The sequence below is a fragment of the Lepisosteus platostomus genome, chromosome 3 (genome assembly GCF_059453375.1).
Source record: "Lepisosteus platostomus isolate fLepPlt1 chromosome 3, fLepPlt1.hap1, whole genome shotgun sequence".
Taxonomy (NCBI): Eukaryota; Metazoa; Chordata; class Actinopteri; order Semionotiformes; family Lepisosteidae; genus Lepisosteus; species Lepisosteus platostomus.
In genome coordinates this window covers 9,954,343-10,070,030 of record NC_142613.1, presented here as the reverse complement: position 1 = coordinate 10,070,030, position 115,688 = coordinate 9,954,343, and the positions used below count along the sequence as shown (strand labels likewise).

The 115,688-nt window shown below is 41.3% G+C and overlaps 1 protein-coding gene, 1 long non-coding RNA gene and 1 other non-coding gene across 7 annotated transcripts; 1 reads left to right on the top strand and 2 right to left on the bottom strand.

The window, feature by feature from the left end:
* Positions 1-9,405: 9,405 nt before the first annotated feature.
* Positions 9,406-13,676, bottom strand: znf703 (zinc finger protein 703). Its single transcript, XM_088624420.1, has 2 exons — positions 13,049-13,676; positions 9,406-11,626 (listed from the first exon to the last, which is right to left on the bottom strand). Exons 1-2 carry the CDS (start codon positions 13,304-13,306, stop codon positions 10,052-10,054), a joined length of 1,833 nt encoding a protein of 610 aa, XP_088480546.1. The 5' UTR covers positions 13,307-13,676; the 3' UTR covers positions 9,406-10,051.
* A 16,823-nt stretch (positions 13,677-30,499) lies between these two features.
* Positions 30,500-113,991, top strand: LOC148674328 (uncharacterized). Of its 5 annotated transcripts, none has more exons than XR_015935298.1 (5): positions 30,500-31,073; positions 31,170-32,479; positions 42,126-42,214; positions 112,429-112,536; positions 113,279-113,991. It is a non-coding gene; the product is annotated as an uncharacterized LOC148674328 (long non-coding RNA). The 5 variants fall into 5 exon arrangements; XR_015935296.1 differs by having other exon boundaries at positions 31,170-33,928; XR_015935300.1 differs by lacking the exons at positions 112,429-112,536; positions 113,279-113,991 and adding exons at positions 57,720-57,806; positions 58,361-66,916 and having other exon boundaries at positions 31,170-33,928.
* Positions 43,373-43,444, bottom strand: trnag-ucc (transfer RNA glycine (anticodon UCC)). The gene has a single exon. It is a non-coding gene; the product is annotated as a tRNA-Gly (tRNA).
* Positions 113,992-115,688: the final 1,697 nt, after the last annotated feature.

The window sequence follows — 115,688 nt, the reverse complement described above, 5'->3', positions numbered from 1 at the left end:
CCTTTCAGTGCTTTCAGCATGGAAGATACTATATCAAGTGCTTTATTATTTGTGTTACTGCGTTTATTTCTGTGTTCTTCGTTGGTGACGTTTGTCTGTCTGTTTTTGTTGTACTGTTGTGTTGAAAACGAAACACATTTCCCGCAGAGGATAATAAAGCTTGAATTGGATTGAATTTAAAGGTGTCCCACAATGCCTTCTTTTACTGGCTATTGCTCTTTTATATTTCTAGCAGTACAAATAAAAAGCTTGCATACTGAAGAATCAGTGCAGTTACATACCAACATCTAAATTCAGAATGATTTACTTCCAGCAATGCCAGGCATTTTAAAGAGAACTTCTTTGTCGAATCCAAACAATAAAATTTCCAATGCAGCTTTGAAAACCTTGCATCACAGGGACATGGTCAATGCCAGGTGCCTGATGAAGACGGGAGCAAAAAAAAGTCAACAAAACCCACTGATACAAGTACTGAAAGGCAATTCTTGCAGCTCTCCACACTTGACAGTGGCAGTGCTGATGCTTGGAATAGAAGCAAATACCTTATGTCCAAAAATAAAAGTAACTTGCCTTAATTCTCTTTTGTTCATTAATTGAAATGGGCACATTTAAGAGGCGAATTTAAAACGCCGTCCAGGGGATTACAGGGCTGAATCTCTACCCTTGATGCTGTGTGTATCCTGCTTGTCAGGACTTGCAGAGACAGGAAGAATGGTTTGGTTTCAGCACTTCAGCCACTTGTGCTAAAGCCAATTAATCATTATTGCTGCTCAGTCTGCCAGCTAAGGCTTTTCATGGTCTCTTGAAGCACCTAAGAAGTGTTTTCAGCACACATAGGAACTCAGGAAAGAAAGAAAAAAAGAAAGGGAAAATAAAAAGGCATCCTGGCTCAGCTATTGGAGTCATCAATCTGTGCATTATGGGAGGTGTCAGGCAGCTGTGACAGACAAGGACCCCACTGTTCAAGGGGTCCTGACTCCTACAGGCTGTCACATCAAGTGCCTGATCAGATTTGACAGTTTCATTTGTACCTACAGAGGAGATAAAGGGGTGGCTCATTGGGACAAATGGAGAAAGAAACTGAGAGGGAGAGGAAGGAGAGACGAAGCGAGTTTTGAGAGAAACAGTGTAAATAAAGCCCGGAGGCCTCGTGTGATCTCTGAAGCACAGAAACAGATGAAGCGAAGTCCATTGAGAAGCTATACAACACAGCAGGGCAGATTAACACTCAGTGTGGTGGTCTAGATGCTGCACGGTTTTTTTTTCTTTTTGTGAATGGTGAAGTGACAGATATACAGTCTGACCAAGCCCTGACAACAGATTGATTGATTTAATCCACGACTGCACACCACAAGCCTGCATGAACCACTCAATGAAAACGGGAGAGGGGGTGAAGTCTACATTTATACTACAATTAATAATCAAATGGTAGATTCGTTTTTTTTCAGGGTCCTGGATGTCCGCTGATACTTGGAGTATGGTATGTGGAGATGAAAAGTGTTTGCTATCAGCAGATCTTTTGACATCTAAAAAAGAAGCTTGTATTCCATTGAGTATATGATTGCTTTGGTAAATGTTACTTTCCTGCCCTCTGCTTTTAGAAATGCAAAGGAGAAGTAGTGAACACCGAGGCAGCCTGTAAGGTTGAAACAACATCTTGAAAACCAGTCAGAACATAACACACAAAGCATGTTTTCATCCAGTCTTTAGGGTTGTTTTATATGAATGTGGACTCCCAGATTTCAGCCACTTTTGATTTCAGAGACAGAGTGCGGTATGCACCTGATCGGCCAGGTCGAAGGCTAGATCAAACCGAAACTGGACGCCAGGGTAGTAGCTGGTAGCAGTGTGGAGAAATATGGGAAAACCCGCCAGTGAGCGAAGTCCAGCAATGCTCTCCAACCCCAGGACAATCTGAGGAACAGCGCAGTGAAACAACATGCCCCAGCTTTTTTGCATCGCTCTGTGCAGAAGTGCGGAAAAGTAATTCACTGTAGCCTTCCCCTTCCTGCCCAAAGTTTTGCAGTCCCTACTGTAAGAATGGGATTTGCCACCACTCTCCAAGCCCTCCCCTACCTCCCCCCTCCCCAACCCAGCCGTATTCTTTTCTAACCTCAGCGAGGCCTCATACAACTGCTGTAATAAATCAATGGGAAAATCGTGTCTGCCAGTTAGACTAAACAAGAGCATTTGCGAGGATTGCTAGGTCCCATTAATCATCCTGACAGTTCTAAAAACACATTTCCCCTTTAATGACTGTATTTGGATAATCAGCCTGTTCTGTGCTTGCCTGCAGCGGCACTGGTGGGCAGCTGGGCTAGCCGGCTGCTCCAGACCGCGAGAGGAAGGGGGCATGTAGAGGGGGGTGGGGGTGGAGTACAGGAGGGCAGGGGCAATGGCCAGAGAGGTTAAAGAAGAGATGCCCCCCCACCCACCCACCAACTCCCTTCTCCCACATAAAATTCCACCCTCCAAATTTCATGCTAGGGGTGATCAGCTCTTAGAAAGAAAGAGCTTAGCGTTGTGTTAAGACAGTGACAGGGAGAGAGCGGGATTTCTTCAGTGTGGTCACTGTCGCTTGACGTGCCACAAAAACTAGCCCTTTGAAAGGTGAGGGATTTTCTTAACAGTCCAGTTGCGAAGTTTAAGCTCAGTGCTTCAGCAATACAGTACATACACTCAGAGGCTGGCTTTAGATTAATGAAGCTCAATGAACTGTACCCTGTTATTGCAGACTGTCAGGAGCCAAGCCTACTAAGGTGAGAGCTGAAACCTTTCAATGTAACATAACACAAGCCTCCCTTCTTAAGCACACAGGTTCAGTGGCAAGAGCGTTGCCTGTTACCAGGGCCATCCTCACAATGGCATCTAGTTTTCTGCAGGAGTGATGGCTGGATGCTCAGGATAGCTAATATAGAAAATGCAATCCTAGACTTTCAGGAGGGAGAATCTCCTGTGATAAAGGGTCATAAACCTTTAAATACAAAAGTGCATCAACAAAGTGATTAATAAGTAAAGTTACCAGTTAATTGATCCAAGACTCTTATCTTGCTGTTTCTTAAAAGAAGCTGGGGGATCGGCTTCAACAACATGGCTGGGTAGGTTGTTCCACACTCCCACCACCCTTTGTGTAAAGAAGTGCTGTTCTCTCTTTTCAGTGTGCTTCCACGTGGTTTCCACTTGTGGCCCCTGGTTCACTTGTGGTCACTGTTCATTCTGAATAAATCTGCTGGGTTGACTTTGTTGCTGCCTTTGAGGATTTTGAATATTTGTGTCAGCTCCCCAGTTATCTCCAGTTATTCAAAGCAGAAAGCATCACACTGATGTCCACAGGGCCGTGTGAGTCCGCATGTAGAAAGGGCTATAGTGCAGTGCATTGAAGATCATGGGATTGCTCTGTTTGCCCTCCCTCCTCGCTGCCGTGCTCTGGTTTGTTTACCAGTAATAACAGGAGATACTTTTTTTGCAAAAAGGGTTGTGGAGGTCTGGAACAAGCTGTCCAGTCCTGTTCTTTAACCCTAGCTTCTTCCAAGCAGGAGCTGGTCGAGGTGCTAGGATAACTTAGCTGCTAGCCACTGAACAAGAGAGATGAGTTGAATGGTCTCTGTACATTCATATTCTTTCTTATGCTCTCAATCTGTTGCCGTAACAAGCGTTGCTTTGGAAATACTGGTCTGTCAACACCATTTACAGTAGTAACCTGATTTTCTTTAAAGGTCTCAGGTTCCAAAACTTGCCATGCCCATCCTTATTTACCTTCTGCGTTCTGGCAAGATTAGGCTACAGGGTGGTACCACTGTTGTCAGAAGAGGACAATTCACATGCATCTGCAAGCCCTTAGTGCAAACAGCATTGTAAAAGTATTGGATGGAGGACTTACACAGTTCTTTATTGACAGAGCCACAAACCCAAACACAGAGGCCAATTCCTGAGGTTGCTGTTGCAAAGCTAATGAAAGTCCTGATTCTAGCCACATTCTTTCTTTTTAACTCCAAATCCTGCTAGGGACAACTGGTTGCGTTCACTGATTGAATGACGCAGGAGCTCCAGTGCATGAATGTTGTCCGGTAATGCAATCTTCTCTAGAGCCCACTGCACCAAAGACTGTTGTGCTACCCATATTTGGGCTATTCTTAGCACCAAGCCCGTGAGCCTGGGGTTCTCTACTTGTGCAGCACGCCACACTGTCAGTCGTTGGCCTGCAGGAGAGGGTCAGAGCTGGTTCATGCCAAGTCGGATGTCATTACTGTGGGACTCCAGGACGGAGTGAGCTGTCAGCCTGGTTTTCACGAGCCTGCGATAACAAGTGTGGATGTGCATGTATGTGTTCCCTGTCAGACAGCACTCTTCTCCCCTCTAATCAGATTTCACCAGCGCAGCTAGATTGACGGGGATGTGAAGGAGAGGAATGCGGATGCAAAGTTATTTTTTCTTGCTAATGTTTCCCAGTGGATTGTCGTATTGTCTCCTGGCACTACCACTGTCTTCCACTCCTACAGAAGTGGAGGCACTGCAGCTGATCAGGCCTTACAGTAAAACAAGACCTGAATAGAGCTTTGGGCCAGTCTGAGAGGTTTAGGGTAGTGGTCCTGAAGTCTGAGGACTCCTGGGTGTCCTCAGAACTTTTTCTGGGTTCACAGAGAAACCTGGAACCATTTCTTACAGCCTGGTAAATCAGCAGTGGCACTAAATGAACACGTGTGTTCCAAGTAATGAAAACACATATGGGCTAATTTACTGCGTTGCCCTGCCTATACAACTTTAAACATTTGATGCAATTAAAAATTAGTCCCGTCATTATCTTTAATGGAAAGACATTTGCTTTATTTGCCTTATTAAAAGAAAGAAAGCCCGTTCTTGAAAACATTCTAGGCTTCGCGTCCAGTTAGGTGATGGAAACGAGATTATAAAAAAGTCCACAAAAAAAAAAACAAGAGCTAAAGCAATCCATCTGCTCTGACCTGCCTATGGTTGTGCTGTAGTTTGGGGTCAACCCTTGGCAGCTGCCTTTGACGGTTTGGTGAAAAACAAAAAAGAAAGGAATTTGACCAAAACCCTCTCAAAGATTCCAGAGGCAGACAAGGGAACGTGATGTCACCCCTCTTCCAAATCTCACGCAGCCACAACCCTGCCAAAGCACGTTTTCCATGAGTGCTCCATTATGATATATGAAAGCTAAATCTTCTCAGCATTCTCCCCGAGCGCCAGCAAAATCAAACCCAGCTGGGCTTAAAAACATTAGTGGTCTGCCATAATTATAACGGGCTTTGTTTACAGCTGAGGGTGTTTGTCTTCAAATTACATGTCATGAGAAAGGACTGACGAGCTGGCTGGCTGGCTTTTTTCCTTCTTTAATTTGTTCAAAACGTCTTGTTGTTATTATTATAATATTTAGTGTTTTTGTGGAGGGGGTGGTGGGGGGGTAGCATGCATGTGAAAAAAACAAATAAATTGTGCCTTTTTTTTTTACGACCGGAGTGTTAGATGGGATTCAGACATCTGGGTTATTTTATTCTTTGGTCAACAAGGCCACCAGTGACTCAGGGTGTAATCCATCACTCGGGAACCTATGGGAAACATCCACTTTTGAAGGGGGAGATGGTCTTTTCTTTGCTTGCGTGTGTGTGTGTGTGTGTCTCTCTCTCTCTGTCTGTTGTTCTCTGTTCCAAGTCTGTCTCGGCCATTAAAACTGTCACAGTTTGGTGGCATTTAACTGAAGATCATCCTCTCCGTCTGTCATCGTTAATCAGGGTCTCTGTCCACCCAGATTTCACATCTGAAGTTGTCCACATCCTGGGAAGTGTTGCGTGGAGAAACGGTTCCCACAAATTCACAGCAAGCGAATGTTTAACCCCAAAACACCCAGAGACAATATCTTTTACTGCTATTCCAAACTCACACGCTCTTTCTCGGATTGTTATACATCTGTCTCCATCGAACCCTCTCCTTCCCAATAAATCCCTCTTCTGCAAGAGCTGCTCACCAGATGTTGGTGGTCTGGTGCTATGCAATAGAGGTCAGACTCACTGCTACTTGCTTGCTTAATAACGTGATGCATTTTTAGTACGTGAATGTTTGTTTTTTCGAAACAAAGAATAATGATGTTTTCATCATTTTTTTTTCCAAGGTGGAAAAATAGTAGTATTCCCAGTATTCCCATGCAGGGAACCAGTTACAGATACGCTACACGGTCCAGCTATAAAGTAGACGCTACACAAATACCACCAATCTAGGTAAATCGTTTAAATGTATCTTGCTGGTAACTATAATAGGCCACTTTAATAAAACTCTCAACTTCCTCCTTAGTTTAAAATTATATTTTGTTTTTTATCCAAGTAAATAACAAGTAGTTGCAAAGTGCCAGCACACATCTTTCAGAATGTTAATATATTAAACTTAACGGACAATGTATTTATTTTTTCTGATATATCAACACTGATTTTCTTTGGGCAAAGTTTATATGGTACATAAACTTTTGTCAAGTAATAGACCACAACCTTATTAAGAACTAGAACACACAATACCAGTAGATCAGCTCCTTACAGCACTTTTCAAACATCTTAAAAGACTAAATTATTTCAAAGGATAGGCACCGGACTGGAAAATTTCCCATCTAATGGATTTGTGTCTACGACGTTTCTTTACCTTAATTTTAGACTTCCATGTCTTTTACAGAACCATACACAAAAGGTTCATACAGTATGTACTCAGAATATATTTTTTATGATAAGGCAAAATTCAAAATGACTATTAAGGTCATTTGAAATTTGGTCATCAAAACTTCTCTGAGTGTTAACAGAAGCCCATTATAATGTTGTTATAACACATCTTAAAGTTATTATGGACGTCAATTAATAGAAATGAACACTTAAAAAATGTTGGGAGCACTTTTAAATGTTTTTTTTACTTCTGGCCTATAGGTGGCGATACAAGTCAAGCCATGATAATTTAATGCTCCTGCCTCAAACTTTTTATAGGGGTGAAAACTTAAATTAGGCCCTTAAAGCATTTTGTAAGAACAAACCAAAAAAGACCATTCTTTTTCTCTGGTGAAGGAGGATGATAAACATTCTCCTATAAAGCACACAGAAATAAAACTGACATTTCTAACAATCAAATACTTTTCAAATGTATTAACAAAATATCAAGTAATAGGTTTATTCCATGCTGAAAAAAAGAAGAAAGAGAACACAACGTTTAGGCCGTGGAGCCTCTTCCACGGCCGAAACGTTGTGTTCTCTTTCTTTTTTTTCAGCATGGAATAAACCTATTACTTGTTCCTTTGCAGCCTACGCATGCTGACGCAGCTACCCACCTTAACAAAATATCTACTTATGAATTAGTAATTGAATTGGAAGAGTGCAATAATTTAAGTAGGTAATGTACCTTTATTATTCATTTGCATTTGTAGATTCAGAAGTTGAGACTTGCTCAAAAGTAAACATTGATGTACAGTACATGTGGATGAGTAATATTTTATGCTTAGTGTGTCCTGTGTATAATAAATCTACAGCAAAAAAAAACCATAAAAAATAAAATCCAACGTTTTCTTTCCTTTGATATGCTACACCACTTTCACACACACTGGTGGCATTTAACAGAGATTACAAGCTTTGTCAATAATCCCAGTTAGTCGAACAGTCTGCTCTCTCTAGTATGTCCATCTGTGATAAATACCACTGCTGAATCACTGCTGGCCTTAATCTCTTGAAACACAGGTGTTATTAAAGGCTACATAAAAGACATCTGACTCAGGCACATCTGAAAGATCCTATTTCACAGATCGATGCCACAATAAACAAGTTTAAAAACAGGCTTAACCTTGCAGAAGTAAAATACACAAATGATTGTGAAATACTGTGGCATATTTCAAAGAGGAGCAATTCCTCAAGACCAAACAGCGCCGAATAAACAAATTATACTCTACATCTTCTGTCAGGGTTTTAATCTCCCTTCAAAGCAATTGTGTTAAGTGACTTTGGCCTGCATTTATCTTTCTATGTAATATTACCATCTATACAATTAGTAACCGAGTCATCCAACCTGGAACCCATTCTTTGAATACGGCCCAGGAGTGTGTTTGACCATGGTAAACAGAGCAGTACTTTTTACTCAAACTGCAATTAGCAAGACTAAAGGTTTATATCCTGCTGGAGCGCTCCTGTTTACAGTGGCATTACGAAGGCGGTGTGGCCCTGTCCTTCTGTGATCTGTATTCCGCCATTGCAGCAACAAAGGCCTCCTGTAAAGCGAAGCTGGTCTGGAAGCATCCCAGTGTAGCTCCTCTAATAAATCACACATCCGCACGGAGGAGTGTGGGAGGCTCCCTAGAGTGGTTGTTAAAAGGCCGGTCTCACTACAGCAGCCCGGATTGCTAACGCATCAATGTGCTGAAGTGGCTTTTAGCGGAAAGATCTAGCATCAGCAATTAAAATGCATTTCCTCTGCCGGACAAGGAGAGCGAGAAGAGTGGAGTTCTTGCACTCGAAGGGAAGGAAAGTCGTCGGAGTGGGTGCTTCGGAAAGCCCTGAGTCTACACTGCAGTGCCTCTTGGATTTACTCAGAGGGAAGACAAAGGCTCACGACAAAGCGGACAGTTGCGTTACCATGTGGAAGGCATGCCTTTGTGTTAGAACATCAAAACCCAAGATGATCCATTTCCCAGTTTTCCTTGCTAGGAGACTCAATCTGCTCCCTTATTCTCTGCCGGGTAGCTCACGCCCATGCCCGGGATCGTTTCCAGGGTCTGCGTGCGCATGCCGTGCCGCCCGGACGGCCAGCGAGCTGGAGAGGGCACACCTCAGTTCGGACCCGGAGATGAAGGTCCCAACCGAGCGCATGAGCTGAACAAGGGCCCGGCTCCTTTCCTGGAAAACCTGCCAGCAAGCTCAAAAGCGACGCGGGGGCTTTGAACTCTGTTTTTCACTTCACTCAGGAAGTTTAGATTCAGTAACAGATTCAAAACGTTCCATCTTAGTTTTTCTCCTTCTCTTGGTAAAAAAGGTGCCTGGACAGTTCCAGGGACACCCTTGGCTCCCAACACATCAGCTGCGTGAAGGAATCGGACCACGCTGTGTTCTCAGTCATTTTGTGTTTTAGCTGTATGTATATATATATACTCACAGTACGTTACTGTGTTATTGGGTAAAGAGTCTACATTATCAAGGCAGAATCGCACAAACAAAAACTCTTAAAAGTCCTCAAAAGCTGAAAAACACTTTGGCTTGAGTGCTTTCCTACCTGCAAGTACAAATCAACAGAAATCCCATGAGAAAGAGAAAAGGGCTTTTATTCTTTGGTGATGTGCTATTTTTTTATCACAAAGATCAATAGGATAAGACTTCGAACCGAAAAAAAAAAAATCGAATCGCTTAACAAAATGTAAAAAAAGACAGCTTACTTAAATATAATCAAGTTTTCATTTATTAAAGAAAATAAGACCTCCCCCCCCCCTCCTTTTTTGGGGATAGCCCTGCCATCACTACTGTTGGTTTCGTCCCCTCCCTCTCACTGTGACAATCCCTCCCCCCACCCCTGCCCCGAGCCCATCACTCAAATACATTACAAAAAATATTACATCTCTTCTTCAGCTGTACAAATCAAAAATAAATGGAATCTTAAACAACACAATCGTGGATATGCAGTTATGATGCCGAGACAGAACATGCATGACACTCCCCCTGGCACGCAGAGCAGGAAACTGAAGCACTGAAATTATATGGACAGAAAAAGGGAGAGAGAGAAAATCTGATCTTTAGAAAAAGAAGAAAAAAACGGGTATTACTTTATAGGAGACTCAGTTCACCTTTGCAATGTTGCATACCACAGAACTCTATAAAAGATGGATAATAATAATAATAATATTAATAATAATAACAATAATTAGAACAATGCATCTGGATAAATTTCCCAACTTAGAAGCCAAGCGCTCAGTAAATAAATACACTTCAGTCCCAGGAAGGAAGAGTCAAACAGAAGGGTGGGAGAGGAAAGGAAAGGAAGATCGCTCTGCCTCTGTCCGCGGGGTCCCCCCCCGTCCCCCCCAGCCACACTACTGGTAGCCCAGGGCGGAGGCCGAGCCCAGCCGCTGGCTGTACAGGGCGTAGGGGGAGTAGTAGGGGCTGGCTGTGGCCTGCAGCGTGTGCATGGGGAGGGAGCCGGGCGTGGGCAGGTGGGCCTTGCTGTAGGGGTGGTAGCGGCCCAGTCCGAGGCTGTGGGGGCTTCTCAGGGAGAAGGAGCCCGGGAGCGCGTTGGGGCTGCCCGGCCCGCCGGGGGGGAGGTGGAGGTGGCAGGAGGCCGCCGCCGCGCTGCCCAGTCCGGAGGAGGGGTACCCCGCCAGGAGCTTGTCCGCGCCGGGGAGGGCCGTGTGCGTGCGCAGGTGGGCCAGGAGCTCCTCGGACGTGGCGAAACGCTTGTCGCAGGGCCCGCTGGCGGACACCCAGTTGCATATGTGCGGGTGGGGGTCGTTCTGAAGCATGAAGCCGTAGGTGTACAGGGGGTGCCCCGACAGAGTGGGGGTGGCGCTAGACGACAGGGCGGTGTGATGGATGGAGTGGAGCGGGTGGGTGGGGTACACCAGCGGGTACCCCGATTTCAGCGTGGAAGAAGGGTCATGTACGCAGGACGAGCAGTTGCTGCCCCCCAAGTGGGGGGCATTGGGGTACGTCAAGCAGTATGGGTCCCTGCATAATCCCTGCATGAAAGAAGGTGGGGAAGCACCGGTCAGGGGGCTGGAGCTGGGGTGCTTCCCTGGAACCCCCAGTTGCCCCCCCACCAGGCTGGATTTGGTGTGATCCAAACCCGGGACGTACTGGGAAGGGTAGCCCGCATAAGCTCCCACGATGGATCCATGGTAACCCATGCTGGAAGGCGGCAGAGGGAAAACGGAATGGCCCGGTTTGAAGGGGGACACGGGGGCGATGTGGCCGGAGCCCAGGCCCTGCTGCGAGGGCTGGGAGTCGGTTTTGCCGTCGTGGTGCGGGCTGTTCTCCGAGCTGGCGCTGCTCGAATTGGCGCTGGCGCGGGCGTGGCTGGAGTTGGCGAGCAGAGCGGTCTCCGGGCTCGGCTTCGCCAGGTCCGAGTCCTTTTTCGGGCCGCCGCCGCCGCTACCGGTGCTGTTATCCTGGCTTAGCAGGTCGCCGCCCAGAGGCTTGTTTTCGACGTGCGGGTTCTGTATGTGGTGCGGCGGCTGCTGTTGCTGCTGCTGCTGTTGCTGGGGGGGCGTTTGAGTCTGTGACTGCGTTTGCTGCGACTGTTGGTGCTGAGGTGGCGACGAGACCCTGGAGTTTGGCGAAATGGCGTGCGGAGGAAAAGCCGGGCAAGCAGCACCGGGGACCCTAAAGCCTGCCTTATCCGCATTCCCGTTTGCACCGGAGCCGGCCGCGTCCTTCCGACATTCCCCTCCGGATTTGGAATAAGGTTTGAAGCTCGACTTGTCTTCCAGAGACTGGTGGTGGTCCCCGACCCCGAGTTTCAGACCCGAACTGGAAGATCTGCCGCTCGGCTCCTTGTCGCCGATGCCGTTGGCCGTCACCGAGCTAAGTTTAGAGGAAGGCGGCGGGTCAGGTTTTCCGATCTGGGAGCACGTCTGAGCCAGCAAGGCCAGGGGACTTTTCTTGGCGTCCAGCTATGGAGGTTCAAAAGCAGAGAGAAGTGTAATTAATTCCCCAATAAAGTTGTTTAGTTTTGCAAACCCCTCCGTCCTTTAATATTACCACACTATATATTCTACTATATTTCGACAATTAAAAAAAAAAAGATATCGCTTTTAAGTAGCGAAGCCAAAAGGAGTTTCGGTAACAAAGTTAAAAAAAAAATTGCGACTATGCGTGTGCAACGACATAGAGTTACACCATTCACACCAGACAACATTCAGAAGCCGTTTTTCTGTAAAATAGTAATAATGCACATGCATGTTTCAGTCTCGGAAGGAAACACTAAGTGGCTATTATAGAGTTAGTATAAAATTACAATTTCAAAATAGCTTGGTAGTAACAGGATTTAATATTTCCACCAGATTATTATTGTTGTTTATTGGGAGAAAACGAAAACTATTGTCTGCATTCATAACGTCAGATACCACCACATACTTGTAAAACATTTCTAACACTGGGTAATCCATTTTAAAATACTCTGCACTGTTTAAGTAAATATTGTTCATAGCATTTCTGATTTTAAATATAAGATCTGGATTGCAATTGTCTTAACTTTATAAACCAACGCTCACAATTAATTGGAACAAACAGTACAAATATTCAGTTTCATTTAATACGGATGTATTATACCTGGAAGTAATATTCTCAGCTTGTGGAATAAAATACTCGCATATTTGGTCAGTATATTGCTCAAGTATCATCCGTACTGCGAATCGGGTCATTTGAGGAAAAGCAGTCTCAAACGGTCTTATTTTAAGACGCATAGGCGACTAAAAGTTGAAAGGGGAAAAATACCAACACTCCTGTTCACGTCTTGGGATATTCGTGAACAAGTAGCAGTTTTGTGGAAAGATATCTTTCGAGCTAGAGGAGGAAAATGTACATTAAACCCCACGTCTCGCAATAGTACCAACTTCAGGCAACGAAACAAGAGCAACTGACAGGAGGCTGATCGGCTCGTATTGAAAAATCTGCGGCATGTAATTACAGATAAAGACAGGAAATTCATGTAGCAGAAGTGGGAATCGCCTATAGGAGTCTCTTTTAGGGACATATTTCACAACAGACAACGGCAAGGAAGTGGCTGAAGAGAACTTAAAAAAAATATATAACGTGTTATTAAAGACCAAACAACTTCGATCCCGCTGTCCTCCTGCGAGCTAGATGGAGCGGACTGAACTGGAAACATGAAGACGCCCGCTTAGGAAAACACAGCTTTAAAGGAATGCCGCTATGGTTATACACAGAGCGCGAATTGGGTGGGATAAAGGCGTTTTTCTCCCTCTGTAACTCTTTCTTACTACAGTAGGAAAGACCCAGCCACAGATGGAAAAGGCAGATACGTCGATGGCTCTTGAACATACTGTAAAAAGTAGCTGTAACTTGTACATTACCTCTATGCTTACAGGAGCAGAGGTTAGTGGTTGGAGGTACTCCGCGTGCAGTAAGTGACTCGTATGCGCGGTCAACATCTTCAAAATCCGGATCGGGAGCCGCTTAGCCTGGCGTATAGGATCCGAAGGAGGCAAGAAGGAAACCGGGCAGCTTTTTCGACCACGGTGTTTCGAGTAGCAATCGCCCCTGCTATCGCTGCTCTCTGGTGTCTGGCCGCTCACTCGTTGCTTATTAGATCCACAAGGAGAATCGTTCATTTGGAGATTGGCGACAAAAGTGGAAAGCGGGGATGCGGTCTGATATACAGATGGTGTATATCTCCCTCCCCACGCGTCCTTCTCTGTAATCCAAGCAGAAATTGTGTTCCGTCCCGGGAAAGGCAGCGGTGTGTCTTTCGCACTACAGTGGGAAAGGAAATCTCCCCAGATCACTCATTATAAGCCCTTTTTTGGAGAATACCGCTCGCCACCACCGCCGGGCCCAAGTGTGAACACTCCCCCCCCTTCCAAAAAAAAATAAAAAATAAAAAAATCCACAGCACGGCAGGCACACATACACAACTCCCTTCCCTGTTTCGCTCTGTTTCTTAACAAACATTCCCCACTCCCATCAACACTTGAAGTATCTCCGATCAGAAGGCAAACTTCAAAGTAACCGAGCCGCCGTCCAATCGCAGGTCCCCGCATCGATAATGAGAGGGTTGGCTCTGGTACGCGGTGGGGGGGTGGAGCGATTTTTTTAAAGACGGCACCGACGCCAGGGATGAGTAGTTTAAGATTTCGTGAACTGCCCTGACCGATTTTTTTTTTGTCGTCGCTTCCTGGCTGTGTTATATATTATCCTAAACCCTCAATTCGTAGGCCTGTCATGTAGGCGACGTATTCCACACACAGGACTCAGCATCACATGTGTCTGTTGTTGTGTTTGCTAAATGCATGCGAGTCTGGCCTCTGTGTCGTATTCGATTTGTTTTGAGCCAGGTTTCTTAACCTTTTTAACTGAACAAATAGTGTGTTATAATACCCATATTACAAGACCCCCTATTTTGCCCGGAGTGTTTTCACGCAATTTCAAAAGCGCGTGGAAAAAATTGGTATAGGAGAAGTAAGATCTGGTATCCCTGTGAATAAAACTTTATTAGACGTTAGTGGCTTAACGTGACCGCATTCATCTTTATTCTGTTAGCTTTAAATCGAATTAAATGAGAAATTGTATTAAACTTTAAGCAGGTGGATACAGGACCTCTGGACCCAGCCTAAATTGACTCCTAGAATTGCTACCCGCTCCTATATTCAAGGGCATTACGGAACATGTCCTTTTTTTATTGACGAGTTACCGCTTTTAACAAAAACAGAACAAAATGTACAAACGAGAGCCCATTCTGCCCACCTTGCACATCTTGGTTGCTAATAGCTAACTGATCTCGAATTTCGTCCAGGCGTCTCTTGAAAAAACGGACATGTTATCCGTTTCAACATTATGACTGGGCATCTTGTTCCAGACACCCACAACCCTTTGTGCAAAATTGCCCCTTGCTCCGTTTTAAAAACACATCCAAGTAACCTCCACGTGCATCCTCTGGTTTGTGTTTCACAGCCGATTCCTTTGAGCTGTTTTGAAATCTTGTATCAGGTCTTCGCTGTTCAAACCTACACATTGTCTTTCAGCCTGTCAGTTGTAGGACATTCTTCTAGCCAGAAAGCCACTGGTGGTTCTCCCTTGTACTGATTCCAGGGAACGTCTGTAGTCCTTTAAATAAATATGGTAATCTTTTTCGACATGTACCACACATCCGTGCGGCGATATTTCAATAAGGAACGCTTAGGCCCAGTTCTAGGTGTTTAAAAGCCAATTCTTCAGGAGCACTTGGTTAAATACTATTGTAGTCTTCAAAATCCTCTGGCATGATAGGAGTTAGAACTCGGAACAGAGCTCGCACTTCATCAATAGTGCGCTTTTTTTTAGAATGCTCAAGGCTACAGGCTAAACATTTAATCAGAGCAATGCTCACGGCACTTGTCATTCAACTTAGTTCCTTTGTGCCACTTAAAAAATCCAGGAAATGATATCTAATAACACAAAAGCCACCCTGTATTCCCGCCTGTCTATAAATCCGGAATGTTAATAGTTTTATTGCATTACTGGTGAGTGATTCACCAATGAGGTAATTTTGCAAAACTAATTATACGATGAATTGGTTAAATTACTTTAAAATTAGGCCTGACATCCAGTATTATAAGTCTCCCGAAATAGAAGGGCGGCATGAAGCTTTGAGGCTCAGGACATCGCTTTTCACTCTAATTGTGTGCGAAATTTGTCAGGCTTAATCCTTCGTAACCTATAGGCGAATGAATGCATATGTTTAAATCAAGACTCTCCCGAATTGACGCGCCATCCCCAGCAGGCACTGAGATTATTAAACAGGATTTTAATTGTTAGGCCGGACTACAGAGCAGGGTTGTGGCCATTCAACATCTGAAATGTTCGTGTCCGTAAACGTCTACATAATTTACCGGTCAAACATTAATATGATTAATTTTAAAACGAAAATGTTGGTGTGGGTGAAGAGGTTGATAGGACAATGACTAGTCATTCATAACATATTTCTTTCGTTTCAGCTCTTTTATTTTTCATTTTACACAGGATAGTAACGGTATACCTACCCATCATCTGTATCGATCTGTCTGTCAGCCAGAGAGATGACGTTTAAGAACAAGAACTCCGATGTAAGCGGAACACCTGTTGAACTGAAGCTCACGACAGGCAATAGACAACAGATAAACATAGATTTCAGCTATTCAACTCGGACTAATGGCGTGTAAGAATATTTAAAATACGAGAGGCTGGTCGGTCTATTTAGTTCATTTGGCAGTTAGTAGTTTTTTTATCCCAGGATCTAAACAACTTGCCCGGGTAGCAAGCCTTTGGGTAAAGAAGTGTATCCTGTTCTCGGTTTTAAATTCCCTTCCACATATAGATTCGTGTGAATATATATCCATATATATGCATGAATACGACATATCGGGTTTACCTATAATAAACTCAGGACGCTCCTGAAATCTGTTTATTCGAAGATGTAATACGATTTTTAAAAATCAAATAGGTATTTTGAATGAACTTGTTTTTAACTAGAAAACCCCACGTAAAGTAAAATGTTAGAGCTGTTGTCGCCCGTGAAATATTTTAACGAACGCGTATGGCATTCGTCTATGAACGTATTCGTTCCAAGGTCCTTGTGACATCTTGGATTCTCCTGATAATTGAAGAAGCGAAGTTCTTTTGTTGTCCTTTTTTATTTTCTAATTAAAGTGACGTAACGACAGGGTCATTTACAGGTCAAGAGCAACACGACAGCACAAGAGCAAATTCGTGTTTGTCGAAAGACTCCGCGGGCGCTCCTAACTTGCAGTCTCATCAATCTAGTTTCAGTGCATGTCTTCAAAGCCCAGCGAGTTCCTGTTTGGCATTTCTGCTTGCAGGAGCCTCAGGGTTTATCTCTCGTGATCTCAGTCCAGCTTGCCGCGAACACACCGTACCCACACAGCCTGATACAGCAGTGCCAGAAGGTACTAGCGCCACAAAGGGGCTATAATGCAATTTTTAAAAGAGATGCTTTAAGAAAATTCGGGAGTAATTCTGAGCTGTCCGCATTTTCCCTAATTTCAAAGGTAGCCTGTTGTATGATGCCGCTGACATTTTTATGCTGTCCAAACAACATTTTCAATCTAGCGTAATTCCAAAGTGCTGTCATTGCTCTGTAGGCAATTATTCACAAAGCATTAAGCCTAATTTAAATGTCAGTGTGTCGTTAGTGTCTCTTTTCAATTTTTCAAAACACATTTTGTTTTTTTTTAAATATTTAGCAAGGTCTCCTATAAAATGTTGCGCAGATATCACAAGCTAACAGCAAGCGTAGAGGACCCCTACATCCCAGTTATTGTAATCTTTGCAATTACTGCATTTATTTAGCATAGTTCTGAATGCCATGACTGTCTTAAATCACTGAAGTGGCGACATTTGGTTATGTTGTTTGCCTTAGGGAGACATTGATCTAGGGTAATGAGATCCCCACTTGGTCAGCTTTTAAGATCACATGGCCTCAGCTTTCATTTTTACGCTGACGATACTCAAATATACATCCATACCAAACCCGACACTGATGTGGCTGTCTCTATTCTATCTAATTGCATCTCTGACATAAAAATTTGGATGACTCAAAACTTCCTTCATCTTAACTGTGACAAGACTGAAGTCATGCTTATTGGTACCCCCCATCAACTTCGTAAAGCCAGTCCTGTAACCCTGTCTGTAGATGGCTCTGTACTTGAGCTCCAATCAAAATTGAAAAACCTTGGGGTTATATTCGATTCTGGCTTAACATTCGACCCACATGTACAGCATACTGTCAAAACATCTTTTTTTCACCTTAGAAATATCGCAAGACTACGCCCTATGCTATCATTAACTGTGGCTGAAAAGCTGATCAACATATTTGTATTCTCTCGAATTGACTACTGCAATGCTCTGCTCCCTGGGGTATCTAAATCTACTCTGAACAAGCTGCAGTATGTCCAAAATTCAGCAGCCAGAATCCTGACCAGATCTAGTGCAAGTGTTCACATTACTCCTATCCTGGAGTCCTTGCACTGGCTTCCGGTCAAATTCCGCGTAGACTTTAAAATCCTCATGCTCACCTACAAGGCTTTACATGGCTTGGCACCTCAATACCTGTCTGAACTTTTATCGCCCTACTCCCCACCTCGCAACCTCCGCTCTTCAAATTCTGCCCTCCTTACTGTCCCCCAAGCCCGTCTACATTGTATGGGCGACAGGGCCTTCTCCTGCTATGCCCCCAAGCTCTGGAACTCCTTGCCCAAGGATATTAGAGAGTCACCTTCTCTAAACTCCTTCAAATCCAGACTCAAAACCCTCCTTTTCAGAAAAGCCTTTACTTAACTGGTTCCATTCTTCACCCCTCTGCTCTTCTTAATACCATCTTCCACGGTCTCCTCTATTGTTATTGTATTGTACTGTATTGTTGTAATTATAATTGTGTCCTGTCTTGTGAAATTTTCTTATTTATTGTTGTAGTCTTCTTATTTATTGTTATTGTCATCCTGTAAAGCGCTTTGAGAAGCCACCTTTAAAGGCGCTATATAAAATAAAGTTTATTATTATTATTATTATTAATGTAATTTACTTTATTGTAGAGAAGAGAGGGCTGGGATTTTTTATTTCTCCAGTGTGCGAGAGAGATGTCTTGCGCTGCTGTCTTTGTGGTTTTGTGGATGGGGACTGAGTTGGTGGGATGCTTAACTGACAGTGCAGAAATATCCCTCATTTAACCCCACTTTCCCATCCAGTGATCAATCACTGCTTTTGATGGGGCCTGACAGCCAGGCTGTGTAGAGACTAAAAATAAAATGGGAGGGGTATTTTTAAATGTCTACTGTTGAAGCCAGCTGCAAGACTGATTCAAAATGAACATGGCAACGTATATAAAAATAAAACTAAAATATTCCCCAAAAAGATAAAAGGGAGGAGTGATAAAGGCAGCAATGACTGAGGAGAAATTATTTCAGGAAACAGGAGCAGAAGGAGTCTTTTTCAAAAAGCAGTTCAGACTGCATCCAATTAAGACTGAAGTGGCTGTTGACGGAGGCTGCTAATTTCTTCATCTGAAACAAGAGCGACACGATACTCCTCATCCCTAACTTCCCTTCGCAGTAAGCAAAACATCATCAGGTCAGCTTCTTTTCCTTTCCTCTCTCCTACTCTTGCAAATGAGAGAGGAACCAGAAAGTAGCAGATGAAAGCAGGGCTTCTCCTCTGGAGTCTCACATCGGCAACACAGTCAGGCCGGAGTAAGAGTGCGAGCTCAGCTCGAGTTTGCACATTGCTGTGGTATAAACACAACCCATTAGTGGCTTTGCTGTAGTGAGTAAAAGGGGGAAATTACAGAATTACGCTGTTGTGCTGTCTAAAAAGGAAGCCAGGAATTGTACATAGTCCGGGACATCAAAGGATTTGTTACTTATTGCACAGGAATGATTGCATGATGTCATGCATTTCTCATAAACCAGTGCATCAATCACTATACAGCCAAACACTTTTATAAGTATGGTATGTCTCTTCGCAGTGAGCAGCCCACTCAGAGTGCTGAATCCCTCTACAGTGAAGCACGGCATTTCAAAAAGGGCAGGTGAGATGTTCAAAGAGAGCACATGAGCTTTTAAGTTTTTTTCGGGGAGGTTTATCACTTCAACAGACGAGTAAAGATGACTTCACTAGCCTGCAATGTCAAACACATCACTATGGCTTAAATGGCAAAAGTCTCACATAGAAAACGTGAGTAAAACCCATGCAGGAGACTTAAAGTTATTTTTCTCAGGACCTGCACATTAATAGTTGCTAAAATATTTGGGTTTTCCATTGTCCTCTCATGAAAACCAAAAGTGTGCAAAATACAGCTAAGAACAAAGATTTATACATCTGTTTAAAGTCCAGAACATACATGAAATATATGAAGCATAGGTGTTTAAAGCTGTACCATAAATATATACATTGTTATGCAAGTTGTAGACATTTTGCATTGTCCCACTGTTTTCACTTAGTTTTTCTTTTTCTGAATAACATGACTTTATGACAGTGTAAATGTATGGATTAACTACTAAAACACTTCATTTTGACTGTCATAGAGCTTACCTTGAGGGGTTTGTGAAGATGCAGATTAGTGTACATTAAAGATTGCTAAAGAACACGATTCCAACCAAAAGTAAACTGTATTAATGACAGTCAAACTTACTCTAGTAGTTGAAAACGACAGCGGACGCTTTAAGCGAATAGTTGATGCTAATATTGCAAACTCAGAACACTATGGACAAAAAGCTTGTGAACGAGAGCGCTGAAAATGGTTTCAAGATGTCCTTCTAAAGTTCGCCTTTCCAGGCAAAATCTCACCTTACAAAGACTTTTGTCTGAAACGTATTGAAAAAAATATATATTTGTCATCATTTTAACATCGTGCACGACGCAAAAACGCTGTGTGTATTTTTTTTCCAGACATGTCTCGTATGACCTTAGCCATTAGCAGTAGCCGGGCAGAGCAGTTAAAAAAAAGCAGCTACAATGAGCTTTTTATTTAATAACAAAACAGAGGAGCTGGAGAGCTAACACCAGGCTAATCAACAGTTGTCACGAGTCTGCTCCTTGACTGTGATGACTAATACCATTTGTCTCCTGTCAGTTGAGGGAAGAGGATGCAGTCACTTCTCCTCGAGTCAACAGGCTTACTGTTTGGCTTGTCATTATTAGTGTTCACGATCACTTATCACCTACGCGAAAGCACTAACGCCTAAGTAAACGAATACAAACCAGCAACAGGGGAATGTAAACTTAGCACATACCTCAGCTAAACTCTATTTCATGTATATTTATTTAAAAACAGTATCATGAGAAACGAGTCAAAAACACCCAGATACACGCCACTTCTTAACTCTGGTTAGTCCTCTCTGTATGAATTATTTCAGTATGTTCTGTTATGTAGTGTGTAGACAAAGCATTTTTCTTCCTTTTCCAGGAAGCTGAAATATATTAAATTCATGCTTAGGTTTTAAATAATGCTTTGTTTTGAAAGGAAGAAAGGAACGTCGGTCCACTTTCTATGTATTTATTTTGTATGTTTAGGCATATGCTTAATAGTACGCTCTCAAACCAACCTATTGTATTGCAGATTAATTCGAGGAACATAAAGTGTGTTATGTTGCTACAGTAAACCCTATATCAGTTTCCTACGTAATGAACATCCTGGCGTATTTAGATAAGATCACTTTATTAGCCATATACAATTTCGTGCATTAGGAATCCGTCTTTATTGGTGTTGGTTAATAAAACCACACAGAGGGAGGCATTTAGCTTTCATTCTGTGGATTTGAGAATAGAATTACGCCTTACTTAATAGGAATTTCTTGTTTTTTTTTTTCCGGTTACTTCATTTTCCGTTTACGTTATCAGTTATTAAATAATATTTGACCTTTTTGCCTGTTACCCGGTTATACTGTTATTACTGATAATTTGCGTTGGTTGCGGTTGTGCTGTAATCGCCTGATCCTAAAATGCTCACGTTCCGCAAACTGTTCTCTCAAAACCGAGGAAACCGAGCCGCTGTGCGTCTTGCGGTCAGGGAAAACGCAGGTGGTTATACCGTTCGGTCCTTGGCGTCTCTGTCATCTGAAAGGCCGCGGCTCTTTGCACAAGTCCCCGTGCTTGTGAGTGAAACTTGTCCGTCGCGGGATGAAAGGAGGACTCGGGGTCGAGCAGGAAGGCCAACCCGATTCTAACCTGCGAGTTTTGTCGGCGCTAAATTCTGCCCTAGCCGCATGACTAAAAGGTTTCGTGCCAATAAACACACATTATACTCCTTCCTCTACTAATGAAACCTTAACCCTCATGTTGCGTAAACACAACCCTTTTGTCCAAGTTAAACATAATATTCTTAAATTATCGGAGACTTTTTGTTGTATTCTCATGTAATGTTAACTGGGGTGAAATCCTATTGTGCTTTTGGTGTGGTCGGCACACAGGACGTTTCAGGAAAAAACTACACTCTTTCAAGCATTCAGAAAAAATGGACAGGTCGAAAACCTGTCCACTTCATGAATCACTCGCTAGTCCAAGAGTGCTTTAAAATACGTGGAAAGTACAGTATGTTCCAGTACAAAATTCCTAAATTACCACGTTTTATTTTCCTTCTTAAATCGTCTAAGACAATTAAAAAAAAATACTTGCCTGTTTAGTGTGTGTCTACTAAAAGTAATGACATAAATTGAGTGTTTTTAAATGCAACAATACGGGAGGAATTTACAATTAAAATTGACCGTCCTGGTCATTTTAAATTGAACTACAGAGTGACAGAGCTGCCTGCATTTATTTGGTCTCGCGAAAATATGTTTGGGCGCCCAGCTCTAAAACTTTTAAACCACCGTTTAACTTGAGAATCGAGACCATTTGCAAATACGGCTACGTCAGCCAAACGCGTGGTTTTATTTAAAGCGACTATTTCTTTTTGTTGTTGTTGTAAAAGATACCTCTTGGAGCGACTGCGGGCTCCTACATTAACTTGAGAACTTAAAAGGCGCTCGGGGGCGAGGGGGTCGAAAGACAATGTGGGATCATTTCGCATCTTTTCAAGTCAGGCCTTGATGTCCAGGTTAACAGCTGTTTTGCTTTGTAGTTGACGGATGGCCGCTTCCTGTTGTTGGTGTAGCGAGGAGGGTTTCCTGGTGTGAAGCGAAACAGGATAAATCACAGGAGAGGCGGAGTCGCTTCACAGCATTATCAAAGTGCTTCGTTAGAAAAACAAAGACTGTCCCCTCCCTCAGGACCGACACTGGAGGCCGCAGAGCCTAAGATCACATTGAGAAACGATATCTGACTGACATCAGACCGTTACACATAATTTATAGGCCTGTCTGGATCCAGGCTCCGTTTGCGTTTTTCTCTTCTGTACACTCAATCACAAACATTGTTTGGTTTGCCAATTATGTACTTAATTATATATTAACCCAGCTCTTTCAAGAGGGATTCGGCTCCTTTCTCAACAATGGTAGTGTCTGAATCATTCCCCAAGCCAGGTTTGGAAATCGGTAGGATAATAAAACACAAGTTTGCAGCTTGCCACGGTGATGTGTGCCCACAAAGCAGAACCAAAGTTGTGGTACAGCTTTCAGGCAAAAGCCGTTTGAGACGGCTACCACAGGACGGCCGGAATTTTGTTTATGGTGGTTGAGGTGGGGAGAGTTGTGTTTGTGGAGGGCAGTTCCCAAATCACGATTATGGGAGTTATCACCTTCCCAGTGTGTGAAAGCTACTGTTTGCTCGAAGAGAGAGGTTTCAGACCCACAGTGGTGATCTGGTAGCTATTCACCTGTTCGCCCTGGAGCTATGCAAACATCGGGTGACGTGTAACATCAGGTGACTCGGCAGTTAGGTGTCACGGACACCACTCTCAAAAAAAAAAGACGCTGAACTACCACTTTGTTTTATCTAGTGCTTTAATTCTGAAGAATTGAACACGTGCAATGTCAATGATATTGCTGAGGAAGTTACATTTATAACTCAAGAAAACAGTCTCCATCGATAATCATATGAAGTGCGTTCTATTCTGCAGGCCATCGTATGAAAAAGCACAATTATATGAAAAAGTATTGTTAGGAAAAAGCTGGAAGAGCTAAAGGCATGAAAGGATTTGCTCTTATCTCACGGATCAATGTTTTTGTTAATATGATTCACTTTAAACAGTATAGGAATGCAGTGGTAATTGTCCATATTTTCATGTAAGCAATCTCGATGCCTCTCTAGGGACAAGGCTGTTGCTGTCTTGCATGACAGTCAGATTGAAAAGTGATAGTCCTCTGAGTGAAGATGAACACGTCTGCATGAAAACCTAGACCAGACACCATCATCTACACCTGATAGCTTTCTGAAGCATTTTACAAAAAAACAACAACAACTAGATGGCATATGAAAGATATGGGATCTAAGGGGGGAGAATAACCATTATTAGTAGTAAAATATCAGTATGCAAATGTGACTAAAAGAAGTCTTAAAACAAAATTGTATTTAATTAATTTTTAAACAACGTCACAAAGAGTTTCTTTTAATCATGTGCACATTATAGAAAGTCTTTTTGTCTGTTTTTTTTTGAAAATGTGAAAATGGGTCAAGTATACGATTGGCATATGATAGAAATAAAAACTCAAAATATATGTAAATGGTTTGCCACCAGTATACTGCCGTAAAAAAACTAAAGTATTGCTTTTATTTTTATTGCACACAAATATACATATACATCAAAATAATTATATGAAATGTAGATTTGTTTGAAAGCATTACGCATACGTGAGCTCTCAATTTTGCTCAGAAGATAAAAGGTTACCCACTGTAATTCAGAGAGTTTGTTCCAAATGAATTGCCTGTTCATGTTTTACATGCTATCAAGCCTGTTGAATTAATGGATCCTGATATGTACGTCAGTATACAGAGTGCCATAGAGAGTTTAGGTACCTATCAGTCACTTGCTATTAAAGTGCACTTTTTGGTAGGAATGGAAATAATGGATCAGCTCCAGACCTTTCCTTCTTGGGGCTTCTGTGCCAGATGTGTCATGAATCCCTCACAAATAATGAAAACAGGCTGGCTAATCGAGGAAGAGAGGTCCTGCTGAGAAGTATTTGGTATTTGCATACAGCATGTTTGACATATTTCTTTCTCCAAAGTATGCTTAATTGCAATTCCACAGCCAAATGACATCAGGAGCTTTAAACAAAATTCCACATAGTATTTTGATCTATTTAATGATTTAAGTTGCAAAAAATAATTATGATCAATTGCCCAAATATTTAGCACAGTCAGAATAAATATTCATAGTAATAATAACACTGAGATCCATCATTTATACTGTTTTGTAATATGTCTAAGTACATTGCTGTCAAAATAAACCTCGAACAGATAAGTTAACAACCGCACATTGTTCCACTCCAGAGTATGCTTGCCTGGGATGTTTTCAAGATGGTCTGACAATGGAAATACTCCACATTGTACAATATCTCTTCTGTATTTTCAATGTGGGTTTAAACAGTACAGTTAGAAAGACAAACTCCAGTGAACCAGGGATATTCCAGCTATCAGTGCACAAATGTCTAGAAGCTAAACTAGCTCCTTCCTAGTTTTGCATTTGTTGCCTGTCTGGTTATTTGGTTGCACATTTTCTTCACTGGTGCCTATTTATTCTGTCATTAGGAATGTTACCACAACTATGCCAGCAAAGAAAAACATTACTTGAGGATAGTTTAAAGTTAACTGTGCTGGTGACTGGCAAAATAAATTCCATTCTTCATCCATATCCACCCAGAGAAATCTTGAAGAGATTATATCAAAGAGCACACATACATACTTGGATTTACAATAAGTAAGTTTTAAGGAATCAAATATCAAGGAAATGCTAATTATGCGATCCATTCCTTTAAGAAACATTTGAAATGTACTTTTTCTCATTGTCATTGCAAATTCTTATTTTTAAAATGGGTTATTTCTTGGAGAGGCACAGTGGTACAGTGGTTAACATTGATGTCTTGCAGCACTGGGGCCCTGGGTTCAATTCCGTAACTGGTGAGCTGTTTGCATGGAGTTTGTATGTTCTCCCCATGTTCATGTGGTGTTCCTCTGGGTGCTCTGGTTTCCCCCAGTGGTCCAAAGACATACTGGTAGGTTAATTGACCTTGGGAAAATTAACCCTGATGTGAGTGTATGTGCGCGTCTGCATCTGTGTATGCCCTGTGATGGACTGGTGTCCCATCCAGGGTGTATCCTGCCTTTCGGCCATTGGTTGCCTGGATAGACTCCGGCTCCCCAGCGACCCGGTATTGGATAGAGCAGTCAGAAAAAGGAAGTATGGACAATTTACCTCTTGATGTAGAATGGTCATCCATAGCTTAATGAAATGTCACTAAAATGGAAAGGAACATTGAAATGTGCAGTCACCGTACTTAGAAGTTAAGGTCCCTGCTTGAGTCTAGCAGATCATCAGGCCAGTGCTGACCCGGATTCTGCAGCACTACATGGACAGAGAGTGTGTGACTCCTGCTGGAAAAGGAAGCTAGTAAGCACTGCCAAGGTTTCTCTCAGCTGAATGGACTGCAGCAGGTGGGGGGACAGCGTACATGGCTTCAAGATACAGCCACAATATCTCCACACCTCTGAGGACTCAAAAAAGGTCTGAAACGCTCCTTACCTGCCATTACATGCCATTACATCCACTTAAAGACATGTCTGACTTCAGGAACACCAGCCTGGAAAAATCCTCCACAGCAAGACATCAATGCAGGCTCCACCTGGATCAAGAATAGGAATCACTGCACGTAATGTGCACTTAACTGGCGTCCTTTCCCCCTGGCCTTTACCAATCATGGCCTTCTATAATCCCCATGTCTGAAATGGCTTCATCACTCTGTTCTCCTCCCCACTGATAGCTGGTGTGTGTTGAGCGTACTGGCACACTATGGCTGCTGTCACATTTCCCAGGTGGGGGCTGCACATTGGGGTGGTGGGGGGGAGTCCCCATTACCTGTAAAGCACTTCGAGTGGAGTTTCCAGAAAAGCGCTATAAGATCACTTTTTTAAGATCACTTCATTGGCCATATACAATCTCCTGTATTAGGAATTTGTCTTTTCGCATACCCCAACTTGCTCTCCATGAGACACACAGCCCCACAGACAGAGAGAGAAGCTGTGGGTTAGAGAGCAGGGTCAGCCATTTTATATAAGTGCAAGGAGTTTATTAGCAGGCTGTCTTTGATCTTGTGGGATGGAGCAAACTATGCAGTATATCCCAGAGGACTGTCCAATCCATAGACACAGTGGAGACAAGAAGCTATCACTTGGCTCAGGGACTTTATATCTGCTAAATAAAAAACTCTAATATTTGTGCACCATAGAGAGAAACACCTACTCCTTTCCCAGCTGTCAGGGATATATTTCAGTCCTTCTCTTTATTTGTGTCCCACTTAGAAAAACTCCCTCTCTCCCCTGACGTGTGTAACAGGGGATCTCTCAGTAACAGGAAGAGCATGGCTTTAAGCATTTCTTGATTTTCGATGGAGCAAGAATAACGAAAGGGATCAAGCTATATTTACGCTATACCTGCAAGGTTTTATGTTACACCCTTCCAAGTTAAGTAGATCAGTGAAGCTTTGCGAGTGATGGATTGAATCCTTAAATTAAAAAAGAAAGAAAAAGATAAAGGGCGAAAAAAGCAAACATTGTAAATCATTTCCATTTAATTTACTATGACTGATTTATGAACTGCGTGGTATGAAAATACAGCCTGGAGGTCAGGACGCTGCTAGTACCTTGTGTGTTCTCCAGAAATAATAATAAAAAATAACAAGGCGTTTTTTATGGGGTGTAACTGACATGTGTGAGTCACCAACCCTTGCAAACCATAAAAGTGATTTTCCTTCTATCTTTAGAGTTAAAACCCATCAGTTGGGTAGGACCAGTGCTTTTGTAGATTGACGTGCACTCTAGTACAAAACAATGTGGTAGGAGTTATACTTTATACAGCATAACAGTATGCATGCATCCATGCATTATGTGTCCATCATATGTCGTTATGTTATGTGCACTTGTCTTCCCTAAGAAAACAGCTTTCTTAGCTGAAAAGCATACACTGTCCTGGGCTAGAGAGCTTAACCCTAAATCCAGACTTCCAGTAAAAGAAAAAGGCTGCCAATACTGAGCTTTACGAAAAAGGACTCATGTCTTATGCATGCTTTACCAGGGCTCTAGGGGAAACACCTCCTGTAGGTGAAAGGAGAGGTGAACCAATTCTCCTTAGTACAGCAGATAATGTATTCTGTCGGTAAGAAAAAAAGCATTCCATGCCTGTCTATCAGTAAATCAATGACTCTATCTAACGTACTGGACCGAAGGGGTCACTTTTCCTCACTGGAGGTCGTTAGCTCCATTTTGGAAGTAAAATATTTACATACTTGTTCTTCTGTATAATCTCTCCCTCTCTACTGCCAATCACCCAGTGCTGTACGCTCCACTTGCTTATCTGTGATAAGATTGTCTGTCTCGCCTTCCATCTGTCTGTATTTACTTCCCTACATCTCTCCTGTCTGCCTGTCTGCCTGCCTGCCTGTCAGCCTCTCTACCTGATGGCCCAGCATGATGGCCTGTTGTCTGTGTGTCCATCTGTTTATCTGCAGAGCCCTGCTGTTCGGGTGGATCCCTTGTAATACATACTTCACGTGTTTCAGGCTTGGGTGACTTGCACTCAATGCCGAGCATTACCGGCTCTGTGTGTACACACACAGATGCACACGTACACATGTGTTTGTAGGCAATAAAAGCAGCTATTGTGCTCCACACGGAAGATCTACCAGCAGCAGGCAGGGGATTGCCCTGAGTGTGGTAGGTTGCCAAAGAAAAATGAAGTGCAGCCCTGCCTGAAATTGTTGTACATTGTTGTGTGAAATTTCAGCCAACATCAAAGGGTTGGTTTTTTTTGTATGACTCCTCCCTACGGGAGCCTGTGACACAGCAAACCGGCTCATTCAGGAGACTCATGACATGTCTCAGTTTTAAAAATTGTGAAGTGAAGTCTGCACGCCCATTTCATCCCTCTTCAAGCACATACACACCAGCACGCACACACAATTGCACCCATGTGCTTCTTTTTAACAATTAAAGTTAATATTAATTGGAAGCCGGAGCTGCATGAACTTGCCTGGGATCTGCAGGTTTAGAAAATTTTAAAAAACCAAACAGAAGCACTCCTTTCATTAAGTTCAAAGGAGAGAAGAAACTTGATGTCATGCAAATAAGAGCACGTAATTAAGTCAGCAATGCTACATTTGTTTTAATAAGAATTCGGGCTGTAATACAGTATTATGGTTCGCCTAATCCTTTGGAAACCAATAAAATAAGTTACACAATTTAATTTTCAAAACTTTCCTTGGAGGAGGTGCAAAAAGTCTATTTGAATGGTTAAAAAGCTGCTTCTTCTGAGAAAGATGTGCTTTTTTTCACTTCTTATTCTGTCTCAAGATGATTGAGCCAAAGATCCCTCATTTCCTTTGTTGTATGATCATTACTGTAGTTGGGCATTCTTCTCAGAATTCTTCTCTGTCAGCACAGGTTGGTCTGGTCATGGTTTCATCTTACACTTATATAGCACTTTTCTGGACACTCCACTCAAAGTGCTTTACAGGTAATGGGGACTCTCCTCCACCACCACCAATGTGCAGCATCCACCTGGATGATGCGACAGCAGCCATAGTGCGCCAGAACACTCACCACACATCAGTTATCAGTGGGGGGGAGAACAGAGTAATGAAGCCAATTCATAGATGAGGATTATTAGGAGGCCATGATTGGTAAGGGCCAATGGGACATTTGGCCAGGACGTCGGGGTTCCACCCCTTTTATAAAGACACCTGTTGGGCAGGTGCTCTCAGAGACCTTTCTAACCAGCCAGGCCTGTCACAATACTGGAGTTAATTTGACACATATTCTTACAGATAATAATCTGTCCTGTTGCCAGAGTGCAGCATGGGTTCCCTTCAGTCCTGCTCTCAATTCCTTCACTGTACTACAAAACTGGAGTCAAAGCCAATAAAAAACCTAACCACTGACACCAAAGGACTTGGGGTCTCTGGGGGTCTTTCAGAGCAGGGCTGGAGATTGTGGTTTGAAAGATCCAGAAATGAGGAACAGGTCCACAATAACTACAAACCATGAAGCAGAGACTGCACATGGAACAGCATCCAATGGATGGCTTGAGCCTAAACAGTTGTAAGTACCAACAGCCCTGTGGTGTTACATACAAATCCAGCAAGCTGTTGGACGTTGTCCTGTCTCCTTAAAACATGGACAAGACACCGTGCGTGAAGCATTCCAGAGGCGGATTCCTCCTCAGCAGCACATAAACACAATTCCAACTCTCTGCTCCTGGAGGTTTCTCTGCTTCATGGGAAAGCGGCATCGCTGGAAAACTCTCCCACACACAAAATAAAAGGGTAAACCGAAGATTCAGAAGCTGGCACGGATCTTAAAATATTTTAATTGCAAATATAATTACTGGGTAGCTGCAGCCGGCTGCAATTTATGATGTGGTCACAGGGAAAAAAAGTACAATGTATTTTGGCAGATGATTGTTCCTACTTTGGCCTTGTGATACTGTGCTTTGTGCTTATATACATGTTTATACATATAGATGTTATGTTACATATTAGTCCATTCTCATGATTGTTTGTAAGTTTATTTCCATAAGATATACTGAAACTGACTGCTGCAAATTTTACATTTCATTCTTTCTACCATATTAAAGTTAACAAAACAGTAGTCATGTTTTTGATTTTGAGACAAAAAAAAAATAACCACAAAACTACCCCTGGTGAAGCAGATGTTTCTTCATCCCATGCAAAAATCCCAGGAAAGGTGGGAATTCTGACCAGTGAAGTAGATCTTTAAAAAGTAAGTCGTTATAAACGCAAGGCGGAAAAAACATACGCAAACCACTGAGTACAGTACTGTATTTCGGCAACACACAACCGTAATCTTATAGAAACACTTTTCTGATAACTGACCACATGTAACTCATGAACATCAGCGGCGTTTCATACACATTAAGTCAATCACTTCCTGAGGAATTCTTGATACGCTGCGTTTTATCTTTATTTTACACGCAGGTCAAAACTTTTTTACAGGACAGCGATGTCAGCCTACCCAGTTACTAGCGTCAAAGATTTGTTTTATTCAGAATCAAAGACGATTCAAACCTGAAGAAATCGAGCGTGAGTAGCACATATGAGATATCGACATGACCTTCTGCTGACCGGCTTTATGTACAATTTCTACTGACTGACTTTGCAAAAGCAAAAGCATTTTCTTTTATTAAACGCACAAAATAATTTTAGAGACGAAACAAAATCCTCTTCACTGCCCCTACAGGCGCGCTGGCAGTCCAGATTCCTGTCCGCACATATTTGAGAAAAAAAAATACTAAAAGCTGCCTGTGCTTTGCATCTAGAAACCGTTGCTGGTATACGAGTTTAAAAGAAATACTAAATAGAAGCACAATGACGCTTCTGACCTCCCAGGCTCCCTGTTTAAGCTCAACACATCAGAACACATTTCTTATCATCTTGGGGAGGAAAAAAAACAGCGACCCACATATACTAAATCTCTAAAGAGTTGTCGTCCCCGTCAGTCGCTCTTTCGGAAATCCACGGAAAAAATCAGCCTGCCCCTCGCCAAAGCTCGGGAAGAAAAAAACAGCGACAGCCCTGCTTTCTCAAGTAAAGAGGAAGGAAATACAGAAGAGAAGGGAAAAAAAGGAGTTAGACACAGCGGATCTGTCAGTCATCGCCGACTTGGGAGTAAAAGGGGCCCCTTGTCAGTCGCTATGCCTTTGATGTGACGAGGGATGGCGGTGCTCAATTAAAAGCCTATCAGTCTGTAAGTAAATCAACGCCTATCAAGCTTGTCACATCAAACAAACGATTATTATACCGAACCGCCCACCCCATTAATCTCACGGTTCGTGTTTGACAGCTTAGGGTCAGGGCAGCGCGGCGGAAATCCCGGACTGGATCGCGGCTCTGCGCGGAGAGGGGACTGCGGAGCCGAACAGGCGGGGAGCGTGCCGCCGCGCGGGCTCTGCCGCGAGAGAGTCCCGTGCAAGTTGTCTGATACTCGAGCCGCGCCGGCTTGTTCTCGCGTTTGGCGCAGGTGTTCCCTCGGTATGGTTGAAATGCAGATCCCCGTTTAAGGGCGGCGTATTCAACAGAAATGGTTGGTTTTGAATCCACCCCCCAAATCAGCCGGTATACTGCAAGGAAGTACAAAAACATATCACGGAAGATTGTATAAGACGCTTCTCAAAGAGCTGCTCTTTGTGCAGTTACAGCTCATATAGAAAATGTAACGTGCTTAAAACGAAAGGCAACCTGATAGCTGCCAAGGTCGTAATTTATATACACGTTGGATTTATTAAGAATGCTTGGAAAAATCAATAAACCTTTCCAGAGCAGAATTAAGCTTCATTAACAACATTTTTGGGGGATTATATTTATTAGGATTATACCATATAAAAGATGATTAATGTTCTCTCTCTATATAGATTTTTTGCTTTTGCTTTCTTTTTTTTATTGTCGTTTGGCAGTTTCGTTCCAAAGCAAAACTCTTTAAATACACAAAAGTGATATAAATAACATGGTGGCTGACTGCAGTCTGAGGAGGGCTGTCGGCTGTACTAAAGAATAACGACCTACCTTGTTTCTTGTTAATGTTGGCGTGGAATTCACTCCAGATAAAAGATGAAAGCCTATAACGATAATATAATCTTTTCTCCTTCCTTGGCCCTGTATGAACTATCCCTTGATATGCTGTGTATATATTATTTTATGTGTGCATTTCATTTTTTAGGGCTAAGAAAGGCCCCGTTTCATGAGCTGAAAGGGCGCCTTAGGTTTCTTTTCCTTGGGTTGGGACCCGACTGTGTCGGTGTCCCGGCAATAAATCAGGGACTGCTTAATTAGGCTGAAAACAGGAAACATTTCCTTTTCAATGGAGCGTGAATTATGTATATGAGTTTGTGTATTAATAAATCCGCAGAGGGGACCACCCCCCACGCACTTTCCACTTGGGGTTTCTACACTGAATCTTGGACGCTGAAACCCACTCTCTCGGTCACGTGGCCAACGGGGTGCGCGCACCGGCGCTTTAAGGCTTGCGAGGTGCGCGAGCTTGGCGAGCGCTTTGGGAGCTCGTGGTCGTGGTCGTGGTCGTGCCACGTCATCGGAACGGGGCGAGGAGGGGGAGGTTGCGTCGCTACGTACCTGGCCGTCTATTCAATGTGATAGGTAAGTCTGTACACGTCGTCACTCTATTTTGATTCTCACATGAGGTCGGCTTACAAAGTAGCCAAAGATTGCTCTTAAGGACAGAGTGTAGGTAGTTAAATAACAAAACTGCGTTTTATTTATTTGTAAATTTAGGAATAATAAACACTTTCCTCGTCTAAGTGAGTTGTTGCTTAATAACGTAATACGTTGTTTAAAACGTCCGGTAACGACTTTAAATAATGTTGATATTGAAAACAAGACTGACTCACTGCTTTAAGACATAAAACAAGGCCTGAAAGCCCTTTCTCTGCATTGTAGACTTTGATATAAAACATGCTGGCAAATCGTTTGAAGACACAGTCGTTGCATGGACAGCTACGTATAAAATCGTTTGTATTTTCATTTTCATATAAGTAAAATCCTTACAAAATATTGGTCAATCTTTACCATATGGAGTTATATATGCGTCATAAAACCACGTGCTCTTAGACAAACATGGCCAGAAATGTGACAATGTAAGACCATATTTGGTGTCTCATTTTTCAAATATCCTAACTTAATAAATCCACAAATGTAAATTGCAGATCAGTTTCTGATATTTTATTATAAATGTGCTACACTGTTGATGGTAACTCGTCTGAAGCTCTCTTTCAGAGTTGTGTGATTGCTACTGATATCCTAATAAGCAGATAATCAGGTTAAAGGGGTTGGCATTTTTAGAGAAGAGCACTCATCTGCAACGACCATAAACAATGAATAAGACATGAGCATCAGTGTGACAGGGCCCGGTTTGTTCTCTGAGAAGGTATAGGATTTCCACCAGCAAAGAAAGGAATTCATAAACCAGTGTAATTAAAAAGAAAACCTGCTGCAGAAGCCCTTGATTGCTCTTGCCCTAGAAAGTGAAACAGCTCGCTGCTTCACCTAGACCTTTGTGCCACAGTAAATTTCTGCAAGCATTGGATAGTGTCACACGAAAATATTCCCCAGCAGCCCCCAGCCACTGCTTCGTCAGGTCAATTAATCCTCTTACTGCCTACAACAGAACAAGACAAAGAACAGCGCGGTGAAAGATGATGTCTAGCAAAAATCATTAACAACATCCCCTAACAATCTATATGGTTTTATTGATCGGACTATAGATCATGTTTGCTTCCAAGCCCCTTTCAGGCCTGTTCTTTTCTCTCTCTTTTTTTTCTATCCTCATCTTTCGGCTGCACAATTTTTCTCCCCGCTTTCCCTTCTTTCCTGTGCCTCGCGCCATCCTCGCCACCGAATCGATCCCTGCGAGTGCATTGAGACTGTAGCAGCGCATTTAAAACCTTATAAAAGGTTATTTAGTTGCTAACAGTGCAAGCTGTTTCTGCAGTGCCTGCCAAAAGGTTACCGTGCTGGGGGCATCATAAATTACGGACGACAGGAGGAGAGAGAGAGTGAGGGAGAGGGAGAGAGAGAGAGGGGGAAGAAGTAAGTGCAGTTTTCTTTATTGTCTGGGTTGATGAATGAGCTACTGAACAAGGCAGAAAATACATCATATCACCTTTAATGGGTACACATTTCTGTAGTCATAACTCACTGTTTTAAAATAGAAAAAATGTGAAATACGGTGTCGTATATTCCTCCACTGACACATTTATGAGTCCTCCCTACCATATAAATACAGTGATTGCTATTTCAAAGTACCATGTCAGGTCTAAGCTGAGTGCAAACAGCTGCTGTGGTGTCGAGGGATGAAGAGAGAGAGAGAAAGAAAGAAAAAATTATAGCCCTGGTGAAGTTGGACGTCTTTTCAAAAACTCTCACTTGCAGCCGTAAATTTGCAGTGTTTGTGCTAACTGTTATTAAAACCAAATCTATAGCCTGGCGACGGTCATCCATTCCAGGGAAACAGCTGGAGAGGCATTCTTGCCTGACAGGCAGTCCCTGTTGTAAAAGAGAGAGAGGAGAAAGCAGGAAAGAAAGACACTCGGAGCTGTTGAGGTTTCCATTTTTTTTTACCGGGTTTAAATTCTAATTTGAAAGGGGGTCGTTCATGACTTTTTGGCTATGCCAGTGAGGACTGTTGGGTGTCTTCTCTTGAGTCTGTCTTCCTGTTTATAATCAGTCTGACACTGTCACAGAATCTATGCAGCAGGTTGAGTATATCATACAGCAGCTCTGCGGGTCTTATTAGTCCACTGAAGAATTAAAGTCCTTTCTGTCTTCAGTGTGGATATCAAAACCACAGGGACAAAAGTACAAAGTTAATATTTGTTATTCATTCCAGATGACCGTCTTTATGAGCTCACTGAGCCTATGATTTCAAAGCTCCTAGCATATGTAATAAAATGACAAGGTTTCTTATTCTATGTGTTCAGTAAGTGCCACAAATTGCAGTGCGGGCTCACTAGTTGGCTATAAGGGTATTTTTTTCTTAGTGGAAAAAGTTGTCCAAAGTCTTCTGATGTGTTTTTATTTTTGTAAATAATCATTTTTAATACATATGATTGTACAAAGAGATAAGTTGTTCTCCCCATGTTCGTCTGGGTTTCCTCCTGCTGCTCCAGTTTCCTCCCACAGTCCAAAGACGTGCTGGTTAGTTAATTGGCTTCTGGGAAGATTGGCCCTGGCGTGAGTGTGAGTGTACCCTGTGATGGACTGGCGTCTTGTCCAGGGTGTGTCCTGCCTTCTGCCCTTGACTTGCTGGGATAGGCTTCTCCTCCGCGATCCTGTATTGGAGAGGTAGAAAAAGAATGGATGGATGATTGTACAAAAAAATCACGGCTTACTGTAAATCTGAGATTTGTCACTACCTTTTTTCAGTTGAGGAAAATCACTTCTTTATTTCTAAATTTAGTGAGTAGTAAAATGTACAAATTAGGAACTAAGGTCCTGTAAATAGAGAAATAGTCTTTAATTCTGTCAAAACGAAACAGGGTTAGGGGAAAATTAATAAAAATGTGAAATGTAAAACTATTCATGAGAACATAGTTTCTTATAATTATTTGCCCCTTGACTGGGAATGTTTTTCATTACATTATTCTTTCTGGTTTTAATATGCAAGCAGTTTTGTTGTTTGGGAAATGTTTCACTGGATAATAAATAGGGTGTCATGTTCCCATACTAAAACTGTTTGTTGATCTGGCTGTAGGTGTCTCAGACAGTGTGGGGGAATGCTTTCCCTCTGTAGTCAGATACTGATGGGCACAGTGGGAGTGTCAGGAACACCTCAGTACAGGTGTCTCTGTCAGAGGCCTGTCATTACCAACCGCGCCCAAGACGGGAGATTCCTCTTTGAAGTACTGGAGGTCATCACTCGATGCAGGCGATCGCCCAGATTCACAAAGACACGCACACACACCCCACTACACAAAGAGACACTTTTACAGATACGATTACCCACATTCACTACCACACCCACACACAAACGGCTTCATATTCACATGTGCTTGCACCAGCATTTCCAAGCACAGATACACATGCGTGCTGTCAAAGTCCACACACACACGGCCAAAGGTTATGTGTAGGAACACAACTCGTATCTTGCACTGTGCCGTGCCAATCCTTAAACTTGCACCACACAATCAAAGATAGATACCACAACAAATGTATACTAAGACAATTTGTTTTTCTGTATCTTTTTAAAATCAGGATCGTATCCATGGGATTAATTTGACCTTGTTTTTTATTATTCACATAAAGAAACTTATAGAGGTACAATTGCTTTATTTCCTTCAGGCCTCTTCAATTCCTCTTTCTTCATAACCTCAATGGCTGTCCTGTATAACTCCTCATCAAATGGATATGGGGCTTCTTGTGTGAGTCTTTTCTTCCAAAGCTGCTCTCTCTCCTCTGTATTTGAAGCAGTCTATTAAAATCTATCCTGGATGGTTGCCACCAACACATCATTTATTTAAGCGCAGGCCAGGAGAATTATTGTCGTGTAAATCTTAAAGCCTTTTAGAAGATCAAAGTTTGCCAGACATAAATCACAATGCCTCCAAATTCAAAAGTCACACTGAAACATGCACTCCCATATGTGGAGTTCTGAGTCTGTTCAGTACATTCACAGGCGGTCTCCATTTTTCTGCCCCAAGCCCTGCCTCATTCTGGTTGTGCTTACACCTCTCCTCTGCATCCTGCTCTCAAACCGGAAAAACTGAGACTGCACATTCTTTCCCCCTCTGCTGACATAACTGTCTTTGAACAGTAATCTTTTCGCTGTTGTATACTACATTACCCCTAATATCATTAACTGCTGTCCATTCCAGTGCTTTACGAGGCTTTGGTTTATAAGCAGTGAAACTTAAAATCAACATAGTTCACCAAACGTGACCTGGTCCACAGCTCTAAACATGCCAAATGTTCATAATTGGACAGCAGTTATGCAAGGGAGGTATATGTTTGTTGGTTGTGTTTCTTACCAAATAAAGACTTGAAAGGTTAATGTTTTCCTGAATTCAGCCCTGTATTTTTCCATTGAAGTTGCCACCTCTGATGCCTTTGCATGGTATTTTATTTGATAAGAACTTGGAATACCAAGAACTTTGATTTTGCACTCATTTGATGTTTATCAAACAGAAGGTTTCATTTAATTTGACTGAACTCTGAGAAATAACATATACTTAATACAAAACAGAGGTGTAACTACAAGCTGGGCCTCTATAAATAAAGCCGTTAATATAATGTTTGATCTAGTGTTATCCTCTTTGGCTTGAGTTGTAGTGAAGTACAAAGAAATTTCCCTGGCAGCATGTTTACATGCCTTTTCTGAGCAAGATCTTTAGAAAGGATTTTTATAGGGCTGTACGTTTACAGAGAGGATTTAAAAATGTAACAATTAAATATTGGAACCAATAACATTTGTTGGGTTTCTAATGCTTCTTAGTATAAATGTACTGAACACTACTGTATATATTCATGTATGTTTTTAGAAAAATAAAGTATGCAAAATGTGGATATTGATTAAATGTTTTTGTTAACATTGTGAGTAATTGATCATTTGTGACAGACCGTGATACACTTGAGTAACTGCATAATGACCAGATCAGTAGTGAGAGAGTTGATTGGGCACGTGCAATGAGGTGATTTAACCTGTTGAATGTCAAGAAAGAGAAACACAGACAGTAACCGATACACTCAACTTGTCAAGAGAATAACACTTTTGTGTCATTGGTACTGTATGTTGGAGACAGGATTAAATAAATGCAGTGTCATTTTCTACTGTTCACAGCCAGCAGTTTCTAATTTGGCAAGATGTTATAGCCTAAGACATTATGTCAACGATAGGTCATGATCTCGAAGACCACAAATCACAGCACTTTTGCTAAATTTAGTGAGATTTTCCAAGTATGATGGTCTGGGCAGGACTGACTACTTGTTACATTCTGGCATATGTACCATTCCCCCTTAATTCAGATGGTAAAAATTTTTTTCTTCCCTACGCGAGCTGCTATGTAGGGGGGCTGCTGGTCATCCAGGTGGAGATTGAAATTAATCATACTGGTAGATGAAGTATAAAACACTTTGGGATGAAAAGCACTATAGAAAGGCAATTCATTAATTTATTATGGAGCTGTAGACTGAAGCAAGACGCATACTGCACTCAAAGAACCACATTTTCCACATCATTCTCTGACTGGGTCTCAGGATCTGGGTTGTGTTTCTGGGGACAGGATATCGCACAGCCAGTGTGATCTTCACACTCAAGGATAATAATAATAATAATAATTGCTTACACTTATATAGCGCTTTTCTGGACACTCCACTCAAAGCGCTTTACAGGTAATGGGGACTCCCCTCCACCACCACCAATGTGCAGCATCCACCTGGATGATGCGACGGCAGCCATAGTGCGCCAGAACGCTCACCACACATCAGCTATCAGTGGGGAGGAGAGCAGAGTAATGTAGCCAATTCATAGAAGGGGATTATTAGGAGGCCATGATTGGTAAGGGCCAATTGGAAATTTGGCCAGGACACCGGGGTTACACCCCTACTCTTTTCGAGAAGCGCCCTGGGATTTTTAATGACCACAGAGAGTCAGGACCTCGGTTTTACGTCTCATCCGAAAGACGGCGCCTGTTTACAGTATAGTGTCCCCATCACTATACTGGGGCATTAGGACCCACATGGACTGCAGGGTGAGCGCCCCCTGCTGGCCCCACTAACACCAATGGAGAGCTGCATGAGCACCTCTTCTGTTCCCTCTGTGTTCTCCATAACACTCCACTTGTAGTGATTGATTGCAGCCTGGCTGCAAGGTGCTATATTGATCAATTCCTGGGACCTCACTAGCTGCCTTTTCTGTGGATTGACTGTGATGTGACACCATTCCAGACTCTGAATGTCCTCGTGCTGCTCATGTGAAAGCAGATTTCTTGTAGGATCAGAATGTGACCTTTAGACTGAGGATACCCTGCTAGCCAGACGTTGGGCCTATTGAACATTTATGGATTGAATTTGGACAACATGTTGTAACTAGGGCTCAGAGACCAGTGAATAGGTATGTGTGTCTAAGACCTCAGACAGAAATTTGATGAAAAATAACATATATAACTTTGTGAACTTCTTACAGTTACAAGTGATAGTTTCTATGATTCCCGGTATATTGCTTGTACATAAAGAAAGCAATAAAATAAAAATAAAAAAGATCAAGCATAATAAAGTTGGAAGTGCACAGAACAAAATAACTGTGTGTGTTAAGTTATGAAACTTTTCTTGCCCAGCATATATATATATAAATGCAGTAAATCATTATGAAATCAATTGCACTTACATGAACAAGCTGGCTGCTGAATATACAGAATAAAGAGGGTCAGAGAGGTCGGAAAAAGGGATAGAGATAACATGATAGAGTGAAAGAGGAGACAAAATAGGTAGAAGAAAACTACTGTACTGTATGACGCTGAAAATGCTCTTGTGAACATCAAAGTGAAGAGAGTAAAAAGAAACAAACTGGTCCCAGTGAGCAGGAAGTCAGATTTTTCTGAGCTCGTGTTGGATCTGTGATCCAGTGTGCTTGTCAGGTGTTGCAAAGCTGGCATGCTGGGAGATGGGTGGGTGGGCGGGGCAAATTGTGCTCATCTGCCCTTTCACACGCTCCCCTTCCAGGAGTGGCAGCTGTTACCCAAGATGTAAAGAAACCAAGCTGATTGAGTATCAGAAATCAAAAACACATGTTATGTTATAAAATGTTTTCAGAAATTTTAGGATTGGTGCAATGACAATGGGTCAACTTGATCACTGTGTACCAGAATGCTTATGGGTCATCTGGACCAGAGGGGAGGACCTCCTGTTCTCTTTGGGATGAGAGGGCTACAAGTTTCCCTGCTTTGGACTGGTTCTGGTATGGCACTGAATTCAGACAATCTAGTGTGGACTGAACTATTGTGGAGATGTTAAGGGTTCAGACACCATATCTAAATCATGGTTTGGACTGCACTAGAGATAATATAGTTTATCTTATCTTGCCTGGAATTCTTTCAGTCTTTCTGAATCAAATCAGGACTTCAGACCCTTAATGCAGCCTACAAACCTATGGCTAGACTAAACTAAGGTCAGATCTGGGAAGTCTTCTGTTTGTTTCTTTTTCAGGGAGAGCCTTTGTGTGACGATCCCAATCTTCAAAGTGTTTTACAGTCATATTACAGCCATAGAGCATGGTAAATGTATATCTGAAAAACAAAGGTTTAGTAGAGTTATCTGTTTTTTTTTCAGAACGATCTGATTAAAGCTTATGAAAAGTTTGAAAGAAAAGAGCTCGTTCTTTTGTTCACTAGACAACTTACTTCCAAAGCACAAGGTTCTAAAGAACCTTTTTTTAGAAGAAGCCAAAAATTTCCAAGCAAATATCAATGAAAAAAAGTTGAGAAACCACCCATTCTCAGTTTTGCTGTTATATGGGAACACAAAGCATCAGCTTTATCTTCATGCCTTTTAAAACAAGAGTTTCTGCGTTTTGCATTTGCAGTCCTTTGAAATCTTTGAAATTTTTATGATTTTATGATTATTACAGGAGCCTTTTCTGCTCTTTTCAAGAACAGTGACTGCCAATCTGTAATGTAAAAAAATAAGAAGTGCTTTTTCTCTGTGTTGTAAACGTCTTCTGACTTCCTATCTTTAGTGAAAATTGAGGCTATCACACACTTTTTGTTTTTGAGTTCAGCTGACGTTCTGACTTAACTAGGAAAACAAGAATGAAAGTGAAGCAGGGTCAACGCTTGGCTTTATAAAACTGTAGGAAGTGGGGAAATGTTCTGGAGTACCAAATAGAACACACAAAGATGCACCAAGTGCACAAGAAACATGAATATAACACAAACCTCTTACCTGCAAGTCACAATCTTTCATTGTGGTCCAGCTCCCACTAAAAGACCCACAATGTCATCTCTTTGTCTATCATAGATAAACTCACTAGTTCGGAGGGACTAAATAAAGCAGGCATTTAAGAAATGTGCTTCCAGAAAAAAGAGCCCAAAATAATCAACTAGAAACGATTGTTTTGCTACACAGACACAAACCCATGTTTTACCACATGCAATGGTTATTTTCATGCAGGGTTCTTGGCCTTCTTTGCGTGTCTGTGAGCCATTCAACTCATTCATTTTGAGATTGTTGAAACATGTTAATCGCGTTTACTGCACCTATGAAATTTTAAATTAACGATTGATCCGCTATACAGTGGATTATATGGTGTTTTCGGTTAATGAGCTGCTGGGCTTTTAGACGTCATCTGGTCATGTTACTGCATTTCTTAAAAGGTTAAATTAAGCAAAAATGCAATTACGGCATGAAAAGAAATCCATTAACCTGGTTTATCTTGCCCGAGAGCCTTAGAACTTTCTTTGTTACTGACTTCCTCACCCTTCCTCAACCCCCTCCTCCACCATCACAGGCCTGTTCTGAGTGCTGGCAGATTTCGTTGGTGTAAATGGGTGAGGTGTGCTGTCAGAAGAAGCATAATGGCCAGAACTGTTTCGAGGCCTGAAGCGGGGATCGGTGCGATAGCAGTGTTTGCCGTGTACTCATGATACATTACAGACCCTGCCTTGTCAGAAAGGGCTGTCACTGCTCTGTCTGGTGATTGACAAGAGTGGAGGACAAATTCCAGATCAGTTCTAATCCTCTTCACAATCACCTCTGCCCTGACATTTTACTGCCCTGTTGCAACATGTATGCCTGTTTAATTTCACAAAAGCAGCCCCCTGCTTTAAGACATACCTGTTCAGGCCAAAAGTGCCTGGGATGATTCACTTAGGTTTCGGATGGATTGGAAAGTCGCGTATGCTGTAATTAGATGTAAGTATAGTTTCTGAAAGCAAAGTGTCTAAATGAGTTCATAAAGCTGCTCGAAAGAAAACCCTAAGACTAGAGTAGGAGCCTATGCAAATTCCGAACAGCCCATAAAAATACATTTTGTGAATCACAGAGGCTAATATGGTTATTTCCAATTAACCAGGTCATTATTTATATATTTTAATGAAGACATAATTAAAGAGACGTGTGTGAAAATCTTCTTTTTTTCTTTACTCAGTGCTTTTATTTGCATTGATGTAGTTTACCTATAAGAAGCTATAATAATTCTCCCTTTCATTGTGATGCTCTTGCTGTATAATTATCCACAATGCCTTCCCAGGATATTTTTCCTTTTAAACATGTTTCTGTTGTGCCTTTTCTCCTTTAGGCTTGGCCTAGTATCTTTGAACCCTCTGATCCCCTAATTGCCTTGACGTGTCATTCATTCTTTGTGTGCTGAAGAACCTGTGTCAGTTGGTAAGTACTGAAAATTACTCTAGGATTATGAAGCTAAATAAAAAGGGTAGAGCACTTATTAAGGTTTGTGATCCTTAAGGCTACAGGTGATTTGGGGATTTATCTAACGATGCTTCCTGGAACACACATTTATGGGTTTGGGATCAGAATAAAGGAAATCTTTTTCAATGTGGTAGCACATTCACTAGCTCTGGCGAAGAGCTGTCAGACAAAATAGGCCATACTCTAAACTCTGTTGCTTGCCTGCAAGAAACAGGCTTTTTTTAAATCCTTTTTTAAACTAGATAAGTCAATTGAGAACAAATTTTCATGTACAACGATTGCGTGGAGAGTTCCCATTTATACAGCAGGGCTTTAACTGGAGCAATTTGAGTGAAGAAAAGTATCTTGCCAAAGGGTAGCAAAGGCTCAAACCCACAACCCTCTGGGCTCAAGTACAGTCCCCTAACCACATTGCACTGCAACCTGTGAAGGCAGACGTGTTTTAATGGTAAACTTGAAAAATGTGCACTTTCTTACCCTCCTATACTCCCGTAAAACCATCTTTCTGATGAGTACTATTCAGTTTCCTTTATGTATTTCCTAATAGGATGAAGACTTTGCCTCACAAACATCCATGTTTTTTATCCAGAAGGCTTCTGGTTGTCATATTTCTTGACAACCAAGAAAACAGAAGGACAAAAATGTGAAAACCTGTCTATTTTGAATTTAATTGGTGTGGAAAATATTTTTTGCAAGTGGAATTATTACAGCTATGGTTCAGTGTTTTCCTCCTGTAAAGCTGCAGAAAGTACCATTTTCTGCCATGACTGTCTGATGCTCCTCTCTGTGGTTTATTGTTAATGCCTAAAATTAACACAGAAAGGAAAGCAATAAAATATGTTATTTCCAAGTGCTTAAAAAAAACTCAAAGCTTAGTGCTTTGTGAATGCATTTTTAATAATAATAATAATAATAATAATAATAATAATAATAATAATAATAATAATAATTGCTTACACTTATATAGCGCTTTTCTGGACACTCCACTCAAAGCGCTTTACAGGTAATGGGGACTCCCCTCCACCACCACCAATGTGCAGCCCCACCTGGATGATGCGACAGCAGCCATAGTGCGCCAGAACGCTCCCCACACATCACCTAAAAAACGTTCACCAATGCATTGGCTAGGAATCGAACCCGGGTCAACTGCTTGGAAGGCAGCTATGCTCACCACTATACCACCAACGCACACAATTTAAATATCATCCTCATGAAGGTAGGGAGGTGAACTCTTTTTAGTCCAACTACTTTAATGGTAATGAATTGTGAATATTGATGTTTATTTCTTTGGAGTCATTTTGCAAAGTGATCCTGAACAAATGTTTTGGAACTTGTTGTTGGGTCGCATCAAGGTAAGCTTGGCCAAAGGGTTTTAAATCATTCATTTGGTGTTTATTTTTTCCTTGATAGTAAAACAGTAAATCAGTGTATGTATTCCATACAGAATATTTCAATTCAATAGTGACTTCTGTTGTTAACATCATAGTTATTGTTGTTGACAAAATGACAAAGGCTTAATATTACCAGCTAGTTAAGAGACCTATAAAATGTGTCTTATTATATTGATGTTCTAAACAAAATAAACTACCATGAGGTTCTTCTGGAGGTGTGGGGGATGTGAAAATGTTCCTCCCCTTGCCTAAACGAAACTGTATTGTCCATACTGGGAATGTGGATTAACAGACACCTCTTGAGCAGCCTTTCCCTTCATATTAAGAAAAAAAAAACTATTTTAACCAAGTCTCTTTGCTTCGTGTTTGGCAAGACAACACTAATTCTCTGTCAATACCTAATGCCAGGTTTCCTTCAGTAAGTCCTGTTTTTTTTTTCTAAAAAAAAAAGTTCTGGCTTTGTTGTGCCATAAACACCGTTTAACGAAGTGAAAATCAAATTAAGTTTTAAATGATGCTGCCACACAGAGATACAGAGGCACATTATTTTGACATGCTCTTACCTCGGGGGGGATCTTGGCTTTTTGATGTGTGATCCACAGAGGCTTGCGTTGGCTGGCAGATTTTATCAGCAAATAAGGCTGGCTAATGTGGAGGAGACAAAATAAAAGGGTTACAGTGATAGAATGTGAAGGATTAGCTTCTCTACTTGGGTTCTGTGATGTCGTATCAAAAAGGATTTGGTGGAAATGATTTGACAGAACAGGAGATGATGGAAGGAGGATTTTTTGTATTATTATTTAATTTCGTGTGTTTTTTTTCTTATCGTGTTTTGTTTTACACAGATTCTAACTTGCCGGGGATATTAAGATGTGATTGCGAATGGCAGTCAGTATAATATGTTATGTGTTGTGATGAAGGACAGGAGAGAGGGGGAGGGAGTAGTTAACTGGCTTTCTGTGTTTGAGTACTCAAAACTCTGGCTACAGCCATTGTATTGCACTTCCTTGTACAACACTAGCACTTAATCTTACTATCTTGGACTGTAACTCCTTCCCCACAAATACTGTGATGCATTCTGTAACTAGTATAGCTGAAGTGGTAACAATTACTTTAGCAGAATTAAATGTGCTCACGTGTGACAAAATAGGAAAGGTGACACCACACAGACTGTCAAAATGTGTGAAATCTGCAGACGTCTTTTTCATAACCCCATGTGTACTTAGTGCTTCTGAGATTAATTCATAGTTGCCCCCATATAAATGCGTATACACTGTGTACATGTATGTGGGTGCGTACTGTTTGCGTGGGTGTGTGGCATTTTTTTGATCGAATGTGTGATTTTAAATAAGAAGCAAGGACTTGGTCCTCCTCCCTTCTCCCCACCAGCTGCTTCAGAAAGGCAACACCCTCTGAGGTAGAAAACACAGACGTCCTCAAGGTAAACACCATGCCAGAGACTAGGAAGTGTTTTCCTTTCATCAGTACTTTTGTGTGATCCCTGGCTTTGTTGCGGCACAGTGATAAATAGCCCTAGTTTAGTTTAATTAAAATGTTTATCACATTCAGGAGTAGCCTACCAGTGGCCTTCGTAATTTAGTTTTAATTATTGGGAATGTCTTGCCTTTCAGCTTGGTCAACAAATAACCTTATAGTTTACTCTGCATTGACAACACCAGGGTGGGAGATATATGTAGTAGTAGATAGCAAGGAACTGGTAAGGTTTTTCAAAGGTCTTTAATGGTCATTCTTTTTTCTATTTTAGGTTGTATTTCTTCTGCTTTGCCAGGCCTACCACGACGGTGAAACTTTTTTTTAATACTGTCATTTGAGAAGCAACTGTAACATATAAATCCATCTTGCCCTTTATAGAATTGTCTCTGTCTTTAGAATAGTCTCTGTTTTTCTGATTCTTTTTTTTTTTTTGCTGGTGTCCTCTGATTTCAATGTAATACCAGAACGGCTTTTTTTCCCCTTTTTTATTTGTCGGACGTTGCAGAAATGCAAAATGCTGACCTCTGCCTAACTACTTTGGGTAGCTGTTCTGTAGAGGTCACCTGGGCATTGCTCCCTTAATATATTAATCAGAGTATGACATACAGCTTATATTGTCTTTTAATGCTTCAGAGAAGAATTATAACTACTTAGAGTATATTATAATTTTACCAATACATTTTTGTGCTGCAATTAAACCCCTTGAAAGCACAGAGCACCACAGTACATGTATTAACTTCCTTTTCAAGGAGTTAACATAGTGCTGAATAACTTTGCAGTTTTTTTCTTAGGACTCACCAAAGTATTTATAGTAAATAACTGTATATTGACCACGTGTACAGATCAATTCAGAAGCCACAGAAAAAAGGAAATCAGGAAAAGAATTGAACCATAAAAACCGCTTTAAAAAATGCCATAAAAAGTACAGCATGGTAATGTGTATTACTTAGTGACTTCCAAATCGGTTGTGGGATTAATATTTTCTGGAGCCACTGTATGTCTACATGTACATGAACCCTGACAATCAGTGACAATGTATATACTGTGCACCCAGATAGACACACACAAGGCTGTCTTTCAGATGCCTTTCAGGAGCAACCCACAATGTTTAAACTGTCTCCTAGACCTTTCTCTGGATGGGTTATTAAGTTGTCAGCATAGGCTGTAAAAATTTAGCTAAAAAAAGGGTAATATCATTCCAGCTGAAAAACATCTCAGTTAACCTGTCATTAAAGCCTTTATAAATTTAGCATGGGTTCCAAGCTCTGAATCTGAGCCACACATGGCAGGGATGAGAAGAAAAAATACAGGACAGGCTGTTTTAAGTCTGTTGTAATTCTCAGAATGAATATGCAAGTCCTGTCTGGTTTACTTGCTGACATTTCCTCTTAAAGACACAGCTACACGGAATATGTGCGTCAAACCCAAATAACTGTCTTTAACTTTTAGTTTTCAGAACGTTGGTTACCACTACAAAAAAAGAATAATTAATTTAATAATTTAAACTTTTTGCTGCAAAATTCAATTTTTTTAAAATAAATAGATTTATTGTCTAGAGACAAAAATCAATAAAAGCTATTTCAGGAATAAAGAGAAGTGGACAGCAGTGCACCGACAGGATGCATCTAGATCTTAAAAGTAAAATGTAAATGTGTTAACATCTGACTTATTTTTTGCTGGTGAACCAATTCACAGTTGGCTCAGCTGGAACTACTGTATATGCAGACTAATAATTTAAATCTGGCATGGGTAATTCATGTTTATGCAAATACATATGTATTTTTAAATATTCATTTGTACTGAACTTTTCACTGAAAATAGAAAATAACAGACACGTTTTGGAAATCTAAATGTTTTTTTCACTTCAAAGCAATCGGTCACAAGCAAAAACATCTGTGAATACATCATATAAATGAAATACAAAAGTGTAGAGGAAGTTGATAAAAATGTGGAGTGGTCTTGTACTGAGGGAATAGGACATGACTAGTTGCAAATCAGCAGAAAACAGCAGATATTTTACTCAATTACCCAATTATGTAGCAGGAAGTCTTGGTATCCTAAGAATATAAGAAAGATCCCAAACGAGTTGAAGCCATTCAGACCATCTGCCCTGTTAGGCAGTTAGTAGGTAGTTGACCCAAGGACCTCATCCAGCTGTTTCTTGAAAGGAGCTAGACCAACAGTTTAAACAACATGGCTGGGTCGCTTGTTCCATACTCCCACAACCCCCTGGGTAGAGAAGTGCCTTCTGTTCTCATGCACATCCACATAGTTTCCCCTTGTGTGCTCTAGTTTGTTTTACTTTTCCTTCTGAAGTAATATGATATAAGATTTTGTATCTGATCTCCTCGTAGTGTTCTCTGTTTAAAACCAGACATTTATATTTGGATACAGTGTGTACTTACGTAGTCTTCTCTGTGTGGAAGGAACTCAGGAACTTCGCAGAGGATGGTTGTTTAGGTGTACATTAACCATGCTTCCAGCTGTATCTTGATAAGCCATGTTGGCACCACATCTTAATGCAATGAGTGTTTGCATAGCCGGTGGGGCAGTTCAGCATCGTAAATCATCTCTGCATTGATGAGATCATTAGTTAATCCTGTTAGCTTGCATTAACGAAAACTAAACATTTCAAATAATTTGTTGTCATTATATTTGCCCGAAGGATGACTCTGGTCATCAAGTGGTGTTTGCTGATACTAGAACTGAAGTTTATAAAGGAGTTTAAATCTGAGGCCGCACATCTTAATCAAAAAGTTCAGTCAAAATCTTTGCTTTGAGCAGTTGAGTTTGTGAGCAGATTGAGACTTCACTCAGGGCCTAAACAGTAGTTTGAGGGGATCTGAGCCTGGGCATAGTCAGGGCAGTGCCATCACAACTCTCCCGCCAGGCAGAAAGTGCCAAGGAGCTGCTGCAAGGACAGTGAGACAGTGGAGGCAGGGGTGCAAAACAGTGAATGGGAGGAAGGGAGGGTGTTCATTATTTTTCTCAACAATTATAGTTTGTTAGGTGTTGTGTAGGGTTAGGCCTTGTTGTCAGACTCTGATAATTAAAAGTCATGTGAGTGTCCTCTGCTCTCTTCAGTACCCTTAACTTTACACTGTTGTCTGGCCAAACATCGAAGTCTCTCAATGTAGAGCTCATTACTGGAGGCCAGAGCACTCTGTTAGGGGATGGCATCGCAGCTCATTAAGAAAGACCTGCCTCCCCATGTACTGTACACACGCCCAATCGCTGACTCACACTCTGCCTCCCTCAATTCAATTCAATTCAAGGTGCTTTATTAGCATGACCGATGGGTACAATCAGTGTTGCCAAAGCAAATAAAAATAATAAAATTAACATAGAACAAAACAAAAAATAGAAGTAAAATAAAATCTACAGACATGTTACAGACATTTACAACAAAGACATATTATATAATATTGACATACTGTAGGCAGCTGGAGCATTATTGGGAGACGGACTCACTGTTCCTCAGGCTGTGACAGGAGATCACATACTGGGCTGCCAGATCAACTGAGTTCCCTCCTCCCTCTCCCAGTAGGATTGGGACCTGTTGTGGTTTTGGCAGGTGTGGGAACTCTGGGATTAGATTTCTGAATTTCGGGAAGAATGTTTCTCTAATCCCAGAGTATCTGTCACAGTGCAGTAGGAAGTGCACCTCTGTCTCTATTTCTCCCTGCTGGCAGTGGGAGCACAGCCTGTCCTCTCTGGGCAGCCAGGTCTGTCTGTGTCGCCCAGTTTCTATGGCCAGGTTGTGGTCACTGAGCCTGTACTTCGTCAGGGTCTGTTTCTGTTTGTTATTTTTTATTTTGGTCAAATATTCAGCTAGTGTGTATTGTCTGTTTAAGGTTCTGTAGCATTCCAGTTTATGTTGTGTTTGTGTGTGTGTGTCCCAGTGTGTGAGATATTGCTGTTTGATCTGTGCTGTGATGTGGTTGAGTCTGGGTTGTGGTGCTCTAGCAGTGCTGTCCTGAGGCTGGTTAGTGTTGGTGTGGCTCAGGTCGGTGAGCCTCAGGACCAGCTGGCTCAGGGGGCTCTGTTTTGGGCTCAGCTCTTGGCTCAGCAGGGCTTTGTGGTGGTAGGAATTTTGGTCGCTGTTTTTTAGGTGTAGCCAATACTTTAATATTCTTTTCTGTATGTTTATCAATAGTGGGTACTGGCCTAATTCGGCCCTGCACCCGTTGTTAGGAGTTTTTCTCTGCACACGGAGGATGATTCTACAGATCTCCATGTGCAGAGTTTCTGTGGGGTGTTTGTCCCATTGGGTGTAATCCTGGTCTGTGAGGGGACCCCAAACTTCACTGCCGTATAGGGCAATGGGTTGGATTACACTTTCAAATATTTGGAGCCAGATTCTTGTTGGTGGGTTGATGTTGAAGAGCCTCCTTCTTATTGCGTAGAAAGCCCTGAGTGCCTTCTCCCTCAGTGCCTTCACTGCCAGGTCAAAACTCCCGGAAGAGCTGATGGTGAGACCGAGATATGTGTAGCTGGATGTGTGCTCCAATGTGTTGTTGTTCAGTGTGAATTTGTACCTGTTTCCCTGAGGTCTGGCTTTCTTCTGGAAAACCATAACTCTGGTCTTGTCCAGATTGACTGTCAGTGCCCAGGTCTGACAGTACTGCTCCAGCAGTGCCAGGTTCTGCTGCAGCCCCTGTTCTGTGGGCGACAGCAGGACCAGGTCATCTGCGTAGAGCAGGAACTTGATTTCTGTGTCGTGTAGTGTAAGACCAGGAGCTGCAGACTGCTCCAACATTCCTGCTAATTCATTGATATAGATATTGAACAGTGTTGGGCTCAGGCTGCAGCCCTGTCTCACCCCGCGGCCTTGGGTGAAGAATTTAGTCCTTTTGTTTCCAATTTTCACTGCACATTTGCTCTCTGAATACATTGATTTAATGATGTCGTACACTTTGCCCCCTATGCCACTTTGGAGTAGTTTATAAAACAATCTCTCATGCCAAATCGAGTCAAATGCTTTTTTGAAATCGACAAAGCAGGCAAAAATTTTTCCTTTGTGTTTTTGGTGGACGTGTTTGTCTATCAGTGTGTGTAGGGTGTAAATGTGATCAGATGTGCGGTGATCTGGCAAGAAGCCAATCTGACTTTTACTCAGGACATTGTGTTCGGTAAGGAAGGCCAGTATTCGTGTATTTAGGATACTGCAGAATACCTTCCCCAGGTTACTGTTCACACAGATGCCCCGGTAGTTGTTGGGATCGAGTTTATCTCCACTCTTATAGATGGGCGTGATCAGTCCTTGGTTCCAGGCCTCGGGGAAACATCCGGCTGTCATGATGAGATTGAGGAGTTTGAGCAGGGCTTGTTGCAACTTTGGGCTGCTGTGTCTCAGCATCTCATTTATGACTCCATCATGGCCACAGGCTTTGCGTGGTCTGAGGGCCTGGAGGTTGTCCAGTAGCTCCTGCTCAGTGATTGGGGAGTCTAAGGGGTTTTGGTTGTCTTTGATAGCCAATTCCAAAATTTTGAGTTTTTCATAAATGGTGTTTTGGTCTGATTGATTTGTATTTCTCTCACTGCTTGCCCCCTGTGGCAGGTGATAGTGCGTCAGGTCTGGTGCAGACAAGAGACAGGTGAAGCAGTGGAGACAACTGGAGAGGTGCGGGGGGGTCGTGTCAATGTCAGTGCACGGGGGGTTGTTGGAAGTGGGGTGGGGGTGACGTCTTGGCAGTGAGCCTACAAGAGAGATTACTGAGCCTTTTGTTTCTCCTGCCTGTTGGCAGCCCTCTTCTACAAAGGGGAAGAGAGCTCTCTTTCAGTCGGCCGAGGTGCGACTGCTTTGTCCCAATCCCTTGCCCGAGGCTGCGTTCCCATCCTTTCTCTTTCCCACCTAATTGAAATGATACCTTTTTTTTTCTTTTGGGGGGGGAGTTAATACATGAAACATGCCGTGTTTTTGTTATGCCTCCAGGTGAGATCTTCAGATTGTTCTGAATGTGACACCAGACAATCCTTGGGGTAGATGGAGGTAACTAGGAGTACAGTGAAGTGTGTGTGTGTGTGTGTGTGTGTGTGTGTGTGTGTGTGTGTGTGTGTGCGCATGTTTGTGTCTTTCAACTCACACGTACTGCTTCTGTTGTGAGAACCGTGCAGCCATAAGCTTTTTTAGAGATGTAAAAAGGAGCAAGTCTCCATACAGTTAGTAATTCTTGTATTGTTTTTTATTTGAAAGATCATTGGTGATAGTATATATACAGTAGCACCAGGAGCTCTGCTCACTCCTTGCTGTAATTTGTGCTTCCCCCTGCTCTAGGAGAGCATTGTAGGCTGCTAGTATTATTCAAATCCATTATGTATGTGTGTAACCACAGCATCTATAGTTACAATAGAGAGAATCTATTGTTTTAGGAGGCATAAGGAAAGCCTTTATAAAGATACATGAGGGTAGAGTCTGTAGCAGAAAATCACCTGTTGTTTAAAGAAGGTTTAAAGTGTGCAGATGAGTATGGCCCTGTGCTCTATGCATGTACAAATCTGTATAAAGAAGGGTATACTGGTATGTAAGGATATTCAGTTAGTTTGTACCATACATCTGTTTTCAGAGTCTTTCCCTCTTATTAAAAATGTTTACAGTAAGGCATCACTTAAAACAGGAAAGAGCCTGTTTGCCAAATGGACTTCCCTGCCTTTTCCTTTGCTTTTTAAATCCACACATTGTTTTCGCTACCAGTCCGAGATAAGAGGGAAACCCTCTTCTGGCACCTGAAATCTGAGAAACTCATTGAAGTTTAAGAACACTTAGGAATGATTAGGATTGCTGTATTGCTGTTATAGTTCATGCTATGCACAATGATAAGAAGAGAGATTAATATTGTCCAGTTGTTGATCATGAGAAATGCAGTCACTGTTCATGTGTCCTGTTTACGTGTGGGAAGTAGTGAGAGGTAAATGCACATGTTGCATGTCAACAATAAAATGCTGCAATATGAGATTAATCTTCATTATTACAGTTTATAATAGGTGTGAAATAGTAAGAATTGGTCATTAACATCCTGACTGCATTCTATCACATACGGTATTTGAAATATTTTACAATTTCATTTTAACAGCTCCCCCCCCGACCAGCAATCACTGAGAACATATACATTTTTGCTGTACTAGCATGAATTTATGATTCAGATATATACAAACTGTACTCATATTATCCACGCACTCATGTCTAGGAGTGCGTACTATTTGTGATTGTGTTTGCTCAATGTACTTTTATACAGTGGTGAATATGTCTGTATGTGCGTACAGTGCATAGGACCTTCTGACTGGGCGAGAGTGATTTTTGAGAGATGAAGCTGCGATATCCTTTAAATTATTACCTTTTCACCCATATGCCTTCTGGCAGTGATCTGCCACAGACAACGCAGCTCACAAAAGAAGAGAGAAAAGAATAATAATAAGAAGAAAAAAAATAGAAGATAAAATATAAAATATAGGGGGAACCTGACAACACCTTTGAAAGGAGGCATTGTGCACAGAGGAAGTGAGTCTCAGAGATGCGCCTTTGATCACAGCGGGACAATTCGAGAAATGGCCCCATAAACCGTGAGCTAAATTATCTGTAAGGTCCCATAAGGAGCAGGAAAGTTTATAAAACAAAAAATACTTCTTCTACGACATCGATGCTCAAAATGTATGCTAATACAGTATATACGTGATGTGAGGGTTACTTTTTGCAGGTAATTAATGTAAAAACTGTATACAAGCATACACATTTGCCGTTTGTACAGTGTAAAATGCATTTTATTAGTGTAAAGCCTGTCTTTGTTGTAGTTTTCTAAAGAATCTCTACATATGATATATTATCGATGGAAAATGCAATTACTTGTTAGCCACACGTCACAAAAGAGCAGTGTTAACTGCCCCTTTCTGGTAATAAAGAGCCTTCTCTCTTTCTTTTGGCTCATTCGGCTTAGAAAGGGGTAGAACGGGGATTTTTTTGCGAAAAAACATAGGCAAAAAGGTCTGAGAGTAGTAGAAAGAAGATAAATTGCATAAAATAAATTCAACTCATTGTGCTGAGCAGGACAGAAAAGTGTTTTACGTAAGAACCGAGCCCACTGAGTTGTGAAAATGGTTTAACCGAAGCAGGATAGTCCCTGAATCACATTTGCATTTGCGAATTGATTCCGAGCGGTGACTCTAATTGACAGACGGGGAGGCAGGGAAAGCCCTTTACTTAAGGAAGAAGTAGGAGATGAAAGAGAAGGGCCAGAAGAGCTAAAAATGTTTTTGAGAAGAAAAAAAATACAGATGAAAAGACAGGAATGAAGAAGAGAATTGACCATTCGAATTCAAAGAGCCTCCCCCCCCCCCCCCCCCCGTTTACCCCCACGCACCCCCCTCCCACCTTTAGCAGTGTCTTACAAGTAAGGTGACCAGCTCTAGTGCTCTGCAATGTGCCGGCCGCACTTTTGATAAATAAAGAGAGAACACAATGGAACTGAATAGGAACTTCACGCTGGTAAGATCTTAGGGAATGTTTACGGAGGTGCTTGTCAGCTGTCATTATTGAGATGTTCCTGTGTGTGGAGCAGGAGGAAGCCGCCTTTGATGTCTTTCTTCCCTTTGATAGTTCTCTAGTGCTTCTCACCAACAGGAGTCTGAGCAGCCAACACCCACAGACACACTCACAAAGGCACCGAGCCACACACTCGCTGGCTGACACACAAACTTGAGTCGGCACAGACAAAATGGCACGTGCGCACACACACACAGTCATTAACGTAGACTCACAGAAGGGCAAGCTCCTTGAATAATTTTTAATCCCTTTCCTTTACATAGCACTTCTCATCCCAAAGAATCCCACAGCACAAAGAGGCGCCCCATTTCATTCACCTCCCAAGTGCAGCACCCACCTGGGTGACACTTAGCAGCTAATAAGCACCAGCAGCCCCACTACATCGCAGTTCGGGTGCAGACGTGAGAAATGAGTTGACCAGTTAAAATTAATGGGCGCCAATTTAGGAAGGTGTGTTTTCACAAGCCCATAATACAATTAAGGGCAGACATTAGGTTTAACACCTTTACTCTTTCAAAAAGTGGTATAGGATCTTTAATGACCAAGTAAATGTAGTCTGCATCTCACCTGTGTACTACGGCACAGTTTCTCTGGACACCATTGTGGGGCACTGATTTGGAAATTCAGGTCCAGAGGGAAGGGCGCTAACTACTGGTCCACCAACACCAGTTGCAGCACTCTAGTCTTCCTGAGGGGTCTCTTATCCAAGGACTGACCAAGCCTCACCTTGCTAAGCTTAATGATAAAGTGGTAATGGTAATGTTGCTGCTAGACAGCTTTTCTCACGTACACACCTACATACTCCATGCACTCACCCACATGGACATATACACACAAGGCTCTTATCCTTTACATACATATATAAACATCTCTCTTTATATGTGTGAGTGTGTTATAGATTCAGAGGCTCAGAACTTACACACCAACCAATTGTGTGCGTGATGATTGGTCCCCAGTGCATGCTCATACCAGCATTCACAGGCATTCATGACTCAAAACAAGTTAATGGTTAGGAAGAAAACCCCAAAACATCAACATATACATTCATTTAGAATTATATACCTCACATCTGCATATAGCATGTACTCACTAGGGGTTTTGATGGACTAACACAAGCAGAATCAAAACCTTGCACACTTTCACACAAACACAAAGAAGTGCCCGCAGGGCTTTTCAGTAGTTTACGTGAAGTGTCAAGGCCTACTCGGGAAAAGCTTTTTTTAACTTTCTCTGTTAGTTGACATGTAGTTGGCATATTAAATTCTTTGTTGCCATCACAGATCACAATGTGATTGCAGATGATTTATTTGGCGAGATGACTGTGAGGATTTTTGCGTTCAGAACTGATTGGCTGTGTAAGCAGTAATTCCTGACAGACAGAGCATTAATTACTCAGGGATGTAGGTCTCAGCTGTTTGCCAAGAAGAATCCCAAATACTTGGCAATTATTAATAAGGTTGAGTGTGAGATTTCCTAGTGTTCTCCTACAGAATGAATTCACTTCCTGCTGGGGTTACGTGCTTATTTTTTGGTTGCTGGTTTTAGCTGCATCTTGCTCACTTTGCCTTCCCTTTAAGGAGATAACACGTTAAAAGAAATTCACAGAATGTTTTAAAAATATTTTAGTGAAATGTTTTTTTTACAGAAACTGAGACACTAGATTTAATGCTGAGGTTTATACTATCATCTGGTATTTAAAAAAGGTTGTGTGGTAAAGGATTTTTGCACAACTACATGCGGCATTTAGCAATTCATAAAATTCTTTATTATTACCATCAGTACAGGAAGTGTGACAGTTCTCAAAATAAATCAGTGTAACTCTAAACTGCTGTATTATTTTAACAGCTTGAAAACTTGAAACATAAGAGACATCTGTATCATCTGTTGTCTTCTCAAGTTATCGATCACATGCTGAAGTGACGTCTTTAGTCTGTAAAAAACATCAAATTCTTGAATAAAAGTTTCTGATCTGAATGGAAATTTAGTATATGGAAATTGGTTCTTTCTTTGGAATTGATATTTGCCTGACTTAAAAGCTGCTGGATTATTGCTTTATCTTTTAAACCCCAAACTACCATAGTTGTGAAAATAAGGGTGCAAATTGACCACATGTAAATTATTTTAAGCCGTGGATTTTAATTTAGTTTTTTTAAATTGAATTAAAGAAAATACAATTATTGGACATAGCTAAAAGGATGTGGAGTTTCTGTGTGGGAAAATAGTGACAGTATTTCACATTAATGTGGATATCTGCAGAAAACATTTAAATTTCCACTTTTGTAAGTGGAAAACCTGTGTTAAGGTCTCAGTCTGTGGCAGTATGTGGGTTGAATACTTGGTCCTGTCGGACAGTTTAATGCATTTCTTGGTAATCTTGTGATTTTTCATTAGTGATTTTTCTGGTGGTCATTTTACATAAAAGTGAGTGTGCATGTTAATGTAGTGTATACACAGATATTAAACAGACGTAATTTTCAATTAAAGAGGAGGTATGTATGTGCGTGCATTGGCAGGGGTCAAATGGGTCCTGTCATCAGTTTTAGTGGTTTAGTATGACATTAATGTGAGCTGCCTTCGCCAATAATTCACTACAAGCAGAAGGAAACTCCACAGCAGCACATGTGCAGATATTTATGAGTCCATAACTTCAATCCATCAAGAAATTAAATCTCAACTAATAAAAACTGCTGTGTCTGTTCATAAATGATTTAATGTACTATATATCGGCTGAAGACTACACAACATTAAAACAGATACAAGATGAAAGATGTTTATGAAAGTTTTAAATTCTCTTATTTACTAATAACATTGCTTGCATGACAGGCCTAAAGAGAGATAATGAAATGAAAATCAAGAAACATTTAAAAAAATGTTTTGTGATTAGAGCAGGCATTACAAAACTCATTTATTTTCACAAGGAGCTGCTGTATACGTCTTATACATCCAGTCCAGATGTTTGTTTAATCCTATTCTAAATTTTGATTGACACTTCCAGGTTTTGAAGTTGTTTTCTTTTTTGGGGGGGTAAAATGTTGGAAACTGCTGAAGGCTGTCCTTGATAATGGGTGCATGGTGAAAGTAACAAAGTGACAAAGCTCACCTTGTTTTTGACATTTTAGTGCAACCTTCAAAACCTCCTAGTACTGTTGCACGAAATGTGATTTTCTATTTAAACTGTCTGTTCTCAACAAAAGTGGGGTGGTATTGAATGTTAACTCTTTTGTTCTTTAGAGCCTTGATTTTCATCCTTCATCACTCTTCATTCCACAAAATCAGTACGTGACATTATGGAGGCTTAAGATGACAGAAAAATAAATGTTTCATTTGGTCTGTTCATGTTTTACTGAATATGCTGCAGACACCTCTGTGCTGCATAGTAAAGTCTGCTGTGAGATGTTTTGTAGCTGCCCAGATTAGGGAAAATAACTGCATGCCAGATCAGAACATGCAGTGCTTTTATTTTTTTTTAAATGCAAAATTATCCTTTAATGATATTGTTTTTCTGTTTGTGGAGGCATGTAACCTTTGTGGTGAGACAAGAAGTACAACACTGGATCTGTCTTCACATGGAAAGTAGCAGTTGTTTTGTTTTCCCCTCTTTTTCTCCTGCTCCTTTTCCTCTCTTGGAGCTAAATGTGTTGTTGATCAAATGTGGTCCTGTGCAGATTAAATGAATATTATCTTTGATCAAAAAGCGGCATTTTAGAATGCTGAAAACCTCCGGAATCTCTCTGTTTTAAAATCCGTACCAAACTGTAGCTGCCCATTCTTTCTCTGCTCTCATGTGGCTGAGTGCCCCTGCAACACTGTCCTGTTCATGTGTAACTGGCCTTTGCTTTTCTGACTGGAGAAAACTCTGTGTTCTCTGTGTGACTTGGGTTCAGGCGTCTGGCCGGAAATCCCAATGAATCATGTTTCTGTTTGGCCCTTACCGCCATGCTTTCTCTTTCTTTTCTATTATCTTTCCTTCCTTACTTTGTTTGCTGAATTTGGTATTTTTTGTTATTACCGTTTCATCCGATGTTTGTTTGTATCTGAGCAGGGCTGGCGCTGTAGTGAGAGATCGGCTTCTCCCTTGAAGACATTTGCTGGGTGCAACAAAATTATCTTCCTAGATGACAGCATCAGGGTATGACAACGACAATGACTTTACACAGCAGAAGAAAGTCTGTTAAAACACAGCAAAGACAGACTTAGCTGGAAAGCAAAAAAAATGTTTCATGTAATGTGGCCTGGTTCAAAAAATCATTGCTTTGCTTCACTGCATAGTCATCTTATTGATGTCGTTGTGCAATGGGGAAATACCATAGATCACAGTTAAACAACTGGCTGAGTGCTTAAACAGAGTTTTTAAAAAGCATAAAAACTACAGAATCAGTCTATGAATTTCCTGCTGTAAATCCTTAACTTGGGCTATGAGAGAGTTTTCCCAGTTCCTCTCTTTATTTTCAGAGCCTGAAAATATTGCCTTGGTTGCAGAGCTGGAGGAGGTCAAATGTGTCCCAAATGATTCAGCCCTCCACCCCCTTGCTCCTCATTCTTCAGCTTATGTTAACTTTAAATCAGTATTACGACTCGCTAAATCAAAGGGAGCACTTATTTACAGCCCCTCACATTTTATTCGTTTGAAACAAAGGGTGGAAAATAAACTTTTAATGGTGCCTTTTCCCCATGCTTTCCCAGTGTGTGTGTGTGATGGGTTTTGCTGTGGGAGCTGTCTTGCTGTGCCAAGCACATCAAGAGCAAAAACCCCAAGGAGATGGGAAAGGAATGAGCCCTGGCCGGCACAGTTCGGGGGCCCAGGTATGTTTTAAATTACATGAAACAAGTGATGTCAGCCCTGCTTGCTTTTCATCATTGGCCTTGGCAGAGAGGCCTCATAATAAAACATGCACTGAACTGGACCAGGATCTCTCCTGGAGATCAGATGTAAATGAATAAGTGAATAATTCATTACTGTTTAGGAATAATAGGTATTAAGCAAACCAGTTCCCTGATCCTTACTCTGAAAGCCCCGAGTCATGAGAATTTTTGTTTTCTAAAATTATCTTCAAGCTGATTTTGTGTACTTCAGAGATCTTTAAAAATAAACCATAAATGTATGCTCATGCATATGCAAAAAAATTGTGCAAGCTATACTGATCTAATTTCGGTGAAAAGAGACACATACGTGACTTGTTTTGCTTTATGATGCAATGTCAATGTAATTAAAGGAACTGCTTTTTTGCTGCGAGAAAAGATCATGTAATAAGTGAGATGAGATAAAATTGTGTTGATGCAATTGATCAAAGCCCTGTCTTGATGGAAACACACCCTGTGATTCACAAATGAGCCATGCTGAAGTGTCTGAAGTGTTTTTTTTTTTTAATTGTAGACTAATGCGCACTCATGGGGCCTTGGGTCCATCATGTTGCCTGTATCAGAGGAGGTACCTTAAAGACATTTTATATTTTTGTTGTTGTAGCACCTGAAATGTAACGCATTCTGTGACACATTGAAGTGCTATTGTTTTGTGTTCCTGCTCAGGTTGTGGCTTTCTGGATTGGGCCATCTTTCAAACAAGGGGCCTGAGAATGCTGGTTAAACCTGAAAGACAGGGCATGTGATGGAGAAAGGAGTCTTGGTTTCACACCATGCTTTGTGCATGTGCTGTCTCTTTCCAGTCATATTATTCTTAATTCTCGGCAGGCAAGCGAACCTAAGAAAGATTTCAAATAAAACGAGGCCATTTGGCCCCTCTTGTTAGTGACTTGGTGATCGAGGAGACTTGTCCACCTGTTTCCTGAAGGATCACAGGGAATCTATTTCAGCAACATGGTGGGTAAGTTTGTTCGAGATCCTTACACTCCCTTGTGTAAAGAAGCACCTCCTTATTTCAGACCTAAGAGCACTTTCCTGTTGTGTCCTGGAGTCCTCTTATCTCTCATATCCCCTCACAGCCTCCTCTGTTTCTTTTGCCTGTGTGTGCAACACACTCCTTTAAGGACAGGAATTAACCTTGTTGCCTTTATTTGCACCGATTCCAGCACAACTAGGTTTTATAATGTTGTGACTACAGTGACACCCAGTATTCTAAACAAGGTCAATACATTGTATTTGAACAGCTTGAACAGAGTGAGAAATGGGTGTTAATTCCACACTGAAAAGAGCTGAACTTCTACTCCCTACCTGGTGCTTTGCAGCTTGAATGCTGATGCAACTCCCCCATTCAAAACTAGCTGGAACATAACTTCCCTTTATGTAATGTTTTATTTTTGCTTTTTTTTTACACAGCACCAGAGTGGAAACACGAGGAGAACAAAAAGTGGATCTTTCATAGGTTACAGATTTGCAGCAATCATAAGAAATGAAATGTTTTCTAATTGAGGACTAGCGTAAACTGTTTCTTGTCCTACTTGGGAAATTTGTCCTGTTCCAAGCTCTCCTGGGACAGATGTACCCTTCAGATGACATTACTTGTGCCTTCTCCAGCCCTCTGCCGCTTTGCACTGCATTATAGGCATTCAGTGTTTCGAGTTTCATGTGTTTCCTTTCACAATCTTTTCAGTTAGATTAAGTGTGACAGATCTGCAAAGCACATGACAAAAGATCTGAAGGCAGACATGAATTAGGGCAGACATGTGATGTGATATTAAAAGGTCAGAAGGTCTCCCTGTACACTAATTTTAAACATATGATCCCAGTCATTGCAAAGTTTATCTCGGTATCAAAACAGAAAAACATCACAGCACAACCCTAATCAAAAATGATGGCTTGACATATAGTATAACATCCATAATGTGATTAAATCGTGTGTCTTTCTTTTCTTTCTATTTCATGTTATTTTATTTTCAAAAGTTAAAGTAAAGTAATATCTGCCATGCCAAACATTCCGTTACCAGAAAAAAAAGAGGTCTCTTTTTGTACTTTAGTTTGAGATGTTTTTTTATGATCTGAAAAGATTCAGTACACGAGAGCATTTGAATTATTGCTCCTGCTGAATTACAAACACGTGCAAAGATCTGTAGTTTCCTGGGCTTTGTCATGTTAGCAAAACACTTAGGGCAGTCCTGTGACCAGGATTAGACTAGATAACCAGCAATCGAATTATAGGAACTATATAGGTGGTACTTAGGCTTGGTTAACTTTTGGTTACAGATGTTGGTCAAGTACAGGTCTGCCTGTACTTGATTATACTTGACAGCTGAAATTCTTGTAAAGTTACTCCAGCAATGCTTATTGAAAATAATTTCAAGAGCAGGACAGAAAAAAACAAATACATTTCCATGAAGCAATAAATATGTAGCCATGCTTGTTTTCAGTGCTTCTCAATGAAGTGCATGCAAATAGTAAATTGTAAAAATGGCTCATTGGAGGCAAAGGAAGTGGTATCGGCAACAGAGAGGAACTTCACTGATTGTATCCTAGCAGTTTTGTGTTAAAGCTCTTTCAGGGACTATAGATTTAGCTGTTTTGTTAAATTGTAGTTGTCAGGCAGTGCTGAATCTGGTGTCAGGTCAGTTTAATTGCTTTGGAGCAGCCTGACAGTGGTCTGTGCAGGCATTACCTCATGGCTGCCCAAATGCATCCGCACGCTGGTCACATACAGTTATGCCACCTAGCTTGATTACTTTTCAAGTAAACTCACCAGACAGACAAGGCGTTTTTCCTCTTTAGATCTGAGTCAAGTGCAGCTGAGGTCAAGTGGCAATGAAGTTGCCCACATAGCTGTCAGACCTGTATGGTAAATGAAATCTTGACTATAAAGTCCATAGACCAAGATGAGAAGGAAGACTACATTTGCATCTCTGGTTCCCCTGATGGGAATCAGGCTTAGCAAACCTTCCCGTTCAAATGTTGAGCCTCACTTACTGAAGCAAAGATGCCCCTTTGATTGAAAGACATCTTACCCAGTGGTCATGGCAACAGGGAACACCTGGATGGAGCCACGTTATCTACAAAGATGAGTGGCTACCTGATCAGTTCCAGAGTCACTGAAAAGACATGTGAAGGAGCCCCCTCCAACATTTGAACATAGCAGAGAACTATAGGTGGAGAGGATTATAAAACAGGCTTTAAATCTATACAGTTGCCTTAAATATTCCTATATAAAATGTATACTTGCCCAACAATATTGTGTTTTGGGAAGTGTAATCATTTCTGATGAGTAATCCTTCCCTTCCATCTGAGCCCATGATTGAGTATTATTCTCCAGTCTCCTCCAGGCACATGCTGCCTGAGCCAAAGAAAAGAAAATAGGAGAGAGATAGAGAGAAAACCAAAATGAGAACAGGAGAGAATCACTGAGAGAGAGAGAGAGGGGGGGGAAATCACCCTCATACTTCGTCCAGCAGGAAATTCAATAAAAATTCTTCAAAAGGCTGGGCTGACATTGAAAAATTGTGAAATTATAAAATGGACCTCGGTAAGGAAAGAGAAGAGTTATTATATTTGGCATGGAGAGAGAGCCCTGGGCTCCGTTTTCAAATGAGCCGTCACAGATTGAAAGAGTTTAGCCTCATGTTGATTAAATATGGTGCTGGACCCGCAGCCCGCCAGCCCAGCATCAAGAGACGTTTGTGTTCAGGCGGAGGGGGAGAGGAGAGCCGGAGAGCGACAGGGATGGGGAGGAGAGCCGGAGCCCCCTTTTATTCTGTCACAGGGGGTGGGGCGGTGTTTAACGGCGAAGGCGCCGGTTATCAAAACAGACCGCAGCCAGGGGAGGGGGAAAGCGAGAGGGAGAGGAAGAAGGAGTTGCGAAGGACGGAGGTAGAGTGTGGAAGAGAGAACTTTCGAACAGAACAGAACGCGGGGAGGAGGGGAGCTGGGAGCAGGGAGGGGGAGTGGCTGGGTGAGGGACTGGATGGATTGCCCTGCCAAAAACAGTAAAAGGAAAAGGGCTGGGGTTTCCAGCAGTGAGTAATGAGGGTAATACTTCAAAATGCTTAAAAATGTGTTGCAAGGCAGGAGTCTGGCTAGTTTGCTAATTCACTAACCTTGTACCTCCTGGTAGCCCGGTTTCTCAACATGGGAGGCTCTGAGGTTAAAATGTCAGGAAAAACGAGTGCTCCACTCTTTCTTGTTGGGAAGCTCAGCTTCCTGTTTCGCAGGTCTTGCCTTCAGAGACGCTTCAAGATAGTTTACTCATTAATCCACGTCCTTACAAAAAAAAAAAAGCCTAGTCATTTAGATCAGAAGCGATGGGTTGCACTCCCTTTTGATGTAAATGTTTTTGATTATCATATGCTGTTTTTTAAACACTCCGATTCTCCCATCCCACAGGACGCTCCAGAAAATTAGATGTTCCATTTCTGGCACATTTTACTTGTATAACAATTGAAAGCTAATAAAAAATGAATCTTACAGATTTCTACAGGAAAAAAAAATCGCCTTGGATTGAGGGTATGAATACAAGGGAGAGACAGACTGAGCACAAGCGAGAGATAATCAGGAATGTAATAGATGACAACTGGTGGGATATTATTCAGTTGAGATTGCTGTGTTGTGACTATAAATAATATTAGAACTGTTCTTTTTACCTGCTGGGTGCATGAACTTCACTGAACCACCTGGCGGAGTGAGTTGATTTGCATTTAAAATTCATTTTCATATCAAATATGGATAGTTTAGAGACCCCAGCTGTCTGGTTAAAGTGTAGTGAGAGCTGGCACTTAGGGGCCATGTTTCTGTAAGAATCGACAGGAATAAATTTAACCATGCACTGTCAAAACAATACGAAGCGAAATGAAGTGAAACAGGATGGGATTTGTCATTCTTCAGAAATTTGGCACCAAAATACAGATAACATAGTAAAACTTCCTCGAGTTTTATGTAAACTGTCCCCTTCACAGTGCACTGTATCATAGAATAGGAGCTGTAACTACTGACTTACAACTTGGGTACTTTCAGCTCATTTATCTCCGAGAATTGAAACACTTACAGTGCCTGTAATCCTGGCCTGCAAGGCATGGAAACCAGCTGGAGACACTGATGTTGGCGGCAGGTGGTGATTTCAGTCAGAACCTGCAAACCTGTTTAAAGGAAACGTCAATGAGCTGCTCGCCGAAAGACTTTAGAAACAGCAGCAAAACATGAAAAGTCCCGCAGAGTGTGTCTTCTGCTCTTGTCACTGGTTTTCAGGGGTTAAATGCGAGCTGCCCCTGTTAATGTGCCACGAATGGTCATCTTGCTATCAGGGAGGTCATTTGCTGCCTGAACGCCCAGGCTGCTCATTAATAGCACAGTCTGTGACCTGTTTTCAGCTCGTCACCAACCAAAGGGGCAGTCATCTCAGCTCTGGCTTTCCTAATGACCTTGTGTGCAAGGGAGGAATGTGCATCAGTAACTTCAGATCATGAACCTGAAGGAAACCAAGAACAATGAGTTTAATTGGTCAACCACCTTTTGAAAGCCCCATTTCATCTGTCTTCTGATCCCTCCCAGCCTGCAGACTGAAGAGGCTGTCTGGACTCGTGGGTAGAGGGTTCAAATCCTGGCTGATGTACTCTTGAATGCGTACTTCATTCAGATTGCCCCAGTAAATGCTCCACTGTATAAATGGGTACTATCCAAGGTTGTCAGTGATTACTGGAATGACTGGAAAGGTTAATCACTATGTCTAAAAGCATTAGCTAAATACATACATATGATGGACACCACTTGCAACCATGGGTGAGATTTAAACCTAAAAGGCTATGCGTACGTTATCTCTCACCACAGTCTCTCTTCACTCCTGTTTTTCTGGTTCAGGTTGAAGCCCTGGCAGTTCAGATATTCAACAATGGTGCAGTACTATTCAGGGCTCAGAGTTTGCTTGGTTACTGCGTAGTTTGCCATTATCAATGGCCTAAGAGTAATTATTTAGTAATCTTTTTAGAGAAGTTACAAACACTATAGGCCTGTTTAGTCCTCCTCAAAAGGTTTTCATTTTCTTCCCCTTCATCTCTTGATATATCCAATACATCAGGCTGATGTATCACTTATGCCACCTGGGGTGGTTTTCAATGTGACGCAAAGTTCAAGTGAAATGTGTTGCTTGAAGCTGCTGTGATTGTTTCAGTTGAAAACATGAACCAGTTAAGAAGGCTATAAGGGCTTGGAGGTGATCTTGTTTCATATATAATGCAAACATGCATAATATATTTTGAAAAATGAATTAAAGGGGTATTTGAGTGCTGAATTAAGAAGATGGCTTGCTGTCAAGCTTTGTACCATTACTGCAGAGATTAACAAGGGAGTCAGAATTAAAATATGGTTGATGTCGTTACCACAGCATTCTGAAACATGACTTAGCAATGAGGACCATCTGTGAGGGAAAATAATAGCAGATCTGCTGTGCAGCCTGAATAGTTATTGTAGTTTTAGAGCCATGAAGCATCTCATGCCTTCCATTCTCAGTGTTTAATTTTAGAGATCTGTAAATTATTTCGGCAAACTTCTCATTGATATTACTGGTGGAACTTGATCAGAAGCACACACCTTGCTTTTGAAACCAGTTTAAAAGCGCAAAAAATTGAAAACCTATCAGGTGTCTTAATTAATATGACAAAAGATACAGAACCAGATTTCTATTCAAATGCATTTTTCCTACTCTTTTTGTTAAAAAGATAGGCCTGGTTGGTGATGAGATGGAAGTCCTTCAAATAAAAATCAGATCTCTACTTTACATGGTATATGTGGATCTGTAGATAGCAGTCTTTTCATTTGAACAAAATTTCCCAAACATTGCCCTGGTGTGGTGACCAGGGACATGGTTTTGTAGCAGGTGCTATCCTCTGGATGAGATGTTGACCCAGTTTCCTGACTATTTGGATATAAGCACATAGCATAGGATATAAAAAGAAGAGACCAATTGGTCCAAAAGCCCATTTGGGAATTAGTAGCTAATTGATCAAAAGAACTCTTCCAGTCTTTTCTTGAAATAAGCCAGGGTTTCATCTTCCACAACATGCCTGGGCAGTTTCTACTTGAATCCAATCCTATTGTTGTTTTCTTTGTTCAAGATTAGTAAGGTTATAGCGTATCAGTGTAGGGTAACTAGAAAAACCTTTGATATTAAAAGGATTAATGACCAGAATCAGGGTCATTCATTTTTTGATCCCAGGAATGCGTTCACTTTCTTTTGTTTCAATCATTTTCATGTTTTATTTTTGAAATGCTCAGAGGAAGTTAGGGAGTTGCTGGACAGGAAGTTCAGAAGCACAAACATTTTTGGATCGAACCAGGGTGAAACGTTTAGGGGCTGGCTGATGCATCAAATGTTAAGATGTTAAGGGGTGAAATGTATTGCTCTGAGTATGGCATAAGTATTTTTTTTTATTACAATCAAGCATGGGTTTCACAACATAATCATTTTTAATTACCACTTCAAGCATTCCTTACTATACTCTCCAGAAAATGTCAAACCAGGTAGCTACTGGTACATGCTTTACCTGCTTTCTTCAATATCTGACAGAAACAGAAATAAGCCCTTAAGCAGTATTCCTACGGCTATTTGTTGGCCCCAGAAAATGCCAATGTTTTTTTCCCCTCATAACAATAGATTTTATTGCACTAAAATTGCTGTTATTTCCTCTTGCCTTAGACTAATGATTTCAATAGCCTCATCCTCATAAGTACAGTCTAATGCAATTCCAATTGGTATGTACGGTTTCTGCTTTATCAAAACCCTGCTCACGCTCCAAGAGTATGGAGCGATTGACGGTCATTGCTTCGTTATACTGTACATTAATATAAAGGATTGCTGTTATTTCAAAGCAGATTACATTCCTTCAGCTGCAGTCTCCTGGTATGCCTGGGCCATTTTTATTCTGCTAACAAATTGCTGTACATTTCGTTATCAGATCATGAATCATTATTGTATTTTATATATTTTTTTCCAGGGGTATACAGTCAATACGGATAAAGAGAAATAAGTAAAGGCAAAATAGTGAATGTGTGCTAATGGAGTTTTACATTAGGGCTGTCAGCCTATGTGTGATCAATGGGATTTGGCATTTCATTGGCCATCATTTATAAAGTGCAGCTTAAGCAATGCATGGTTCAGTCCTCTCTGCACGCCTGTCTGTGTTGGATTTAATTGATATAAAATCTGCATCTTAACTTAACTGTATCAATACTTTCACATTGGAATCTTTTTGAAAAGATGTATAGCTGTAAAATGCCAAAACTGTTAGAAAGATATATGGTATAAATGATGTATTTACTTCTTTCAAATGGCACAACGTTTTTTTGTGGTTTGTGTAATATTTGACATGACGGCAAGACACAGTGCATTGAAGCTGATTGAAGGTGTTTCAATACTGTTTTTGACAGTAAGGACCTAGTAATTTATTTGACTTGCTACTTTTATAATATTGTTTTTTTTTACTTACACTTTTATCCAAGGAGACCTCCATTTGTGTCCATTTATTCAGATGGGTATTTTACTGGAGCAAATAGCAATCTGATCAAGGGTATTACAGCCGTGTCTTGCCTAGGATTTGAACACACAGCTTTCGAGTTACAAGCCCAGAGCCCCAACCACTGCTCCACACTGCTGCCCTACTTAATGACCACTGCTTGATCACCAGAGATCCCATGGCACTGTTCACAACAGTAAGAGTAGAGGTGTTAAACATGGCGTGTCTGCCTAAATTTTCCACTTAGTTCAGTTGTTGAAGTAATTTCTCAATTCACCAGATTTTCTGTGTGCCACCCAGGTTGAGGCTGCATATCAGTGGTGGATATAATGGGTGCCCTCCTCAATATAAAGTGCTTTGGGATCATTTAAGGTGGAACACAGTACACACATTCAAATAGTTATTTTCTGCTTCACTACAGAAACTAAATCTATGAATAGTCTTGATAAAACCTCTGCATGGAATGTTAAATCACAGAGATTTGGGAATAACGCAGTTCAGAAGTCTGAGCATGCACACAAATGAAGGCAGTGCAAAACTGATGAATAATAGTATCAGTAATCTAACCTTAGGTGGGACATGTGTCCGTTATAATGCACTCTGTTTAGATGTGTTTTATAATTGTTCCCAATCAATCAATTGATCAATGATTATTTCAGTGACAAGTTTCAAACAGAATTTTGGATATTTCGTTTTATTTTTCAAATGATCAATATGTTAGTTTGGCTATTGTTAATACAGGAAGTCATAGGCACAAACGGAAAAACATGACACCTTAAATAGATACAGAAGAGCACTTAAAAACCAGTAAGGACTCCTTTGTTAGAATTCCAGTTCCCAGTGGTCACCATGTCAGTAGCAGCATTCATTTCACTTTTGATTTATGAAAGAGCACCTCATATTGGCGATATTTTAACAGTGTTGCAAAAATCAAGTGCAAGCTGTTTTTCACTTATTTATTTGACTAAATACTTCCAGTGCAGGAACAAATGTGCTTGAACAATATTTAGTGGCATACATCTACTACCTTCGGGTGATAATGAAATCAATCGTCACTAATATAACTGCGATTAGACCCTATAACAACACTTGTGCAGACTCCCCTCCTGTATTAATCTTGCTATTAGGTAAGCATTATGGCAGTTTTATGGCAGCTATGAAGCTAATCTGTCACTAATGCAAACTGAATTATTATGATTGCCTGCACTTGCTATTTGTTAACTTGGACGCTGTAATAGAACGGGGGTTAAAAAAGAGAAAGTACGAAAAAAATAAGAACACATCTTGCAGTGCCTTATGTTTCAACATGCTGTCAGGTTTGAGCCAGCGGACCTGCAAATTTCTTTTTGTTTCGAGTGCAGGTCATGTTCAAAACCTAATTTGCTAAGCTTGCACAAGTCGCTCCTGAAAGTGAGAGCAAGCTGATAAGTACCTTCAACACAGCAAAAAAAAAAATGCCATGCATATAGGAACTTGTGGTTTTTGGTGAGCAGCTTTGCTTTAATTTTGTATTGTACGGATTTTAATTACGTATTGTACTCATTCAGTCAAGATCGTTGTATGTTGTGGGAATGACAAGGCATAACACATCTTTTAAAAGGGTACCAGTCAGAATAGTAGCAAGTGAAAGTGCACACATTCACCACAGTGTCTCAAAAACAAATTCAGACTGGTTCTTTTCTCAACCGGACACAAACGTGGGGACTGAGAGTTAAGGCGGGATTCAGCTGAACTTAGACTCGCCTGCCTGTCGCTCACCTGGTACTTGATGGCAGCTGTGTGGTGTCTAAAACAAAACTGCGCCCTTGCACTGGGCTTGGAAATTCAGTGCACCCACGGCCTGCAGGTGCGATTAATTCTGATCACTTTTCAGACCAGTCAAACAGACGTTTATTGAGACTGACAATGGCAGGATAAAAGTGGTGAAATACTAATGGCTATGCCCATGTCATTTGCCAAAACACTTTATACCATAGGGTGACACTGGAGCCTACCCAGCAAGCAACAAACGCAAGGCAGGGTACACCCTGAACAGGGCGCCAGTCCATCGCAGGGCAAGTGCAAGCCATTGATACTGGGGCACAATTTGGAGGCCATGGTAAAGGCCAAGGAGGGAAATTTGGCCCAGAAACCCCGGATAACTCCCCGGGGATCTTTAATGACTACAGAGAGTCAGGACCTCGGTTTAACGTCTCATCTGAAAGACGACGCCCACTACAGTACAGTGTCCCCGCCACTATACTGGGACATTAGGACCCACACAGACTGCAGGGTGGGTGCCCCCCACTGGTCCCTCTAACACCTCTTCCAGCAGCAACCATTGCTTCCCAGGAGGTCTCCCATCCGGGTACTGACCAGGCTAAGTTTGTTTGCTTAGCTTCAGTGGGTAGCCAGTTGAGAGCTGCAGGGTGATATGGCTCAATGCTAAAGTATTACATAAAATTAAATAAAGATATTGTATATGCATAAAAAGTAGTTGCATACAAAGTAGTTTACATTTTAAGGTGGGAGGGGGGTTGTGTTGTGTCTGAGCTGTTGCACAACAGCCTACTCAGGGTTAAAGTCACTTGGTTTAGTTATGTCCCTTTTAGACATCCTGCTACTTGTGCTGCTGGCCAGAAGGGTGTCAGGCACTCCATTCAACCTGGTCAGAGAGTGATGCCAAGTCATGGTACTCATTTGTGTGATTTTGCTTCATTCCATATAGCAACTCCAGTTCCATTTCGTCTTCTTCCCTTAATGGTTATTGTGAATGAAGTACAAATATAGTTGGTTCTTTTAAAAGTGTTTAAGGATGTCCAAATGTTATTTTTTTCTGGGCTTTTGATGCTGTAGGTGGTATTGTAGATTGGTATTGTCCAGAGGTTACAAAGTCTGCAGCCTTAACTTTTAAAAAGGTTTCTACACAATTTTCATCAATTATTTTTTTTATCAATCTCTTAAACAGGTGATAAAACACTCACTCTAAACTTCACAATATAGTAAACAGTACAACTAAGACACTGTGGAATATTTTTAAAGTATATTGAGTGTGATTTAAAAAAAATCTCCCAAGTCTTTAGTAGTATTTATTATTAGTTACTTACCACTAATGTGGTAAGTGTCTTAGTGTTAATAATAGCTAATACATTTTACTTTATATTCCTAACACAAAATAAAAGAGTTGATATGATTACAAGCAAGAATAATTGCAACAGTGGCAAGTATAATAATTAACTACATTTAGTGCAATTATAGGCAAAATATTCTATGTAACATTTTGCTTTATATATTCCATTTTTCATATTTCTTTTTCTACTTTCTAACACATTCGCTTTATTGTGTTCATAGATTCATATTGATGAATATGAAACTGTGAAACCTGCTATTCCATGCACTCCTGTTTTCCGCTTGTCCTAGAGGAATCTTGGGCATGGAAGGACACGTACACGTAGCATAGCACTGAAGAACACAAACAGTGTTACTGTGCATCCCTGAATCCCCGCAGAACTAAAAAAAAGAACTTCTGTAATGAATTTAAATGATGGCAAAGGCAACAAAAATTTTGACAAATTAGTTTGAACACTTTTGACTGTCAAATTGCTAATTTATGACTGTGCAAACTTCCAAGTGTTTGGCTTGGATGTGAAACACAGGCTCCCATAGCTGTGCTCTGAGTTTCTTGGAGGTGACTGTAAAATGAAATATGGAGGCAGTGTTTTTTTTCTTTCTCTTTATGCTTTTCATGGTGTGATTCCTCTTAATACTCTGGAGTCTTGTAAGAGAAGCCGATTCCTGTTCACATTAATAAAAATAATATTTTTCAGAGCAAGGTCTAACGGTCAAAGTGTCACATTTATAACGTTTTTTTTTCCTTTGACCATAACTCAACAAGCCTTTCCTTTGTATACCTTATTTTTTTATTCCATTTCATAACCTTGTTTACACTTTGACACGTAAGAGGTGGTCCAAATGCCATTTTAGATATTCATAAGAAAGGTATGAACTGTTAGCCATAATATTAACGATGGAGTTTATGGTCTTTGTTTTTAAAGTGATTTTTTGCTCTCAGATTTTTTGCTAGTTTCAGAATACTTCCAGACTTTTAAAAATTGAGCCCAGTGACTTTTCTTTTCTCAGTTTTCTGCCTGGTGAAAACAGGGTAAAACAAAAGGCGTGTGCAGTAAATATATCAGGATAAGTAAGGAGGTAAGTCAAACTATTGTAATACCAGTGCGTAGTGAAAGTGGGTGAAACCACAGGAAGAGCATGAAAAGGATCATGTGACAAATATGGTGACTCAAAATAAAGGCTGCATTGACCCTTTGACCCCAAACTCCTGCGCCTGTCTGTCTGTCTGCTGCCTGCCTGTTTTTCTGATGGATGGATGAGCAGCCTCCTGGGATTCTGAATTCCTCTGGAGTTCATGGCACTGCCAGAGCTCTTTGCTTATCAGTGGGAAAGCCCATTAATTACAGAGCAGTGACAAAGAAACTGCAACACTGTAATTGATGCCTTCTGTCCTACACTGGATGACTCAGAAGAAGTGTTCAACAAGAAGGCAGAATTGGCACTTCATTATAAATTTGGACCATTTTTGTATCTGGTTATGTGCATAATTTAAGGGCTCCCGATGGCTGTCAGATTGAATCTGTTACTTATTAACGTGGGTGTGCATTCAAGCTTATTTAGTGTGTGATCAGGTCTCCTTGTGAATTTGTTTTCTGTTGTGTATGCATGTGTGTTAGTTTAAGTGCGTGTGAACATTCCGTGCCTTTGTGTTTGTTCTTCTGTGTGAGTATGGGCCAGCATCTGCCTGTCTGTTCCTGCTGATGTGTGCGCCTCTGTGCAGGGTGTTGTGGTCTAAGCAGTGTGTGTTTTGTAGCCTCTGGGATGAGCGATGGCCTGTCGAGAGAGGATGGACACCTGCTTGTCAGTGGCTTTGAATCCTGGGGTTGTCTTTGATCTACGGGATGAATAAATTGTTTGGGACAGGGTGGGGAGCCGAGGAGAGCAGTGGAGACTCCCAAGTGTGTGTCTGCCTTTTCACTCTTTCAGTTCTGTAATCACCTCCCTGGACTCACCTTGTGCCTGATTACATAACTGAGGTGCAGTGAAGTTCCTGGTGAGCAGTGGATGATTGAAGAGATGAAAAGAGGTCAGAGAAGGTCACTCAACGGGCACTGCCTTTCAGAACGTCTGGGAAGACACTTGGAGTGCTCCTATTCTTCTTTCACATGTTGCACATTCACAACTATGCCTTCCAAGGTTAATATCCCTATGGCTGAATAGATGTTCTAACTTTTTTCATATCATAAAGATGTTAGCTCTAGGTTTTTGATGTGAAATTTTAATATAATGTATTCTTTATCTTGCTTACTTAAATGGCTACAGAGTAGTTCACATCTAAGGCAGCCTTACGTGTACACTTATTCCAAAAGGGAAAAACTGAAGTCAAATCCAAAGTGACTACATTTATTATACAAATGTTTAATAATAATTCATTCAAATTAATGTGAGAATGTAAAAATAAGTTAATACAGACAATTGGGTTAATTTGTTTTAATTTTGTTTTGCTTGACAGATGTGTTGTTCAATTTATTCTTAACAAGGGGGGAAATCTGGAAATTAATTTTTAAAAAGGCTGAAACTTTTATTTTTGTTTCAAAATATGTTGAGTTAAACACGCACATTGCAATCACTGTGGAAAGTAACGGGGGAAACAAACTGCCAATAATCAATACCAAAGCTGGAGTATAAAAAAAATCAGGTATACCAAAACTCTTTAAGATAGTCGCTGTGTGTCAGTCTGGTGGGAGAGTTTGCTGCGCCTTGCTTCGCTGTCACTACCCTCAACAGGAAGAGGAAGGTATGGGGTTAATGTGGACCCCCCATCAGTCTCCTGCCCCCCAGCCCTCAGTCTAGACCCTGCAGTGTGAAGAGCCCGCTTGCCCAGCCCCCGGTGGCACTGGGAGTTCACAACGAGGGCAGAGTTCACAAGAAGACCCGTTTGCAGAGTTTGTTTTGTCTTCCTCTCCTCAGATCTGAGCTGTTTGTTTTATGTTTACATATGTGTGTAGTGAACATATGGCATATTTTTAGAGTGAACTAAATTGGATGCCCAGTGGCACGGGTCCTTAGCACCACTGCCTCAAGGGCCATGGGTTCTGGGTTTGTCTCTGGGCATTAGTGCCTGTCTGTGTGGAGTTTGCGTGCCCCCCCCCCCCCCCCTGGTTATTTTGGGTGTTGCCAGGTGCTTTGGTTTCATCCCACTTCCCAAAGGTGACTTTTAATTGACTACTCCTAATTGTCCACTGAGGTTTGTTCCCATGGAGAAGGACCTGGACCATTTCATTAGTCAGCCATGTTTAGAATGACTTTGGCGCCCTTCTCCTCCAGGATGACCTCTTCTGGCTGCTGGAGTTTGAAGAGCTTTGCCTCAGTGGGTCTCGGGTTTGATTCTGGCCTCGTGTCGCCTCGTACATACGTTTTCTCTGGGCGAAATGGTTTCCTAACTCCCATTCCCCGACAGACGTGCTAGCTAGGTGAATTATTGTCATAAGATTGTCCCTTTGTGCTTTGTGTGTGCCTGCATGTGCCCTGCACTGGAATGGTAGTTCGGCCTTGCACCCTTTGCTGGGATAGGCGCCGGGCTACTGTAAACCCAACCCGAAATAAGCAGCTTTCTGATAATGGAAGGATAATGATAGTAATTAACATAATAAGAGCAGTGATAACATTTAATGTTAGAATTAAAGTAGACCTACAGGCATATGGATGTCCTCCATATGTTCCCTGTAAATGTCAGCAGCTAGTGATTTAATGCACAGAACAATGCTAAAAATGTGAAGGTAATACTAAACATATTAATATAAAATTTTATAGAACTTAGCTGATTCACTAAACAGAGTTGGGCTAAGGGAGCTGTTTTGTGTTTTAACCCCCTATGAAGTGAATTTAAAAAACAACATAACTTTTACTTAAATGCAAAAACATGTTCTGAGGCAGACTGTATGCATTAGTGTGATTATTAAAATTAAAATCAATGATCAGTTATTCATTATATATTAATTATTAAAATGCAATTCAAGAGCATCAGAGTTACTTTTTCTCATTTTTAACTTAACAATTACAGTTACGAGATACTGAAAAATGCAATCAATGAACAGCCACTAGCCAGCGCTGTATACATAGTGTCCATAGTTTAAATGTTACCATATTAATGAATGTTGTGAGCCCACTGAGAGTAAAAAGGTGAAAAAGTGTAAGCAAAAGATTTTTTGATGTCAGCATTAATTAGAACCAATAAAATACTGGACATGTATCCTTTAAAATAGGTATCAGGCACTTGTCCTGCAACAAACTCAGTGGAGTGCTGCTGCCAGTTATGAGACATCCTTAATGCTGTCACATGGCTGGGTGTCACACAGAGGTCAGTGGCAAATCTGTAACTTGAACCAAAGGTTTTGGTTCCCTGTCTCCCATTTTTAAGCACTAGGCTTCCGAGTTCTCCTACTTAAATAAAATTCCTTAAAAAGCTGTTTGTATCAACTTCTGTCTTGTTTGAGAGAGACATGCAAAGGGGCCGACCTTGATGTACCTCATGGATATGTACTTTTTACATTGTAAGATTTTATCCATATTTTTTACTTATTACAAAAGGATTAAAACGATCTGGGTGAAAAAAATGAAACAACATGAGTGGACAACAGATAATTATAGTCACCAATTTCCAAATTGAATATTCTAAATCAGAGTCCCTAGTGATCCTCAAATGTTAACCCAGTCTATTGCATTGGAATGAACGGACCACAGGACACAAGTAGAAATTATGTGGAAGTGCATTTATAACTAAAACAGGAAACCTGTTTTTGGGTGTATAGAACTATCTGCGCATTCATGTTGTCAGAGCTGATACTGTGGTTTCTTTCAGGAAATGGCTGGATGAGATTCTTGAATCAATTAACTACAGTACTACCCACCAGACGAGATGGGCTAAATGATGGGCCTCTCATTTTTAAGTTTTTAAACATTTCACACATTCTTAAGAGGTTTGAAAACCTCTCATTCAACAATATGTAGAACCAACACGAAAGAATGTGTTTTGCTTTTCTTAAAGGTGCTTTTAGAAGATCTTGTTCTGCTTTCAGTATAAATGTATAATTATAAGATGTACAGTATGTTGGCTCAATGATATAAATCAATATGTCTCTCAAAGAGGTTACATTTTTATTATAGCATTAAATATTGTCGTCTGATTTCTTTTCGTTTAGTTCAGAAAAGAGAACTTGTCTTGGTCTCAGATTAGTCTTAAGCTGAGAATTAAATTATTCATCTTAATGGTATCCTTTTGATGAGTGAATACTGATTCATTCTAGCAAGCAGGAGTAGACTCTGGGAGGTCAGGAAGGACACTGCTAAAACCTGCAGCCTTCAAGTCAATAGATAACTCTTATCAATGGAACTGCAGACACAAGTGTTGGAATCTGAACTGCCTAATTATCTTTGGGAAGATAAATTGTGTGATATATGGGTTTAGGTTATTAAACGTTTATGCAACTAAATGAAGTAGTGGGTAACATTCTTTAAAATGAGAGGGGTTGAAACTTGTTTATCTCTGACTGTTTGTGCACTGGGAGTCTGAACTGGAAGATGTTTGTACAGGAGTGTGCGAGCCCCTGGCACAGGCCCTAGTTCATTTCTGGAGCTGAGCTAGGAACACATGGGGGCAGCCATTTCACCGTCAGTAGGTTGTGTTCATCTGGAAATTCTGAAGTTGGAACTTAAAATGAATGCGGGCCCATTGCCCGTTAGCGTACCCAGAAAACAAAGATCCCATCTTTTCTTTCCCGTAATATCTTTCTTCCTTCGGGAGTGGGTTGTCGCCTAATTAAATGTTGTCTTCTTTTTTTTTCTTTTCCATCATGCGGAAGTAATGAGCTTTGCCATCAGTGCAGTATTTAATCTCACCCCACGCTTACACTCTGTGCGGTCCTGCAGGTTGTTGACAGATTAGTGTGATGCAGCATTTGTTCTGTTCATGAGGAATGTCTTTTCTTACCAGTGTGTGGAATTGACACCCTGGCTTCACCTTTTTAGCTAATTGTGTTTCTTGACGCAGTTTTCAGTGTCCAGCGTGCTTTTTGTTAGCTTATTTAAATAAGCATGCGTTAATGCTGGAATAATCTCTTCTTTCTTACACTTTTCTTACTTGATTCTTTCTTGACCTGTATTTTACCTGTTGAGACCACTGCAATTGCCCCTTCTGTCCACTTAGTGTTCCTCTGTAAATACGAAACATGGCTAAATGTTCTTGCTCTTCGTTTATTTGATTATTTAAATGATAAGAGAGTTCACTTCCTCTGAATTTCGTCCTCACAGTTACGAGATTAGCTTTTAATAGATTCAAGACATAATATGGAGGAAAAAAAAAAGTCTTTTGACATTTAAATTGGTTGCCCAGAGAAATTTTTAAATCTGTTTGAATGAACTTTTAGCACTAGCCTCTGACAAATTAAAATATGATCCTTTGTGAATGTTAAATGTAAATCCATGCTGGTGTCCAAACAGCCAAATTATTCTTCACTTGGAAGTGTTTGTGAAGAGCAGCGTGTACTTTACACAGATAGTGCGGACTGCTCAAAAGATAAACACATGTAACTGTGGGCGTTGTGTGTGAATTAGCGTGATTTATGTTTGAGCTTGTGTAGAATTCACTTGCAATAGAAATCATGTCATGAATCCATCCTGCTTATTTCAGGCTTCCCCCCCCCATTTAACCCCCCGATTAATTCTTTCTGACAGGACACTTAAGGCACGACAAATAAATGTACCCAAAACCTCCACTGAGAAAAGCGGTGGAACGAGGCCAGAATGTTAGAGTGTCTAACAGTAAATTTGCCTCTTTTCAAGGTGCGTGTGTGTACTGGAGTATGTGTGTTTCAGTGGAGAAGGATCAGGGTGATGTAATAATAGTGCCCCACCATGAAGGAACTCTTTATGTTTCATTTGCCAAACCTGAGGAAAGGAAGGAAAGAAAGAGGCGAGAGAGAGAGAGAGAGAGGGGGGGGGAAGAAAGCCAAGCTTCAGATTTGATGTGGGCGTTTTTCTGACAGCTATAATTCTCCAGCCTACAGAATTTCATCAACACAAGTTGTGTTAAAGCTGAGCCGCAGGCCTGCGGCCCTTTCAAGTCTCCGACACTGACAGGTAGATTTATTAGTCTTGAAATTTGTACAGATCAGACGTCACTCATGGCAAACTGTCAATGTGTCAGCGTGCAGCCTTCCTGAAGGGGCCTTTGCTTTTTAAAGGCAGTTCTAGAGGGACAAAGCTTTCTCACTCTCTCACTCACTTGCTCGCTCCCTCACACCCGCTGTACACGTACGCACACACACATTTGCAAGCGCACATGCTTCAAGGCGATACATTCTCCTGCCACTACACAACACTGCAGGAGCCTTTCTGGGCTGCAAGGAATTTGTATTCACACTCAAAACAGGCATCAGTTGATAAAATATCCATAGAGTTGACACTGAGCTGTCACTGCCTTACAGACAAGAATAAAAAAGTAATGAGAAAATAAAGAGAAGTACGGGGTACCTGAGTATTCAAATAAAAAAGACTGACGGGGTTTTTTTTCCAAGTTCATTACAGATTATACTGAAGGGTAAGATCATTTTGAAGTTTTAAAAATAAGAAATTTAGGAAAAAAACAATTCACCCAAGTGTACTGTTAAAAACCATATCGAAGTAAACAGCTGAATGCACAAGTGTTTTTAATATTAAATAGTATCTGGAACAGAACTTTAGGATGCTTTTGGCGTTTTGGAGGTATTTTGGTACAGCTTTCTAGCAAACGGTCTACAAATTGGGCTGACATGAAGTTTAGGACCATTGAACTTGGAGGAAAAAGGATTACTTGAGGAAATGGCTCAGTAATTGGCCTGGATTTGAGTTCAGTTTAGGAAGAAAGAAGTGAAAAATGTGATGAAGGGGAGCAGGGAACATGGAAAAGGCCAACACCAGAAGGAATGACTGAGACAGCATAGCAGCTGAAGGAACGGAGCAATGGATCAAAGCAGAGAGAGAGAATAAAGTGAAGGGACTGGGAAGGAAAAGAGGGAGAGAAAGAGAACGGGGGATATAGAGACGGAAGACAAGAGAGCCACGGAGCGGGAGAGAGAAATGTGGGGAAGGGGTGGGAAGAGTACAAGACGAAGAGGAGTGTGTCTGTGGGAAGAACGAGCGAGTGAGCAACCGAAAGAGGGAGAGGGAGATTTCCTGGCAGCTGTTCAGAAACTTCCTTCAGCTGCACATCTGGTCCTTATATTTCAAAGTTAATTAGTCATATTGAGGTTGTCTGAAGATAAATTTATCATCCAGAAAAAACACAAACAATTTGAAAAATGAAAGGAAGTGAGGTGGCATAACTTTGACGTTTAAATAAATCATTTGAACATGATTAAAAACTTACTCTCCATGATGGGAGAAGGCGGGGGGGTGGGGGGTGGGGGGGGTCTTACACAGGCATGGCCTTGTCTGCACTTTTTAATTACCAGGCCTGCAGTGTGTTTCGCTCTGTCTCTTTCTGAGCTTCCTCTTTCTCACTCAGCCTCCCTGTCTCACTTCTGTCTTTTCTTTCCTGCCACCGTTTTCACTCACCTCTCCTTCTGTTCTCTCCTCACCTCGTTTCTTTCATGTGTCCTTGCTTGACGCTCATCTTTTGCCTCCCCGCTCTCTGTGTGGTGTCATTCCCCGCTCCTCCCCACTCCTTTTCAAGAGCTGCGGGTACGAACTGGTGACGGCCCACATGAGCCCACTAGTGCTAATGAATCTCTTGGTGACCCCACAGACACAGGACACTCTGTGCACCTTTGCAAATAATAAATAACATAGCACAGGAAATGTGTGCGCTATCAGCAGCCAGCAGCCATATCACCCTGCAGCTCACAACTGGCAACCCACCGAAGATAACCAGGTGTTAGCCTGGCCAGTACCTGGAAGGGAGACCTCCTGGGAAAAACTAGAGCTGTTTCTGGAAGAGGTGTTAGTGGGACCAGTAGGGGGTGCTTATCCTGCGGTCTGTGTGAGTACTTATGCCCCAGTATAGTGATAGGGAGACTATAATGACATGTAAAACCAGGGTCCTGACTCTCTGTGGTCCTTAGAAATCCCGGGGTGTTTCTTGAAAAGAGTATGGTTAGAGTTACCCCAGTGTCCTGGCCAAATATCCCATTGGCCTTTACCAATCGTGGCCTCCTAATAACCCCCATCTCTGAATTGGCTTCATCACTCTGTTCTCCTCCCCACTGATAGCTGATGTGTGGGGAGCGTACTGGTGCAGTATCCATCATCCAGAAGGGGCTGCACGTTGGTGGTGGTAGAGGGGGGTCCTCATTACCTGTAGAGCGCTTCTGAGTGGAGTGTCCAGAAAAGTGCTAAATAAGTGTAAGGACTTATTATGACTAATTATTATTATTATTATCAGTCAACAGAGGCAAATGCAGCCATATTGAGGTATCAACAGGGCAGACACAGTACAGACAATGGAAGCCCCATTATTAACCTTACATCAGATACATCAGAAGGCAGCGGGCAGTTCTAGCTGTCTTATCTCTCCTGCACTGTAGCCTTTCCTTTTTAGGGCAGGTACTGTACATCCCTTCACAGGTAATAGAAAAGGGTGGTGACCAATTCTGGAGCGGTCTGACCTTGTTGTCACGGTGTTTTGGGTGGAAGGGTCCCGCTCTGAAAGAAACGGCTTGTGAATTAGTGCTCTGTACCTTTCAGCTCCCCACACAAAACAACATAAGACGAAAGGGAGAAAAAAGCATCTTTGACAGTGTGTCTGTAACAACTTGGCAGACAGTAACTCTTTTCGCTGGGAGGCACACTTTGGTCTGCTTTGATTCTGACAGCATTTTATTAAGAGCTGTCCTCCCGCCCTAGCTGAAGGCAAAATGAAAGGAGAATGGCAGGAATTTCTTTAATTTAAACTTGGCTGCTGTCTTTAAATAAAGTAAGTTAATTACATTTGTTTCACTGAGTGCTGTCTGCAGAGAAGATATGTTTAAAAGTTAATCTTGTTTCTGTAATTAGTGTGTATATTAAAAATATAAATAAATGGCAAGACATAAAATATTTCTTGTTGTTTCTTTTGTAATTGCTCAGACTGGTGATGCTGTTTGACATGCATTCATCATAGTTATTGGGGATGTTTTCTGTACTTTGTCTGGATTTTTCTAAGTTCTGCCTTACCCTACACTTATGCTATTTTGGCAATTAAACACTTTTGTATTATTGAAAATGTTTTGATTTTAACTGATATTTCCCCAGCACGGTGCATATCCATCTTTCAAATTTAATTAGCTGTATACATTACAGAGTCTGGTTTTCCCTGGAGGAATGGAATTGGCGCTCTGGTCAATAAGATGCATAACAAATCTGAAATTAAATTGATTGCCTAAATCAGGGATAAAGACTTAAAGAGGTCATTCTTATGGAAGTCTTCACTTTCCAAATTTAATTGGATTCAATTCAATTTAATTGGCCCTAATTTCATTCCATGTGAAAAAGGAGAAATCTGTAAAGGTGGTGAAACTTCTTGTTCTGGTGGTCAGAAATGTATGCAAGACACGTCTGTATACATTGAGGGACAATAGTGACCGTATTATCAATGAAAATGGTGGCATTATCCCCAGAAAGTAACATCATTACTGGAATAATTCCATATACTGTGCATTGGGAAGATATATTTTTCAGTTTTTCATATTTTTCCCAAATTTGTTACCATAGGACGTATGTCAAGGAAACTATGAGCAGTATATTTTGGGAAATTTAAGGTCAGGTTTATTTCTTCTCTTAAAAAATACCTGCTAATTATAGAGCTTTCTTAACTTCAGTAACATTAGAGATTAACTGCAATAGTTCCGAAAATGATCCAGGATGAATTTGCTTCAGGAAAAATCTAGACGGACTTCTGTCCTTTATATTTGGGGCTTAAACTGCTAAATATTTGAAGTATTTTAATCACTATCTTGAGTTTGATAACCTCACATTTTCAACAGTGGCATTAACTAACTGTACTGCTAACAGAAATTAGACTGAAATCTAATAAAATGGAAAAAAAAAAGGTTTTTTTTTCATCGCTGAAAGAAAATACCTTTGGGGGTGTAAATGAACTGGACTGTCAAGTGATAAATATCAAAGATTGATGGTGTGGGAAACTACAGGCGGTTCTGGAAGGTGGGAGGGAGGAGGGAGGAGGGAGGGGTCTGGGGGTTGCAAATAGAGCAGCCTTTGGCCCAACAGCTATAACAGAATGCAAACAAACTGGTCTGTTTTCATTGTGAAAAAGCAAACCCGAAAGCTGAGAGGCACAGCAGGTGTGTTAAAAAGACCGAAGATGAAAACAGAACACTGTTCAGTAGTATTTCCATTGAGATATGTCCTCGCCTTATGTTGGCGTTGTCACAATGCTTTATGTCTCTCTCTTTGTTGGGTTTTATTAAGCTATTAGTGTTCAGCCGAGGGGTTAAAACCACAAGCCTACAAAGCCAGACATAATTACGACACGTTCAAGTGTTTTTTTGCACACTTGGTTGTGTTATTCTGGATAAGGGGGTATAAGAAATGTTTTTGGAAGGCCGGGCATGAGGATATCGTTAGGATTTGTGGTAGTGAGCTGGGAATCCCTGGCACCCCATTTTGGAATGTAGAAATTGAGCAACTCTGAACAGCATAAATCCATAGCAGGGAAGAAAATTTATGATTTCTAAATAAGGGAGCCTGTCGGCACACTGAAGCCGACGCGCCAATCACTCTGGAAAGATTATATTTTATTTTGCAGTAATAAACCTGTGTTTTAATTTATGAATTGATTTATGGCTGGGAATCAGTGGGTGTTGGTGCTGACAGTAAAAGGGCTTTTGTGACGAAAGGGAAAACCACCAGAGTCTGGTTGAGTGCCGGCTTTCAGCTGTGTCAGGGAAGCTGGAGGTATTCTGTAACAGTGGGAGAGATTTAGGTCTTCCGTCTTCAAAGTACGTTAGCCACTGTTTGTTTGTTCCAGCATTTCTTTACTTTGAAGCACATTTCTAGCCATGCCTTCAGAGACTCTGCACTAGCAACTGCTACATGTGTTGGTTGTTTGTGTTGTTGTTTTACCATTTTCTACAAAAAGATCAAGTGTGGTTCCAAAAATGCTCAGTGCTGTGTAAAAAACTGTGAATGAGTACAGTTACAAGTTTTTTTGTCTTGAAAAGTGTAAAAAGTCCTAGTAATACTCTTAATTTGCGGGTTTGGTTTATGATTCTGCCCTCCAGTGAGCCACCCAGATTGTGGCAGAATTGAATGCAGCCCAGCTAGGAGAGGTAATGAATCGCTGTTAATAAATGAGCACAATCAGTAAATGTGAAAAGAACATAAAAATGGTTAAAAAGAAGAGGAGGCTGTTTGGACTATCTTGCTTGTTTTGTAGCTAGTACCTAATTGATCTAAGGATCCAATCCAGCTGTTTCCTGAAGGATGCCAGGCTTCAGCAACATGACTGGGTAGCTTGTTCCATACTCCCACGACCCACTATTTCAGAATCTCTGGTAAGGCAGAGTTGAACAGGATGATATACTGTAATAACTGGCACTGTGAGTACTAGCGTCTAGGTAGAGCTGGAGAGAAAGAGAGGAAGCCAGTTCATTTGTATTTGTATGGGATTGTTCCCTTTCAAATACAGTCATCCCACTATGTGGTGTTTTGAACCTAGGTCGTTGATGAGTTGAGGAACTTGATGTCAAAATTCCCCACACCTCCTCGGTTTTTCGTGGCACCAGAAGACAGCAACCAGTGCAAGATGGTTTGTGAATTATTTTGTTCCGGACTATACAAAGATAGTGGAAAGAGCAAAATCAAGAGGAAACAACTTTTTATCATGAAAAAATTCTTCTTATAGACAATGCTGTTGCACATGACTCAATTATAAATGCCCCAACATGAAAGCTGAGCTCTTACAAGCCAACGCTACGTTGCTGGTCCAACCAGTGGATCCAGTTGTGTTCGCTGACTATAAATGCAGGAGCAGCATGTGGAAAAAATGTACCCTGAAGCAGCAAATGACTTTGTTGGTTTTGATGAGACCACAATGTGAAAGTTAGCCATGCTTTTTATTTCTCTTTATTGATTTTTATGGGTTATAGGTATATTGATTGTATATACAAGTGTCAGAATGATATGTTGGGAGTATATGTCAATCTAATTACATTATTCCTTATGGATAATTCCTCTATCTAAGTCATTTTGCTATAAGTTGCATTATTAAGAAACGTAACTGGGACTTATAACGTGACTATGTAATGTGCTTGGCAGCTACAGGTGAAACATACACTCTAACATGTGGTCCCTAATCCCTCTCTATCTCTGTAATGCTTGTGGAAAAAGCCTCTTGCTTTAGGTCACAAGGGCAAAGTTTATGCTCTCACGGTCCTGAGCCCTCAATTTGCATTGTTCTAAAGGGAAAAAATTCACTATAAGTTCCGAATGCCTGGTCCCTAGCCCTGATGTATATCAGGACCTGCCTGTAATGTCATGTTGTAATGAGTTTGGTAGAAAGTATAAGGACTTTGAACATACATTTTAGGCTGAGATGAGAAGGAGCTACCATACAGAAGTGTATTATACCGTGGTAAACATACACCAAAATATAGGAAGTGGGTTAAGATCATGGTAAAGCATGGAGAGGTACTGTGAACCATGACACCAATAAAGCAAAACAACAACTCCAAAATGACCATGTTCATTCATCAAGGGTGGATGTTTTTTTAAAGGGAACTGCGCTGCAGCGTGACCATGGAGGTTATCTTAAAAAGATTCTCATTCATCCTCTCAGGTTCTGAATTTGATCGGTATCAGAAGTCAAAGTGTTTTTTCAATATGTGCCTTGTACGTTCCTGCTCAGGTCAAGAGAAGGTTTGTCTTAATCAACGTTAAATGTTACAGGCAGTAGAATTTGGTACGGAGTCAGAGAATAACCTCTCATCCCGCTCTGGGGACGTCCCCGACGGCACTCTCTCAAAGGATTTCGACGTTACACTCCTTGTATGAAAAACACAATAAGAGCTGGGCGCATTGTGATTTGTACAGAAAAAAAAAAGAGTGGAAATCATAAATCAATAATTAAAAATACGTAAAGAAAAGAAGTGTGCCCATATGGTTTCCTGGAGCCTGGATTAAAAAGACCTGCGAAACAGGAAACCCAGCTCCCAACTTCCTGTTCTCAGCACCCTGGGGAGGGCTTTCAAACGAGGTGTGAAAGTCTGCAAAAAAAACCTATTCTTTTCTTTTTCCTTTCTGAAAGGCTTTTGTATTTGAAGTTTGACAAGGACACCTTCAGTTTCACCTTTGTGTTGGCACAGCGAAGTAAGTGGATTTGAACAAAAAACAAATACAGGTCTCTTAGTGCTGCAGTCTTAGTTTGTAAAACCCATCCGAAACCAGAACACTGCCATCGTCTTTAATTTACTTGGATTAGTTTGAAGTTTGAAATCCATGGGTTATTATTTTATTTTTCTCCACTCTGTGTTACTGTGCCTTTGGTATGCTCTAAATATTTTGCATATATTCAAAAAAGTAGATATATTTGCTTAAGCACCACGCATTTTAACTAGATTTAATGGATTACATACAAAACACTCACAACTCCAGGTGCACTGCTTTCCTTAATGGAGAGAGAACCTGGTGATGAATGTTTACATGTGAGACAGCTTCATCATTTAAATCTTTAGCAGGTGCCTGAAAGGGATTATCTGCTATCTGCTATAGTCCACTCAGATAAGAGAGTGCAGGGAGTGTGAACACAGTTTACTATGTTTTTTTTCAGTAATATTTTGATCACATATAATTTGCCTTTAGTACTTTGTGTATAAACCTGTGTAGTAGTTGTTTCAGATTCCTTACTTGCTTTTAAATTAGACATATAATCATTGAGGTTTGGTAGCAGACTCTTTGTGGAACAAATGCTTTATAAGTTGTTTTCTTAAAAAAAGAATTATGTGAATATGAATTTGCAAGTTCCATAGTATACATGCTTCATGCTTTTCTCAGTCTTTTTCTGTTTTTTTCACTAATATCTCCTTCATATTGATTAATTTCTACTATCATTATGTTTCTTCATTTTTGGCAAAAGCTGTGCAAACCTTCGGACCCGTACCCAGAATCATCTCAGAGTGCTGCATGTGCACAGTTCGTATATCAACAGGACGGACGAAGGGCTGCAGTTTGTTAATCATGTCTGTCCACTGTTACAGCTGTAGAAGCTGTCAGTCAAGGCCTGTCAAGAGAGTGTCAGCTGGCAGGTCAGCTCCCAGTGCCCTGACAGCCAGGCCTGACCCCATTACACCTGTCAGCGGGCAGGTATAATGCGACCTGTCAACAAGCCCCACTCAAGTCCTACAGCTGTGCTCTCCCGGCGCACCAGAGCTAGGGAGCTTGGGAAGGCTATTGTCCTCTGTTCTTAAGAGGCACTCTGCAGAGAGTGTTTAAGGAATCCATTGGGCGTGAAAAAGACAAACAGGCAGAAAACAATGGCTGTGTTTATGAGATTAGAGAACAGGTCTAATCCTGAGCTAGAGGGGATCAGGGGGCTGCTGGTGGACTCAGCCACACAGCCATGTGACATCCTGTGGGGAGCCTGAACACAAGATCCTGTCCTTTCAAAGGGCAGTTCTGCTTGTTCTTTTCAGGGGATCTGGAAAGTAAAAGTTCTCGTGGCTGAATGGGAAATTACTCAGCAGCTTCTCGTGTTTTATTGCTATACTCTTTAAAAATGCATAAAGGTAAATAATGCAAATGAGATGTAAACAACTGGAAATCGGTGATAATTTGGACATAGAAATAGAGTATTGTATTATTTTAGGCGACTGTTTGCATGCCTCTTCTAAGTTAGAACTGAATGACATTAATTATGTTAGTATTTAGTCATTAATTGTATATCTTGGACACAAATACAGCATGGGCATCAGGGATGGGCAACTTCAGTCCTTCACGATAGTTTAGTTTTCTTTCAATTTGCAATTATGTAAGACCCACAAAAATCAAATTTCACTTCTTCTCTAAACAATTAGTTCAATCAGATAATTAAATTTGGAGGTGAGGAACCTCAAGAACTGGAGTTTCCCATCCCTGGTATATGTCACGACATCCGTTTGAATGGTAAAATCTCTCCAGTAACATGGTTGAAAATAACAAGCTCTCTTCTTGAATTAATAAATGCAACTTGGTGAGTGTTTTATAGGTTGCCTGTGTTTTTGGCAAGCTGTCTTATGTTGCCACTGAAAACACAACTGCAGCTCCAAGGGGTTTAATAGCAGGCTGACACATTTGCGGTCTTCTGCTTGACGTTTCTTCTTGTTTCATTTTGATTATTGTCCGGTAGTAATGAATCTGTTTCCCACATGAATTGGTCTTGCCTTCCAGCCATGACTGAATAGCTGTGAACAGACACAGACAGCTTGTAATTTTAATGTACGTGCACTATAATACTGGACACGGTAAAACCATTGTTGTCTGGCTTGTCGCTCTTACTGATATCAATTAGGCAGAATAGCCAGCTAGAGCCCATGGGTAGGTAACCTTTCACATCCCACCTTGAGGATTAAAGTGTGGCTTGGCCAGAAAGTTCAGCTCAGATGGATCTGTTATTCATTTGCACTGACAGAGCCAAATGCCACTTTCAGCTCTCTTTTTCTGCAAGAAGAAGAGTTACAGGCTTTACGTCAGTATTCACACGTCTAGTAATATTATGAAGGTCTTGCATTGTCTTTAGGGTTAAACAGAGGAAAAGTGTTTTGGACATTCTTACCTACTGTGGAACAAAAGCTGCAAATATTCAGATGACAGCCCACAAGACTGTCTTTTTGGGTTTGGTTTTATTGAACTTGGTTGAAAGTTTATCACTTGCATTTGTTGTGCATTTTCCCAAAAAGCTACTTGTCTGTAAAATGTATCTAATCTTGCTACTTGCATTTGTTGTACAAGGGCTCCCCACATTCAGCATGTAAAATGAATCTGTCACACTTTGTGTGGGTTTTTCTCTTTTCTCTGGAGAGAAATGAAAATAGCTCAGTTTGTTCCTGGTTAATTGTCGAACTTCATTGTATTCAGGAAAACAGGGAACTTTGTGAGGATGCATAAATATGCCAGATAACTAGGTCCGGGAAAAGTGGGGTCTCCAGCTGGCCGAATCCTAAAGGCTTTTCCCTGTAGTCATGAAGGAAGATGAACTAGGCCTTCCCTTTTGTCAGCTGGCTAAACGAAAAACTTAATAGCTTAGTTGCTATGGCAGGGGAGGGAGAGATACATACTGTATATAAGAGGTTTTTTTAATTGTAATCAAAGCCTTGGTTACTATTCCTTACTTAAGGCAACAGTGGTCTCTGCCTCGCCACAGACTAGTGGAGGAATATTCACCAAGGGCTGTTTTGCAGTACAGTGACCAGCACCTAACAGGCACTCAAGAAGGCCAAAGGAACTCTGCAGCTGAAGGATAGAGAACAAGACAAGATCCAGACACACATCTTGCTTTGTCCATCTTAATATAGGAGGATAAAGCAGATTTCACTCTACTTGTCAGACGTAGGAATGCACATGCATATAGATGCAACAGTGATTGAGCTAAGAACATAAGAACAGATACAAACAAGGGGAAGCCATATGGCCCATCAAGAACTGTTTGATAGGTGGTAGCTAATTGACCTGTTGATCTTATCCAGCTGGTTCTTGTGAGGAGCAGCTTGATCGTCATGGCTGGATAGCTTGTTACATACTCCTACAACACTTTGCGTAATTAATTGCTTCCTGATTTTGACTTTAAATGCACTAGCATGTAGCTTCCACTTGTTCCACTGGTTAGTGTTTCACCATGGGATCTGAAGAAGTACACTGGTCTTTGTGAACACCTTGGAGGATTTAGACCTTTATTATCCCAAACTTTGGAAATTCATTCATTAGAATTATCCTGATATTGGGGAAGTTATTGGACTTTCAAATGCTTAAAGTGGGTTCCCTTGTTGTCTTCTCTGTTTAACCAGAGTCAAGAGTAGGTCTACTTTTCACAGACGAACCTGTCTGTGTCGCGTGCTCTCTTCCGAAATTCTAATTTCATTTTTGTTGGTGAGCAGATGATCAGAAAGTAGGTTGTTTGATTCAAAGGCAGAGAAGTGGTCAAGAAAAAAAAAACCCCAGAAAGAAACAAACTTAAAAATTCAAAGACAAAACAAAAGCGCAGGTGTGGGCAGAAGTGCTGACCATGTTGTTTCATTGGCAGCCAGCACAGTCAGACTCTAATGGATGCTGCGTTGAGTTGGCGATTTTTGATTTGCGGCTTTGCAGTAGTTTGCTGGTTGACCCCATTAGGACTGCATTTCCAGGCTTGTTAGCATCGTATTTTTATAATTTACAGTGCCTTCATCTTTTCGGAATGTGTTTCTTGTACAGTATAATGGAAGCAATCTATTTCAACTGTCAGCGTTCTAAAGCGTTTTTTTTTTCCGCTGCAGGGAAGCGGTTGACAGTAAAAGGAAAAGGCAGTGTGTGTGTGTTTGTGTGCGTGTGAGGGTGTGTGTTTGATTGTGTAAATGAATGTAAGGTTCGGTAGTAATTTGTTATTCTAAGGGTTTCATTTCTTTGTCTTTTAAATGTTATTTCATGATGATGATGGATCATGCCCAGCCTTTTTAGGGTGGTGTTGTTATTTCCACTATTCGGTTCAACAGCTGAAAGTACTGTCCATACTTATTCATTTTCTTGTTTATTCTCAAAAGCTTTGGAGAAACACACAAACGGAATTGAATAACAATGTTTATGTAAAGACAAGGTTATGCATTACTTTTGGTATTTTTTAAGCTTTCTGATAAGTGCAATGTCTCGGCTGTCTGTGAATATAAGTGCTGAACTTGATGCAGAGGAACCTTGACCTCAGGTTCAAGGAAACGCTGAGCACCTTTTTTTACAAATCTAAGTAGAGAGGAGATATGCAGTGAAGAATCCTAAAGGACCCAGCGTAATCGAAGTGCTTCGATGCACTAAACAAAAATTCCTCCTTCAGTTTTGTGTTTCTGCCAGGACAGGAAAAATGATAGTCTTTAAAAGATAAACTGTTTGTAAGATGGCAACATAAAGCCTGAAACCACTGCAGAGTTTTCTCTATGAGATCCAAAGTTGATTAATCATTTATTCCTGTGTACGTGTGGAGAAACAAAACTTGCTTTTGAGTGCACAACGAAAGGTTATGTCAGAAAAGTGAAATGCGGGCTTTTAATGTACTGCATGGTTAACCAAACGAATTTGATATATTAGGTCTTCCTTTATCCAGTGGAAAATAGTTTGAATGTATCACTTGAACCTTTCTAAATCAGGCAGAAATGTTGTGTTTATTATTAATGCAATTTTTACTTCTTCATGTGAGTTCAGATTGTCTTATAATAACAAGTGCTGCAGGCAGAAAAACAGAATTTCTGGAATAAAAATGTTCTTGGCAATAAAAAAAAAGTTTTTTTTTAGTTTAAATAAAGCAAAGCACTTTTTTAGCTTTTTTTACGTGCCTGAGAAGGTGAGAAGGTATTTCAGGATTTACAGATCTATATCTAGCACACAGATTTAAGGCCCTTTCTTGACTTTTCTCCAATGAAAAGTCAAATTAACCTCTAAGGGGAAGCAAAAAGCTGTTCAGAACCTGTTCTTCACAGAGATGCTGTCGGCAGTATCAAGAACGTATTTAAAGTGATTTACTGGTCTGAAGTGCGTGACTGTCGGCCCAAGATCCTTCTCTTTGGCTTGAAAAGAGACGCGTCTTCCTGAGGCATTAAGCTTCTGTATCTTTCTGAAGTGGAATGGAGTCATGTGAAGTGACTCTTCCATTCATGGCTCTTAAAGAAAGGTTGCAAAAGAACACAAATAATGAAGGAAACCTTTTACCTCTGGAGGAGCTCTATTCAACCTTGATATTGGCCCCAGACAGGCTCAAGCCACAGCAGTTTCATCATTTATTTTGGACACTAAAGTAAAGTCAATGTGGAGGTCCGCAGGCATGGGGACCTTCTCAGGACGAGAGTCTGGATTTTTCAGGGAATGGAAAGCGACTGGCGTCCCTAGTACCAGGAGCCGGTGGTGTACTGGCAGAGAGGGCACTGTGAAAGCCAGAGCCACACTATATCTGGAAAAACCAAAAAGCAGACAGCAAATCGAGGATGACAGCCTAATCTGATGTCTTGTTAAACAAAGCAATCCATCAGGACCTTCCAGTGTCTAAGGAACGTATGTACTGTGCAACAAAATAAACCCTTACGATGCATCCCTAATTTCTTTGACAGCACATGGCGCTGAGATACCTCAAGGCACTTCGCAAAACACAAGAATCACTGCCAAACTCCCAGAGAGCCACAGGAGGTTAAAGCTAATGTTTTTGAAACTAATGTATATGGTATTGAAGCATCAGGTTTGGGATGTACAGTATCATTATGAGTTAAGTGTGTCATTCCTCTGTTTCCAACTTCAACAGGGAGTTCTGTCTCTGATGCACCCCTCCCTCCCTTTATCTACCTGTCCTCAAGGGGGCATCATTTATTAATGCCACCCCCTCCCTGTGCATACCTCCCAGCAAAGCTTTCCTGGTTTTTACATTACACGGCCTGTAGCGCTTTGTCATGCTGCTGCCTCGAAGCATGAACTGAGGGGAGGAGAAATTATAGCGTGCCACTGCCACCGTCTCTTTCCAGCAAAGTCGCTCCGACCTTGATGAGGATCACTTAAAAAATGGAGAGAGAGAGAGAGAAGACGCGAGAGAGATGGAGAAAGAGAGAGGAGGGGGAGAATGTAAATCAGAAGCTAATATATCTCCCTGTGATCGCGACGGCGTAGGAGTTTTTGCAAGTCTGCTAGAGTCCAAAGCCAGCCCTACTGCGCCAGTCTTGTTAGCTGCTCTGCTAGCAAGAAAGTGACTGGCCCTGACAATATAATTTACATCGCCGTATAAAACTATCTGTGCAAGGCAAGCTAATTTATGCCAGATTAGGGTATTTGTCTGCGCGGCTGTCTCCTGGCCCGATCCATCAGAGGGCTGTTTTCGAATATCGCTTTTCAAGCGTGCCCTTGAGAGAGGGAAAGAAGGCAAATTGATTGGGATCTTAGAAAGCAAAATTACAGCAATAACTTAAAGAGAAACAATAATTACTGAATCATAGCCGTGTCAGCAACTCTTGCACAACACAAAATAGCCATCAAAGCCCGATTCAATATATTCCAGAGCGGATTTATTGAATCGGGAGGGGAAAGAAAAGGAAGGAAAATGAGAGTGAAAAACAATTGTTGGAAGGCTTTGTTTGAAAGACACTTTTTTTGTTTGCACATTTACTTCTTATTGTCTTTCAGGCGACGGGCAGACAGTCGATTTTTCTTCATTACTTTAGCTGATGAATTAGCTGTCATCATTTGTGTTTAAAATGCATACACCCACTCTCACACCTCACATAAAAAGTTATCTTCGAGCTGATAGTAAAATATAGTAAAGCAGGGTGAAATCATTACATTACTGGCAAGGAGTGGTTAGATTTAAATGTGTAAGGTGCTAATTACAGTCTATACAAATGTGCTTATTAGCATTGTGATGGAGCTTTCAATCCTCCATCATGAAGTTGTGTTAGCAGAGCCAAATCAGACAGGTTTTCTCTGTCTCCGTTTTGGCTGAAGGTTACTGCTGGATTGAGAAATGAAACTACAACGTGTCTAGTTAAACATAACAAAGTTTTCTGAAAGGACGGGGCATGATGTGAATATGTAGTGTGTATCATTACTGCAGCAGGGCTGGTAGAACCTAAAGTAAGGCTATCAGCAGTATCAGCTTGGGAACAAGTGTATCTGTAAGTTAGGAGCAGTGGATTTACAAGTTCTTGTAAATCCACTGCGATTTTTTCAGACCTTTTTGCATGAAAGTATCTCAATAAAGAATTAATAGGTAATTTAAAATATGCTGTGCATGCATCCAGGCTTATTTTTAAGCAGATGGGCATCAAAACTAAACTGCATTCTACTAGAGTCATAACATTTTGGGCTAAACTTTTTTGCAGCACAATATCCCTTATAAGGGAAGGCCTTCAGCACAATTAAATTTATCTGCTCCCTGTTTCCTGCACTACCAGTTTATTTATTTCTGGTCCTCTCTCTGTTAAATAAAAATGTACAAACATGTATAACTAATCATCCATTAATTTTATTTTGAGTCACCCCTCCCCCCCTCCCCTCTCCCCTCTCCCCAAACCAATCTATCCACACACCCACCCCCTTACCCTCAATAAATCCTTACGACGGGAACACTTTAATGGGTAATTAATTGATCCTGCTCCAGAGCCGTAATAAGACAATAAATTACAGCATACTTCAGTGTGCTGTGTCAGTGTGTGTTGCTAATGGCTCTTCAGGGCTGGAAAGCAGTATTATAAATTAGGCAGGAATTAACTGCTGCATGCTTTCTGCTGGGAAGCTGGATGACAGGCACAGTCACAGTGATATAGTGTCCACATCACGCTTGACTGATCCCACAGTTTATTCAAAATAACGCCACAGCTCCTCTGTGGTTTCCTTTTTATTTTTTTAACTTTCTGATCACACCTGCAATTTTTTTTTGCATGCGACCTACATATTTTTTTCTAATCCTTCTTTTCTGGATGGATTTAGAGGAGCTGTATGTGTAGTTTTGATGTCATTCTTGCACATAAGCTGTAAATCACAGTTTTATTTTTCGAAGTTCCTTTGTCTTAGTGTGTATGATAAAACACATAAAAGGTTAATGTATAGAAATCCTAACACAATTACGCAAACAAGCCATAGTTTATTTAACATAGTGTTTAATTTTGGTCAAGAGGCATGACTGACCCAGGTGGAAAAAAATAAAAAGATGGATTATGCTTGTCCTTTAATCACAGAGTCTGTGTAGACAGCTGTGTATTTCAGGCTAATTCAGACTGTGGCATCTGTATAAATTGTTTTTTTTAAATTAAATATAAATGTTATATTTTCACAATGGGTTTGAAGCATAAAAATATTCATTAGGGTCAGTGTTTTGTATACGACACATTGAGGTTGAGGTGGAGGGCTGTGGGAAATAGCCTTAAAATACCTTTAAAATAGTTGATCTTATATAATAGTTACCATGGCTATTAAAACTGTAGTAGGGAATTATAATGTATTTAATTGGGATTTTTTGCCATTGATTGACACAAATCACTCTATAATGTTGAAGTCAAAACAAAATTCTGCAGATCCTCCTAAATGTGAAACCGACCAAGGGGGGTGAGTACTTTCGATTAGTTCTGAAAGTTGTACCTGCCTTGAAGGTTTAACAGATTACAACCCATTCAATCCATCATTAGATCCTCACTCAACACTTGCCCAAGATCGCTAAGAGGAGGCTTGCTGTGATGCTTCTTTTTTAAACTTATTGCAAGTGCACCACTGCTGTTTCAGTGGATAAATGCAAATCTGTGATTTGCAAGTCTGTAAGCATGGGCTGTTACTGAACCTCTTTCAGTACCGTAGTAGCAATGGTAGCTATCCACCTTTCCCATTAATAGCGTGTTGTGTTACACTAGTAATCAGTTATGTACATCCGAATCAAAGGGTGGTATTTAATGCCTAATGACTTCTCAGTCTGTACTGGTGTATTAGCCCTGTGTTTTCCTCCAGCAATAGATTTCATGCATCAGAAAGTACACAAAAAATTGAAAGAGACATGCGAAAAATATTAATGAGGGGTGGTTAAATTGTCTGTGGAGTCTGGCCACTAAGGACAAAGCAGGCATTCTGTGCTGCTGGCTGTTTATGTGAAAGAATACAGCAACAGCTACAAATAATTTGGGATGACGTGAACAGAGATGCAAGCAATTTAGCGTCTGATTAATCTAATTACGTGCATGTAGGGAAAACTCGTCTTCTTACTTTCCATGAGCTTCACTCCTCTGTTTGGGCATTATTGTTGCTATTGTTATGAGTATTATTGCCGAAGTTATTAAAGATAGGCAGAGCACAGGCCTGTAATAGAACAGGCACACAGGGGTCACTGTTGCCAGAATTGCTAAACAAATACCATGAAATGGCCTGAATGAATTAGCTAGGATGCAGCTAACTATCTATTGTCAGTGCTTCTGTCTCTTAAAATGTTCGTTTCAATTCGTTTGGAAGTCCATATGCATGATGTAACTGGAAGACTGGACACAGTATGGCCACACCTTTCCATACAAAGAGACACTGTGTCACAGATGGGTTCAGACCATTTGTTTGGTTCATGGTAACTGTGGGTCCTGTTTCAATCAGACAGTTACTATGTGCTTTAGGCAAGGCAACTGCAGACTTAATGCTGAGTCTGAGAAAGGGACAAAATCTGGTCACGTGGCTTGCCTCACACTTTTCATGCTAATCAGGACAAAAATATAATCGACTCTGACCTGAATGACAGGCAGTAAATGCAGTATTCTCACGTCGTGAAAAGGTTGTTAGAGGTGAAAGACAGGAAATAGATTTAGCGTGCTGCTGAAGGGCGGCTTTTGCACCTTTTAAAATATATATATTTGTTTTAATTCCATCCCTTTTTTTTTATACAGCATTATATTTTCTTGCATCTCCAGCACGACATGCAAACAGCCTATCCGAGTGTTTAAGATTAGTTTGTCCTGCTTCTTCTTTTGTGTTTTTCATGTAATCAGCTCTTGTAACAGATCGGGAGAGTGCAGCTCTCCCGATCAGAGCCCTGATGTCAGTACTGATCGACAAAAAATTGTGCAAGTGCCCTTTCTGCCCTCTCTCCTTCCTGTTCACCCCTTCCTGCTCAAGGGAAGCTCAGCAGGAGACAGGGGGGCTCTCCACCAGCGCAGTCGCCACACTGCATATATAGACTCAAACAGGTAGAACGGCAGTGTCAGCTGCAGTGTCCTAAATTTAAAAATAATAAACAAAAACTCAGCTGACATGACACAAAACATAAAGGTTTTATGTAAGGTAAGATTAGATAAAACTTCCAAAGAACACTCTCCACAATGCTCTTGGCTTCTTGACAAGCTTTTGTTTGCAGAGCGTATTTTAGTTGACTTGAATTGCCCCAATTATTTTGCTGCTTATTTTCAATAATTTTCCCAACCTATTCCAATTAACTTTGGCGCTGATGTTGCCAAGCCAACAAGTGAGTCAGTACGTTAAGACTGTCAATAAATGACAGTGTTAGAATAATTTTGAGTTTTCTAAGAAAAAAAGAGTCTCAGTTGGCCTTTTCTATAAATGGTGTCACAACATTAGTCCCTTAGGTTTTTTATCTTAGGTTTTTGTCTATGACCAGTCCCAATACTAATAGCCATTGACAATGTTTACAGTCTTCCCATTAAATACAGTAGGTTGGAGGGGTTTTGCATTTTTTTCTCAAATCAAATGACAGATTCATTTGTTTTCAAGACATTTAACTTCAAAGAAAGCTCATCACACCATTTAGTAAAACCATTTAGAATGGGCCCATAATGATCCATCTGTGCTAATACACTCAATTGTACAAACAAGACCAGCAAGCTCTGTATTTAAAAGGCAAAAAGAAAAATTATAAAGCCCTGGTTATCCAGTATAAACCATAAAACATAAAGTACTGGAGGTGTTCACCTCTGAGTTCCACTAGATTTTACATAGAATAGATTTAAAGTATACACCGTATTTTTGTACACGGTTTAATCTGTATATACAGATTGTGATATACACTATTTCATTTTTAAGGGAAATAAGTTTATGTTTAAGTGTCAGAAATGAAAACATTCAGTCACATTTCTGCATGGACACTGAATGCTAGTATGTTTTGTTGTGCATTTTCTATTCTTAAGATGTGGGATAGAAAAAAATACAGTGGTCTAGACATCTGTAGTAGAAATTTATCATGATGTCCTGACTTTCTAAGTGGACAGATGGGAAGAAATCTTTTAATCCCACTGAAGAGTTAAAATATGTAGAAATTTTGAGAAATACGGAGGAAGGAAGAAATTTCTGAAATATTTGTTTGGCTGAAAAGATCAGTGAATATGCACACTATATTTGTGTACTATGAGGAATCTGCATCAGAAGCTTAGTAACAAGGACTCAATCCTATACTAGAAATATGGAATTTCTGTAGATATTTTTAATCCCATTTTACTGGTTGTCTGATTAAGAGAGCAGAGAGGAGAGTGAGGGATAGAGAGAGAGACAGAAACAGGGAAAAAAATTGCAAATGAGATTAAAAGTAAATCAAAGAAGAAAAATGGCTGCACAGTTTACGTCCTTCTAATTAAAAATCCCGCCAGTCTTTTTCTTTTCTCCCACTAATGTTGCACTAACGAGCTAGGTTTAGTGGCAGTTATGTAGATAAAAAGTCCCAGTGATTGATCTGAATGGCCTGTTGAAATTCGTTTCAGTCGAGCATATTGATTTAATTCCATTGCTTGAAAGTGCTAATTAATAATGATAATAAAAGTGTCTCAGCTCATTACTATCACCAGTCGAGCTGCACAGCTTCTTCTCAATCCCTTTAGCTTCTTTTCTTTCTCTCTCTCTCTCACTTCTGCAGATTTTAATTCACAAGCCGACCTAGAACAAGCAAAAATATGTACTGAAAATGTAACAACAACAGCAACTCCCAAGCACGCTGTCGCTCAGGGCCTTTATCTGAAAATGCTGTCATTTTCAGAAATCTAAATCTTTTTTTATGAAGTTTTATAGAGCGGATTTAAACAGGCATTTACTCCAGTTCCTGTTTGTCACAGAAATATTAGTTGACTTGTTCTCAATACAGTTTAAAAATGCACGCTTTGAAACTGTACATCAGCTTATGACACCTCAAGTAGAGGAATAATGTCTGTCTTCTTTGCAAAGTGGTTAGTTAAAACTGAGTTTTAAAGGGCAAGCGAGATTTGCTAAAACAAGAATGCTGAAATGACTACGATTTTTTTCTAATATTGAAGTTTTTTTCTGTTTTTAAAATTTGGAATCGCCAATTATTTTTCTCATTAAGCCTTCCCAACCAAGACTTGTCAACAAATGATAATAATAATACTAATACTAATACTAATACTAATACTAATACTAATACTAATAATAATAATAATAATAATAATAATAATAATAATAATAATTGTCTATGCTTATATAGCACTTTTCTGGACACTTCATTCAAAGTACTTTACAGGTAATGGGGACTCCCTTCCACCACTACTAATGTGCAGCATCCACCTCAGCATCAGCATCCAGATAAATCAGCTCAACTCACTGTTACAACACTGTTACAACCAGGGAGGTGCAGACTGTACCTTTTCCTCCAACAAATTCACTCCAGAGCCAGTTGCCATTATACACGCTTGGTCCAGTGCCCATAATGGACCACTAATGCAGATGGCTCCTGCAGCACTGCAGGCTTACAGGTGATGCCATTTAAGGTGGAGGGGGTCAGGCGAAAGATCCATAATGTACCTGGATTTACAGCTTGTCATTTTAATTGAGGTAATGTGCATTTCTATTTTGTATGCAGTTATGATTCGCCACAGTCATGATTAATAACTTGCAGCAGTTGTGTACGTCCACAGTGCTATGAACTATGAAAAAAATGCACAGATTGGCAAAAAGCCCTGGAGATCTTTAAAAGGATTCACTATCAGGATATATGAGTGTAGGGATATTTTCTTTATTATACATTCACCTTCAAAAATGTGAAAACCCCTTGTGGCAAATACCTCCAGCACTATCAGAGTTTTTTATGTCAGTGAAATAAAGGGACAGTTTGCTAGTTTTTTGTTCTTTAACTCATGGCACATGAAGAACAACTACAGAGCAAACGCTGTAGCTTTATGTAGTTTTTATCATCGTTCAGGTTGGGTTTTTTTTGGGGGGGGGTATTTATTTCCCCAATTTATTTTCTGCTAGGCTGGCAGTGTGGCCTCCCACTTATACACTACTGCAGTTCCCCAGTGAGAAATTTCACTGAATCTTCAACTGCTTTGTAGTTAAAAAAGACACTGAGGCAGAAACCCTTTGCCTTTAAGACTTATGTTGTTTATGAGCGTGTGTTTATAGGTTAGGTATAAAGACCTGTCCTTTTCCCCACTCAGTGCATCAGCAAATCAATCGGCAATCTATGTTTATTGATGCTCAGTGGTTTCTGGAACATACTTCTTGTGGGAAACCACTGAAATTGCTGCACCTTCTAATGGAGGCTGCTGAGGGCTGTGCATTTCCTTAAAACAGCTGTGGCACACACAACCACAAATCACCACATTAATCTGAATGCAATGCAAACTCGAGAATTGTTCTTTTTTTATTAGCTTGCTGTAGTTTCCAGTTAATAACAATATCATAGCACTTGTAATGCACTGCCTTTTAAACTGAGAAAATAAGAGGGTGCAAAAAAATTATTCCTGCTGCAAGAATAAATAAAACAACTGTGTATTTACTGCCTGTACAGTAATAAATCCTCCAGATGTGCAGAGCAGTGTGAGCCGGGCAGCCCACCCTTTACACCTCCCACCCTTGGCAGAACGTGAAGGGGAGGGAAGCAGCGATGAAGATAAAGTGATCTGGCTGTGTCAAAGAAAGCCTGCCGCCACACTCGGGGTAGAACTAGAGAGGTTAATTCATCATCGCTGGGGAGGACTGACACACCAAAGATAGAGTGCCGAGCAAGGATCCAGCACTGGGCCAAGAAACTTCAACAATATTTTTTACTGCCTGTCAGATGCTCTAATAAAGCAGGGCAAAATATGAAGGGAAAGGAAAAATGAACTATCTAACACTGATGTAATGCGGCCCATAAATCTAATTTAATTACTCTGTGTGGGGACAGGCTGTGGGAGCTGTGAGTGAATATATAGTGTCTTACTTGGCATCTTAACGACTTAGTGCTTTTAATATCATTATGCTGTAATTTATTCTGCTGCCTGAGCACAGAAGCCCTCGTTGTGCTAGACTTTCGTTTCAGTAGCACCATTTACATATTTGTTTATTTTTCAATGACAATGTGCATTTCATACTACAGTATTTTCATTAGCTTAATGTAATTTCTCTCTGTATATTAACACTGGCCTCCAGGCTGCTTTGAAGGAAAAAAAAAACATTTACTAAACTTTCCTGCTATTTTCACCTTTTTAGTTGTGAAGATCAGGTTATCCCAGTCATTTTATACATTGTTAAATGTGCCAGGCGTTTTTCTTCTGTCTTTTCCATAGTTTAGATATGCCTCAGAATTTACGGTTATTGAGGTTTAAGTTACTGTTTAAGAAGATTGGCAGTACTCTACATTGACTGGTATATTCATCTTGAGGAGAGCTCCATCACAGTGATTGTCATAATTTTGTCATTTCTAAAGTCTCCTTTATTGAGGTTGTGAACATTTTATGAACACTGTATTCCTTCACTAAAACAGGTTTGGTTTCCCTATGACCTCAGTGTTTTCAAACACATTTTCAAAGGATGCAAACCAAACTGTGCCATATCTGTCCTGAAAACAAGCCCATTTGGTGCTAACAGCAGTGTACTTGGACAATCAGTGATTTCGGAAAGATACCAATTTCTTTGACATTTTCTGGTGACCAGTCTTTTATCTCCAGGCACTCCATTCTCATCGCTATCTGTTGATTACAAAATCTGCTAAATGACCTCTCACCCTCTTCTTCTTTCGCATTTTAATATTGTGTCTGGGATGCTTTGACTTCATAAGTGCAGCGCTCAGTGAAGATTATGCCAGTTGCCACAATTCGGGAATCTGCCTTTTGAAGTGGTTTTGTGCTTGAATGTGCGACTCTTCCAGGAGAACTCCTGGGAAAAAAAACACTTGAAAGAATGTTGTTTACAGTGTGTTCTTTTACTTTCTGATTGAAATGGTTCCTAGTTTGCATCATTTAAAGTGGCTGTGAGGTGTTTGTTTTATATCATCATTATATCTTGCCACATTAAAGTGATTTATTATCTTTGATTATCAAAAATTAATTTAATTGAGAGGAAAAAAGAACGAAATAAAAACCTTGGCTGCTTCAGGGCACCTTGGTTGAAGTTTGCAATAAACGATGAGCATTGTATCGTGAGGTGAGATAGCAGATCATCAGATAGCTTGCTGGAGATTTTTACAGTGAGCTGCCACTGAGCCACAAAAGGCTTGGTGCAGACATCTTTATGGGAGCAGTATGGCTCTAGGGGTAATTGCTCACAGCTTTGGTTGCTCACAATGGAAGATCTCACCCTTTTTTACGGTCTGATAGAAAAAGATGTGGGAGTACGCGAGCAAACCTGTCCTGCATTGTGTGTTGCAATCGCTTAAAAAAAACTGAAGTCCTCCTCTCTTTACGGGTGAATGAGTGAAAAACAAAAAAATCAGCTTACAACTGTCTGTGTTTTTGGTAAGGGCTAACAGACAAGATTCGAGATGAGAAGTGTACAGACGCCGATGCCTGGAGGGTGTAGCACCAAGGATTAGTTTTTATTTCCAACAACACTTATGCCTGGATTAAATCAGATCTTTAGTTCTCCTGCCAATAGTGAATTCACGTGATGATGGGTTACCGCTGGATAAAAGTGAGACGCCACCATCAAGTCCCAAGTTTATAATTTGTAGATTGCAGGTAGGTTGAAATTTTAACTGAATCCAGAACTTAAAGGCACTGTTGTAACCCAAATGAGCTCATTCTTGTTTTAGATTAAGAGTATAGGAGGGTGCAGCACGGCTCACATGAGCAAGGAGCATTGGGTAACATCTCTCTGGCCATTCCTCTTGACTAGTGCTGAAAAGGGATTCTCATTGGTTGAAGGGGGTGTCACCCTCCATGGCTATTTCTGAAATAGCACCCTGCTACTCTCGTTATATATCCCCTGCTTTTCATGTACCAGGCTGTCTAATTATCACACGAGTTTTAAGGACAAAACCTAAGAGGGGTCGGAGGTCTCTAGCTTTCAAGGGCTCAAGACACAGCCTTTGTGCTCAAACTGGAGTGGAGAGATCTTAAACCCTTCACTGCCGCCCTAATTTTGATATCAAAGTCCCGTTAACCATCGAGAATTGTAAAATCCAGCCTGTCAGGAACTACAATACTTGCTTTTTTCAGTTCTGCCGCATTAAGTGTTTCAGCTCCTTTTCTTCCTTCAGCAGTCCTGTTTGCTACTTCAGCTTGTCGGACAAAAAAAAAAAGTCCGGAGTGAAAGCAGGCTCCTTTTTCCCCCTGCCATGTCACGCTAATAGGTTCCAGAACCCGTTCCATATTAAATTCATGTGGTATTCAGCTGAGCCATCTAGTTAATGCAATTCGCTAAATGCCTGCGCAGCTGAACTGACATTGACATATTAGTTTTGCAGCCTTCTGCAATCTGATATCTCTGAATTTGCCACCGTACTAAAGATTTGATTAATGCCGTTCCATTTCGCCCCAGTAATTGGCTGCGACTGTAGTAGAAAATAATCAGCCTTTCATAGCGCGCCGCGGCACGGAGATGCTAATGAGAGAGCGGGTTAATTAAGCCCCCGGCACAGGAACGACAGTAACTGATGACTGTTATGACAAACCGCCGCCACCGCCCCCCTCCAGGATTTAGGACAAAGTGCTGAGTGGAACAAGGCTGCAGGGAGAGAGAGAGAGAGAAAAATACAAAATAGGCTTCTCTCTTCCCTGCTCTCTTCCCTCCTCCCTCTGCACTTCTTCAACTCTGGTACTTTTTCAGAAATCCGTTGACGGAAACAGGGCACGGAGATTGAGGAGTTTTTATCTGGGCAAGAGGAAGAGAGATGGGAAGGACTGAGGGGGAAGAGGGCTTTGATGCTGGGAAGCAAATAAGGAAAAAGGGAGTGTTGCAGAAACAGAAGGAACCATTGCCCTGGTGTCTCATATTCCGGCCCTGTGGATCCAAACAGGAGAACTTGTTAACATACTGTAATTGTACTTCCTCGTCTTTGGTTTTCTTTTCTTATAAATATTTTCAGATTCCCCCTCTGCATAAAGGGACATTCTTACCATGTACGTATTGTGCAAGACAAGGACGTTGTACAAGCACATCTAGTCTGGCTGGGATAGCAAGTAATGAGCCGCTGAGAAGTGCTTTGTTTAAACTAGGATTTTTGCATTTCGGAGAAGGGAATTGCTCTTGTGCTGATAGGTACTGTATGTGCTTTGTAAATATGGCAGAAATACTGCACTGTTCTTTTATTGCATCACACTGCACCCTAGGCTTCTTTCCATTCCTACACAAAAAAGCTTCTCTGTGTGCTTGTGGTTGGATCATGCAGAACACCCAGCCTTTGACCCATTTAAATGTGAACCGAAATAACGTTGTATCAGGTTAGTGTATTGGGGCGTGATTGCTAGGATCTTGCTTGTGTGTGTTTGTGTACTTTGTGCGTCAGTGTGTATGGATGTGAATCCAGTCTCATGTGTATTCCTGTTATCTGAGATCTCAGCTTTGCTTGTGGTGATGTTTGTACCTGTATGTGCCTGGGCAGGGGGGTGGGGTGGGGGAGTAAGCATTCTTTATGATGTCTGTCTGATCTGGTGTGGCAGGGGAAAAATCCGATTTGCACTGTGGTGCTATAAGCATCCCTGGAGCTCTGCTGTGTCTTTCATATAGAAGCGGACAAGAAGATCAAGATGGCTTCCATATGCGCGAGGGGAAGCAGAGATTAATGACAGCAAGTGAAGAAACCAGCATATGCTTTCTTCAGTGTCCTGGGAGCAATGGAGGATGAGAAAGCTGTGGGGGAGATGGGGTGGTGCAATTGAGGCTGACCTCCAGATAACCCCTGACCTCCCTCTAACCCCAGAGCTGCCACTGCTATTCACATGGGGGTCAATAAGTTTCTGTCTTTAAAAAAAGAAAAAAAGCCCTGCCAACATCTGGTCTTAAACTAGTGTTTTCACGCACCAATCAGTGTAAATACAGCTCTACTCATGCTACCAGGGATTTTAAGCTTGGTTCAAAGGGTCTTGGGCCATTCATTAATTTAAAGAGCTTGTTAGGTGATTGATACGGTTAATTTTGCTGTCAAAGAAGGGGGTACTTTTCCTTGTAAACATGTCAATAGAGGAAAGTTCAAGCTTGTCAATGGGATTTATGGCTCGAATAACATCAGGGTGGGAATGAAGCCCCCCCTCTGCCCCCTGCGAGTCAGCATGATTCCCTCACATCCACACTTTAACTGGCCTACAGCTGAAGGAGTTTGCTTTTTAAAGAAACCAGCAGTACAAGGCCCAAGACAACAGTGATCATTAGTAACTCCAAAATTGTGAACTCCTTAAAAAATAAAATAATAAAAGGAAAAAAGTCTCGGAAGCAATCCTATATTTTTCTAGGTGCCGTTTATGATGTATTGGCTTGTCAGTGCGTTAAATTAATGTGAGCTTTGCCTCTCATTACGAATTCACTCTAGGTATTACTGTAGGCTGTTTTCTTATGGATGTAGTTAAATTTCGGCGTGGAAAATCATATATCTACAGATCTTTACATTCGCAATTGAAATTGGCAGTTGTTGAATTCTGAGCAAGTGGGTGGAACTAAAACTTGGGATTTGTTTCTGTTTTCCATGAATTATGAGAGTACTCGAGATTTTGCTTTTAAAATAAAACATCTAAAAAATAAACTTAAAAGGCATACTCCTAATCACAAAGCAACTTGCTTATTTTTAATGTGAGGGTGATAATTACCCATTGAAGGCATGAATCTTTAACACTAGTGAGGTCTTGGTTTTGAAACTTACACAGGTCTCCAGGGTTGCACTTTGTAGGTAAGGTAGCATGGCGCTTCATGCCAGATGTGTCTTTTAAATGTTTTAGTCTCTTACTGCATATGATAACAGAATGTTGTTAGAGACAGGAATGGCCCTCTGAAACATTTGTATTCATTTTAAGAACATTAATAATAATAATAAATAATAAACTTTATTTTATATAGCGCCTTTAAAGGTGGCTTCTCAAAGCGCTTTACAGGATGACAATAACAATAAATAAGAAGACTACAACAATCACTAAGAAGATTTCACAAGATAGGACACAATTATAATTACAACAATACAACAATACAACAATACAACAATAACAATAGAGGAGACCGTGGAAGTTGGTATTAAGAAGAGCAGAGGGGTGAAGAATGGAACCAGTTAAGTAAAGGCTTTTCTGAAGAAGAAGGTTTTGAGTCTGGATTTGAAGGAGTTTAGAGAAGGTGACTCCCTAATATCCTTGGACAAAGAGTTCCAGAGCTTGGGGGCATAGCAGGAGAAGGCCCTGTCGCCCATACAATGTAGACGGGCTTGGGGGACAGTAAGGAGGGCAGAATTTGAAGAGCGGAGGTTGCGAGGTGGGGAGCAGGGCGATAAAAGTTCAGACAGGTATTGAGGTGCCAAGCCATGTAAAGCCTTGTAGGTGAGCATGAGGATTTTAAAGTCTATGCGGAATTTGACCGGAAGCCAGTGCAAGGACTCCAGGATAGGAGTAATGTGAACACTTGCACTAGACCTGGTCAGGATTCTGGCTGCTGAATTTTGGACATACTGCAGCTTGTTCAGAGTAGATTTAGATACCCCAGGGAGTAGAGCATTGCAGTAGTCAATTCGAGAGAATACAAATATGTTGATCAGCTTTTCAGCCACAGTTAATGATAGCATAGGGCGTAGTCTTGCGATATTTCTAAGGTGAAAAAAAGATGTTTTGACAGTATGCTGTACATGTGGGTCGAATGTTAAGCCAGAATCGAATATAACCCCAAGGTTTTTCAATTTTGATTGAAGCTCAAGTACAGAGCGATCTACAGACAGGGTTACAGGACTGGCTTTACGAAGTTGATGGGGGGTACCAATAAGCATGACTTCAGTCTTGTCACAGTTAAGATGAAGGAAGTTTTGAGTCATCCAAATTTTTATGTCAGAGATGCAATTAGATAGAATAGAGACAGCCACATCAGTGTCGGGTTTGGTATGGATGTATATTTGAGTATCGTCAGCGTAAAAATGAAAGCTGAGGCCATGTGATCTTAAAAGCTGACCAAGTGGGAACATGTAAATGCTGAAGAGCAAGGGGCCCAGTATTGAGCCCTGGGGGACACCAGACTTGACAAGACCAATTTCAGACCTGTACCCATTGAGAGAGACAAAGTGACAACGATCAGTGAGGTAAGACTTAAACCATACATTCTTTGTAAAATCATGTGCAGAACCACATTGGGAGAGAAGGACCTGGGTGTCTGGATATCACAATGTGGTGTGAAGCAGAAAACCACCCTGGCATTGCCTATATATGGCAAAGATCATTTAAAATCCACACTGCAAAAAACTCATTGAAAACACAGCTCCTTACTGCATAAAGTAGACTGCAGTCTGCACGTGGATTTTATTGTTTCTGTAAAGAGACAAGAGACAATTTCAGCTTCAATATTCACCTTCCATCATATCCTGTTTCTCTTTCCTGCTTCAGGTTTGGAAAGGGGGCTTAGAAAGATAGCAACTCCCTGTGGGTTGGTGGCACCCAATGGCACTGTTTGGAGCTCATGTAATTAGACTTTACGAACTGATGCACAGTAAATGCTACATAAATCTTTCCCATTGAACCCCCTTATCATGCAAACATCGTAATTCCAGCTGCAATTTCCTTTTTTATTGGCAGTCACTTGTGATTTAACAGCCGTCAATGATGGTGCAATAAAAGAGAAAATGAACTGTCCCCGGCCCCCGCTGGTGACAGTGCGCACAAACCAGTGGCACTGGGGAGGCCACACGATGCAGATCGTGACTGGCGCGGCGCTGCTGGGACAGGCCCGGTGAGGGAAACTTTCCTGGGAGGTCACCATGCTGGACTGTGCCTTATTACTGCCGATGCAGTCTTTCTCTGCTTGAGATCCGTGGAGGGCTATCCGCGATCAGGAGGAGACGGCAGGGAGAAGAGATGTGGAGCAGGCTTGTGAAAGAATCCGGAGGAGTGTGGCCCGGCAGGGGCCACCAGCATGAGTCTGAAGAGGCCACAGCCCACAGCTGCTCCCTTCTGCTCGATGGCTGTTGGCAGTCATTAATCAGCTTTGCCAAGATAGCCTAATTAATTCCTGCAAACACAGCAAAAGAGCAGCCCCCTGGTAAATATTGGTGGTCGCTCTTCGCCACAAAACCTCCTAGTTTAAGGCAGATCCCCATACTGTCAAAGTAATAGAGAGCAGTTTAAGCCACATGCGTTAACAGGGCGGAGCGGTGGCACTGTGGCTAAGGGTCTGGTACAAATCCCACGGCCGTCAGAGGAATCCTACTCCGTTGGGCCCCTGAGCAAGGCCCTTAACCCCAACTCCTCCAGGGGTGCTGTACAATGGCTGACCCTGCGCTCTGACCCCAAGCTTCTCTCCCTGTCTGTGTGTCTCATGGAGAGCAAGCTGGGGTATGCGAAAAAAGACAATTCCTAATGTAAGAAATTGTGTATGGCTAATGAAGTGCTTTTGTCTTATCTTAACACTGACACCTTCCCCATACTGGCCTACAGACGTATTTTCCATGTCTTTCAGAAATCTAGCTAAGCACTAGCTACAGTCCTATGTGCTATAGCTGTTTCTTTCCCCGGCGCAGTGCTGATCAGAAAAAGTGGCACCGTAATTGGACAACCAGATGGCTGTTTGTTAACAATTCGTTTTTTTTGTAACTCCCTTCCCAGTGTGCTCTGGCACTTCACCTGCCAGTGCCTTCCCCCCTCTCTCCCTCCGCACGTCTCTCCTGGGCCACAGTAATGTGGAGAGACAAGTCCAATGGGCTGCAGATCCCTTAAGCTGTGCAAGTTAAGTGTGCGTAAGATGAGAATTACACCATAAATTTGATCTGTATCTGATTTGCATGCGTGCTGTGCAGTTTCCCGTCTTACCACAGTAAAGGCGTACCAGTGCGGTAAGGCACAGTGATCCTGGCAATAAATGGGGACAGAATCCCGAAGCGGGGAGAGAATGGGGAATATTCTCCGACCGGCCTTGGAGCACAGTGACAAATGCACATTAAATGGATTTCAAAGTACGGTCAGAGTAACAGAAAGAGGTCTGGTGTTTTCAAAAATGTTAGGGATCCCATTGTTACTCTGACAGTCAGTGTGAGAAACAAAAGGTCACAGAGGTGTCCCAACAAGTATCTTTATCATGATTTTTTGTGTAAAACCTTACACTGCATTAAAATATTATTTCAACAACTTAATCAATAACTCCAAATAAAAAATGGAGCCGTCTGCCAAGGGCCTTATTTACGGCGTGGTGCGGCAGAGGTTGAGTGTGCTGATTAATTACGACTCCTCTGGTATTTTAATCACCTCTTTCAGCACACACCCACCTTCCCCCACACTCAGCTGTTCTCCTCTGTTTAACTGCTGCTGGCATCATTAATCAGGTTTGGCTTTTTTGTGGAGGTCAGGGGGGCCAGTGCAGAGTGTGAGAACTGCTTTGGGCAGGAACCGCATTCATGTTTAAACTGCATTTTGTTTTTCATCCAGATACTTTCTGAAGTCATCCTTTGTTACCCGATTGTGCGCTTATGGACTTCTCGATTGACATGTATCCATAAAAAAGTTTCCAAAAAAATGCTGGTTTAAAATCACAGTCCCACTGCTGTTACAGATAAAGGGGTTTGATTAAATGCCCTTCTTTGTTCAGAACTTGAAAAATGGTATTCTAAGTTCATTGTTGTTTTTCCATTTGGTATTTCCCATGAACCACGTGACTTATCCTAAAGTTTAAACGTTAACTCCTTAAAATAATATTCCTGTATTAAACCGGATGAGAAGAAACTAAACCCTCTTTGATGGAAATTTCAGTGGAATTAAATAGTGACTTGACATAATATAACAGCAAATGGCGATGTTAACAATTCTAAGTGTCAGTCAGGAAAAATTCTACCGTGCAACTGCAAGCACCCTCGGGTGCAAAGCTGGAGAGTTTCAGCTCGTTCTGCAGATTGTTCCAGTCACTGGTAGTGGCAAATTGAAATGACTTGTGCTCGGAGACGGGAGTTGCTCTTGGGACTTGCAGTTTGATAAAAGACCTACTTGCTAAATTGGATGGTTCAAAGAGCTGAAATAGGTTGTGACTGGTATCTGGTAATGGCTAAGCTCGAACCCAAGTATGTAGAGCGCCGCCTGTGGGTTCAGCTAGTTAAAAGACCCTCTGAGCAATATTATTTATACAGATGGAGAAAAGAGATGATTCCATTGCGGACACCCTTTATAACTGTTATATGAGAGTCAGATCTACCTGAGTGGGCACACTGTAATACAGGTTTGTAAGTGATTCTGAAACCATGCAAGAAAGCACCTATCTAGACCAATGCAATGCCCCTTTACTCATTATTGAGAAAGTCAGGAAAGAAATGCCCCTGGCCTGTAACATTACAATGGATCCAGGGCCTCCCACCACTATGTACGTTTCCTGAAATCACACCCATTTACTGAAGAATCAGCATTTCTTTAAGAGCTTGCTTTGTCTTTCTGCTGTAGTGCCTGTATACAGGGAGGCATGCTGTTCCTGGCTCATCCGGTTGACATGTGTCCTGCTTTTAACCTAAAAAAGACTGCAAATTTTCCAGCAATGTTATATATGTATACTGTAAATGCGTGCAAGCATATTGTAAGTACTGTATCATATTTTATGCAATTAAAACACCATCTGTTACGCCCCCAGTAAGCATTCATTACCAATAATGGCACCATTCAGTACTGCTCCCTGGAGCCAGTAGATACACAACTGGTTTAATGCTGGCCTGGGATTCTGCCTTTGGGCACAGCTTTATAAACACTTTGTTTTAAAGGCCACTACTTTTTACTTTTAAATCAATTTTTAGACCAGGAGGCAGGAGGTTGGTGTAGTTACTGGCTCGCTCATTCCTGATAAAGACAGACTTTTGATTTATTTTTGGCACAGTGCTGCTTTCAGTGCATTTTTCAAAAACACAGAAATATGTTCGGTTCAATTTATATGTGCCACATTGTTTTTATTCTTGTGGATTTTCAAGGTATGCTGTTCTCTTAACTGATATTTTCTATGAATCAAAATATGATTTCCCTCTTTTATCATTTTCAAATACTGCCGGGAAACACAACATGTTTTTTGCAGTAATATTAGTCTGCATTTTCCGTACAATTGATAGGGTAATTAAGGGCTGACTTTCTTTTTAGGTGAAATAGGCCAATATGCTGACTGATGCATATCCCCCAAAAAATCATGCCTGTGTATCACTTTATATGGCTGGGATGCTGAACTGCCTCTATTTGCTGGGTTGCTTATCTTTTACCATCTAATCCACAGTCTATTAAAAAAGGAATCGGATAAAGACCATTTCACGTAGCAGAATTCTAAAGAAAACACATGCTCAACAGACCATATTCTGCACTAAACAGAACGGCCATTATAATTTGGGGAGTAAGTTCAAGACAATTTGCCTTTATTGCTCACTTTAAAAAAATGTTTCTTTTAGTCTTGCTTTGCTCTTGTGATCAACACATTTAGTGCAAGAAAACCTTTTTGAAAAGCTCCTTCCAGGTAGGATGGGTTTACTCAAAAATTAGACTCTGTTCTGAAAGACTCTTTAGCTAAAGTACTTCATTAGTCCTTTAGGGTGGTAGCTGAAAGCAGTAGCTCATATTGTCGTTTTTTTCCTGTTGTCTTCTTACTGAGTACAATTTTCTCTGTTCTTTCAAGAACATAAGTTAAGTAAGGCTGCGGGCTTTTGTTTGAGAAAATAGGATGGTTTTGCAAAGCTGATTCACAGGAGAAAATATAATGGGGATGTTAATCAGTGTTGCACGACTTTGTGCATAATGTCTCCCAGGCAGTCTTGCACCAGCCTCACTTTCTTCCCCCGTGCACTTCCTGCTAACCAGTTTTAATCCCACATTAAGCAAAATATGAAGTGACTAATTCCTTGCATTTATATAGTGCTTTCCATCCCAAATGATTCAGACTGTATACCGTTGCAGTCTGAATGCTGTACAAGCACAATCCTCATGGCTTTATAAGGGGAGATTAGTAATCAAACCGCCTGGGGAGTTACTGAAGCCTGGCCAGGCCTACCACATCCATACCCCAGTGAAGGCGCAGGAACAGACAGCCGAGCAAGGAAACAGATACGCAAACAGGCCGGGCAGCTCGGGTATGTGTCGGCACTGCTGTTCCCACTGGCCCGGGTCGTTCCGCCGGCGACTGGAGAAACATGGCAGCAGCTGCAGCCCACTGGTGGCTGTGATAATCCACGCGCTGTGCTGACCTTTCCCTGGCAGAGGTGTGGAGAGGGAGGCCTGCCCGACCTGCTCCAGCCCCACACCGCAGCCTGCTGTGCAGATGACAGATGCCTGCATTCTGCAGAGGGCTAGAATATCTGGAGGGTAAGGAAGAGATTTATCACCCCCTCGTCTGTTCCCACTTACTGCATCTGAAGTTACCAAGATGGGTCAGAAGTTGACAGAGCGTCTCAGGGCATCATTTGAAGCTTGTGGATTTATAGAGTCAAGGTTTCTCTTTTTCTCTCTCGTTATTATCGTTTCTGTCTTCTCTTTTATTGTATGGAAGGAAAAATGAATCAACGTTATGAGCCACCCCCCCAAAAAAGAAGTCAGCCTAGTGCTGCTCCACCTCCTTTTTCCCTGTAGAGCTCTTTACAGCCTTTCTCCTTAAACTGGAGTATTAATTACAACCCCCGTGAGGATCCCAGATATCAACACATTAATCTGTACATTAAGATTTAAGCATGTTTTTAACGAGTGTTGACAGGTACAGAGAAGATTTAGACATCCGTACAATCGTGCTCCTCTTAATTCGTAAAACACAAGGTGAGCATTTGTTTCCTCATTCATCTCACCCTCTAAAGAACAGGTTGTTCGTGGTGAGTCTGTTCTTCACAAAGGCCCTTTTCAGTTTTGGTTAAATTGCAGTTCCTCTATTGATTGCCACAAGAGTAGTTTGCGACAATGATTGTGTATTCCTGTCCTCTTGCAAAGGGTGAGGGGAAACCCAAGATGTGAATAAAGCTTTGTCATCCTACGGGAGTCCAAACCCATTCTGCCAATAGAAACAAACGAAAGGAACAAAAATGTACCGCGGGTTTTGGACAGACCTTTTTTTTCCCTCCGGGGATTGTCAGCATTAATAATTAACTGCTGCGTTCTGGACGTCCTGTCAGTTTGTTGCGCGGTTTGCGGTTTATTTTCGCAGAAGCTGCTGGGTCTCAGTACAAAGGGTGGGATGGGCAGGGATGATGAGCTGCTGCTCTGGTGCCGGGTCTCTGGCGATGAGGGAGTGAAGGTGAGAGAGAGAGGCAGAGAAGTGCTGTGCTCTGTAGATTCCGCTGTGTTTGTCATCTGGAATGTAATAAGCTGTAGGTAGCGTGTCTTGCGGCCAGTGATTTATGGGGCCTGTCCTACAGTGCCAGCACTTTGTCTGTTCTAGCATGGAGGATGAATGGGCTACTGTCAGCCTGAGCTGAGCAGACTCTCTCTCTCTCCCCTCTCTCTCTTTCTCTCCCCTCTCTCAAATTACCTTCCTGTCTCTTATCCTCTCTTTCTCTGACTGCATGCCTTGTTCATCCTGTCCTGTTTTTTCTTCCTCCCCTCCTTTCCCTCTCTTCTCACTCTCCATTCACACTTCTGTCATCCTCACCACCTGCCTCCCTCTTTATTCCCCTTTATTTTTATCTGTCCTTTGTTTTCTCCATCCCTCCTTCACCGCCTCATCAGCGGCTGGCTCCCTCTCCCCCTCTCCCAGCTCCTGCAGCCTCCCTCTCTTTCTCAGTCTCGTCTGTGCGTGCGCTCCTCACCTCCGCGTGTAATCTCACCCTCAGAATGACGACCGGGGAGAGATGAGTACTATCTAAAAAAAACCCTGGGGGGGGAAAGTAGAATTTCATCCCCACTGACGTTCATTTTTGGTTCTTTTTTTTTTGCTTTGCTCTTTTTCAACCAGTAAAATAAAAACATCTGGTCTCCAAACTCCAAATTGTTTACTACTTACGACTTTTTTTAACTATTTAATTATCCATTTATTTAGTTAACGTAGGACTGTCAAGTTTCAGAGGAGCAGGAACATCCCTGAACCTTCATTTACTACATAGTGTATAAGGTTTTGGTGCAATTCATTAATGGTATTATTTGTAAAAAATCTGTTTCTCCAGAGAAAAGCAGTGTTTCTTTCTCTGTCCCTTAATGTTATATTACTCTCAGTAATTGGCTTTGTTAGTACTGGCTATAAAATCATATTTTTTTGTCCGTGGTAGTGAGGCCCTGGTGTGGAAATTCTGGTCCAGAAGAAAGCCTGCCACCTGCTGGTCCACTATAACATCCGTCCGGAGACATCCCTTGCAAGTTCTGACCAGGCCTGCCTTTACTTACATTTTAGGGTCAGATAAGGTCCGGTTGCAGGATGGCGGTGCTGTCTGATGGCGGTCCAATGCCACGTGCCTCTGAGTCTGAACCCTCAATCTCGTCTACTACTCATTCGACCAAGGTGCCCCCGCCTATCTTCGATCTCTTATCTCTCCGTATACCCCATATGCTATTCAATCACACTCTCTGCACCCCTTATCTGCTCTCTCATTTTCCGGAGCCTGTTCATTCTCTACCTTCGCTCCTGAGAGGCAGAATGAATTGCCAATACAAGTCAGACTTGCTCAGCCCATGACCTCCGCTGGGCACCACAGCACCTGTGATGTCTCAGATCTGAACTACATCCTAACTATACCCTTATGCTACTGTATATTGCACTAATGTTTTTAATACTGAAACTGGTACTGGAACTTTCTCATTTCACTTTGTTTGAATAAGACACACAGTACATACCTAAAAGGTGTTTACGTTACTACTAGGGAACAAGTAAAGGTTTATTCCATGCTGCAAAAGAAAAGAAACACAACGTTTCATTTGTGGCACCTTCTTCAGCTATGAAGACTTCATTACTACTATGTTTTCATTAATGCTCCACTCTATACTGTTTCTAATTATTACTATGTCGTTTATTAATCGTGGGTTTTCTGTATTAGTAAGTTGCCCTTGATAAGGGCATTAGCTAAGTAAATAAATAATTGATAAATAAACTAATAGGTCCTAATAAACTAATAATGCCTTCTGGGTTTTTAAAGGGGAGAAACGGTGCACTAGATCTTCATCCTTTTATCACTACTCATTGTTTTGGCTGATGGTTTTATCTAAAGCATCTTACCTTTACATTTATACAGTTGGCTATTTTACAGGTCCTGTTCAGGCGAAGAAACCTTTCTCAGGTGTATTACAGAAGCATCTCACCTGGGTTTTGAGCCTGCAACCTTCCAGTTATGAGATCAGACCCTGGCGACGGCTCCACAATACCCTTTACATAAGTAAAGTGAAAAACTGAGAAAAAGCCAGCTCTGATTTTGATTTAGTTACTTTTCTTTTTACTTTATACCAGGCATGGTGCTTTACGGTTTGGGAGGTATAGGTAACTTAGCTTGTCCAATATAGATCCCCCCCCTGATTTCATATTCTTGAGCTGATATAAAAAAATCAGAGCCTACGTTTGCCATCCAAAAGAATATACTTACCAACAACACAAGAACATAAGAAAGTTTACAAATGAGAGGAGACCATTTGGCCTATCTAGCCCTTGTGGTAGCTAGTAGTTAATTGATCCAAAAGTTTTTAAAAAATCACAAGCAGCGCATCATGGGGCTTGCTGCTATGTTCTTTCTCCGGACAGGAGCTCAATGTTAGATCTGAAGCCTGGAAAGGACAGCCCTTATTACACTCGGACCTTACAGCGGGTACTGGCCATTCTCTCCGAAGTCTAAGAGCCTTGAGGGTTTGATTCATTGAATTTTTTTTAAGAAAGAATGCAAAGAGGGGCAAGAAAGTAGAGCGTGAGAGTAGAGGTCACCACTTCTGTCAGCAGAATCCTGGCGAGAGAGTGCAAACACAAGCACAAAAAGGAAAGGAGAGGGGAGGGCAGGGGGGCGGGTGCCAGCGATCAGAGTACAGTACCAGGAGAAGAGAGGCTCAGGCTGGCTCCCCGCACAGAAAGCCTAATGGTGGTGGGGGGGGAGGAGGGGTTGGATGAAACACCTCCAAGATTAATGGCTGAGATCCACGCGGAGAAAGAGAGGGATGAGAAGGGGGTGGGGAGCAGAGGAGCAAGGCGAAGGCTGCAAGAAGACACTTCAGCACCTGACTTTCTCAGCAGCAGGTGCGAGAACTCTCACAGCCCTCACTCACACCTGATCTTCCCTTGCAGCCTGGCTGTCTGGCTCCTCGGGGCTGCTCCGCTCAAGGTGCTGCCTAGAGGGCTCTGTGGCATATAAAAAAATGAACATCAGGGCTAAGGAAGTTCCACCACAGCGAAAGCTTGGCAGAGGGCTGGTTGTGAACCTTAGAGAAAGGTAATAAAATGCAGGTCGTAGCTGAAAGGAATACGACCCGTGAATGTGGGCAGAGACAGCCTGGTAAACATTGGCGAGAGCGTGTTGGAAGATGAGAAAAAGGCTTGGGGAAAGCACAGTGACAGCAGAATGGCATGTGAAACTGTTAAATAAAATTGCAGTGACATTATACGACTCGAAGCTATCTGCGTAGCCACAGTGGTAGGATGTGAGGGGGTTTTAATTAAGCATTTGGAAATTAGGGGGGGGGGGGGAAGTGTAAGATGAAAATGCGTCTCGGCTCCAAAAAAAGGAGAGTATTGTCCTCTATACATTGAAGGATCTTGAATGTTTCTGCTTTTGCTAACAATTAGATTTTCGTTTTGCTCTGTTAATTGGTTTTTTGACCAAGAATACCATCTGAATAGTTTTCCCAGAGGTGGGAAAAGGGTCAGGGGAGGTTGTCGGAGAAGGCAAAGCGCCAGGCTCCCAGAAGAGGAACTGTGTGTAGCACTGATATCCTTTTCCCTCTCTTCAGCATTTGACATTCTCTCTCCTTTAGCTTTTGATGGGCCATTCAGTTTTTTTTGATGGCATTTCCTAGTTACAGTACAACAGTGACTTAAGATGACAAATGACAGTATTTAAGAGCAGATCTGACACATGACAGATGAAGTGGGGGGCTTGAGGAGGAAGACGTGCCGCCGAGCTTTGAAGCCAGGGTGACCCTGAAGCTAGGCCAGGTTCTCCAGAGCTCTCACAGCGCGAGGCCCATCCTCTGCCTCTCACTGTTACTGTACCTCTCAGAAACTGTAGCTGCAGGAAAAGCCTCCCAACTTAACCTGAGAAACAAATGTGAAAAGATGCCCGTTTCATTAATCCCATTACAAACACATTCAGTGAGGCTTTTTTTTTACTAATGGAAGATATACTATGACACAGTAATGATCTTTCTATACTTATACTGCAGAGGATATTGATTAGGCTGTGATTTATTGCAGGTTATGCTTGATTATTGGGCCATTAATCAGTCTTGGATTACCCTATCAATAAAGCTGCCATCCTGGATTTGTTTGGAAAGTGCTTGTCAAGAAGACGGGGTTGTGTGGTGGGGGGTGTTGTAACTCCTCTGTCCTGCTTATAGAATAGAGCTATCCACTCAGCATGTTTTTAATCAGCAGTCTCTCATAAAGACACAAGACTAATCCTTCATTATTAGAGAAAAAATGCAGACCTTTGAATTCAGAGTTCTCTATTTGGCTGTCTGATA

Coding starts and splice junctions, on each gene's coding strand:
- znf703 (XM_088624420.1), bottom strand. CDS start 13,306: ATGAACGATTCTCCTTGTGGATCTAATAAGCAACGAGTGAGCGGCCAG. Junction 11,627..13,048: donor CTGCTCCTGTAAGCATAGAG/GTAATGTACAAG, acceptor GAACCTCCATAG/CTGGACGCCAAGAAAAGTCC.